The sequence below is a fragment of the Ranitomeya imitator genome, chromosome 2 (assembly GCF_032444005.1).
Source record: "Ranitomeya imitator isolate aRanImi1 chromosome 2, aRanImi1.pri, whole genome shotgun sequence".
Lineage (NCBI taxonomy): Eukaryota > Metazoa > Chordata > Amphibia > Anura > Dendrobatidae > Ranitomeya > Ranitomeya imitator.
The window spans coordinates 377,176,050-377,319,272 of NC_091283.1; the positions used below are offsets into that span (position 1 = coordinate 377,176,050).

The following is a 143,223-nucleotide window of genomic DNA, read 5'->3' on the forward strand; positions in this document are numbered from 1 at the left end:
GGTTTGAGGTTAGGGTTGAGATTAGGATTAGGGGTGTGTTGGATTTAGGGTTTTGATTAAGGGTTATGGTTAGGGTTGACATTAGGGTTGTTTTGGGGTAAGGGTTGTGATTATGGTTAGTGATTAGGATTATGGATGAGGTTGGGATTAGGGTTAGGGGTGTGTTGGGGTTAGGGTTGGAGCTAGAATTGGGGGGTTTCCACTGTTTAGGTACATCAGGGGGTCTCCAAACACGACAGCCAATTTTGCGCTCAAAAAGTCAAATGGTGCTCCCTCCCTTCTGAGCTCTGCCGTGCGCCCAAACAGTGGGTTACCCCCACATATGGGGCATCAGCATACTCGGGATAAATTGGACAACAACTATTGCAGTCCAATTTCTCCTGTTACCCTTGTGAAAATAAAAACTTGGGGGCTACAATATCCTTTTTTGTGGAAAAAAAAATATTTTTTATTTTCACGACTCTGCATTCTAAACTTCTGTGAAGCACTTGGGCATTCAAGGTTCTCACCACACATCTATATAAGTTCCTTGGGGGGTCTAGTTTCCAAAATGGGGTCACTTGTGGAGGGTTTCTACTAGTTAGGTACATCAGGGGCTCTGCAAACGCAACATAATACCCGCAGACCATTCTATCAAAGTCTGCATTCCAAAACGGCGCTCCTTCCTTCCGAGCTCTGCCATGCGCCCAAACAGTGGTTTACCCCCACATATGGGGTACCAGCATACTCAGGACAAATTGGACAACAACTTTTGGGGTCCAATTTCTCTTGTTACCCTTGTGAAAATAAAAATTTGGTGGCTAAAAAATCTTTTTTGTGGAAAAAAAAAATATTTTTTATTTTCACGGCTCTGCATTATAAACTTCTGTGAAGCACTTGGGCATTCAAGGTTCTCACCACACATCTATATAAGTTCCATGGGGGGTCTAGTTTCCAAAATGGGGTCACTTGTGTGGGATTTCTACTGTTTAGGCACATCAGGGGCTCTCCAAACGCGACATGGCGTCCGATCTCAATTCCAGCCAATTCTACATTGAAAAAGTAAAACGGCACTCTTTCTCTTCCAAGCTCTGCGGTGCGCCCAAACAGTGGTTTACCCCCACATATTGGATATCGACGTACTCAGGAGAAATTGCACAACAACTTTTGTGGTCTAATTTCTCCTGTTACCGTTGTGAAAATAAGAATTTGTGGGCGAAAAGATCATTTTTGTGTAAACAAAAGCGATTTTTTATTTTCACGGCTCTACGTTATAAACTTCTGTGAAGCACTTGGGGGTTCAAAGTGCTCACCACACATCTAGATAAGTTACTTAAGGGGTCTAGTTTCCAAAATGGTGTCACTTGTGGGGAGTTTCCACTGTTTAGGCACATCAGGGGCTCTCTAAACGTGACATGGCGTCCGATCTCAATTCCAGCCAATTCTGCATTGAAAAAGTCAAACGGCGCTCCTTCACTTCCAAGTTCTGCGGTGCGCCCTAACAGTGGTTTACCCCCATATATGGGGTATTGGCATATTCAGGAGAAATTGCATAACAAAATTTATGGTTACATTTCTGTTTTTACACTTGTGAAAATAAAAAAAATGGTTCTGAATTAAGATGTTTGCAAAAAAAAGTTAAATGTTCATTTTTTCCTTCCACATTGTTTCAGTTCATGTGAAGCACGTAAAGGGTTAATAAACTTCTTGAATGTGGTTTTGAGAACCTTGAGGGGTGTAGTTTTTAGAATGGTGTCACACTTCATTATTTTCTATCATATAGACCCCTCAAAATGACTTCAAATGTGATGTGGTCCCTAAAAAAAAATGGTGTTGTAAAAATGAGAAATTGCTGGTCAACTTTTAACCCTTATAACTCCCTAACAAAAAAAAATTTTGTTTCCAAAATTGTGCTGATGTAAAGTAGACATGTGGGAAATGTTATTTATTAACTATTTTTCATGACATATCTCTCTGATTTAAGGGCATAAAAAATACAAAGTTTGAAAATTGCAAAATTTTTAAAATTTTCGCCATATTTCCGTTTTTTTCATAAATAATCGCAAGTAATATCGAAGAAATGTTACCACTAACATGAAGTACAATATGACACGAAAAAACAATCTCAGAATCAGCGGGATCCGTTGAAGCGTTCCAGAGTTATAACCTCATAAAGTGACAGTGGTCAGAATTGCAAAAATTGGCCTGGTCATTAAGTACCAAATTGGCTCTGTCACTAAGGGGTTAATCAGAGCAATGTTTTATTTACATTCAGAACTGATTTTAGAGGTAAACAATTACCATTTCTCACAGAAATCTCGGACTTTTACTTATAGAAATACTGGATAAATATCATTATAACATTAGATATAGAAATATTTCTAATTTTATAAAACTGCATTTTTTTGCATTGAAAAACTTTATGCCTTTCCTTGTTTCATTTTATGCATTTCTAAAGTATTGTTAAACTGTAATATGCTGTTGGTGCATGCGGGCAGGACTGTTGGTAGGGTATGTGGCTCTGCCCCCCCACCCCCGGGCCTGCCTCCGGTGTCTGAGGTTTCCGTGTCCCGGACCAGAGATCATAATACCGGCCTTGAATTGTGAAGAACACGGCAGCCGATCCTGAGAAACATCCAAGGTGGGAATGCCCCATCATGTCGAAGAGAGTCTGCTAGATCCAGGCCTAGCAGACCAGTGCTGGTGGGTTCATGGATGCCAGGAGGGAGCTGGCCTAAAGGAAGGTCTTGTCTTTTCCTGGTGGGTCGGAGAGTTGTCCCGTCGTTTTTTTGGCCAGAACATTTCCAAAACAACCAAATTTGAACAGATCTCTTGGGAGGCAGACTTTAGTCCTCTGTTGCAGAAGCGAAGTACTCTTAAACTGATAGGCGCAAAGTAGAACGCACTAGAAAGTCGGCATGCATGATTGTTCAGGGCGCTGGCGGTGTGGACCGGCCACCAGAGAAGGCCTAGACCAAAGCCTGGATATTTTAAGAGCAGAGTCACAGGAGCCTCTGGAAAACGTGGAGGCTGCATGAATAGGAAGGTTTCCTCAGGAGACGTCCACATTGCTCAGGGGAAAACTAGGACATATTTGTCCTGTTTTTTTTTTTTTTTTTAAAGTAGCCCCCTCACTGCCTCGTAGGATATACCAGTCCTTAAGATCACAAATCCAGGTCACAAATCCTTTTTCGCAGACCGATGATTAAGATGGGCATGGAATAACCTGGACGCAGAGAGGCGAGAGGGTAGGGGGATTCGTGGCATGGACCGTCCTCCGGGGAACCCCAAACACCCTTGATGTGTTAGGGCCTTGCCTCGTAGACCACAGATGATACGGTAGTGACAATTCTAGGTGGGAGATTAGAGTGACAATTCCACTGTCGCCCTCAAAAGCCATATCTGGGAAGAAAGAAAAAAAAAAAAATTGTTAATAGAAAAAAAAAAAACCCCAAAACCTAAGGCCTAAACTGGGCTGGGCGGTCCAGACCCATGTCTTCCTCCTACTGACATTAAGCTAAAACGGATTAGCTTCGTGCCGGTGGTGTACCCTCCTCTACAGGAAATACCTAATTTTTTTTTTTTTTGCATAGCATAAGCAGCATACACCCATTTTTTGTGTGTACCCCAATGAAGCATTAGCCCCCCCACATCAACCGGAAGGCCGCACAGCATAACCTCGCTCCCCCAGTCAGAAACATCCACCTCACATTAACCAGCGGACCCCACAGGATAAACCAAAAGCCCACCAGACATTCCCTCCCACAAGCGTAAATCTCTCATATGACGCCCCCTGCCCCCAACCATAAATCCCATCAGACACCCCCCCCATCGGATGCCACCCCAGCTTAACCCCCCAGCATAAACCCCCATTGGACGTCCACCCCTCCTCCAAGCATAAACCCCCATCGGACGTCCACCCCTCCTCCAAGCATTACTCCCATCGTACACCACGCCCACCCAAGAATAAACCCCCATCGGATGGCCAACCCCCCACCGGACGTGGATCCCCCCACCCAGCACAAACCCTTATCGGACGTCCACCCCCGACCCAGCCTAAACCCTTATCGGACGTCCACTCCACCCAGCCCAAGCCCTCATCAGCCCCCCCAAACCCAACCCATAAGCAGGTTGTCCCCCAATAGAGGGGATCCCCCAGTAAGCAGCAGGTCATCCCCCAATAAAAGGGATCCCTCCGTAAGCAGCAGGTCGCCTCCCCACGTCCCACCACAGGCAGGTCGCCTCCCCACGTCCCACCACAGGCAGGTCACCACCACAGGGGTCCCCCAATAGCCTGCAGCAGTCTCCCCCCACATCCCACAAGCAGATAGCCCTCAAATCCCACCACAGGGGTACCCCCCAATAGATAGGTCACGCCCCCCCCAAACCGAACCACAAGCATGTCACCCTCAAACCCCACCACAGGTCTCCCCCACTAAAAGGGGTCCACCCTGTAAGCAGCAGGTCACCTCCAAACCCCACCACAGGGGGCCCCCCCAACAGCCAGCAGGTGCCCCCCAAAATCCCACCACAGGGATCCCCCCACAATAGCCAGCAGCAGCAGGTCCCCCACAACAGCCCACCACAGGGTTCCCCCACAACAGCCCACCACGGGGGTCCCCCACAACAGCCGGCAGCAGCGGTGCCCCCCCAAAAGCCCACCACGGAGGTCCCCCACAACTGCAGACAGCAGCGGTGCCCCCCAAAAAGCCCACCACAGGGGTCCCCCACAGCAGCAGCGGTGACCCCCCACAAAGCCCACCACGGGGGTCCCCCACAGCAGCAGCGGTGCTCCCCCCCCCCACAAAGCCCACCACGGGGGTCACCCACAGCAGCAGCGGTGCCCCCCCCCACAAAGCCCACCACGGGGGTCACCCACAGCAGCAGCGGTGCCCCCCCCCACAAAGCCCACCACGGGGGTCACCCACAGCAGCAGCGGTGCCCCCCCCCACAAAGCCCACCACGGGGGTCACCCACAGCAGCAGCGGTGCCCCCCCCCACAAAGCCCACCACGGGGGTCACCCACAGCAGCAGCGGTGCCCCCCCCCACAAAGCCCACCACGGGGGTCACCCACAGCAGCAGCGGTGCCCCCCCCCACAAAGCCCACCACGGGGGTCACCCACAGCAGCAGCGGTGCCCCCCCCCACAAAGCCCACCACGGGGGTCACCCACAGCAGCAGCGGTGCCCCCCCCCACAAAGCCCACCACGGGGGTCACCCACAGCAGCAGCGGTGCCCCCCCCCACAAAGCCCACCACGGGGGTCACCCACAGCAGCAGCGGTGCCCCCCCCCACAAAGCCCACCACGGGGGTCACCCACAGCAGCAGCGGTGCCCCCCCCCACAAAGCCCACCACGGGGGTCACCCACAGCAGCAGCGGTGCCCCCCCCCACAAAGCCCACCACGGGGGTCCCCCACAGCAGCAGCGGTGCCCCCCACAAAGCACATCACGGGGGTCCCCCACAGCAGCAGCGGTGCCCCCCCACAAAACCCACCACGGGGGTCCCCCACAGCAGCACCGGTGCCCCCCCCACAAAGCCCACCACGGGGGTCCCCCACAGCAGCACCGGTGCCCCCCCCACAAAGCCCACCACGGTGCCCCCCCACAAAGCCCACCACGGGGGTCCCCCACAGCAGCTCCGGTGCCGCCGCCCACAAAGCCCACCACGGGGGTCCCCCACAGCAGCACCGGTGCCCCCCCCCCCACAAAGCCCACCACGGGGGTCCCCCACAGCAGCAGCGGTGCCCCCCCACAAAGCCCACCACGGGGGTCCCCCACAACAGCCGGCAGCAGCGGTGCCCCCCCACAAAGCCCACCACAGGGGTCCCCCACAGCAGCGGTGCCCCCCCACAAAGCCCATCACAGGGGTCCCCCACAGCAGCAGCGGTTCCCCCCCACAAAGCCCACCACGGGGGTCCCCCACAGCAGCAGCGGTGCCCCCCCACAAAGCCCATCACGGGGGTCCCCCACAGCAGCAGCGGTGCCCCCCCCACAAAGCCCACCACGGGGGTCCCCCACAGCAGCAGTGGTGCCCCCCCCCACAAAGCCCATCACGGGGGTCCCCCACAGCAGCAGTGGTGCCCCCCCCACAAAGCCCATCACGGGGGTCCCCCACAGCAGCAGCGGTGCCCCCCCCACAAAGCCCACCACAGGGGTCCCCCACAGCAGCAGCAGTACCCCCCCCCCACAAAGCCCACCACAGGGGTCCCCCACAGCAGCCGCAGTGCCCCCCCCCACAAAGCCCACCACAGGGGTCCCCCACAGCAGCCGCAGTGCCCCCCCCCACAAAGCCCACCACAGGGGTCCCCCACAGCAGCAGTGCCCCCCCACAAAGCCCACCACGGGGGTCCCCCACAGCAGCAGCGGTGCCCCCCACACAGACAAGCAGGTCGCCCACCACAGAGCCTCCCCCCCAATAGAGAGCAGCAAGTAGCATTTTTTCACTCTGAAACCACTAACCTCCATGTGCCATGGCGTCCACAAGCTAGAATCATGCTGCTTTGCCCCCGGACACGCCCCCGGAAATGACGTCACACCTGGAAGGAGCCCATACACTCTAGCATTTACCTATATGTGCTGTGCGGCTCTGCAGGTGGAGGTAGGTGCTGGAGATTGCCCATTACTGGGCGGGGGGACATTAACCCCTTCTGCACGGAGACTCTTTTGGGGTTGTTGTTGCCACTTTATAAGAATCATAACGTTGTTGTTCTGTTTCCTATAATAGATACATACGAGCCAACTATGGAGGACAGGAAGTGAGGGAGCGGATTGTTCTCCTAGTACAGGGCCCCTTTCTTGGCCTCACACAGTGTAATGCCCCCATTATGCCCTGTAAGCAGGTTCTGCCCCACACCCAGCTGCCTCGGGCACTTTACCATGAGCTGGTACCTCAGATTCTTCCCCGCACCCCTTTCCTTGGCGCCAAATCTGTTCTGCCTTTGGGGCTCCGGCCTTTATAATATCAGTAACTGCGTCATCAAGGTCTCCTGACCAGGTGCACCTTCTAGATTCTTCCCTCCGGAAACCCTCCCTCTTCCCATTGATGTCACATGGTCCCGTCTGGACGGCAGATAGCAGTCTGTACAAATGCAGCACAGTCCTTTTTACACCCTTATGTAATATATATGATGCCGCTCACACAGTATAATGTTCCCACGGTACTGGCATCTCTCGTAAAAAAGGTATTTTCACAGTATAATGTTCTCATAGTACCGCCATACCCCCCACATAGTATAATGTTCTCATAGTACCGCCATACCCCCACACACAGTATAATGTGCTCATAGTACCGCCATACCCCCACACACAGTATAATGTTCTCATAGTACCGCCATACCCCCTCACACAGTATAATGTTCTCACAGTACCGCTATACCCCCACACACAGTATAATGTTCTCATAGTACCGCCATACCCCCACACACAGTATAATGTTCCTACAGTACCACCATACCCCCACACACAGTATAATGTTCCTACAGTACCGCCATACCCCCCCACAGTATAATGTTCTCATAGTACCATCATACCCCCACACACAGTATAATGTTCTCATAGTACCGCCATACCCTCACACAGTATAATGTTCCTACAGTACCTCCATCCCACCACACACAGTATAATGTGCTCATAGTACCGCCATACCCCCACACACAGTATAATGTTCTCATAGTACCGCCATACCCTCACACAGTATAATGTTCCTACAGTACCTCCATCCCACCACACACAGTATAATGTGCTCATAGTACCGCCATACCCCCACACACAGTATAATGTGCTCATAGTACCGCCATACCCCACACACAGTATAATGTTCCTACATTACTGCCATACCCCCACACACAGTATAATGTTCCTACAGTACCGCCATACCCCCCACAGTATAATGTTCTCATAGTACCGTCATACCCCCACACACAGTATAATGTTCTCATAGTACTGCCATACCCCCACACACAGTATAATGTTCTCATAGTACCGCCATACCCCCACACAGTATAATGTTCCTACAGTACCGCCATACCCCCCACACACAGTATAATGTGCTCATAGTACCGCCATACCCCCACACACAGTATAATGTTCTCATAGTACCGCCATACCCCCTCACACAGTATAATGTTCTCATAGTACCGTCATACCCCCACACACAGTATAATGTTCCTACAGTACCGCCATACCCCCCACACACAGTATAATGTTCTCACAGTACCGCCATACCCCCACACACAGTATAATGTTCTCATAGTACCGCCATACCCCCACACACAGTATAATGTTCCTACAGTACCACCATACCCCCACACACAGTATAATGTTCCTACAGTACCGCCATACCCCCCCACAGTAATGTTCTCATAGTACCGTCATACCCCCACACACAGTATAATGTTCTCATAGTACCGCCATATCCCCACACACAGTATAATGTTCTCATAGTACCGCCATACCCCCACACAGTATAATGTTCCTACAGCACCTCCATCCCACCACACACAGTATAATGTGCTCATAGTACCGCCATACCCCCACACACAGTATAATGTTCTCATAGTACCGCCATACCCCCACACACAGTATAATGTTGTCATAGTACCGCCATACGCCCACACACAGTATAATGTGCTCATAGTACCGCCATACCCTCACACATAGTATAATGTTCTCATAGTACCTCCATCCCACCACACACAGTATAATGTGCTCATAGTACCGCCATACCCCCACACACAGTATAATGTTCTCATAGTACCGCCATACGCCCACACACAGTATAATGTGCTCATAGTACCACCATACCCCCACACACAGTATAATCTTCTCATAGTACCGCCATACTCCCACACACAGTATAATGTTCTCATAGGACCACCATACCCCCTCACAGTATAATCTTCTCATAGTACCGCCATACCCCTACACAAAGTATTATGTTCTCATAGTACCACCATACCCCCACACACAGTATAATCTTCTCATAGTACCGCCATACCACCACACATAGTATAATGTTCTCACAGTACCGCCATACCCCCACACAGTATAATGTTCTCATACTACCGCCATACCCCCCACACAGTATAATGTTCTCATAGTACCGCCATACCCCCACACACAGTATAATGTTCCTATAGTACCGCTATACCCCAACACACACGCACATAGAAACACAAGAACAAAAGCCGACTTAAAGTCCAAAGTATAGAAAGTATACATTTATTTTTTTTATTGGTATACCAGGTTAAAAATAATATAGAATCAAAAAATTACATAAAATGATAAATACAATGCATATCTGTATGGTACAAGAAAAAGGGGGCGCACTACAAATGAATATGTAAAATAGATGTGGAAATATCTCAGGGTGCAACTAGGCAAAAATATCAAAAAAAGTGTCACAACAAAAAATATGCAGTGCAGAATTACAAAACCAAAGTGTTATATATAGTGCGTATGATAAACATCCATAAACATTTTTTTGCATATAAAATAGTAAGGTGCAAGAGAGTACAAAGATTCACAATTGTGTGTCAACATGTCCACTGTAAACACAATACTCTGAATAAAATAATAATAAAGTGCAAATGTGAAAGTTACACCAGCAGGTGTCAGGAGAAGAAGGCAAATAAAGACCTCCAGGCCAATCAGGATATTATTGTACGGCCTGCGGACAAAGGGGGTGGCATTGTGGTTCTCGACCGATCCATGCACCATGAGGAATCGGTTCGACTTCTGCAAAACCAAGTGACTTATAAGCAATTGACGGGTGATCCCACCTCACATTACATTAGTAAACTTAATGTCTTAGCGCAAAAAGGGAAATCCATGGGTATTTTGTATACGAAGGAATTTAAGTTTATAATGAATAAGAATCCAAGTATTCTACCATATTCCTAAGCTCCACAAGAGCATGACTCGTCCTCCTGGTAGACCCATAATATCGGGCATTAACAGCTTAACGTCCAACCTGTCCCGATATGTCGATGTACACTTATAGAAATGCATGACAATGATACCATCATATTTAAAGGACACGGGTCACACCTTACAGATTTTAGACACTATCAAGTGGGGAAAAAGATTATATAATAGGTACATTGGACATTAGGTCGTTGTACACGGTCATCGATCAGGACAAAGGTTGCCAAGTGGCCGAATACTTTCTTATGGCCCTTGACATATACACAAGTGAACAGACTCACTTTATTGTGGACTGTATCAAGTTCATTTTGCAACACAATTATTTTATATATGAAGGCTAATATTACCTCCAAAAATGGGGCACCGCCATATGCATGCGTTTTGCCCCTAATGTTTTTGTTGCCAAATGGGTGGAGTCTCACATATATAATGCGGGTAAATTACATCCTGGTCTGGTTATGTGGCGTCGTTTTATTGACAACATTTTGTTTATATGGGAAGGCTCCCAAGTTGAGCTTAGCACCTTTCTTTTGGGGCTTAACAACAGTTCCTATGGCCTGGAATTTACATCCCACACAAGTCCTGTTAAGGTAAATTTCTTAGATCTCACTATCTATGTGGAGAACGACCAATTGCGCACTAAATGCCACCGGAAGGCGGTTGATTCTAATAGTTTTATACACCTCACCAGCTGCCGCCTTCCGGGTTGGCTTACAAATATACCGAAAGTGCAATTTACTAGGATTAGGCCCAATTGCTCAACGATTGAGAACTATAACATGGAAGCCAACTTTTTAACCAAGAAATTTCTGTAAAAGGGGTACCCCAGGCCACTGCTAGAGAAAACACAATATGAGCTGGCCCAAACGGATAGGGGTTCTTTATTTAAGCAAACAGCTAAGAAGGACTCCTGAAACAGCAACCTATCGGAACAGGTTTACACTTTGCCATTTGTGACACAGTTCCATGCGGGATATAATAAATTTGCTCGCATCATTCGCAAACACTGGCCTGTTTTACAGAAAGATAAAGTGATAGGTGAGCTTCTTCCCATCCACCCTAGGTTCATATATAGAAGAGCTCAAACACTTGGCAACCTTATAGCCCCTACTACGGCAATCAACAAAAAGTGTTTTCAAACATCTAACCATTCGAATGTGGGCTTTTTACCGTGCGGAGGTTGTTTTGGATGTTTACATACTTCTTTTAAAAAAATTCATCAAGTCACATTCTTTGACTCAGATGGCACTAAGGAGTTTCGAATCAAAGAAAATATATCCTGTTTTTCTACAGGGGTTATTTATCTCATTCAGTGCCGTGTAGGAAATTATATGTAGGCCGCACCAAATGACGCCTAATGGAGCGGATTAAGGAGAATTTTAAAAATATACAAAAAGGATTTTTAGCACACCCCTTTTCACATCATTTTAAGGACAAACATAATCAGTCCTTGAGGGATGTCCATTTTTGTGGTATACAGATCGTTCCTCAAAACAAAAGAGGGGAGACTACCTTAAGAAAATATCCAGGGTCGAATCCCAATGGATTTTCACTCTAAATAGTTTGGCCCCTATGGGCCTTAAGGTACCTTCACACTGAACGATATCGCTAGCGATCCGTGACGTTGCAGCATCCTGGCTAGCGATATCGTTGAGTTTGACACGCAGCAATGATCTGGATCTGGAGTTTGACACGCAGCAATGATCGGCGTGTGTGACGCCGATTCAGCGATGTCTTCACTGGTAACCAGGGTAAACATCAGGTTACTAAGCGCAGGGCCGCGCTTAGTAACCCGATGTTTACCCTGGTTACCAGTGTAAATGTTAAAAAAAACACACACTACATACTTACATTCCGGTGTCTGTCGTGTCCCTCGGCGTTCTGCTTCCCTGCACTGTCAGCGCCGGCCAGCCGTAAAGCAGATTACAGCGATGACGTCACCGCTTTTTTTTTTACGGCCGGCCGGCGCTCACAGTCAGTGCAGGAAAGCACAGCGCCGGGGGACAGACACCGGAATGTAAATATGTAGTGTTTTTTTTTTTTTTTTTTACATTAGCACTGGTAACCAGGGTAAACATCGGGTTACTAAGCGCGGCCCTGCGCTTAGTAACCCGATGTTTACCCTGGTTACCCGGGGACCGGCATCGTTGGTCGCTGGAGAGCTGTCTGTGTGACAGCTCTCCAGCGACCACACAGCGACGCTGCAGCGATCGGCATCGTTGTCTAGATCGCTGCAGCATCGCTAAATGTGACGGTACCTTTAACTATGAGTTGGAGTTATATGCATTTTAATTTGGAGTAGTGGGGTGATTCTTGGGGGAGTTTTTTATTTTAAACAAAACCCCAAAAAACTGTTTTGGTTCTATGTAGGTAAAGAGACAAAAATAAAAATAAAAATAAAAATATACGTAAAAAAAGATTTTAAGCCTGGAAGGGCGTATTTAAAGCAGCCTACTATTAAAATTGCTTTTATCATTAGCCATTATTTATTTAGCGACTAGCATGCTCAATAGACCGATGAGTGCATTCATATATACTTGGTCATAAATGTATGAGCACATTTTAACTCTATTTCTATTTCCATTTATATTTATATTTCATTTTTATATATATGTCATTTTTTTCATGCCTTTTTTTCACGTCTATTTTTCATTTTTTACTTATTAATAAAAGTTTTAGTTGCCCATTCGGTTCATTGCATGTGTAAATAATTTTATTCCCAGTAGCGTATTCTAATACCCACTTTCAGTTCTAAATACTAATTTTAATTACTAATACTAGTAAAGGAATTATAGTTCCAATTTTTAAATACTTTTATTTCTTTTGGCACCCTCGTTCTTTCTGCAGCATTTCCCTACATCTCTAGAGCGCTCCCACACTCATCCCTCTTTTCTATTGCAGAACTAGTGCATAATTGTATTGGCGATAATAACACTATATAATGACATGGCAAGTCAGATCGCACACAAATTAGCATTAAAACCAATGTTCCTGGCTCAAATAGGCTATTGGTGTCAGCAATTACATGCAGTATATGGCTGATATGATCCGGTATACAAATGAGCACTAAGACTAATTGGTATGCGGTCACAGCCTTTCTTGGTCCATTACACCGTGGGTTAACAGGATAACTACTTTGAACGGCTATATATGGCAATCGGCAGGGAAGGGCCGGTAACCCTGACGAAGAGGGACAGAGTCCCTCGAAACGCGTTGGTTAGCTTTTTGCCCTAGCAGGGCTCCGTAGCCTCGTGACGTCACACGCTGCAGAGCACTGTCGGCCATTTTTTTCAGCCGCGCATCCAGGGACGCCACCGGCTGGGGCGCTTCTGGCTCTGCGCGTCCTCCAACTACTCCAACTACTCTAATTACTCCTGCCGCCTGGTTATTCGGAACCCCCGGCAACCGCACCCGCAGGTCTTTATACCAACTGGTATTATTTTCCATGACCTAGGCAAAGAGTAAGGGTATGTGCACACGTCAGGATTTTTTCCTGACAAAATCCTGAGAATTCTGCCAGAAATTCGCGTTTTTTTTTGGCGTGGATTTCTCGCGGAATTTGCGCGGATTTTTTGCTGATTTTTTTTTTTTTTTTTTTCCAGAATGTCCTTTTTGCTTAGAAATCCGCAAAAAATCCGCAAAAAGATAGAGCATGTCCGGATTTTTTGCGGTATGCGTTTTTTTTGCGGAAAAAAACGCATACATCTGCACAAAAAAAGCGGAATGCATTCTAAATGCTAGGATGCATCATTTTAGCATTTTTTATGCGGATTTATAGCGTTTTTATAGCAAAATTCCGCAAAAAAACGCTAAAAATCCTGACGTGTGCACATACCCTAAGTGTTTATTACTACTTCTATACACGATTGATACCAGCATTGGTAGTTTCAGTATTAGTCGTTTGTGGGCACACTACAGTTCTCAGGAAGAAAAAAACCCACATTTATAGTCTGTTGTAGCTGTTCTAGCGCGATACCTCACTTTTAGACACACAGTATAATGTTTTCATAGTACCGCCATACCCCCCCACACAGTATAATATTCTCATAGTACCTCCATCCCACCACACACAGTATAATGTTCTTACAGTACCTCCATACCCCCACACACAGTATAATCTTCTCATAGTAACGCCATACCCCCACACACACAGTATAATGTTCCTACAGTACCTCCATACCACCCATATACAGTATAATCTTCTCATAGTACCTCCATCCCACCACACACAGTATAATTTTCTCACAGTACCGCCCACCCATCCCACCCACATACAGTATAATCCTCTCATAGTACCACCATCCTACCACACACAGTATAATGTTCCTACAGTACCTCCATCCCACCACACACAGTATAATGTTCTTACGGTACCTCCATACCCCCACACACAGTATAATCTTCTCATAGTAACGCCATACCCCCACACACACAGTATAATGTTCCTACAGTACCTCCATCCCACCCATATACAGTATAATCTTCTCATAGTACCTCCATCCCACCACACACAGTATAATTTTCTCACAGTACCACCATACCCCCACACACAGTATAATGTTCTCACAGTACCGCCATACCCCCACACACAGTATAATGTTCCTACAGTACCTCATCCCACCACACACAGTATAATCTTCTCATAGTACCTCCATCCCACCACATACAGTATAATCTTCTCATAGTACCACCATACCCCCACACACAATGTAATGTTCCTACAGTACCTCCATCCCCCCACACAGTATAATCCTCTCATAGTACCGCCATAACCCCACACACAATGTAATGTTCCTACAGTACCTCCATCCCACCACATACAGTATAATCTTCTCATAGTAAGGCCATACCCCCACCGCACACAGTATAAAGTTCTCACTGTACCGCTATACCCCCCACTCAGTATTAAGTTCCCACAGTACCATCATCCCAGCACACACAGTATTTTGTTCCTACAATAGTGGCTTCCCACAGACACAGGAAAATGTTTCCAGAGGACTGGCATCCCCCTCAGACACACTATAATGTCCCCACAGTACTGCCGTCCCCCACTTTTTAATGTTCCCACAGTACTGCCCCCCACATGCACAATATGGTACCATCCACCTCACTGACTACCTCCATACCCCCACACACAGTATAATCTTCTCATAGTAACGCCATACCCCCACACACACAGTATAATGTTCCTACAGTACCTCCATCCCACCCATATACAGTATAATCTTCTCATAGTACCTCCATCCCACCACACACAGTATAATTTTCTCACAGTACCACCATACCCCCACACACAGTATAATGTTCTCACAGTACCGCCATACCCCCACACACAGTATAATGTTCCTACAGTACCTCATCCCACCACACACAGTATAATCTTCTCATAGTACCTCCATCCCACCACATACAGTATAATCTTCTCATAGTACCACCATACCCCCACACACAATGTAATGTTCCTACAGTACCTCCATCCCCCCACACAGTATAATCCTCTCATAGTACCGCCATAACCCCACACACAATGTAATGTTCCTACAGTACCTCCATCCCACCACATACAGTATAATCTTCTCATAGTAAGGCCATACCCCCACCGCACACAGTATAAAGTTCTCACTGTACCGCTATACCCCCCACTCAGTATTAAGTTCCCACAGTACCATCATCCCAGCACACACAGTATTTTGTTCCTACAATAGTGGCTTCCCACAGACACAGGAAAATGTTTCCAGAGGACTGGCATCCCCCTCAGACACACTATAATGTCCCCACAGTACTGCCGTCCCCCACTTTTTAATGTTCCCACAGTACTGCCCCCCACATGCACAATATGGTACCATCCACCTCACTGACTACCTCAGACCACCGACAATTAATAAATGCTCACTTAGCCTCATTTTTGGTGCAAATACTAATGAACCCAGGATCTATGAGATATTTACAATACGATAGTTGGATAGGCAGGAGTGTATCATCAATAATAGCTCACTCGGTTGCTATGATGACTATGAATTGACAGGGCTCAGTGGGGTGTGGTATTGGTCACCCTCTCCTTCCCATCATCACAATTTCAGCGATATCCACTAAAGGTCAAGTGGGAAGAGAGAGGCTAAGTGCCAGAATTGGAGCATCTTAGAGATGTGCCTTTTCTGGGTGGCTGAGAGCTGATTTTTTTTAAGCCTGTGGCCACCGTATCCATGGCCCCTTCATAGGCTATTAATATCAACTCGCAAATGTCTGCATAACCTTTGCTGGTTATTAATTATAGGGGGACCCTACATCACTTTTTTGGGGGGTCCCCCATTTTAATAGCCACTAAAGGCGAAGTATACAGTTGTGAGCTGATAATAATAGCCTGGAAAGCTCCATGGGTATTACCACCTTCCTAGGCTATAAACAAACTTCTGTGTGTGAATCAGAGCTGAGCTCTAACGTGATAGAAGATTACAGTGCGGGGAAAATGGGAAACCTTCATATAGACGGCCGGTGGTGATGGAGTCAGTGACCGACTCTGGCCAAATCTAGAGCCGTAGTAGAAGATGAAGATGTCGTCCTCATCATGAAGTAGTTATTTCTCATGTCGCGTGTAATGAATATCTCCTGCAGTATTGCTAATGCCGATTCCAGGGTCGGTAAATGAGAATTAGCGTTATGGAAGATGAGTCTATGAGAAACTTATTCAGCTGCCGACTCCGAGGAGGAAACTGCTTGTTGTCTGTGGCCTAAATATATAGGATTTATTAGTAGATGTAAAGAAGGAAACTAAATACTGTAAAATAATAAATCTCCTCATATGTTTCCCTTATTATCTCCAGTAATTGTATTATTACACAGGATTCTTATGATGTTACATCGGCTCATCTTCTCATTCAGGTCTCTACAATATCGGATCCTCTCAGTGAAGATCTTCTACAAAAGAAAATTTTCCTGATTTACCCATCAAAGATGGATATGGACAGAGACAAGATGGTGGAGAGTATATTGCACCTCACCCTAGAGATCCTCTTCCGGCTTACTGGAGAGGTGAGAGATTCTGATGACGTCACATTACATCATTCTCATCTATGGGAATAACAGATGGACAGAACTGGAGAGGTGAGGACTCTGGAAATGTCTGTAGTGAGATTTACTAGTGTGTCTCTCCATTACCAGGATTACACAGTGGTGAAGAAGACCTCTAGTGATCGCTGTCAGGACCCTGTGTCTGAGGGATGGGGAAGACCCCTGAGCCCAATCACGGGGCCTCCACCTCACCCCCTGATCCATGAGGACATCAATGACCAGAAGATTCTAGAACTCATCTACAAGATGATTGAGCTGCTGACTGGAGAGGTGACACTGCTGGGAATGCTGGGACATTATACAGTAACGCTATGGAGGGATCGGGGGATGACGGTATCATTGTATGTGTCAGGTTCCTATAAGATGTCAGGATGTCGCTGTCTATTTCACCATGGAGGAGTGGGAGTATTTAGAAGGACACAGAGATCTGTACAAGAACGTCATAATGGAGGTTCCCCAGCCCCTCACATCTCCAGGTAATAGACCGGACTAAATACACACGGCCTATAATTATCTGTATGTAAAGAATGAATTCACTCCCTGTATGTGTTTCCTCCAGATCTATCCAGTAAGAGGACCACACCAGAGAGATGTCCCCGTCCTCTTCTTCCACAGGACTGTAACCAAGAAGATCCCAATGTTCCTCAGGATCAGGTAGATGGAGAGAAGGTGTCATGAGATCTCCCTTAGGCCAATTTCACACTTCCGTTTATTTCCGATCACGGAAAAACCAATACCGGAGATATCTGTGTCTGTAATACTTGCGGCACACGTGTGGCAACCGTGTACCGCCTCAGTACCACACAGACTGCCACCGGGGAAGAAGCGCTACTGTAAGCGCTGTTCCCCTGTCTCGGGTGCTGAAGACGGCTCTCATCGTTCTCCCCTGCTCTGCCGGCGATCGTCAGGAGCAGAAGAGAATGATGAGTTATAATTAAGTCTGAACGATGACAGCAGGTGGGGGCTTTTGAGACTTCTACTCCCATCATCTGTAACTTGCTGCCGCTAATAACAGTGACAGCAGGAGCGGATCATCGGGGTATTCCTCAGCCGCCACTTGTGATATAATTAAATAAATTAATGAAAAACCCGGTGTAGGTTCCCCCCCTATTTTCTTGAATCAACCAGGCAAAACTCACAGCTGGGGGCTGCAACCCTCAGCTGTCAGCTTCAGCAAGGCTGATTACCAAGAATAGATGGTGTGAAGATCTGAGGTTCTGGGTTATAAAAATCACCTAGGCAGGTTAACGATGCAACTAATTTTTTTATTCCATACATCCATGGCTGTTTAAAAAATCCAGGTAGATTGCCAACATACAATGTCTTCAGTTGGTATAGTGTGCAGTCACAGCCTATGTTCCTCCAGACAATGGATATCCAGACCATAGCTCATGGATACCCCTCCAGCCAACAATCTCCAAAGCTTCATAGATCATCCATCCATTCCAGCTTGGATCCTCTTCCATCGAAATCCCTCAGACAACTGCCTGATTCAACCCTATGTCTTTTTCTCCCGCCCCTTAAACATTTTCCTTTAGCTCACAGAACAAGGCATATTCCATCAGCAGGGACTGTATGTGAGACCTCCCGTGGTGACGGCTCCCCTGAGTCTACTCTCCCCACCCACACAATGGGCCAGGTTTGGGAGTACAATGGGGAGCAAGACCTTGATACAAATGAGATTGAGAAAAAAAAACCTCCTGACGAAGCCACCGACGGCGAAACGCGCGTCGAGGCTCTCCTCTCCTGCTGCAGCACCTGGGCAGTTCAATTTCTGATCCTCAATATGACACAAGGTATTCCTATGATATTATATAGCACCTGAACATTATTGTGGTAGTCATTTGAGTGATATATTTATTTTACTGATTTATGCTCTTTATGCAACAGTCACAGGGCTTCTGCTTATATAGGCAAGACCTGTGTACACGCGATTTATCTGGTAATGTGGGCATAATGTATCTCTATTGAGATGCTTGGTATATATATTTTTTCTTGGATGTTTGTGCCCACATCAGTCCACTGAGCATCTGCCTTTGAGTGCATACGCAACAGGAGTGTCTTTTGGATTTTTTTATGTGTCTTTATCAGTATTTTTTCCATCTTTTACTGATTTTTGTAGCTGTCTTTTCTCCATTCACCTTTTGTTGTCCCATGTATGTATATTTATATAATTGATAATAAAACGATTACTTTTTGATACCTCTAACTGCTCTGGTTTGGAACATTTTTTATATGATTTTGTATTATACTTATATTCCTTGTGTTACATTACCCAGCACGCATCTTTTTTGGTTTTTGTACTTGGACCTAGAGGTATGCCCTCTGTTGGTCGAGAGGGCATCTTTGTGTAGGTGTAAATGAGATTGAGAGTCTGTCCTTAGGGTACCGTCACACAGTGGCACTTTGGTCGCTAGGACGGCACGATCCGTGACGTTCCAGCGATATCCTTACGATCTCGCTGTGTCTGACACGCTACTGCGATCAGGGACCCCGCTGAGAATCTTACGTCGTAGCAGATCGTTTGAAACTTTATTTCGTCGCTGGATCTCCCGCTGACATCGCTGAATCGGCGTGTGTGACGCCGATTCAGCGATGTCTTCAATGGTAACCAGGGTAAACATCGGGTTACTAAGCGCAGGGCTGCGCTTAGTAACCCGATATTTACCCTGGTTACCAGTGTAAATGTAAAAAAAAAAAAAACACTACATACTTACCTTCCCGGTGTCTGGTCATGTCCCTCGCCTTCAGCTTCCCGCACTGACTGGTGAGCGCCGGCCAGCCGTAAAGTACAGCGCTCTGCTTTCCGGCTGTCCGGCGCTCACTGTCAGTGCAGAGAAGCACAGCGCCGAGGGACGCGACAGGAATGTAAGTATGTAGTGTTTGGTTTTTTTTACATTTACGCTGGTAACCAAGGTAAACATCAGGTTACTAAGCGCGGCCCTGCGCTTAGTAACCCGATGTTTACCCCGGTTACCGGGGACTTCGGGATCATTGGTCGCTGGAGAGCTCTCTGTGTGACAGCTCTCCAGCGACCAAACAGCGACGCTGCAGCGATCGACATCGTTGTCGTATCGCTGCAGCGTCGTTTTAGTATGACGGTACCCTTAGGTTCACATAAACTCTAGCCTGCTCGTCTTCCTCTGCTGACTGCCACTGAATAGAGACATTGATTCCTGAGCATGAACAGATGAGCAAGAAAACCACTAATAAAACAGCAATAAAATCACTAATAAAACACATCAAGCAAATTAACTATTAAAGTACAATGATAATGATGTCACGTGTGCTCCGTGCTGGAAAAGTCTTTATGTCTTAGGGTAGGTGCACACGTTCAGGATTTTTTGCGTTTTTTTTCACGTTTCTTCGCGATAAAAACGAGAAAAAAAGAAGAAAAAATTGCTTACATATGCCTCCCATTATTTACAGTGTATTCCGTATATCTTGCGCAAATGTTGCATTTTTTTCCACGAAAAAAATCGCATTGCAGAAAAAAAGCAACATGTTCATTAACTTGCGGAATCGCGGGATTCCGCACACCTAGGAATGCATTGATCTGCTTACTTCCCGCATGGGGCTGTGCCCACCATGCGGGAAGTAAGCAGATCATGTGCGGTTGTCAATCAGTTTTCCAAGCGATGCTACAGATCGCTTGGAAAACTTTAGCATTCTGCAAGCTAATTACGCTTGCAAAATGCTTAAAAAAAAAACGCGAAAAGAAGCATGCGGATTTCTTGCAGAAAATTTCCGGTTTTCTTCAGGAAATTTCTGCAAGAAATCCTGACGTGTGCACACACCCTTAGGGTCTGTTTCCACGATCAGGAAACGCTGCGTGTCTGACGCTGCATAGAGCTGCAGCGTCAGACACGCAGCGTCCAGATGTTACAGCATAGTGGAGGGGATTTAATGAAATCCCGTCTCCACTATGCGTGGTAACACGCACGCGGCGACCCTGCGACTCCGGACATGCTGCGCGTCTTTTCAGATCGCAGCATGTCCGTATATCTTGCGGCGACGCTGCGTCGCCGCAAGATATAGCACAGGGCCCTATGGTGGGGAGCGATGATGCCGGATGTGTGCTGTGAACACATCCGGCATCATCGCGTCCTAGAAAGGGGGCGGGGCTTACCGCAGAGCGGCTAAGCCGCTCCGGCGATACCGCCGGCCATCCTGAAAGTGGACACATACCCTTAGAGCTGTGGACTCCGCTCCACGTCCATTTGGCCTATAGTCTTTAGTAAGCGGCCATAACCACACTGGGGTCCCCATGCTATGTTTGTTTTTAAATACTTTAATAAATAATTGTAAAAAAATTGCATGGGGTTCCCCCCGCATTTTTGGCAACCTACCTCGCTAAAGCTCACAGCTGGGGTCTGGTATTCTCATACTGGTAAGTGGTCATTGCTTTTGGCCCCCCTCCAGCCAGCCTAAAAACAGCAGGCCACAGCTGCCCAGAAAAGGCGCATCTATTAGGTGCGCCAATTCTGGTGCTTTGCCCGAGTCTTCCCACTTGCCCTGTAGCGGTGGCAATTGGGGTTAATATTTGTAGGGTTGATGTCACCTTTATATTGTCAGGTGACATCAAGCCCATGGCTTAGTAATGGAGAAGTGTCTATAAGACACCTATCCATTACTAATCCTATACAGTACAGTATATAAATAAAGACACAGCAAGAATAAAATCCTTTAATTGAAAAAATGACACAGATTCCTTTATTAATATCTCTTTTTTTTTTTTTTTACTCAAATAAATTTTTATTAAGAACAACATTACAATATGCATGTTACATTCTTGTTTTCAATACAAAGTTTTCCCCCAAAACAAACCCCCCCATTCCCAACTTATCCCGCCCCCTCCCTATAAGACAGCCAACCTCTTTTAATAGCTCGACCATCAAAACTATAGAATGACTATCATCTCATTTAGGACTGCAGGCCTCATGTTTTGTTTTCACCAATTCAGGACCGTGACTCACCCATTCTCTATAGCGAACCTATCCCATGGCAAGCCACGAAGACCACAATTTATCAAACGTTTCTATTTTCTTTTCTTATAAAACCCCTTTTCCAATATCAGGCCCTGCTTCACATATTGGAGGAATTCTCTTCTTGGAGGCGGTTCATACTTAATCCAATTTCGCGCTATTACCTTTCGGGCCATATACAACAATCTGGCAATAGCTGTCTTCAGGTTGTTATCCACTCCAATCTCATCCATGTATCCCAGCAAGCACACCATTGGGTCCCTTGGCACCGTGCATCTGTACGCTCCTTCCACACGACTCAAAACCACCAACCAAAATGCAGCCAGTCTCGGACACGTCCACATCATATGAAATATACCAGCATTTGTAGACTTACACCTCGGGCACTCAGAATCAGCACGCAGTCCTGCCTTATATAACACCTCCTATATACTCTGTGTATTACATAAAGCTGTGACAGCCTATACGGTTCGCTCAGCGACAGCCGTGGAACCCACTCCAGCACCGACTCCCAAGTTTCATTCTCTTATTGGGCCCAAATCCGTCTCCTACTCAGCTCTCGCCGTTATCGGAAACCCCAAAAGGTAAGTGTCATGGTCCAGTCCGGAGTTTATTTTTATCTTTCCTCTTTTGAGACTGGTCATGCAGGGGTTAATCTCCTCAGCCTCGTTCTTGAGCTAGCTGGGCTATTTCAGGCCCTCACAGCCTGCCTACCGCTGTTAGTGATAGTTCATGTTTCCCAGCTTGAACCCCTGACCTGTATCCTGATTTTGGTGATCCTTGTGTCTCTGACTGCCCGTACCCGTGTATGACTTGATCTGTTCCCTGGACTTCGGCTCTTGTTTTCTGTCTCTGATACCACGTTACCCTCCTGGTTCTGACTTTGGCTTGTACCCCGACTTTGTCTTACGTCTCACGTTTTGGTTACCACGTTCCCGGTAGGCTCTGATTTCTTGCGTGTCCCTGACTATTCTCCTGACTGCCCCTGTGTATAGTTCTGATATCTCTGTGTATGATTTTGGCATGTCTGACTTCTCTCATTACCTGTGACACCTGTGCCTGAACTGTGTTACTTCGCTTAGTGTTTATCCTCTCTTCCCTCACCAGCTCGCCTGGTGGAGGTTTCACTACAGTAAGTATGCAGCAAGTCTTTATAAAGAGTGGAAATAACCCCCCCAGTAGTCCTTTCACCACACACATACTCCAACACTATATCCCTTTGAATTCTGATGCCTCCATCCCTATTCTGAGCTCCAAATGCGTGTCTCATCCGCAAATACTGATATTCCCCCGCAGGCCCGATACCGAACTCCACTTGCAATTGGGAAAAGGATTTCAACTCCCTCTTCTCAATTATCTGATACACGTAGTGAATCCCCTTGGCCTGCCATTCTGGTAACACCCCCAGTGCCACAAACTCCGGTAAATTATTATTATGCCGGGGAGAATATGGTCAGCCCCGTAATCCCACGTATATGTTTGTTTACCCCACAGCTTACATATCAATAATATAGTTGGATACAATTTCCCCAAAGCCCCCAGGGATCCATCCTCCAGACACTGTATTACTGGCCTTCTTTTTGTCACCTTTTCCATCAGTTGCTGTACCGCACTGGACGACCCCTCACGCACCCAGCCCTTTAAATGCTGACTCTGGGCTGCAAGAAAATATACTTCAGGATTGGCAGTGCCAAGCCCCCATTTTCCTTGAGTCGCTGAAGCTTCTCCAGTCTGATATGTTGATGATGTCTCCCTCATAAAAAAATTCCTGAACAGGGAATTAATCTGCCTAAATTTCCCTCGCGGTATCCAAACTGGCGTGTTATGAAGAACATATAGAATTTTCGGCATCAAAATCATTTTGATGAGATTCACCCTGCCCACCGCAGATAAATGCAACTTAATGCAGGCATCCACTTTTGCCTTAAGAACGCCTAAGATCGGAGTCGGATTCCTATGTATGTAATCCGTAACCGGCATAGATACCCATATCCCAAGTATTTAAATTGACTTACCACCTTAAGTCGCCCATCCTCAGGAAGCTCACTCCCATCCTCCCCACGTCATCAACTCTAAACAGAATCGACTTACTCCAATTAATCGTCAGCCCCGACAATGAGCCAAATCTTTCAATAAGCCCAATGGCCCCCCGAAGGAAGCGACCGGGTCAGCCAGAAACAGTAGAATATCGTCCGCGTACAGCGCCACCTTCTCTTCAATTACCCCATATTTAAACCCAGACACCTCGTCAGACTGTCGAAGTTTAGCAGCCAATGGCTCCACGGCCAGAGCAAACAAAAGAGGAGAGAGCGGACACCCCTGTCTCATCTTTATAGCTAATTGTATAGTCCGCGATAACTCCCCATTCATCCTGACTCTAGCCACCGGCTGCGAGTACAGCAGCTGAATCCTGGACACAAACTGTGAGCCAAACCCCATACACTGCAACACCTGCCAGAGATATCCCCATTCCACACTGTCGAATGCCTTATGGGCATCTAAGGATGCAATAACTCTCTGGCCACAGTTATCAGACCTAAGCTGCAGATTCATAAATAGCCTCCTTAGGTTGACCGCCGTGGATCTATCAGGCATAAAGCCAGATTGGTCTGGGTGCACCAGGTTGGAGATGACACTCGTCAACCGCGTCGCCAACACCTTGGCCAGAAGCTTGACATCCATAGTGAGCAAGGAGATTGGCCGGTACGACTCAGGTTTCCCCAAGTCTTTCCTTTCCTTAGGAATCACCGCTATTATGGCTTCTCTCATGGATGCTGGCAGATACCCTCTACTCTTAGCCTCATCTAGGACCGCCTTTAATCTGGGAATTAGCACCTCCCCCATATTTTTATAGATCTCAGTGGGAAACCCATCCACTCCAGGTGGCTTCCCATTAGCCATGGATTGTAATGCCCGACCCAGTTCCTCCTCTGTGACGGGAGCCTCCAAGCCCTCTCTATCTGCGTCACTCAACATCGTGAGCCCCACACCCTCAAGGAACGCCACTGTGTCTCCCGCCAACTCGTCTACCTGAGAGGAATATAGGTCCGCTTAAAAGTCTGCAAACACCTCCAAAATCTCTGAATTTTTGGAGACACTCGTACCACTCCCAGAAACTAGAGAATGGACAAACGAAGTACTCCTCTGGGCAGAAGCCACCAGCGACAGCATGTGACAGACCGTCTCACCCTCCTGATAGTACGCCAGCTTCAGAAATTCCCGCTTCCTTTCAGCCTTCCCCAACAAAATTTTCTCCAGGTGACTTTGCGCTGCCTTTAATCTGTTCCCAGCTTCAGGAGTACCCATTATTACCATCTCATCTTCCGCTGCTCTTAGCCCATCAATCGCTGCCTTCTCTGCCTCTCTCGTCTTCCGCTTACATCTACTAATATCTCTTAACAACAGCCCTCTTAAGTACGCCTTCATGGCTTCCCATACAGTAAGAGCATCTACACTCCCATCATTCAGCACAAAAAATTCCTACAACTCCTGTTTTATCTTATCTAAATCTATACTGTGCAGCCAGTTAGGGTGAATTTTCCACTCTCTCCTGTTCGCAGCCTGTGTCCCCATCAGTCGGAACTCCACCTCAATTGGACTATGGTCCTAGAGGGCCCTAGGTAAATATCTCACATCCCCCACCATCGTGTCCAACAGACGATTGTCTAGTGCCAGCTCAATTCTGGATAGAGTACTATGAGCCGGTGAATAACATGAATACCCCCTTTCCCCAACATGTCTAACTCTCCTAAGGTCAGTCATACCAACTTCGCGAATATAAGTCCCAAACGTAGTAATGTGTCCCACTGTCCTATTCTGGGAGTTTTTATTTTTATCCCAAAAGTCATCACATATATTATTAAGATCACCAATGATTAGAAATGGTATCGGGCCCCAACGTTCCACCCGTTCCAACACCTCTCTAATTTTCTTACTTGAGTATGGGGGCAGAATATACATTGCCGCTATACACATCAACACTCCATTTATTTTGCATTGCACCACCACATACTGACCATCCACATCCACCTGTACCATCACCTCTTCATACTGCACTCCCACAGGTACCAACACCGACACACCCCTAGAATACGTAGAGAAGGTAGAATGGTATGCCTTTTGGATCCAGCGCCTATTTAATACATCTACCTTCTCCCTCACTAAGTGCGTCTCCAGCAGACATATCATTGAGACTCTCTGTTCTCGAACATACTGCAGACTCGCCGCCCGCCGAGACTTATCCGCAAGGCCTCTCGCATTCCAACTCAATATTTTAATGCGGCCCCCCATCATGTGACTCATCATCCTTCATAGTATCTTCATTCCCAAGTATGAGCTGTCTAATCCCTCCCAACTCCCAACTTGCCCCCCTAACCCACCCAATACAACAGATTCTACCTCTCATCAAGAGTGGGGCTCCACCGCCCATTGCGAACACTCTCCCTTACTTTGCCCTCTCCACTCGCCTCCCTCTGCCGTGACGATCAGAATTTCCCACACGTTTAAAAAAAAAAAAAAAAACTCAACAGAGCATTCCAACTTATATAAATATGTAGATAAACTACAAAACAAACTTGCAGTACCCTGCGTAACCCTCCTCCCCTATACTTATTAACCGTTACTGTCCCCTCCGGCCAATCACTCAATATGGCCCAGCTCAGCCCTCAACAGTTGCTCATCCCTTTGGCAATTATGCTATTAAACGCAGATCCCTCCTCCAGCGACAGAGAAATAACTCCCATCCAGATCTCCCCGACATGTCAATCGCCTTTTTCCTTAAGTTTTTTAGCATTAGTATCAATCCACTGGGTAGCGTCCTCTGGAGTCAGGAAAAAATGGGTTTTATCAAAAGCCACCTCTCTCAACTTTGCAGGAAACAGCATAGAGTATTGCACTCCCAGCTCCCTCAGTTGTCTCTTGACTCCAGTGAACTTCATCCTCTGTTTCTGAACCCCAGCAGAATAATCCGGGTAAACAATCTTTTGACCTCCAGCCGTCAAATCCTCCATTTCTCTAGCCTTCCTGAGGATAATGTCTCTGTCCCTGTAATTCAGTATTTTGGCAAGCATGGTACGAGGATTCGCTCCTGGGGCAGGGGGCTGCGGCGGGGCCCTATGAGCTCTCTCAACAGCAAAAACTTTTGTCAGCACTGTGCCCCCAATTTTCTCCAGCAGCCAGCTTTCAATAAACTCCGTGGGGTTTCTCCGCTCAGTTTTTTCAGGCAGACCCACTATACGTATTTTATTCCTTCTGGATCTGTTTTCCAGATCCTCATTTTTGGCAGCGAGCTCTGACATTGCTTCGACGAACTTTTTCTCCACTTTTTGCAGTTTTACTATATGGTTTTCTGCCGTGTTCACCCTCTCCTCCACCACCCCCATACGTCTGTCCATCTCGTGCAGGGCTGAATTTATCTGTGCTGTTTCCCCTTTTACCTCCTGCATCTGAAGGGTCAGAGTATTTAGGGACTGCTTGCATGAGGAGACCAACGCAAAAACATCCCTGAGGGTCGGCTCCTCTTCCTGTATCAAATCTTCAGGTCCCCCTTTTGCCCCGCCATGCTGCTTTTCTCCCTCCTTTTCTGTACCTCATGCTTTGCAGCCAGGACCGCATCCTCCTCCTCCATACCCGCTCCAGCTCTGGTTCCTTGTTCTGCCTCCTCCGCAGCATCCACTCTGGCATACTGCTGAAGCTTCGCCGCCACCTCCATACGCCTCTGACATGCGGCGTTCTCCTTGTCAGCGTCTTCTCTGGCATCAGCGCCATCTTGGCTGGCTCCTGCATCGCCAGCACCCGCATCCTTTTGCCGCCGCCTGGTCATTGCCTCCAAAGCCGGGTCCACCGCTCAGCACCGCTTTGCTCCCCTGACCCTCAGCCAGCCGGTATGTGGCAGAAAAGTCCAGTCAGCAGCGTCTGCACAGAATAATAAGCCCTTTAGCAGCGGGAGCGCTCTTCTATGCGTCCGCTCACATGGCCAGCTAGGACACGTCCCCCTCCTTTATTAATCTCAATTAAACCATAGTTACTGCATCGTCTAATTCCACCGAAGCCCTCGGTCTATAATAAAAGTGAAATAAAAAAACAACAGTATACCATAACTGTCCCTCGTTCTGTCCCACGCTGTAATCCATGTCTGGGGGCTAAATAGTTTTCAGCCTGAAGGGTGCCAAGATGCGACCGTCCAGGCTGAAAACCACTGGTGAATGAGCTGCTGCGAGCGCAGCCTCAGTGACAAGCGGTGAAATCATCACTAGCATTTTCCCACGGTACTGAGGTCACCGCAGTTCAGCCCGGCCTCGATGATGTCACCGATGGTAAATGATGCTGTGCTTTCATCAGCTCATTCACCAGTGGTTCTCAGCCTGGACGGTCGCATCTTGGCACCGTCCAGGTTAAAAACTAACTATCCCCCAGACACGGATTACGCATGCATGGGACACAATTACAGACAGGTATGGAATATTGTTGTTTTGTTATTTTATTTTTATTACAGGAGATCGAGGGCTTCAGTGGAATTAGGCGAGGTTGTAAGTATGGTTTAATTGAGAATATTAAAGGAGTCAGTCATTTTTTTAATTAAAGGACTTTATTCTGGATGTGTCTTTATTTACCATCTAACTATAGGATTAGTAATGGAGAGATGTCTTAGACACTTCTCAATTACTATGCTTTGGGCTTGATGTCACCTGACAATGCAAAGATGAAATCAACCCCTCAAATATTAACCCCACTTGCCACTGCTACAGGGCAAGTGGGAAGAGTTGGGCAAAGCGCCAAAATTGACACATCTAATAGATGCAACTTTTTTAGGCAGCTGCAGGCTGCTGTTTTTAGGCTGGGGGGTCAATATCCATGACCCCTTACTAGCCTGAGAAAACTAGCCCCAAGCTGTGAGCTTTAGCAAGGCTGGTTGTCAAAAATGGGGGGGACCCCGCACCATTTTTTAAAATTATATATTTAAATAATTTTTAAAAATAGTGTGGGTACCCCTCTATTCTTGATAGTCAGCCATGCTGAAGCTAACAGCTGAGGGTTGCAGCCCCCAGCTGTGAGGTTTTCCTGGTTGGTTCAAGAAAATAGGGGGGAACCCACACCGGGGTTTTCATTCATTTATTTCGATATATTGCAGGCGGCGGGTGATGAATACCCTGATAATCCTCTCCTGCTGTCACTGTTATTAACAGCGCTGACCGCCGGTAGAGCAGGGGAGAATGAGAGCCGTCTTCAGCACCTGCCGCCGGGAAACGGCTCTTACTGTAGCTCTTCTTCCGCGGTGCTGATGTGTGTCGCACGGAGGACATCAATGTGTGTTCTCCATCTGTACGTGTGCAGTACGTTTTGCCGTCCGTGCTGATGGTAAAAAACGGACATGACTACGTGCGGGACACACGGTCCATGGAAACACACTGACGTGCACAGACCCATTGATTTGAATGGGAGTACATGTGTACCTGTCTCCGGTACGTGTGAAAACTGTCACCTCACATACCGGAGACATGAACGTGTGAAAGAGGTTTTATGATGTTGTGGTAGTTCACTCACGTGGTGGCACACTGAGGTAGGAAAAATGGGAACACCGTCTATTTAAATCATCGTTGATGTATTGTAAGGCAGCATAAACCAACTTGTGGGGAAAACAAATTCAGCCTTCTTGGCTAAAACAAAAACAAAACGATAAAAGAAAACTAAATTCTGCAGCACAGTCCATATGTTGTGGGTGGCACCCCGCTCTGGAGCAGGACAGGTTCAGTCTGTACTTGATGAGCCACAAAGCCTCTGGAGTCCTCTCTCCAGGCTAGCTGAACCCAGACTGTAGAGCTCGGTTATGTCAACCCAAGCCTGTAACTTCCCCATCATGTGATTGATCACATGATCATGTCCTCATACAGGTCCTGGCAGGTCTGCCAGGGGAGATAAAGTGGACCTTCTCCCACCCGCTCTGTGAAGGTCCACATAAAACCAGCCCTGTTTATACAACTTAACCCTCACAACACGTAGTGTGCTGGAGAAAAATGCTCTGGTTTCACACCACTGACGCCGTTAAGCGCAGTGACACATATCTCCCCTCTATCACCTTACCAGTGACTCTGTCACATTGTGTAGATGGCTGTGAACGTCTTGTGTTCAGTGTTGCTTTATCCACCAGTATTATATGTTTTATACTTGTGTAATGAGAACGGTGGAGATGCCAGGATTACAGCTGATCATCTGTCGGTGACTTTTATAATATTTGTTTCAGGGTGAAGATCTGACCCATATTAATACTACAGAGACATATGTGAGGGGGGATGAGCGGTGTAAAGAGGAGATTCCCACATATGGCTACCCAGGTGAGTAGTGACCACTAAATGCAGAGAAGTCACAGATTCTTCTCAGTCACCGGCTGTGGCTGCTTTATTGGTGGTGTAGTCCGGCCGTATTACCATGATCACCATTTTACCTCTAGACCACAACATTCTCCTACACCCAAAACTGTTCAAATGACTTTGGGCATTGAAAGCCCTTTTCTATAGAACTTACAACCTGGAGGATCCACCTACCCCCTGGGTTTAGGAGACGCTGTTACCTGCCCAGATCTGTGAACTACAAAGCCAAATGACAGCGTACGTAGAATGTGCTGACAAGTGAGAAATATATTATGATGAGAAAACGGAGGGTAATGATGCTGTTGGCTTCCAAAATCCCTGATGTGGGAAGAAGGAAAAAAATCAGGGCTTTGAAAAGCGCTGCCAAGTGCTGAGCCAGAAAGTTGGCTATCAAAACAAATGAACGTTAAAAAAAAAAAAAAACTTTTCATTTTAATATTCTACTCATTTCCGATGTGAACCAGCTCCTTCCTCAGGCATATACAAATGATACATTGTGGATGTTTTATATCCTCCAGAACGGCGTCACTGATCCAATTGCTTAATTCATTAATTAATCCGCGCCTATGGTGCAGTTTGTTGTATAGAATCCTTTCTTCATATACAAAACTATACAAATAGATGTAAAATGCATATCGGATGCACAATAAAATCCATATAACGAACAATATACGTACATGGAAAATCCTCCGGTTTAAGTGTGAATAGTTTAAAAATCCAATAGGATTCTCTATTCACAAGTCTTTGGGACCGATTAGACACACGTTCTGATATTTGTTCTGATATATTGAGTCTTAAACTGGTGGGATCTCGTTCATATTCTAAAGCGAATTTCCTAATATGTCTTTGGCTGTTCATCCTATTATGGATCGCTTGGGTCGTTTTTAGATCCCTGATATCGGATGAATCTCCCTTCTCTCCCTTCTGTGCTGCTGAATGTGATCATATGGTCCCTACAAGACCAAGTCCAGTCTTTCTGGCCAAACTTCGCTTTTATGATTGACAACATTGAATGTGCAGTGAGGCCAAGTGTGAATTTCTGGACAATAACAGCAGAGTTTCCTTTTATCCTGATTTTACAATTTCTTATAAAACCGACTAACTTCAGACAGGATTGTGATAAACTACATAATAATTAGTACACCGGCACCATGATGTATCTCTAAGTTGTGCGTGGCTGATGGCTGTAATATACAGTGGGCACGGAAAGTAGCGTAGAGAAAGTATTAGCGCCCCCATTTCAGGAGAGATTACTTCACAATCTGAATACCATAGGATTGAAAACATAATGTAATTTATGAGGTGGAGTGAATCCATGAAACCAGGGCTGGAGCCAACACATCTCCTGCAGGCGGGAATAAATGTACAGTGGGTACAGAAAGTATTCAGACCCCTTTACATTTTTCACTCTGTTTCATTGCAGCCATTTGGTAAATTCAAAAAAGTTCATTTTTTTCTCATTAATGTACATTCTGCACCCCATCTTGACTGAAAAAAACAGGAATGTAGTAATTTTTGCAAATTAATTAAAAACGAAAAACTGAACTATCACATGGTCATAAGTCTTCAGCCCCTTTGCTCAGTATTGAGGAGAAGCCCCTTTTTAGCTAGTACAGCCATGAGTCTTCTTGGGAATGATGCAACAAGTTTTTCACCCCTGGATTTGGGGATCCTCGGCCATTCTTCCTTGCAGATCCTCTCCAGTATGGTCAGGTGGGACGGTGAACGTTGGTGGACGCCATTTTCAGGTCTTTCCAGAGATGCTCAATTGGGTTTAGGTCAGGGCTCTGGCTGGGCCGGTCAAGAATGGTCACAGAGGTGTTCTGAAGCCGCTCCTTTGTTATTTTAGCTGTGTGCTCAGGGTCAATGTCTTGTTGGAAGGTGAATCTTCGGCCAAGTCTGAGGTCCAGAGCACTCTGGAAGAGGCTTTCATCCAGGATATCTCTGTACTTGGCCGCATTTATGTTTCCTTCAATGACAACCAGTCGTCCTGTCCCTACAGCTGAAAAACACCCCCATAACATGATGCTGCCACCACCATGCTTCACTGTTGGGATTGTATTGGGCAGGTGATGAGCAGTGCCTGGTTTTCTCCACACATACCGCTTAGAATTATCACTAAAAAGGTCTATCTTTGTCTCATCAGACCAGAGAATCTTATTTCTCATAGTCTGGGAGTCCTTCATGTGTTTTTTTTTAGCAATAGTCTCATGGAGACTATTGAAGCATGCCAAAAGTAAAACAAAAAAAAGTTTTTAAAAATATAAAAATTCAAATCAGCCCCTTTCGCCCATTCAAAATAAAACAATAAAAATAAAATCAAACATACACATATTTGGCGCCGCTCTATAAAAAAAAGGATTAATCTGATTGCTAAATGACATAGCGAGAAAAAAAGTCAAAACGCCAGAATTATGTTTTTTTGGTCGCCGCGACATTGCATTAAAATGCAACAATGGGCGATCAAAAGATCGTATCTGCACCAACATGGTGTCATGAAAAACGTCAGCTCAGCGCGCAAAAAAATAAGCCCTCACCCAACCCGAGATCACGAAAAATGAGACACTACGGGTATCAGATAATGGCGCAAATTTTATTTTTTAGCAAAGTCTTTTTGTTTGTTTTTTTTCACCACATAGATAAAAAAGAACCTAGACATGTTTGTTGTGTATGAACTCGTAATGACCTGGAGAATCATAATGGCAGGTCAGTTTAGTGAACGTAGCAAAAAAGCCAAACAAATGACAAGTGTGCGATTGCACTTTTATTTTTTAAATTTCACCGCACTTGGAATTTTTTCCCATTTTCTAGTACACAACATGGTAAAATCAATGGTGGCATTCAAAAGTACAACTCGTCCCGCAAAAACAAGTCCTCACATGGCCATATTGATGGAAAAAATGAAAAAGTTATCTCTCTGAGAAGAAGGGGAGTGAAAAACGAAAACGCTAAACTGAAAAAGGCTTCGGGGTTAATTAAACCCAGCTGGCCTCCAATGAAGGAATAGAACCATCTGAAGGAGGATCACAAGGAAATAGGAGAAGGAGAATATCGCGCACTGCTTATACTCACCTGCTCCTGGTGCGGTACCTGCACGTCTGTTTCCCGGCGCCGGCAGCTTCTTCCTGTAGTGAGCGGTCACATGGTACTGCCACTCCACCTCCCCTACCGACCACTGGGTATGACTCGAGTATAAGCTAAGAGGGGCAATTTCAGCCTAAAAAAATGGGCTGAAATTGTCGGCTTATACTCGAGTATATACGGTATTTAGGATTGAAAACAATGTAATTTATGACGTGGAGCGAATCCATGAAACCAGGGCTCGAGCCAACACATCTCCTGCAGGCGGGAATAAATATACAGTGGGTACAGAAAGTATTCAGAGTATTCAGTATTTTTCACTCTTTGTTTCATTGCAGCCATCCCATTGCATTACACCCCATCTCGACTGAAAACAAAACAGAAATGTAGAAATTTTTGCAAATTTAATATAAATGAAAAACTGAAATATCACATGGTCATAAGTATGCCGACCCTTTGCTCATACACTCATATTTAAAGGGCCACTGTCACCCCCCTGCAGCCGTTATAAACTAAAAGAGCCACCTTGTGCAGCAGTAATGCCGCATTCTAACTAGGTGGCTCTTTTAGTTTTGTGTTCAGCTATTACTAAAACAAAGCGTTTTGAAACTTTGCAAAAATACCTATCTTTGTCCACGGAGGCGGGTCCTCACTCCCCAGATTGAACGGTATTCTGCCGTCACTCCAATCTTCAGGGGCTTTCGGCGCTGCCCCTTCCGCGCTGTTTTCTTTTCAAATCCGGCACCTGCGCTGTGTAAATATTTGTGAGGCAGGCGCAGTAAGCTCTGGCGGTCTGACGTCCCAGCCAGGCTTGCAGACAGCGCCTGTGCTGGCTGTTATGACCTGGTGGTCAGGACAATAATGGACCTGGTGGTTAAGAGCACACGGAATGACCTGATAGTTACTGATAATAAAGGACGAGCTCTGGGACGTGGGAACTCTGCTGACCGCAATCCCTAATCCTATCAAACACACTAGAAATAGCCGTGGATTGCGCCTAACGCTCCCTATGCAACTCGGCACAGCCTAAGGAACTAGCTAGCCCTGAAGATAGAAAAATAAAGCCTACCTTGCCTCAGAGAAATTCCCCAAAGGAAAAGGCAGCCCCCCACATATAATGACTGTGAGTAAAGATGAAAATACAAACACAGAGATGAAATAGATTTAGCAAAGTGAGGCCCGACTTACTGAACAGACCGAGGATAGGAAAGGTTACTTTGCGGTCGGCACAAAAACCTACAAAAAGACCACGCAGAGAGCGCAACGGTGCGGAGGCGCTCCCTCTGCGTCCCAGAGCTTCCAGCAAGCAAGACAACAATAAATATAGCAAGCTGGACAGAAAAATAGCAAACCAACGAAATACAAGCTGGAACTTAGCTTCTGCTGGGAAGACAGGTCACAAGAACGATCCAGGAGTGAACTAGACCAATACTGGAACATTGACAGGTGGCATGGAGCAAAGATCTAAGTGGAGTTAAATAGAGCAGCAGCTAACGAATTAACCTCGTCACCTGTGGAAGGAAACTCAGAAACACCCACCAGAGGAAGTCCATGGACAGAACCAGCCGAAGTACCATTCATGACCACAGGAGGGAGCCCGACAACAGAATTCACAACAGTACCCCCCCCTTGAGGAGGGGTCACTGAACCCTCACCAGAGCCCCCAGGCCGACCAGGATGAGCCAAATGAAAGGCACGAACCAGATCGGCAGCATGAACATCAGAGGCAAAAACCCAGGAATTATCTTCCTGACCATAACCCTTCCACTTGACCAGGTACTGGAGTTTCCGTCTCGAAACACGAGAATCCAAAATCTTCTCCACCACATACTCCAACTCCCCCTCAACCAACACCGGGGCAGGAGGATCAACGGATGGAACCACAGGCACCACGTATCTCCGCAATAACGACCTATGGAACACATTATGGATGGCAAAAGAAGCAGGAAGGGCCAAACGAAATGACACAGGATTGATAACCTCAGAAATCTTATACGGACCAATGAAACGAGGCTTAAACTTAGGAGAGGAAACCTTCATAGGAACATAACGAGACGACAACCAAACCAAAGCCCCAACGCGAAGTCGGGGACCCACACAGCGCCGGCGGTTAGCGAAACATTGAGCCTTCTCCTGGGACAATGTAAAATTGTCCACCACATGAGTCCAAATCTGCTGCAACCTATCCACCACAGTATCTACACCAGGACAGTCCGAAGACTCAACCTGCCCTGAAGAGAAACGAGGATGGAAACCAGAATTGCAGAAAAACTGCGAAACCAAAGTAGCCGAGCTGGCCCGATTATTAAGGGCGAACTCGGCCAACAGCAAAAAGGACACCCAATCATCCTGATGAGCAGAAACAAAGCATCTCAGATATGTTTCCAAAGTTTGATTGGTTCGTTCGGTTTGGCCATTTGTCTGAGGATGGAAAGCCGAGGAAAAAGACAAATCAATGCCCATCCTAGCACAAAAGGATCGCCAAAACCTCGAAACAAACTGGGAACCTCTGTCACAAACGATGTTCTCCGGGATACCATGTAAACGAACCACATGCTGGAAAAATAATGGCACCAAATCAGAGGAGGAAGGCAATTTAGACAAAGGTACCAAATGGACCATCTTAGAAAAGCGATCACAAACCACCCAAATGACCGACATTTTTTGAGAGACGGGGAGATCCGAAATAAAATCCATAGAAATATGCGTCCAGGGCCTCTTCGGGACCGGCAAGGGCAAAAGCAACCAACTGGCACGAGAACAGCAGGGCTTAGCCCGAGCACAAGTCCCACAGGACTGCACAAAAGAACGCACATCCCGTGACAAAGAAGGCCACCAGAAGGATCTAGCCACCAAATCTCTGGTACCAAAGATTCCAGGATGCCCAGCCAACACTGAACAATGAATCTCAGAGATAACTCTACTAGTCCATCTATCAGGGACAAACAGTTTCTCCGCTGGGCAACGGTCAGGTCTATCAGCCTGAAATTTTTGCAGCACCCGCCGCAAATCAGGGGAGATGGCAGACAAAATTACCCCCTCTTTGAGAATACCCGCCGGCTCAGGAACACCCGGAGAGTCAGGCACAAAACTCCTTGACAGGGCATCAGCCTTCACATTCTTGGAGCCCGGAAGGTACGAAACCACAAAATCAAAACGGGAGAAAAATAACGACCATCGAGCTTGTCTAGGATTCAACCGTTTGGCAGACTCAAGATAAGTCAAATTCTTGTGATCTGTCAAGACCACCACGCGATGCTTGGCTCCTTCCAGCCAATGACGCCACTCCTCGAATGCCCACTTCATGGCCAACAACTCACGATTACCAACATCATAGTTACGCTCAGCAGGCGAAAACTTTCTAGAAAAGAAAGCACATGGCTTCATCACCGAGCCATCAGAACTTCTTTGCGACAAAACAGCCCCTGCTCCAATCTCAGAAGCATCAACCTCAACCTGAAACGGGAGCGAAACATCTGGCTGGCACAACACAGGGGCAGAAGAAAAATGACGCTTCAACTCCTGAAAAGCCTCTACAGCTGCAGAAGACCAATTGACCACATCAGCACACTTCTTGGTCAAATCAGTCAACGGTTTAGCAATACTAGAAAAATTATTGATGAAGCGCGGATAAAAATTAGCAAAGCCCAGGAACTTTTGCAGGCTCTTCACAGATGTCGGCTGAGTCCAATCGTAAATGGCCTGGACTTTAACAGGGTCCATCTCGATAGTAGAAGGGGAAAAAATGAACCCCAAAAATGAAACCTTCTGAACTCCAAAGAGACACTTTGACCCATCCAAAAACAAGGAATTCGCACGAAGGACCTGGAACATCCGAAAAGACCAAAATATCATCCAAATACACAATCAGGAATTTATCCAGGTACTCTCGGAAGATGTCATGCATAAAGGACTGAAATACTGATGGAGCATTGGAAAGCTCACGGAATGACCTGATAGTTACTGATAATAAAGGACGAGCTCTGGGACGTGGGAACTCTGCTGACCGCAATCCCTAATCCTATCAAACACACTAGAAATAGCCGTAGATTGCGCCTAACGCTCCCTATGCAACTCGGCACAGCCTAAGGAATTAGCTAGCCCTGAAGATAGAAAAATAAAGCCTACCTTCAGAGAAATTCCCCAAAGGAAAAGACGCCCCCCACATATAATGACTGTGAGTAAAGATGAAAATAAAAACACAGAGATGAAATAGATTTAGCAAAGTGAGGCCCGACTTACTGAACAGACCGAGGATAGGAAAGGTTACTTTGCGGTCAGCACAAAAACCTACAAAAAGACCACGCAGAGGGCGCAAAAAAGACCCTCCGCACCGACTCACGGTGCGGAGGCGACCCTCTGCGTCCCAGAGCTTCCAGCAAGCAAGACAACAATAAATATAGCAAGCTGGACAGAAAAATAGCAAACCAAAGAAATACAAGCTGGAACTTCGCTTCTGCTGGGAAGACAGGTCACAAGAACGATCCAGGAGTGAACTAGACCAATACTGGAACATTGACAGGTGGCATGGAGCAAAGATCTAAGTGGAGTTAAATAGAGCAGCAGCTAACGAATTAACCTCGTCACCTGTGGAAGGAAACTCAGAAACGCCCACCAGAGGAAGTCCATGGACAGAACCAGCCGAAGTACCATTCATGACCACAGGAGGGAGCCCGACAACAGAATTCACAACAGCTGGCAGTGCGACCACCCACCTCGGTAATCCCTGCCCCACACTGTGTTATGCATTGTGCACAGTGCGGGGTTAGGATTCCTGGGCATGCGCACTGCGCTTCTCAGCCTGTCACCCACGTCCCCCGCCTTACAGCGTCTTTATACTGTAATCAGCTGATCGTGCCTCCTCCTTCCCCCGGTGGGATGATAGACGGCTGGGAGGCGGTTGTGTCTGGGGACAAAAGACGTACCCCCCAGACTCAATACAGGTATGGCACACAATTTATAAAAGTGAATATTTCAGCGTTATTAGGGAACAAAAACATAAGAGCCACCTGTATTACAAAAATAAAGCCACGGAGGCGGGTCTGAAGCCTCCTCTGTGAAGCGCCCGACTGCCGTCAGTCATCTCTTCTGGGGCGATGGTCGCCGCCCCCTGCGCGCTGTTCTTCTTAAATCCAGCGCCTGCGCTGTGCATGCCTGCCTGGGGCAGGCGCATTGAGAATTGCCAGTCATAGCTCAATGCCGGGTTCCTGACGGCGCCTGTGCAGGCAGCGCAGCCACCCTGTTACTGAATCCCCGCCCCGCACTGTGTTATGCATTATGCACAGTGCGGGGCTGGGATTCCTGGGCAGATTCCTGCACAGACCGACGCTGGAAGGCAGGGAACCTGGGGGAGCGTCTGACAAGCGCAGTGCGCATGCCCAGGAATCCCAGCCCCGCACTGTGCATAATGCATAACAGGGTGGCCGCACTGCCCGCACAGGCGCAGTCAGGAACCCGGCATCTGAGCTATGACTGCCAATTCTCAATGCGCCTGCCCCAGGCAGGCACGCACAGCGCAGGCGCCGGATTTAAGAAGAACAGAAGAGATGAGTGACGGCAGTCAGGCGCTTCACAGAGGAGGCTTCAGACCCGCCTCCGTGTACAAAGACAGGTATTTTTGAAAAGTTTCAAAGCGCTTTATTTTAGTAATACATGAGCACAAAACTAATTGTTAGAATGCAGCAGCATTACTGCTGCACAAGGTGGCTCTCTTAGTTTATAACGGCTGGAGGGGGTGACAGTGGCCCTTTAAACAGTATAATAGTCATCAGTCCCCCAGTGCCCCCTCACCTACGTCAGCCCTCGTAATACACTCAAACTCTCCCATTCACCTCCACAGTGCCCTGTCTCCCTCCCACTATACCATCACCCTCTCTCATTTACCCCCACAGTGCCCTGTCCCCCTGCGCACCCACAATAACCCCTATCGTTTCACATTTACCCCACAGTGCCCTGTCCTCCTCTCCCACTTCAGCCCCTACAATACCACAATCCTCTCACATTCACCCCCACAGTCACCATGATATGCCTAAACCGAATTACTCTAACAAGCTCCATCCCCTCTTACTGATGAAGTTTTCAGGCAGTGAGGAGAACCAGGAAGTGTCCAGAGAGATGCAAGGAGGGCACTAGGACCCAGCGTGCCTCAGCCAAACCAAGCCTGCACAGCCAGAATGTAACTGCATCTGCTGCTGCCAGCCAGGAAGAGACTTCTTGGGTGAGACCACATCGCACTCTGAACGGAGGGGGGCTCTGCAGCAGGCATTGTGCTGCTCTCTCCCTGACACCTCAGACTCGGCAGTGGATCTCCTGGTGGGCCCCTTCAGGTTACTGGGCCCGGGGCAATGGCCCCCTCTACCCCCCCAGTAGCTATGCTACTGGGCCATAATCAGCATTTGTGGAGCATTATATGGGGCAAATGTCTGTATGGAGCATCTTATGGGGCCATAATCAGCATTTGTGCAGCATTATATGGGGTGTATTTTGTATGGAGCATCTTATGGGGCCATAATCAGCATTTGTGCAGCATTATATGGGGTGTATTTTGTATGGAGCATCTTATGGGGCCCATCATAAACTGTATGGAGCATTTTATGGGGTGTATTTTGTATGGAGCATATTATGGGACCCATAATGAACTGTATGGAGCATTATATGGGGCTCCTGATTCAATATGGATATTCAAAAACCCTTAACCTACTGATGTCTCAATTAATTTTACTTTTATTGGTATCTATTTTTATTTTTGACAATTACCGGTAGCTGCTGCATTTTCCACCCTAGGCTTATACTCGAGTCATTAAGTTTTCTCAGTTTTTGTGTGTCAAAATTAGGGGTCTCGGCTTATACTCGGGTCGGCTTATACTCGAGTATATACGTTAATTTGGATTGTGCAGTAATCTCTCCTGAAATGTGGGCGCTAACTTTCTCTACTCTACTAGTCAGGACTCATACCGTAGTAGCTCCAGTAGTCCACCATGAATGAGTGCAACTCCGGTTTAGTGTTGGAGTTCTCCCCTCATACATATGTTGTTGTTGAGGATGTAACTTTTTTTTTTTATACATGTTCATTCTGCATGATAGTTTGATTGTGGTGGGATCGGCCTGCCTCACTTATCTGAGTCTGTAACTCCCTGGAAGTGTTTAGAAAAAGGTTTCAGTTACCAAATACCTGAGATCTAAATTTAAGATCCCTCAGCTCTGCACTATTATAAAAAGTTCTATTTAAATGTCTAATATTTCTTCTTGACATTTATCTGTCAGAAAATATTGGTCCTTACGATAGTTTATACTGCTTAGAGCCACCAAGTCCCATACCGATAGTTTATATTGCTTAGAGCCACCGAGTCCCATACTCCAATTTCTCCAGAGAAGTTTCACCACTACTCATTTTTTTTCCTGAGGATGATTGTTCAGCTTGATCATTTCAGTAGATGTGTAATTGTCTATAGTCACAGTTTTGCCCATTACCCTTTAACTTCTTTAACCCCTCTACATGGATTTTGTCACGATATTGTATGAAATATCATATAAGTTTAGTTTCTCTTGTCAGCCCAGGATGTGGGCTAAAAAACCCCCCTTCCCTTTCACTGAGGCAAGACCTTGCCTTGCCAATGTATGTGGGGGAGTTTTATTGAAGAGAGGAATTTACGAAAGGCATAGCTGCATTGGAAAGCTTTGCCAGCTAGAACTGGATTAGAAGACTCTAGAATCCATGAGGGTCCTTTGTCCTGTTATTGTAAGATATTAGACAAACGATTTAAGATGGGAGAATAATAAATACATATTTGGAATCTCTAGAAAATATATATAAAAAATGGTGGCGCAAAGTGTCACCGCTATTAATAGTTCCAGCAGCAATACCAATAAACTTCCACCTTTAAGTTTGTCAAAAAATGAATACAAAACAAATAAATATGTATATACAGGTCCTTCTCAAAAAATTAGCATATAGTGTTAAATTTCATTATTTACCATAATGTAATGATTACAATTAAACTTTCATATATTATAGATTCATTATCCACCAACTGAAATTTGTCAGGTCTTTTATTGTTTTAATACTGATGATTTTGGCATACAACTCCTGATAACCCAAAAAACCTGTCTCAATAAATTAGCATATTTCACCCATCCAATCAAATAAAAGTGTTTTTTAATAACAAACAAAAAAACCAACAAATAATAATGTTCAGTTATGCACTCAATACTTGGTCGGGAATCCTTTGGCAGAAATGACTGCTTCAATGCGGCGTGGCATGGAGGCAATCAGCCTGTGACACTGCTGAGATGTTATGGAGGCCCAGGATGCTTCAATAGCGGCCTTAAGCTCATCCAGAGTGTTGGGTCTTGCGTCTCTCAACTTTCTCTTCACAATATCCCACAGATTCTCTATGGGGTTCAGGTCAGGAGAGTTGGCAGGCCAATTGAGCACAGTAATACCATGGTCAGTAAACCATTTACCAGTGGTTTTGGCACTGTGAGCAGGTGCCAGGTCGTGCTGAAAAATGAAATCTTCATCTCCATAAAGCATTTCAGCCGATGGAAGCATGAAGTGCTCCAAAATCTCCTGATAGCTAGCTGCATTGACCCTGCCCTTGATGAACCACAGTGGACCAACACCAGCAGCTGACATGGCACCCCACACCATCACTGACTGTGGGTACTTGACACTGGACTTCAGGCATTTTGGCATTTCCTTCTCCCCAGTCTTCCTCCAGACTCTGGCACCTTGATTTCTGAATGACATGCAAAATTTGCTTTCATCAGAAAAAAGTACTTGGGACCACTTAGCAACAGTCCAGTGCTGCTTCTCTGTAGCCCAGGTCAGGCGCCTCTGCCGCTGTTTATGGTTCAAAAGTGGCTTTACCTGGGGAATGCAGCACCTGTAGCCCATTTCCTGCACACGCCTGTGCACGGTGGCTCTGGATGTTTCCACACCAGACTCAGTCCACTGCTTCCTCAGGTTCCCCAAGGTCTGGAATCGGTCCTTCTCCACAATCTTCCTCAGGGTCCGGTCTCCTCTTCTCGTTGTACAGCGTTTTCTGCCACATTGTTTCCTTCCAACAGACTTACCATTGAGGTGCCTTGATACAGCACTCTGGGAACAGCCTATTTGTTGAGAAATTTCTTTCTGGGTCTTACCCTCTTGCTTGAGGGTGTCAATGATGGCCTTCTTGACATCTGTCAGGTCGCTAGTCTTACCCATGATGGGGGTTTTGAGTAATGAACCAGGCAGGGAGTTTATAAAAGCCTCAGGTATCTTTTGCATGTGTTTAGAGTTAATTAGTTGATTCAGAAGATTAGGGTAATAGGTCGTTTAGAGAACCTTTTCTTGATATGCTAATTTATTGAGACAGGTTTTTTGGGTTATCAGGAGTTGTATGCCAAAATCATCAGTATTAAAACAATAAAAGACCTGACAAATTTCAGTTGGTGGATAATGAATCTATAATATATGAAAGTTTAATTGTAATCATTACATTATGGTAAATAATGAAATTTAACACTATATGCTAATTTTTTGAGAAGGACCTGTACACGCAGGTTATATATACAGGTATGCGCATACCTGTATATATAACCTGCGTGTATATACATATTTGGAATCTCCCTCGGTGGATCTGTCAACTGCTGTAAACATGAGCTTCTAACTCCATCAGGTAAAAAAGTTTGGATTTCTCTGTAATTATGCATCACAAATAGGACATATTTGATCTCATTAGAATGCCCACGTTAATACGAGATGAATGCTGTTTGTTATGATTATGACATGTTCTGTAGCGGAGATACAGCTATTAGAGTAACTTGTGTTAGAGTTACCAAGACTGAAGAAAGAGGAGGGCAATCTTAACTCAGCCCTTTCTGTGATGTCACAGGCTGCAGGTTATAAGTTTCTGGCAGGCTTCCAGCAGTCAGTTTTTTATCTGAAGAGCCCTGACTGCAAGTCCTAATGCACTGGGACGTATGGGAACTCCACTAGCCTGGTTGCCTGCAATGCTCTGAACACATGTAAGTGTTGCTTTCTCATGTTATTCCCTGTTTTTTTATAATTACCTTGTACATATTTGCAATTGTCTCCTTTTGTAACATCCTTGTAATATTTTTCTATAAACACTGCCTAAACTTTATGGAGTATAATATTTAATACTAGTTCGTTCTTCCTGTTCTAAAACGTACCCCTGTCTCCTGAAGGGAATTACGCTACTGTTTTGGGTTAGCTTCGGACCCGTTTAATCGAAGCTGGTGGCAGCAATACCGTGTGCAGGCCTTTGGGTGTCAATGTAGCGACTGCGGCGTTGATAATTATTGTTCCTGCCTGAGCGGGAGTAGTTTATCGCGTCGCTGCATCATGCCCAATAGCCAGTACATAGCAGGCAGCCTTTCTGGGACTAATCACCCTAGGTGCAGTACCTAATCTGACCTGACAGAAAGGGGGGCGCCAGAGAGCTGCAAGGTTTAAGTGGAACTGTAAGCGGGATACACATAAATCCCTGCAGTTCGTGGTATATTGAAGAGCAGTGGGATACCTAAAATAAGCCCCTGCTGTAAACTAAGAGGTCAATAGCCTTGTTTGTGTTTTTTTTTTTTCATCGCATTGTAGCAGTGGAGGAATAGCTAAGATAAGCCCCCTGCACATGTGATAGCCGTCTGTTGGCCTAAAGTCACCCCAATCCGTGACGTAGGGGTGACGGTCACGGTGTGAATCCGTGACATATTGGTGGCAGCGGTCAGGAATCTCTGTGGGGTTTATGACAAAGTGGTGGCAAGGCGGTGGGATATTAGAGCATTAGTGATTTGGTTTCAGCAATCATTCCTCTCACTAAAAACTTGCAGAAAGTTCTTGCGAGGACTGCGCAAATAAGTTTGGAGAACGAACTCAGTGTTTATTAGTCCTGAGACAATTGTGTGTACTGGTAATTATCCCTTCCCTTTCTCTTCATTTTTCTGTCCTATCTTTTATTTGGCAACCATGGTTGTGCTGGGAGAAACCTTTTATGAGCAGCAGACCAGAGACACCCTTATTGCCCTATGCAAGTCACCGCACATTGACTATGCAGGCAAAAACAAAAGCCAACTGGTCGCAGTTCTGGTGCAATGGGAAGCCGCTCTAGACCACTCTCAGAGCCCAGTGGCCGCAGAAGCCAGCACAAGCGAACATGGTGCTGCAGCAGAGGTCCAACCACTGAATGCTGGCTCTGTTAGCAATCCGGGCGAGTTGGACCCCCACCTGCAGGCGGCCTTGAAAGAATTCCCCACTGACGACCATGAGGGACATCGGCAGCTGATCCAGCAATACCAGGAGCGAGCCAAGCAAGAGGCCCAGCGAGCCGAGCGAGAGGCCCAGGTCCAGCGAGCCGAGCGATAGGCCCAAGCCGAGCGGGAGTACCAGCTGCAGATGGCCCGACTGCAAATGCAGGGGTTGTCCCAGTCCAGCCGTGAGCCCAGCAGCGCTCAGACACCGAAGCCCCGGCCCGATCACTTCCCTGTTATGGAAAAGGACGGGGACTTGGACACTTTTCTGCGGGCCTTTGAGAAAGCCTGCAGACAGTACCAGCTGCCTACAGAACAATGGGCACGATACCTGACACCAGGGCTGAGAGGCAAAGCTCTGGAGGCGTTTGCTGCCCTCCCTCAAGAACAAGATGGTGACTATGAGGCCATCAAGCAGGCTAAGATAGCCAAGTACCAGCTTACACCCGAGGTGTACCATAGAAAGTTCCGGACCCTCCAACGTGGCCCACACGACAGTTACAGTGATGTGGTGCATGGACTGGGGACCCACTTTGACCAGTGGACCCAAGGACTGTCAGTGACCACCTTTGCACAGCTGCGAGACTTGATGATCAAAGACCAGTTCTTCCATCTTTGCCCAGCTGAGGTGCGACAGTTCGTGATGGACAGAGAGCCCAAAGACGTGACGAAAGCAGCGCAGATTGCCGATGCCTATGAGGCCAACCGTAGATCAGAAGTGCGGAAGCCAGTCACCACCAGCTGGAGAGGGGGTAAGCCTGCATCCAACGCCAGTACCCCTGCCAGCCAACACACCAGAGGTCCTGTCCCCGTAGCCAACAGCATCAGACCTACCACCGAACCTCGCCAGTGTTACGTCTGCAAGCGGCCTGGTCATATCAGTCCCAACTGTCCAGACAAGCAGAAGAACCCCTCATCCAAGGCCCCAGGGCCTAATGCAGCAGTTCTCTTGGGGGGATTGGGGACATCAGCTGTCCCTTACCGATGGCCCGGGTTTATATTGATTGGGGTGCTGGGAGCGGGGTGAAGGAAGTGGGGCTGTGATAATTTGCCCACTGATGTTTTGTTGGGGACTGATTTGGGGAGGATGGTTGCATACTACATCCCTGACACCCCTCCCCGATCTGCTAATAAGGGTAACGTTAACCCTGATGATGATGATGATGGGAAATCGCATGTGTTACCTGACCATGCTTTATCCAGTAATGATGCCTGTGATAACCATTTTTTTTTGCCTAAGATTGATGGTGAAAATGTTGTACCTGTGCCAACTGAACCTGATAATGATTTTTCTGTGAAGGTTAATGTGTCCATAGGTACAGGAGTGCTCAGCCACGTCGCTCTGCGGAGTGAGACGGCTGAGGAACCCCTAGCAGGGGCAAGTGTCGGTGCTACAGGAAATGGGGAGATACATGGGAACCGTGAGGAAGGTGATGCCATGCAATTGACCAGTGCCACTGTGGAAGGTAACTGGCCCATAAGTAGCAATGCTCCTGAGGTAATGGGGGTGGATGGGGAGGTAGAGCCCATAGCAGTGTCGGCTGATGGGTCTGTAGAAATCCCCGGGGAGACAGCCTACGTAGCTGCTGTCACCCGCCGTCAGAGTGCCTGGAACGCAGATAACTGTCTGCCTTCCGGACCCTCCTCAGTCATCAGTGTGACTGAACCAGACGTGGACCCAGAACAGGTCCCAGAGGGTTCCCGTGGGGAAGGGACCCTGACATCGCTTCTGGCTTCCCCTAGCCAGGAGTTTCAGGCCGCTCTGCATACTGATGCGAGCCTAGAGCGTTTGAGACAACTCGCCGAGACGCGCACCTCCGAGACTGATAAGGAGAAGGTGTTCTGGGAACAAGGAAGGTTGTACCGGTAGACAGTACCCGGAAAATCGCAAAAGGAGTGGTTGAGGGAAAGACAGCTGGTCGTCCCGAAGCAATTCTGGGGTGAGTTGTGGTGAGTTGTTACGGATTGCCCATGAGATCCCGCTAGCTGGACACTTGGGGATCAGCAAAACAAAGGCCCGGCTGTCTCGAGACTTCTATTGGCCTAAGATGGGGACAGATGTGTCAAACTACTGCCGCTCCTGTGTCACCTGTTAAAGAGTGGGGAAGGCAAGGCCTGCTCTTAAGGCTCCCCTGATCCCTTTGCCAGTGATAGAGGAGCCTTTCCAGAGGATCGCGGTGGACATTGTGGGCCCGCTGGCCGTCCCCAGCAGCTCTGGAAAGCGATACATCCTTACTGTGGTAGACTACGCTACCTGGTACCCAGAGGCAGTAGCTCTGTCGTCAACTAGGGCAGATAAGGTGGCGGATGCAATGTTGGCTATCTTTGCTCGTGTAGAATTTCCCAGGGAGATGCTCACTGATCAAGGGACCCAATTCATGTCTCGCCTAATGGAGGCTCTCTGTAAGAGAATGCAGGTGAAGCACCTGGTATCGAGTGCGTATCACCCACAGACCAATGGCTTGTGTGAACGCTTCAATGGTACCCTCAAACAGATGCTACGCATGCTGGTTGAGACACAAGGGCATGACTGGGAGCGGTACCTCCAACACCTTCTATTCGCTTACCGAGAGGTTCCGCAGGCCTCGACGGGGTTCTCCCCCTTCGAGCTCCTGTACGGCAGGCGAGTCCGGGGACCCCTTGGGTTGGTAAGAGAATCCTGGGAAGAGGAGCCGAACCCTTCTGAAGTGTCCATAGTGGAGTATGTCATGCGCTTCCGTGACAAGATGCAGACCTTGACGCAGTTGGTACATGACAACATGACGCAGGCTCAGGCTGATCAGAAGCACTGGTACGACCAGATCACCCAGGAGCGGACCTACCACGTGTGTCAAAAAGTGTGGGTGCTGGTCCCCGTACCAACGGATAAGCTTCAGGCAGCCTGGGAGGGCCCGTACGTCGTACACCAACAGCTCAACCCGGTCACCTACGTGGTCACGCTTGACCATGCTCAGGGTAGGCAAAAGGCCTTTCACGTCAACATGATGAAGGCTCATCACGAATGTGAACCTTTCATCCTACCGGTCTGCAGCTTACCCGAAGACGGGGAGGAAGACACCCTCCTGGACATGCTGGCCCAAGCCAAGGCCCGTGGGTCCATTGAGGACGTGGAGGTAAGCGCCTTGCTAACTGAACCACATCGGTTGCAGTTGCAAACCACACTGGAACCCTTCCGGGTCGTGTTCTCCAACCGACCTGGGATGACTGAGTTAGCAGTCCACGAGGTGGACACCGGGAATCACGCCCCACTACGACGAACACCCTATCGAATCTCTGACCAGGTGCAGCAGATTATGTGCCAGGAGATCGATGAGATGTCACAGCTGGGAGTGATTCGACGGTCAAAGAGCACGTGGGCCTCACCTGTAGTTCTCGTGCCAAAGAAGGACTGGACCACCCGTTTCTGCGTGGACTACAGGGGGCTCAACGCCATTACAGCCTCTGATGCGCACCCAATGCCGCGCATCGAGGAGCTGCTTGAGAAGTTAGCTGGCGCAAAATACCTGACAATAATGGATATGAGTCGAGGATACTAGCAGATTCCCCTGAGCCCCAAGGCTCAGGAGAAGTCTGACCGTTATCACACCCTTTGGACTGTACGAGTCCACGATCATGCCCTTCGGCATGAAGAATGCCCCTGCCACTTTCCAGCGGATGGTCAACCTCCTGCTTCAGGGACTGGAGAAGTACGCAGTGGCGTACTTGGATGACATTGCCATTTTCAGTCCCTCCTGGAAGGAACACCTGCAGCATCTCGAGGAGGTGCTCAGGCGAATTCACCAAGCAGGACTGACTATCAAGCCCGGAAAGCGCCAGATGGGCATGAGGGAGGTCCACTACCTGGGTCACCGGGTAGGCGGAGGCACCCTAAACCCAGAGCCTGAGAAAGTGGGTGCGATCGTGAACTTGCCCACTCCTGCGACCAAGAAACAGGTGATGTCTTTCCTGGGCACTGCAGGGTACTATATGTGCTTCGTACAACACTATAGTAGCCTGGCAAAACCTTTGACAGACCTCACCAGGAAGAAGCTACCCCACATCGTCAACTGGACAGATGGCTGTGAGGGGGCCTTCCAGGCGTTGAAAACCGCACTGTGCAACGCTCCTGTGTTGAAAGCAGTCGACCTTCCTTGGTACAGACTGACGCCAGCCTTTGGCCTTGCTGTTGTGCTCAGCCAGGTTGACTGGGAGGACCAAGAGCACCCCGTGTTGTACCTGAGCCGGAAACTTTTGCCGAGGGAAGTAGTCAACTGTTGTGAATTCCGTTCTGGAGCTCCCTCCTGTGGTTGCTAATGGTATTTTTGTGAGTTCTGCCCTTGGGCTCCCTCTCGTGGTTTCGAGTGGAACTGCTGCTCCTTTAGGTAGCTGTAGCAGCTGCCTTCACTAATCGCCTTGCCTGGGATTGCTATTTAAACCTGCTCTGGGCGTTAGTCCATGCCTGCTGTCAATGTTCTTGGTTGGATTTGGTTCTCTCCTTGGAATTTTCATATGGCCAGTCCTTGTCTGCAAAAGATAAGTTTTTGCTAGTTTTTGTTTGTCCATTTGTTTGGACTCTATTGCTTTGCAATTATGTCTCTTTTTGTCCAGCTTGTCACTATGTCTTATTCAGGCTAGCTGGAAGCTCTGGGAAAGCAGATTTGCCCCTCCACACCGTGAGTCGGTGTGGAGTTCATTTTTGTAAACTCTGCGTGGATTTTGTAGTTTTTATACTGACCGCACAGTATCCTTTTCTCTGTGTGTATCTAGTTTAGTATTGGCCTCCTTTGCTGAATTCTGATTTCATTTCTGAGTACGTCATTTCCCTCTCCATTCACAGTCAATATTTGTGGGGGGCTATCTTTCCTTTTGGGGGTTTTCTCTGAGGCAAGATAGCTTTCTATTTCCTTCTTTAGGGGTAGTTATTTCTTAGGCTGTGAATAGGTGTCTAGGGAGAGTCAGGAACATCCCACGGCTATTTCTAGTGTTGTTGTTAGGATTAGGGACTGCGGTCAGTAGAGATACCACCTTCTCAGAGCTCGCTCCATGTTGCGTTTTAGCCACCAGGTCATATCAGTGTGGCCTCTTAACCACCAGGTCATAACAGTACAGCAGGCCAGAAATGAATTAAATGCATCTCAAGAGAAGGAAAATAAAGTTCTGAACCATTTTTTTTTCTGTGCTCTGTTCTGTCTTTTTTTTCCCTCTTGATATCTGGGTGGTGCTGGATATATGCTCTGGTATGGAGGTTCAGAGTTTGTTTTCCCGTGTGGATCAACTTGCTGCAAGAGTCCAGAGTATCCAAGATTATATTGTCCAGACTCCAGCTTTAGAGCCTAGAATTCCTACTCCTGATTTGTTTTTTGGGGACAGATCCAAGTTTTTGAACTTTAAAAATAGCTGCAAATTGTTTTTTGCTTTGAAACCTCGTTCTTCTGGTGATCCTATTCAGCAGGTAAAAATCATTATATCCTTACTGCGTGGTGATCCTCAAGACTGGGCTTTTGCTCTTGAAACAGGGGATCCGGCTTTGTTGAGTGTGGATGCATTTTTTCAAGCGCTCGGATTGTTGTATGACAAACCTAACTCAGTAAAGCATGCTGAGAAAACACTGTTGGCCCTGTGTCAGGGTCAAGAAGCGGCAGAGTTATACTGCCAGAAATTTAGAAAATGGTCTGTGGAATGAAGAGGCTCTGGCTGCTATTTTCAGAAAAGGTCTTTCTGAAACCCTTAAAGATGTTATGGTGGGCTTTCCTACGCCTACCGGTTTGAGCGAATCTATGTCTCTAGCCATTCAGATTGATCGGCGCTTGCGTGAGGGCAAGGTGGTGCACCATATGGCAGTATCCTCTGAGCAAAGTCCTGACTCTATGCAATGTGATAGGATTTTGACTAGAGCAGAAAGACAGAAATTCAGACGTCAGAATGGCCTGTGTTTTTACTGTGGTGATTCTGCTTATGCAATTTCTGATTGCCCTAAGCGTACTAGGAGGGTTCCTGGGTCTGTTACCATTAGTACTGTACAGCCTAAATTTCTCTTGTCTGTTACCCTTCTCTGTTATGGCATTTGTGGATTCTGGCGCTGCCCTGAACTTAATGGACTTAGGATTTGCCAAGCGCTGTGGTTTTTCCTTGGAGCCTTTGCAGAGTCCTATTCCCTTGAGGGGGATTGATGCTACGCCATTGGCCAAGAATAAACCTCAGTATTGGACTCAGTTAACCATGTACATGGCTCCAGCACATCAGGAAAATATTCGCTTTTTGGTGTTGCATAATTTGCATGATGTTGTTGTGCTGCGTTTTCCATGGTTACAGGTACATAACCCAGTGCTGGATTGGAGATCTATGTCTGTAACTGGTTGGGGTTGTCAGGGGATACATAGTGATATTTCTTTGATGTCCATTTCCTCGTCCCCTTCTTCTGAAGTTCCTGAGTTTTTGTCGGATTTCCAGGATGTATTTGATGAGCCCAAGTCCAGTTCTCTGCCTCCTCATAGGGACTGCGATTGTGCCATTAATTTGATTCCTGGCTGTAAGTTCCCTAAGGGCCGACTTTTCAATTTGTCTGTGCCAGAGCATGCCGCTATGCGGAGTTATGTAAAGGAGTCCTTGGAGAAGGGGCATATTTGCCCGTCTTCGTCACCGTTGGGAGCGGGATTTTTTTTTGTTGCCAAGAAGGATGGCTCCTTGAGACCCTGTATAGATTATCGCCTTCTCAATAAGATCACTGTCAAATTCCAGTACCCTTTACCTTTACTTTCTGATTTGTTTGCTCGGATTAAGGGTGCCAGTTGGTTTACTAAAATCGACCTTCGAGGGGCGTATAATCTCGTGCGTATTAAACAAGGTGATGAATGGAAAACAGCATTTAATACGCCCGAAGGCCATTTTGAATATCTTGTGATGCCATTCGGGCTCTCTAATGCTCCATCGGTATTTCAGTCCTTTATGCATGATACCTTCCGGAATTATCTGGATAAATTCATGATTGTTTATTTGGATGATATTTTGGTTTTCTCCGATGATTGGGAGTCTCATGTAAAGCAGGTTAGGATGGTATTTCAGGTCCTTTGTGCTAATGCGTTGTTTGTGAAGGGGTCTAAGTGCCTCTTTGGAGTTCAGAAGGTTTCTTTTTTGGGTTTCATTTTTTCCCCCTCGGCTATTGAAATGGACCCTGTTAAAGTCCAGGCCATTCATGATTGGACTCAACCTACATCTGTAAAGAGCCTTCAGAAATTTTTGGGCTTTGCCAATTTTTATCGCTGCTTTATTGCTAATTTTTCTAGTGTGGTGAAGCCTCTGACCGATTTGACGAGGAAGGGCGCTGATGTGGTGAATTGGTCCTCTGCGGCTGTTGAGACCTTTCAGGAGCTTAAACGTCTTTTACTTCTGCCCCTGTGTTGCGTCAGCCAGATGTTTCTCTCCCTTTTCAGGTTGAGGTTGATGCTTCTGAGATTGGGGCAGGGGCTGTTTTGTCTCAGAGAAATTCTGATGGCTCTTTGATGAAACCGTGTGCTTTCTTCTAAAGAAAGTTTTCGCGGGGCGTGGCCTAGCGAGCGATGTGAGCGGACGTGCGACGGATCTCTCTCCCCGCACCGCTCCTAAATCCTCACCCTTGAAGGCGCCGCCGAGCGCCGAAAACCGGGCGGAGTTGCTCCGCAGGACCCCTGGGCACGGAGGAGAGTGCCGGAGGCAGTGAGAGGAGAAGAGCGGCGATGCCGCGCAGAAGACAGTCAGCGCCCGCGGCTGGCGCGAAATTCCAAGATGGCGCCGTGGCAGAGGAGGAGGCGGCCAGAGCCGGCACCGCATACCGCCGGAGGCTTGAGGTAATCGCCCGGCTGGAGCGGTTTGCCCGGACGGATGAGGGGGGTGCCCTGCTGCTGGGCCCTGAAGGGCCAGATGAGGAGGAAGTCCCGCAGAGGCAGAAGAGAGGAGGGGATGACACCCTCAGTGTGGTGGAGGAGCAGCTTTCTCCAGGGAAGAGGCAGGAGATGCACGAGACAACTAACATGTCACCCACCGCCAGTCCAGTGCAGGCTAAGGACTCTGAGGGTGCGCAGAAATCAAACGTGGGGGAACCTACACTGCAGGACATTTTCTCAGTCGTTATACACTGCAAATCTGCCCTGGCTGCGCTGAACCTAAGGGTGGACGATTTAACAGTTGAAATGAAGTCCCTTAATTCTGCTATGCGTAAAGTGGAGAAAAGAGGGGAGGTGGTGGAGGAGCGCGTGGGCAGTGTGGAAGATCAGACAAATGAACTGTTGAAAAGAGAAAAGAGATACATTCAGCGCATTGCAGAACTGGAATTTAAAACAGATGACCTGGAAAACCGTTCCCGTAGGAACAATCTAAGAATAATTGGGGTGCCGGAGAAGGTGGAGGGGAATAATCCTACGGAATACATTGAGGCATGGCTCAAAAACTCGGTGGGAGGAGCAGACCTTACCAACCACTTTTCCGTGGAAAGGGCCCATAGAGTCCCCACCCGGCCCCTGCCGCCTGGATTCCCCCCTCGAGCTCTGCTGGCAAAAATTTTGGACTATCGGGATCGGGAAACCCTACTAAGGAAGGCCAGGATCAGTGACGGACTGAGCATAGACAGAAATCGGATCTCCATTTATCCGGACTACTCGGCATCGGTGCAGAAACTGAGAATGAGGTTCGGCGAGGTCAAGAGGCGGCTCCGAGACCTGGACCTAAAATATTCGATGTTATACCCGGCTAAGCTCAGGGTGGTGGCGCTGGACCGTGTTCATTTTTTCCAGAACCCGGAGGAGGCTATGCACTGGCTAGATACCAATACTAAGAAAATTGGCGTGGATCGGAGCCAATGAGACTGACGCTGAGACTTCGTCACTCATTTGTTTATACCCCCTGATGGTGATTTTTGAACTTGTTTTGTTTCTTTAGACAGAATGCACCCAAAAGTTTGAAATAGTGTGCTCGGCGGCGCAAAGAATATTTCATGTTGTTAGCGGTGGGAGGGGGAGAGATGGACTGCAAGGGGCTCAGTTCTAGGTTGTATCAAGAGCTCTCAGTTCTCATACAGAGAAAGAAAGTTTGTACTAGTTGAATTCTATTGAGTTTTAGATGGGGAAGTTGGGGAAGGGTGATGGGAGGGGGTGGGGCGGTGCCGGGGGAGACATGAAGGAGACTGCTCTAACTCATTGTTTTTTCTCTAGAAAATGGGAGGGGACGTTAATATTATAAGCTGGAATGTTAGGGGGTTAGCGGACGCCACTAAGCGCGCGGCAATATTTCAGTATCTACTGAAACAGAGGCCCTCGGTGATCTGCCTGCAAGAAACCCACCTAGTGGAGGAAAAAGTTGATATGTTACAGAAACGGTGGGTGCGCAAGGCGTATCATTCTACGTTCTCTAGTTATGCAAGGGGAGTGTCAGTCTTAATTCACACTAATACCCCATTTGAGGAAGTTGAGGTTAAAATTGATACGGATGGTCAATACGTTTTGCTAGTGTGTAAAATCTTTAACCGTTTAATGTGCATAGTATCATTGTATATACCTCCGCCATACTCTGGAAGGAAGATCCAGGACATATTGGAGGCTATAAGAGGTTGGGATGGGATCCCCATTCTGGTGGTGGGTGATGTAAACAATATAGCAAATGACCATTGGGACAAGAGTAACCACGCATCACAGCGCAGGGACGGTAATGACACTCCCTTTGGTAACTATCTCAGAGAAATTGGTTGGATTGATTTATGGAGGGTTCGCAATGCCAATACATATTCCTATTCCTGTTACTCGACTACATATGGCTCGATGTCAAGAATTGATGTTGCCTTGGGTAACGATAGGATGAACGAACTGTTAAACGGGGTGGAATATAATCCCAGGATTTTATCAGACCATAGCCCTGTTCGGGTCTCTCTAAAGTTGTCAGGTCAGGATGGTTTGAGGAGGGTGGGTTGGAAAATTCACCCAGTCTAGCGTTATACGCAGATGATATATTGCTCTTCTTGGAAGATTCGGGGGAGTCCCTGACGGGCGGAGGCCATTATTGAAGAATTTGGGAGCTACTCTGGCCTGAGAATCAATTGGGAAAAGTCCAATATGATGTTAGTAGATGGGGATTATGAGAATAGTGTTATGAGGGAATCTCATGCAAAGTTGAGGTTGGTGGATAAATTTAAATATCTGGGGATTCAGATCGCGTTACCTCTGACGAGTTTTGAGGAACTAAATTTGGCGCCACTATTGCGGAAGATACGTATTAAGGTTCAGGCGTGGAAAAAGTTACACTTATCGGTCATTGGTAGAATAAATCTAATAAAGATGATTGTGATGCCGCAACTTCTCTACGTGCTGCACAACTCCCCTATATGGATATCGCAGAATAGATTTTGGAGGATTAGATCTCTGTTTGGCGAGCTGATTTGGGGCGGGAAAAGTCCTAGATTTAAACAGGAAATTCTACAAAGACCAAAGACGGAGGGGGGAGTGGCACTGCCCAACCCATGGTTATACTTTTTGGCTTCACAATGTCAGCATTTTAGGGGATGGGGTGTGGAATCGGGTTGGGAGCGGACACCCTGCAGTCTGAGGAAACTGATTGGGTCAAGGGTACTAGTTGAGGGTTTGGAGGGTGGGCATTTCCGAGAGAAGGGTACTAAATTCTGCACTGTTAGGCTCATCCATAAGGTTTGGGACAAAGTTAAAGGAATTAGGGGTGTGAGGGCACTTACTAGGTTTTCGCCCATATGGAATAATTGTCTCTTGCAGGAGTTTAGACAGATGGAGGGAGCGGGAATCTCTCGGATAAGCCAAGTCTTGCACCAAGGTAGAATTAAGAACTTCGAAACATTACAGGAGGAATTTCAGCTGCCAAGCTCTGAACTGTACCAATATAACCGCATCTCTCATGCATATCGGGCACAATGTAAGAAGGGGCCTATGGAGATCCAGGTGGATCTAATGCTAGATTTTATCCTCATAGGGGAAGGCACGAAGGGGGTGATCTCAGGAATATATGAATTCCTTCTATTTTCCTTTTTAGAGGGGCACCCTATCAGAGCTAGAGCAAAGTGGGAGGCAGACTTGGGGGTGATTGACGGCGATCAGTGGGACTCAATATTGGAATACGTGCCCAGGATCTCGATGAGTGAGCCTGGGAGGCTGTCACAGCTGTTGGTCATTCATAGGGCTTATAGAACTCCGGACATGTTGTATAAAGCTGGTCTAAGACCTAACTCCGAATGCCCTAGGTGCTCGCAGTCCGAGGCGGGTATCCTAGATATGATGTGGCAGTGCCCCAGGTTGTCCTCGTTTTGGATCGTGGTGCTAAATAAAGTGGGACTAACATACAAATGTTCGATACCACGGGATCCTTTGGTATGCATATTGGGTTACGTAGAGGAGATTGTAACTGATAACTCGTACAAAACAGTTATTGTGAGATTGCTGTTTATTGCTCGAAAGTTGATCGCTAAGTTTTGGATAAGGGTAGAGCCACCAACGAGAAGAGATTTCATGACACAAGTGGACTATATCGTGGCATTGGAGAAGAGCATTTATTCTAAAAGAAACAAGATGGACCTTTTCAACAAGTTGTGGAATCCTTGGCTCGAGTCGACGTGATCTGGAGATTGTTTTCTAGCTTTTTGGGTACTCTGCCCCCGTGGGAGCAGTATTGACATGACACCTTCTTGTTCTTGGTTAAGGATAGACGTTTGGGAGGATCGGAGTGGTTCTTGTTGGGTCTCCGGGGGTGGGGGGGAGAAGAGGGGAGGGAGGCTGGTTTGGGATTAAAAAGTTTATTGAAAATGCAGAACATATGTATGTACTGTTTACAGCAATGTAATCTACTTATATTTTTCTTACTGTTTAATAAAAATATTTGATTAAAAAAAAGAAAGTTTTCGCCTGCTGAGCGTAATTATGATGTCGGCAATCGGGAGCTGTTGGCTATGAAGTGGGCATTTGAGGAGTGGCGACATTGGCTTGAGGGAGCCAAGCATCGCGTGGTGGTCTTGACTGATCACAAGAATCTGATTTACCTCGAGTCTGCTAAGCGGTTGAATCCTAGACAGGCTCGGTGGTCTCTGTTTTTCTCACGTTTTGATTTTGTGGTCTCGTATATTCCGGGTTCTAAGAATGTGAAGCCTGATGCCCTTTCTAGGAGTTTTTTGCCTGATTCTCCGGGAGTTCTTGAGCCGCCTGGGATCCTCAAGGAGGGGGTGATTCTTTCTGCCATCTCCCCTGATTTGCGGCGGGTACTTCAGGAGTTTCAGGCTGATAAACCTGACCGCTGTCCTGTGGGGAAATTGTTTGTTCCTGATAGATGGACTAGTAGGGTAATTTCTGAGGTTCATTGTTCGGTGTTGGCTGGTCACCCTGGGATTTTCGGTACCAGAGATTTGGTGGCTAGGTCCTTTTGGTGGCCTTCTTTGTCGCGGGATGTGCGTTCGTTTGTGCAGTCCTGTGGGACCTGTGCTCGGGCTAAGCCTTGCTGATCCCGTGCCAGCGGTTTGCTTTTGCCTTTGCCTATTCCTGAGAGGCCCTGGACGCATATTTCCATGGATTTTATTTCTGATCTTCCTGTCTCTCAGAACATGTCTGTCATCTGGGTGGTTTGTGACCGGTTTTCTAAGATGGTCCATTTGGTGCCGTTGCCTAAGTTGCCTTCCTCCTCTGATTTGGTTCCATTATTTTTTCAGCATGTGGTTCGTTTGCATGGTATTCCGGAGAATATTGTGTTTGACAGAGGTTCCCAGTTCGTTTCTAGGTTTTGGCGGTCCTTTTGTGCTAGAATGGGCATTGATTTGTATTTTTCTTCAGCATTCCATCCTCAGACAAATGGCCAAACGGAGCGAACCAATCAGACCTTGGAAACCTATTTGAGATGCTTCGTGTCTGCTGATCAGGATGATTGGGTGACCTTTTTGCCGTTGGCCGAGTTTGCCCTTAATAATCGGGCTAGTTCGGCCACCTTGGTTTCGCCTTTTTTTTGTAACTTTGGTTTTCATCCTCGTTTTTCTTCAGGGCAGCTTGAGCCTTCTGACTGTCCTGGTGTGGATTCCGTGGTGGACAGGTTGCAGCAAATTTGGACTCATGTGGTGGACAATTTGACGTTGTCTCAGGAAAAGGCTCAGCGTTTTGCTAACCTTCGTCAGTGTGTTGGTTCCCGGCTTCGTGTTGGTGATTTGGTCTGGTTGTCTTCTCGTCATGTTCCTATGAAGGTTTCTTCCCCTAAGTTCAAGCCTCGCTTTATTGTGCCTTAAAAGATTTCTGAAATTATCAATCCAGTGTCTTTTCGTTTGGCCCTTCCAGCTTCCTTTTCCATTCATAATGTGTTCCATAGAACCTTGTTGCGGAGATATGTGGTACCTATGGTTCCCTCCGTTGATCCTCCTGCTCCGGTGTTGGTTGAGGGGGAATTGGAATATGTGGTGGAGAAGATTTTGGATTCTCGTTTTTCGAGGCGGAAGCTTCAGTATCTGGTCAAGTGGAAAGGTTATGGCCAGGAGGATAATTCTTGGGTTGTTGCCTCCGATGTTCATGCTGCCGATTTGGTTCGTGCTATCCATTTGGCTAGTCCTGATCGGCCTGGGAGCTCTGGTGAGGGTTCGGTGACCCCTCCTCAAGGGGGTGTACTGTTGTAAATTCCGTTCTGGAGCTCCCTCCTGTGGTTGCTAATGGTATTTTTGTGAGTTCTGCCCTTGGGCTCCCTCTCGTGGTTTCGAGTGGAACTGCTGCTCCTTTAGGTAGCTGTAGCAGCTGCCTTCACTAATCGCCTTGCCTGGGTTTGCTATTTAAACCTGCTCTGGGCTTTAGTCCATGCCTGCTGTCAATGTTCTTGGTTGGATTTGGTTCTCTCCTTGGAATTTTCATATGGCCAGTCCTTGTCTGCAAAAGATAAGTTTTTGCTAGTTTTTGTTTGTCCATTTGTTTGGACTCTATTGCTTTGCAATTACCGTATATACTCGAGTATAAGCCGAGATTTTCAGCCCAAATTTTTGGGCTGAAAGTGCCCCTCTCGGCTTATACTCGAGTCACGGTGGGTGGCAGGGTCGGCGGGTGAGAGGGGGTTGGGCGCTGAGGCATACTTACCTGCTTCCAGCGATCCTGGCGCTCCCCCTGCAGTCCCACGGTCTTCTGTGCTGCAGCTCTTCCCCTCTTCAGCAGTCACATGGGACCGCTCATTAGAGAAATGAATATGGACTCCACTCCCATAGGGGTGGAGCCGCCTATTCATTTCTCTAATCAGCGGTGCTGGTGACCGCTGATAGAGGAAGAGGCTGCAGCACCGAAGACCAGCTGTGAAGGGGAAGGAGCCGGACGTCGGGACCAGGTAAGTATGTCATATTTACCTGTCCCCGTTCCAGCCGCCGGGCGTCGCTCCATCTTCCCGGCGTCTCTGCGCTCTGACTGTTCAGGTCAGAGGGCGCGATGACGCATATAGTGTGCGCGGCGCCCTCTGCCTGATCATTCAGTGCGGAGAGTCGCCGGGACCGGACGCTGGGAGCTGCAAGCAAGAGAGGTGAGTATCTGTTTTTTTTTTTTTGTTTTTTTTTATTGCAGCAGCAGCAGCAATGGCACAGATATATGTGGAGCATCTATGGGGAAATATGAACGGAGCAGAGCACTGTATGGGGCACAGCTATGGGGCAGTATGAACGGTGCAGAGCACTATATGGGGCACAGATATGGGGAAATATGAACGGTGCAGAGCACTATGTGGCACAGCTATGGGGCAAAATGAACGGTGCAGAGCACTATATGGGGCACAGATATGGGGAAATATGAACGGTGCAGAGCACTATATGGCAGCTATGGGGAAATATGAACGGTGCAGAGCACTATATGGCACAGCTATGGGGAAATATGAACGGTGCAGAGCACTATATGGCACAGCTATGGGGAAATTTGAACGGTGCAGAGCACTATATGGCACAGCTATGGGGCAATATGAACGGTGCAGAGCACTATATGGCACAGCTATGGGGCAATATGAACGGTGCAGAGCACTATATGGCAGAGCTATAGGGCAATATGAATGGTGCAGAGCACTATATGGCAGAGCTATGGGACAATATGAACGGTGCAGAGCACTATATGGCACAGCTATGGGGCAATAATGAACAGTGCAGAGCACTATGTGGCACAGCTATAGGGCAGTATGAACGGTGCAGAGCACTATATGGGGCACAGCTATGGGGCAATATGAACGGTGCAGAGCACTATATGGCAGAGCTATGGGGCAGTATGAACGGTGCAGAGCACTATATGGCAGAGCTATGGGGAAATATGAATGGTGCAGAGCACTATATGTCAGCTATGGGGCAATATGAACGGTGCAGAGCACTATATGGGGCACAGATATGGGACAATATGAACAGTGCAGAGCACTATATGGCAGAGCTATGGGACAATATGAACGGTGCAGAGCACTATATGGCAGAGCTATGGGGAAATATGAACGGTGCAGAGCACTATATGGCAGACCTATGGGGCAATATGAATGGTGCAGAGCACTATATGGGGCACAGATATGGGACAATATGAACGGTGCAGAGCACTATATGGCAGAGCTATGGGGCAATATGAACGGTGCAGAGCACTATATGGGGCACAGATATGGGACAATATGAACGGTGCAGAGCACTATATGGCACAGCTATGGGACAATATGAACGGTGCAGAACACTATATGGCAGAGCTATGGGGCAATATGAACGGTGCAGAGCACTATATGGGGCACAGCTATGGGACAATATGAACGGTGCAGAGCACTATATGGCACAGCTATGGGGCAATATGAACGGTGCAGAGCACGATATGGGGCACAGCTATGGGACAATATGAACGGTGCAGAGCACTATATGGGGCACAGCTATGGGACAATATGAACGGTGCAGAGAACTATATGGCACAGCTATGGGACAATAATGAACGGTGCAGAGCACTATATGGGGCACAGCTATGGGACAATAATGAACGGTGCAGAGCACTATATGGCACAGCTATGGGGAAATATGAACGGTGCAGAGCACTATATGGCAGCTATGGGGAAATATGAACGGTGCAGAGCACTATATGGCAGCTATGGGGAAATATGAACGTGCAGAGCACTATATGGCAGACCTATGGGGCAATATGAATGGTGCAGAGCACTATATGGGGCACAGATATGGGACAATATGAACGGTGCAGAGCACTATATGGCACAGCTATGGGACAACATGAACGGTGCAGAGCACTATATGGCAGAGCTATGGGGCAATATGAACGGTGCAGAGCACTATATGGGGCACAGATATGGGACAATATGAACGGTGCAGAGCACTATATGGCACAGCTATGGGGAAATATGAATGGTGCAGAGCACTATATGGCACAGCTATGGGGAAATATGAACGGTGCAGAGCACTATATGGCACAGCTATGGGGAAATTTGAACGGTGCAGAGCACTATATGGCACAGCTATGGGGAAATAATGAACGGTGCAGAGCACTATATGGCACAGCTATGGGGAAATAATGATCTATTTTTATTTTTGAAATTCACCGGTAAATGCTGCATTTCCACCCTAGGCTTATACTCGAGTCAATAAGTTTTCCCAGTTTTTTGTGGCAAAATTAGGGGGGTCGGCTTATACTCGGGTCGGCATATACTCGAGTATATATGGTATGTCTCTTTTTGTCCAGCTTGTCACTATGTCTTATTCAGGCTAGCTGGAAGCTCTGGGAAAGCAGATTTGCCCCTCCACACCGTGAGTCGGTGTGGAGTTCATTTTTGAAAACTCTGCGTGGATTTTGTAGTTTTTATACTGACCGCACAGTATCCTTTTCTCTCTATCTAGTTTAGTATTGGCCTCCTTTGCTGAATTCTGATTTCATTTCTGAGTACGTCATTTCCCTCTCCATTCACAGTCAATATTTGTGGGGGGCTATCTTTCCTTCTGGGGGTTTTTACTGAGGCAAGATAGCTTTCTATTTCCTTCTTTAGGGGTAGTTATTTCTTAGGCTGTGAGAGGTGTCTAGGGAGAGTCAGGAACATCCCACGGCTATTTCTAGTGTTGTTGTTAGGATTAGGGACTGCGGTCAGTAGAGATACCACCTTCTCAGAGCTCGCTCCATGTTGCGTTTTAGCCACCAGGTCATATCAGTGTGGCCTCTTAACCACCAGGTCATAACAGCCAACTCCACCATCGAGAAGGAGTGCCTGGCCATAGTCTGGGCCCTGCAGCGCTTGCAGCCCTACTTGTACGGTCGCACCTTCACCGCGGTGACCGACCACAACCCTCTGCGCTGGCTAAACGCCATGTGTGGAACCAACGGCAGGTTGCTACGCTGGAGCCTTGCCCTTCAGCAGCTTGACTTCACCATTGAACACAAAACGGGCAGGGAACATGGAAATGCAGATGGACTGTCCCCCCAGGGTGAACCTACTGAGGTGCGCATGGAGGCATACCGTGGGGTTCTGCCTCCGTAGCGCACACCAAAAGGGGGAGGTGTCACGATATTGTATGAAATATCATATAAGTTTAGTTTCTCTTGTCAGCCCAGGATGTGGGATAAAAAAAAACCCTTCCCTTTCACTCAGGCAAGACCTTGCCTTGCCAATGTATGTGGGGGAGTTTTATTGAATAGAGGAATTTACGACCGGCATAGCTGCATTGGAAAGCTTTGCCAGCTAGAACTGGATTAGAAGATTCTAGAATCCATGAGGGTCCTTTGTTCTGTTATTGTAAGATATTAGGCAAACGGTTTAAGATAGGAGAATAATAAATACATATTTGGAATCTCCCTCGGTGGATCTGTCAACCGCTGTAAACATGAGCTTCTATCTCCATCAGGTTAAAAAGTTTGGATTTCTCTGTAATTATGCATCACAAATAGGACATATTTGATCTCATTAGAATGCCCACGTTAATACGAGATGAATGCTGTTTGTTATGATTATGACATGTTCTGTAGCGGAGATACAGCCATTAGAGTAACTTGTGTTAGAGTTACCAAGACTGAAGAATGAGGAGGGCGATCTTAACTCAGCCCTTTCTGTGATGTCACAGGCTGCAGGTTATAAGTTTCTGGCAGGCTTCCAGCAGTCAGTTTTTTACCTGAAGAGCCCTGACTGCAAGTCCTAATGCACTGGGACGTATGGGAACTCCACTAGCCTGGTTGCCTGCAATGCTCTGAACACATGTAAGTGTTGCTTTCTCATGTTATTCCCTGTTTTTTTATAATTACCTTGTACATATTTGCAATTGTCTCCTTTTGTAACATCCTTGTAATATTTTTCTATAAACACTGCCTAAACTTTACGGAGTATAATATTTAATACTAGTTCGTTCTTCCTGTTCTAAAACGTACCCCTGTCTCCTGAAGGGAATTACGCTACTGTTTTGGGTTAGCTTCGGACCCGTTTAATCGAAGCTGGTGGCAGCAATACCGTGTGCAGGCCTTTGGGTTTCAATGTAGCGACTGCGGCGTTGATAATTATTGTTCCTGCCTGAGCGGGAGTAGTTTATCACGTCGCTGCAGCGTGCCCAATAGCTAGTAGATAGCAGGCAGCCTTTCTGGCGACTAATCACCCTAGGTGCAGTACCTAATCTGACCTGACAGAAAGGGGGGCGCCAGAGAGCTGCAAGGTTTAAGTGGAACTGTAAGCGGGATACACATAAATCCCTGCAGTTCGTGGTATATTGAAGAGCAGTGGGATACCTAAAATAAGCCCCTGCAGTAAACTAAGAGGTCAATAGCCTTGTGTGTGTTTTTTTTGTTCATCGCATTGTAGCAGTGGAGGGATAGCTAAGATAAGCCCCCTGCACATGTGATAGCCGTCTGTTGGCCTAAAGTCACCCCGATCCGTGACGTAGGGGTGACGGTCACGGTGTGAATCCGTGACATATTGGTGGCAGCGGTCAGGAATCTCTGTGGGGTTCATGACAGATTTGGACTTACACAGAGACCCCTAGGCTTGAAGCCCAGTGTTACCTGCTGTTCTGTGGAGGAAGATGGGAGGAAGAATAGACAGATAACCGTGTCAGAACCAAGAGGCCAGAGAAAATACTAACTCAGGAGACATAGGAGTAGTCAGTAAACAGGCTGGGGTCACAACAGGAAACAAATACACAAGCCAGGAGCTGAGCACGAGGACTGAACTAGAGGGGAGATCAAGGCTGTATCTGGCAGATTCCGGCAATATGCTTCAAGCTGTAGTAAGGTGTGGTGGTTTTGAAGTCCAACTCTGATTGTCCAAGGTGTTGGCAATCTCAGACGGACATATTGCATATGCTTTGGCATTGTCCCAGATTGTCCTCCTATTGGATTGTAGTGTTGAACTGCATTGGAGTGGTGTATGGGTGCGTTATCCCTAGGGATCCGTTGATATGTATATTAGGGTATGTGGAGGAAATATTAACTGACAATACGACTAAAATTGTAATTGCAAGATTATCGTTTGCTGCAAGTAAACTGATTGCAAAATATTGGGTTAGAGAGGAGCCTCTGTCCAGACGCGAATTCATTGCTCAAACGAACCACATAACTGAGCTTGAGAAAAGCATTTACACCAGGAGGGACGAGCTAGATTTCTTCCATAAATTATGGCAGCCGTGGTTGGATAGGATTAATGTTATACCAGTATATAGTATTATAGAATACAACTTATGGTAAACTGGAACTCTGTTTGATATTGTCAACTATGGATGAATTATTGTTTGCTCCTGATATCATCTCCATCGGGGAGGTTAATTTACTGTAAAACATAAAATGAGTATGAATTGAACATGTGATCTGTTGTAAATCTTGTTATCGTTAATACAAATTTATCTGATAAAAAATGTTTGGTGCTTTCCAATTGGCTAAAGCAGGGAAGAGATTACTGCAGCTGAATACACACACACCTATTCTGCCGACTGGATGGTACTACAGATACCAGGCACCCTAATCTTAGTGGCTGGGAAGAGCCTGCACCGCTAAGAGCTTCTGATTCCAACCCCACCTCTGTTACTAGCATCGCCTGCAGAATTAGTAAGCCGCGTCTGGTGTCCGAAGCAGACATTGCAGGAGCAGATCGCAGAGGAGATGGGGCACACCATTTGCAGAATCTCTAATATGACAAAATTGCAGAAAACCAGATCTGATGAAATCCCTATAAAGTGACTCCATTTTGTAAATTATAACCCTCAATAAATTAATCTATAGAAATAGTGACTATTTTTACTGCACTGCAGTTTCCAGATGTTGGAAAGTGAAAATTGCAAATATCCCAAGTTATTACCCAACACATAGTGCCGAGATTGTGCTTCAGGAGATACACATGCCGTAAAATAAGTGGTTTCTTCTCACTATAGTAATGCCAAAAGCATGGATGCTTAGGCTGGGTTCCCATTGCGTTATGGGCCGCGTTTAACGGACAGCGTTGCACGGCGAAATTAACGCCGTGCAACGCGTCCGTTAACGCGCCAATTGAAGGCAATGGGAACGCGCTACACTAGCGCGTGCCATGTTCGGCACGCGCTAGCGATGCGCCGGTGATTCCAAGCAGCGTCCGCGGCGTGCCCGCGGTCCGTTCCCCGCTCTCGCAGATCGGGGATCTGCGAGAGCGGGGACGTTACCGCGACCCCGAACCGCGGCCCCATAGAAAACATTGCGTTAGTGCAATCCGTTTAGCGCTAGCGGATTGCGCTAACGCAATGTGACCCTAGCCTTAATGTGGTTTTGAGCACAGTCTAGTAAACTGTCATTGTCTTTGTGAATAATTCAATAATTTTGCATAACTTGCCATTTTTACAGACCGTTTAAGTAGAAATTTTCAAGAATATAGAATTCAAGGATATTTTATTCTAAAATAATAATTGGTTTTATTCTTGGCAGATGACCATAGCAGGAAATCAGCAGGACAGCTGACATCTTCAATGTTTAAATCAGATAATCTTGAGATCCCACAGGATACAATTGAAGTGAATGCCATTACTCCAAATATACCATCATCCCTTCACGGCAAAGATCTGTCATCTGATCATTTGGAACAAGTCCTGTCTTCTGATTCATTACCGACTACTAAGGAAAATCAAAGTCACAAAATAAGCATTAAAAATCCAACTGCTCCTAAAACAATGAAGACATTTTCATTTTCAGAATATGGAAATAGTTTTCCCCTAGAAAAGTCATTTCTCAAGCAACAAAAACTTCACAAAGCAGACAATAGATTTTCTTGTTCCAAGTGTGGGAGATGTTTTAACCAGAAATCAGATTTTGTCATTCACCAGAGAATTCACACAGGGGAGAAGCCTTTTTCCTGTTCAGAATGTGGGAAATGTTTTATTCGGAAAGCGCAGCTTGTTACGCACCAAAGAACTCACACAGGAGAGAAGCCTTTTTCCTGTTCAGAATGTGGGAAATGTTTTAACCACAAAGCGTATCTTGTTAGCCACCAGAAAACCCACACAGGGGAGAAGCCGTTTTCCTGTTCAGAATGTGGGAAATGTTTTAACCAGAAATCGAATCTTGTTATCCACCAGAAAACCCACACAGGGGAGAAGCCTTTTTCATGTTCAGAATGTGAGAAATGTTTTAACCAGAAAGTGAATCTTGTTAGCCACCAGAAAACCCACACTGGGGAGAAGCCTTTTTCCTGTTCAGAATGTGGGAAATGTTTTAACCAGAAATCAAGTCTTGTTAGCCACCAGAAAACCCACACAAGGGAGAAGCCTTTTTCCTGTTCAGAATGTGGGAAATGTTTTATTCGGAAAGCGCAGCTTGTTACCCACCAAAGAACTCACACAGGAGAGAAGCTTTTTTCCTGTCCCGAATGTGGGAAATGTTTTAACCAGAAATCGAGTTTTGTTAGCCACCAGAAAACCCACACAGGGGAGAAGCCTTTTTCCTGTTCAGAATGTGGGAAGTGTTTTATTCGGAATTCGCAGCTTGTTACCCACCAAAGAACTCACACAGGAGAGAAGCCTTTTTCCTGTTCAGAATGTGGGAAATATTTTCGAGCTAAATCATTTCTTGTCATACATCATAGATCTCACACAGGGGAGAAGCTGTTTTCCTGTTCAGAATGTGGGAAATGTTTTAACCAGAAAGCGAATCTTGTTAGCCACCAGAAAACCCACACAGGGGAGAAGCCTTTTTCATGTTCAGAATGTGGGAAATGTTTTAACCACAAAGCGAATCTTGTTAGCCACCAGAAAACCCACACAGGGGAGAAGCCTTTTTCCTGTTCAGAATGTGGGAAATGTTTTAGCCAGAAATCGAATCTTGTTAGCCACCAGAAAACCCACACAGGGGAGAAGCCGTTTTCCTGTTCAGAATGTGAGAAATGTTTTGTGAAGAAATCATCTCTTTCTATCCACCAAAGAATTCACACAGGGAAGAAGCTTTATTTAAGTTCTTAATTGTTTTTACATAGTCATATACAAGTGCTTCTAACTAAATTAGAATATTATCAAAAAGTTAATTTATTTCAGTTCTTCAATGCAAAAAATTAAACTCTTATATTAGTCATTACAGAGTGATCTATCTCAAGCGTTTATTTCTGTTGATGACTATATCCTATAGCCAATGAAAACCCAAAGTCATTATGTCAGTAAATTAGAGTAAAAACACCTGCAGTGGCTTCCTAAACGTTCAAAAAAGGTCCCTTAGTCTGTTTCAGTAGGCTCCACAATCATGAGGAAGACTGCTCACTGGACAGATGTCTAGAAGGCAGTCATTGACACACTCCAGAAGGAGGATAAGACACTGTAAAATATTAGTAATTCAATAATAAAAAAATATAGATTACTTAACATATGCAGGTTCTAACTAGCAAATAGATACTCTGTATATTGAGGGACTGAGTTATTCTGAGGATTTTGGCCGATACGTCTGTTCTCTGTCAGAACTATAGGGCTTGTAGCGTGGCTAAAGGTCATGTGATTAATGGACGGTATGTATCGCAGAGGTGGGTGGCCTTGTGATGGAAGCCTGGGTATGTTTTGCTCAAGCAGATCTACTGCTGAGGGATTTGTTTACATTGGGAAGGCTTCCAGGTGATTGGAGAGATGGGTGGGTTCAGTCACCTACAAACCCACCCTAAGAGGCGTGTTTGAATACCTAAGATGGTTTTGTGTTGAAGGACCTGTGGTGATGTCACACTCACCTGACTGGCCATGTGACAGGTATCTGGGTGTGGTTACACTTATGTAAAGAGGTGTGTGTAGCCCATGTGGTGAGTGTGTTTGGGAGTCTGCAAGAGTGGACAGACTTCCATGTGTCCTGGCTGGACACTGCAGAGTGGCCTGTGTGTTGGACGGTTCCAAGTGGGGACAGACGTCCTGAACAGCACACAGAGACCATATTTAGGCTGGAGAGCCTACGTGCTGGACATGGCACAGCCTGTATGCCTACAGGTCTGAGAGAGAGCGGAGCTCTAATATGGACATTGAGGATTCAACTGTCTGAAGTAAGACTGTTTACCTGTTGTTCCTGTTGCTATGTGGTTTATGGAGCAATAAACCTGTGAACTTTTAAAGAAATGTGCCTCCAGAGTGTCATCCGCCGCACCTGAGCGAGTACAATCCCTACAATTGGTGTTTCGAATGCGGGCAACGATCCAAGCAGCACATGTTGCAGCGCTGGCTGGTCTGAGCCAGAGGAGTGGACGATCTTGACAACCGTGAGTAAATACTGATCGGGATCAGTGAGAACTGCTGTTTTAGGATACCTCTGAGGAGAAGAGGGATCCGGGAACCTGTGTGGCAGGCACCAACAGGTAACGGACAGGTGTCCGTGTGTACTGACCGGGGTCAGAGTGGAAGAAAACAGAGACAGTGCGTCTGGGCATCTCTGAGGCTGAGGGGTGTCCAGAAACCCGTGAAGTTGCCAATGGGTGATGGTCTGAAAACCGTGTATTGTACTGACCGGGGTCAGTGAAAAACTGTTTTTGGGCTATGTTAAAGCCGGGTGTGTAACAGACCGTAGTCTGTGTGGTACTGACCAAGGTCAGTGAAAGACTGTGTTTTTTTTTTTCCTGTGAAGCACGTGTGCAGGTGCTTGCTGTGGACCGGCGAGTCCATTTATTTCTTTTTTTTTCTTCTGTGATCGACTTGCTGTGGCTCGGCGGGCCCACGAAGACTGAAGGCATCTGGCGGTAACTCGGCGGGGTTACGAAGTTTTGCTGTGGATCGACGGGCCCACGAAGTCCACGGTGCAGAGCCTTGTGAAGTGCAGTTGCAGCGAAAGAAAAAAAAAAAAAAGAGACCTTGCTGGTTTAGAGTGTGCAGACTCTTAAAGGGCCAGAGTCACATTGGTGTGCTATGCAAACTGGGGCCTGAGAGTACTGTGGGAAGTCCAAAGGGTGTACCCCAGAGTGGGGTGGTGTCCCTAAAAGTGGGGTGGAGTCCCAAAACGGAGCGGTAACCCCAAATAATTATGGTTGGCCAAAAAGGGGCTGGGTCTCAAAAGGGGGTAGTTGCCCAAAAGGGGGTGGAGTCGCTAAAAGGGGCGGTGGCCCTAAAGGAGAAAATGGTCCACAAGGGGGCGGTAACCCAAAAGGGGGTGGAGTCCAAAAAAGGGGTGGCGGTGAATGCACTGTTGGACTGTTGCCGGGTTCAGTGTTCGAACAGCACATGTTCAGAATATTGTACTGACTTTTTATCTGACAAGATGTCACAGAGCTGTTCTGTAGAAGTCAATGGAGTGTGTGTAACTGTACTTCTGGACTCGGGAGCCTGGTGACGCTGGTGAGCGCCACACTCCCTGTCTATCTGATTCCCAGAAGGAAGATGGAAGCCCACTGCATTCATGGGGTCGCTAGGGATTATCCGGTGTCCAGGGTAATCATTGAGACGCCCACGTTTATTGCCAGCCATGATGTACCTGTAGTCCCAGACTTGCCATTCCCTGTTGTAATAGCCCAGGACTTTGAAAGGTTTTGGGACTTGTGGGAGGAAAGGGGAGTGTCTGGTTGCTCAAAAAGGATCCAGAATGACCCTAAGGGAGCCCCACCACAACAGGCGGCTGTAGTGATTCCGGATTGTTTGATGTGTGAAAAGGAGATAGCGACACCTAAGGTCAATAGTCCAGAGTTCCGGGTGACTGGAAGAAAGTGTGGGTCTGACACGTGTTTAAATGGGGAATTGCTGTTCCAGGATGACAGAGTGAGAGGGGGTGATTCCTATTCAGACTGTGACTCGAGCATAAAGGGAAAGGAGTGCAGTAAGGAGGAGCCGAGTAAAAATCACAGATCTTCATCACGTCGCGGGGGCCGCAGAAAGGCGGGACAAGTTATAGACGGTATGTATCGCAGAGGTGGGTGGCCCTGTGATGGAAGCCTGGGTATGTTTTGATCAAGCAGATCTACTGCTGAGGGATTTGTTTACATTGGGAAGGCTTCCAGGTGATTGGAGAGATGGGTGGGTTCAGTCACCTACAAACCCACCCTAAGGCGTGTTTGAATACCTAAGATGGTTTTGTGTTGAAGGATCTGTGGTGATGTCACACTCACCTGACTGGCCATGTGACAGGTATCTGGGTGTGGTTACACTTATGTAAAGAGGTGTGTATAGCCAATGTGGTGAGTGCGTTTGGGAGTCTGCAAGAGTGGACAGACTTCCATGTGTCCTGGCTGGACACTGCAGAGTGGCCTGTGTGTTGGACGGTTCCAAGTGGGGACAGACGTCCTGAGCAGCACACAGAGACCATATTTAGGCTGGAGAGCCTACGTGCTGGACATGGCACAGCTTGTATGCCTACAGGTCTGAGAGAGAGCGGAGCTCTAATATGGACATTGAGGATTCAACTGTCTGAAGTAAGACTGTTTACCTGTTGTTCCTGTTGCTATGTGGTTTATGGAGCAATAAACCTGTGAACTTTTAAAGAAATGTGCCTCCAGAGTGTCATCCACCGCACCTGAGCGAGTACAATCCCTACAGGCTTTTGTCAATATGTGGCTATTTGGAGATAGTAAATGGTTCATAAAGGTCACAGGCTATATGCTTAAGCATTTCAAAATGAGGTAATATACAAATAACTAATATGCATATTCCGCAAGTTACTAGTGTTCTTCTAATATGGTAGAGGCTATGAACATAGCGGCAGATCATCTTATGTTGTTATGAGACAGGAAAAATAGAAACCAATGTAAGTCTATGGGTCAAAATAGTATATAAGCCGACCTAACTCTTGTTCAGGAGATCTCTCATACTTTAAGAAACTCCAACCCGGACCACATCAACTTCAAGACCATATGCAAGAACAACTGAATGCTTGTTTTCTCTTTTATAATCTAATACTTATTTTTGGATGCTATGAACTTTTCTTCATTTTTGTAATCATTTTTTGAATAAACATTACACAAGATTTGTTTTATCCACACAATTCAATATTGTGCTCCTTTCTATCCTCACTGTGCTCTTACTTTTAAAAAAAAAAAAAAAAGTAAGAAAGTGTTATTTTTTCTAATATTTTGGGGAGCCCAGCCAAATCTGATTTTTGTGCTATTTTGGGTGGATTCCTTTTGATTGCACACAGGTGGAGGAGAGCTCTGCTAAACACCTGTTGTTCAAGGTGCAGGAATTCCACTATTTCACGTCACAAGGATCAGACAGAGCCTACAGAGGAGTGAAGATTTGTGTCCCCAACCATAAAGAGCTACATGTGTCCCATCCAGACGGAGGTCTGAGGATTTCAGTAAAGACACAGAGGACCATCCATTGACGGTTGGATCAATCCAATAGAGGAAAAGACATTCCATAGGTGAGAAAATGGATTTTATTCATGATTATTCTAAGAAAAGTAATATAGAGTAGTTTGTTCATAGCCATACAGATTCACAATTATGGTCTAGTTTGTATAGCCAATGTGAAGCAGAGAATCTTAAAATTGATAAGAGGTTTTTCTCAGTAAAACAAGTTACAGAGAAAGCTTCAAAATGGAATGCACATGGTCCGAGTGTACAATAATTTAGTCTTTGAGAAAACTGAAACACAAACACATAAAGCATGTACTATCACACAAGACATTGGTCATACTGACACACAAGGTAACACACAAGAGTCTGACGGGGTTTACTTCGATTGTCCAAATTGTTTGATATTGTCAGAGCATAATGAACAATTGGAAGATCAAATTGATACTCGAGCAGAATTATTGTCCAAATTGCACCAAGATAAAAAAGCTTCTGTTGTTACACGATCAAACAAACAGGAAGACAATGCCGCTGCATCATTTGTACCAGACACACAAAATCCAGCTGTTTCAGTAGAAGATTTACAAGCAGATGAACTACAACAGAAAAAATTCCATGACAGAGCTGCACGCATTAATCTGAAAGTACATGATCAGTTAATGAAAATTGTAAAAGACATTCCAAACTTCAATGACAAGATGGATGCCTTTTATAGTGCGGACATTTTTTAATCAAACACAGATAAGTTCAATCTTAATGATGAACAAAAATATAAGATATTCAAAGTATGGTTACCCTCACATATGGGAACAAGGTTACAGACCACACCCAGATTAAATGATGATAAATTGACGCATAGCACAAAAGAAGACAGACTTAGACTATTATTATTATTATTTATTGTTATAGCGCCATTTATTCCATGGTGCTTTACATGTGAGGGGGGTAGTTGGAGCGCCCCCAGACACAGGGCCACGCGTTTCGGTACCGGGCCTCTCTGCTTCGGTTCTGAGGCGGTCACGGTGGCTAGACCCGGTCCGCGACCCTGCTAAGGGGCGTCCAGTAAAGGTAATAATGCAGTCTGTCAGAGGTTCGTGACGCCACCTGTGGTGTTCGGTCAGGGTGACCGACGCTGCTGTGGGGTCCGCTGGGGTGATGGAATGGCAGCTGGATGGTATACCTTCCCACAGGTGAAGTATGTCCCCAGGGCTTCCCAGTAAGGTGGATAGTGATGGTGTGAGGCGCAGTAAATAACGAGGACACAGGGTTGCAGTCTCTTTACCTCTTTACTGAAGGCTTCAGATCCTCAGTCCAGAGCACGTTCAACCGGGCTATCAGAGACCGGCCGGTCCGATGGGCACATCCAGAGTTTTCTTCGCAGATGGAAATCGTTGCCTACCAATAGCGCCTGTGTGTTTTAGTCCTACCCTGCTGAGCATTCGGAATAGTCCTCACAACTGCTGTTCTCGTTCGTTCGTTCTCTACAGCTTTCTCTCTTTCTCGTTCTTTGGTTCCAGATGTTACTAGTTTCTAACGTCCCCCAGATATGTTATGGCTAGGACGCCACCCATTTGATGGGAAGGCTCGGAGCTCTTCCGAGACCCTAGAGACGCCCCTCTCCACGCGTTGCCCCCTATGTCTTCGTAGGTGTAGTTAGTAGACAAAATAATAATTAACTGTCCAGCGGAATTTAAAGTAAGGCCTGAAGTCAGTTACTCCTACGGTGATCCGGCCACCGACTACGCGCCTCAGTAAGATGTTGCCTCTCTCTCGGCACGACTCTTACTGGTTCTCCTTTGTGCTGATCTCGTTTACACTGTTCCACAATATCCTTCCCTTTGTGTCACTCTCCTGGACACCGCCGCAAGTGTGCAGGCGCAGTTCCGTTACGTTCTGTTCTGTTCGCTAGGCACCTGCCAGGTTCCCACGCCTGACAGGGACCCCCCTGTGCCTTCTCCCTGCAACACCCCCTGCCACGGGATGTTGCCTGGTTCCAACCCAGTCAGCTTCTGACTAACTTCCTCCCCAGCCCCTAGTTTTACCAGTGTGAGGAGTGGCCCAATAAATAAAGCCTTTTTATTCGGACTCCCATGACAGCACACGAGAGAGGGGATCCGCCCTTAAGGAACAGGAAACCTACAGATACAAAAGGGCGGCACCTCTCCCCATGCATCAGTTGGTTTCCTGTTCCTGAAGGGACTGGATGCCTATAGAATCTACAGGAGTCCAGGCCGGCCGGACCGATTCTGGTGGCGAGGGGGTCTCCCACTTCGGCCGGTGCGGGTACCTGAAGTAGTCACGGTGGCCCTGGCAGGGCGGCACGGCGGTGACTAGACAGCGTGGAGCGGTCGCCAGGGGGTGTCCTGTCTCCGGGGCCAGCATATGGTAAGTCGCTCTTCCCGTGTGCTGTGGGTCTCTCTGTGCAGGGGGGGCGCGGCAGCGTCTAGGGGGCGCCGATCGGAACGTAGCTGGCCGGCCTCGGCGTTCCACGATGGCTGCAGCGCTGACAGGAGCGCTGTAAGCTGTGGTGACGTCGGGGGGCGGAGCCGGCGACGACTTCCGGGTCGGTGAGCTCCTGCGCATGCGCAGGGGCTCCAAGATGGCGGCGCCCACCGGAGATCATGCCGCAATCCCTCCTGAGCGACGATTGATCCCCCACAGCTGCGGGAAGGCGGGAAAATTAAACGAGCAAGCTGGGCAAGGTGCGCTGACCGAAGGAGGGGCTTTATAAGGCGGCTCCAGCGGCATGTTCCCGGGTTCTGGCTCCAATTTACTAAAAATGGATTCAGATCAGGATCAGCAGGTGGTGCTGCTGGAACAAGCATCCCAGAAACCCAAGGAGAAGGAACATGAAAAGAGGAGCGATGGTTCGGGCCGCAGAAGCTCCTCCAGACAGGGGTCTGGAGGATCAGCCAAAAAGGATCCCCCTCGTGCTTCGGTATTTCTGGGTGTGAACAGCCACTGGTAAGTGATCTTCGAGAAAGTTCACTTAGTGACTAGTCTCCCCTCATATGTCTTATGCAGGGAAGGAAAAACGTCAGTAAGGCGAAGCATAGGGAATGTGCCATCTGCGGGGTTCCCTTGCCTGACTCACACCCTAAAAAACTATGTGACCCCTGTATCCAGCAGACGGTGAGGTTCTGGAAGGAGGGGAGGGGGTATAGCATGTAGATTTACACTCTAGTCTACCTTACTTATCCCCGTAGGTAGCCGAAGAATCCTCCTCTATTACGGCCAGTCTCAAAGAGATGATTAGAATGGAGGTTAAGGAGTCCTTTAAAAACCTTTCACAGTCAGGAGGTTCTAGGCAGAGAACTGAGTGGGCATCTGATTCATCTGTGGAAAAGGACAAGTCTGAAGAATCGGACGATTCAGCAGCATCATCCTCCTCTTCGGAAGAAGACGCTGCTCGGTTTTGCCTACCCATAGAAAGAATAGACAAATTGGTAAAGGCGGTCAGAGGCACAATGGGTATATCGGAACCCAAGCCTCAACTATCCAAAGAACAAATGATGTTCAGTGGATTGGAGCAGAAAAAGCGCAGAGTGTTTCCTTTAAATGAGAAAATACAGGATCTTATTAATAGGGAGTGGAGAAAACCGGAGAGAAAAGGCTCCTTACCACCTGCGCAAAAACGTCGGTACCCTTTTGATGACCCAGCAGTAGGTAACTGGGAGAAAGCACCAAAGCTGGATGCAGCAATTGCCAAGGTTGCGAAACGATCTTCTCTCCCATTTGAGGATATGGGAACGCTTAAAGACCCCCTGGATAGGAAAGTAGATACCTTCCTAAAGGGGACCTGGGAAATGGCAGCTGGCTCCTTAAGACCTGCGGTAGCTTCAACCTGCACGGCAAGGTCAATGATGGTCTGGCTAGACCAGTTAGAGACCCAATTAAAACAAGGGGCCTCTAGAGAGTCCATACTCGCAGCATTACCTGTAATCCAGGAGGGGGCGGCTTTTTTATCGGACGCCTCAATTGACTCCGTAAAATTGGCAGCTAGAGCAGCAGGACTTTCTAATGCTGCAAGGAGAGCCCTATGGCTGAAATGCTGGCCGGGGGATATGCAGGCAAAAACAAAGCTCTGCGCTATCCCTTGTAAAGGCGAGTATTTGTTTGGGCCTACCCTGGATGAACTCCTGGAGAAAGCAGGAGATAAGAAAAAGTTTCCCAACCTGTTCAATCCATACCGTCGTCCCTTCAACAAAAGAAGGTTCAACCGGGGAGGAAAGCGCACCTTTTCACCAGGGAGAGATCGTCCCAGATGGGAGGATAGGCGAAAACGAGGTACAGGTCTCATGTTTCGCCGTAACCAAACGGAAAACAAAAAACAAGACCAATGACTGGCAATTCCAGTGGGAGGGAGACTATTGCAATTCTCGGCAAAGTGGTCGAAAATTACAAACAGCGTTTGGATAAAAGACACTGTTTCCCATGGTCTCAAGCTGGAATTTGTTCATATTCCACAGGACAAATTTAGTTTAACACCCTGGCGCTCATCTCCCACTGAACAATTCGCCCTAGAAGAAGAAGTGAGGACTCTTTGCTCCAAAAATGTTTTGGTAGAAGTGCCGTATTCTCAGGCAGGGAAAGGGTTTTACTCTCCCCTGTTCCTAATCCAGAAGCCTGATAAATCTTACAGGACCATTATAAATCTTAAGGGTCTCAATAAGTTTTTGGTGAAACATACTTTCAAAATGGAGTCCATTAATTCGGCAATAAAGATGCTTTTCAACAACTGTTTCATGGTAGTAGTGGATTTGAAAGATGCCTACTATCATGTACCCATTCATGCTGATTTCCAACGATACCTGAGGGTAGCGATACTAATGGGGGGTAGGATTCAACATTTTCAATTCAGAGCGCTCCCCTTTGGGATCACCTCGGCACCTAGGGTGTTTACTAAAATAATTGCGGAAGTCATGGCGCATTTAAGAGAGTCAAATATCCTTATAGTCCCCTACTTAGACGATTTCCTCATTGTAGGTAACTCGGTAGATTATTGTCTGTCACAATGGGAGATTGCTAGAACCAAACTAGAACAGTTGGGTTGGATCATAAACTTTGAAAAATCGAAATTACAGCCCCTAAATGTTCAAAAATTCCTAGGGTTAATGTTGAATTCAGGGACACAGCAGTGTCTCCTCCCTATGGAGAAAATAGACCAAATTCAGAGTTTTGTATTAAGAGCAATCAATACACCTTCCATGACACTTAGGCAAGCAATGTCTCTACTTGGGTCACTCACATCTTGCATTCCAGCAGTTAAGTGGGCTCAGTTCCACACCAGGTCCCTACAAAAAGAAGTCCTGTTCCATGACAGAGCCTTAGGAGGCGCATTGAATGGAAAATTGACGTTGGGGCCGATAACATTGAATTCCCTTAGGTGGTGGCTAGATAAACGGAATCTATCAGCAGGGGTTCCCTGGATGGTAGATGTCACCCACGTGATAACCACAGATGCCAGCTCTTCAGGGTGGGGAGCCTATATGGGGGACATGGTGGTCCAGGGACAGTGGGAACCCTTCACAACATTCTCATCAAACCAAAGGGAGTTGTTGGCGGTTGAATTGGCTGTTAAAAAATTCCTCATATATCTGCAGGGCCAGCACGTCAGAATTCTGTCGGACAACAGAGTGGCGGTCGCTTACATAAACCGGCAAGGGGGAACTTGTTCCGAAACTTTAATGCAGATCACGGGTCGGTTGTTCCAGGTGGCAGAGCTCAATTTTCTATCTTTGACAGCTCTTCACATCAAAGGAAAAGAAAATGTGGCAGCAGATTTCCTCAGCCGAAATGTGTTAAAACAGGGAGAATGGTCTCTCAACGAGGACATTTTCAAACTTATCGTCCGCAGATGGGGTCAACCAGTGGTGGATCTATTCGCCACCAGAAACAACAGAAAAGTAAAACTCTTTTGCTCCCTAAATCCCAGGGAGAATCCCCTGGCGGTGGACGCGTTTCTGATAAAATGGGATTTTCCACTGGCCTATGCTTTCCCACCACTGAACCTGATACCTCTGGTGGTGAGGAAAATCAGGGAGGATCGAGCGAAAGTCATCCTTATCGCCCCCTTTTGGCCCAGAAGAACCTGGTTTGCCTGGCTCAAGACAATGTCCGTAGCGGTCCCCTGGGTACTGCCAGAGATCCCGAACTTGCTTTCTCAGGGACCGATCTCCCATCCACAAGTGGCGGCGCTCCATTTAACGGCATGGAGTTTGAACGGTCACTATTAGTGGGGAAAGGCTTCTCTCCAAACTTAGTAGAGACACTCCTAAAGAGTAGAAAGCAAATAACTACGAGAATCTACTCTAGGACTTGGAGAAAGTTCTTGACTTGTTCAAAATTTAATATCCAAGACGGGGTGCCAATACAACAAATCTTAGAGTTCCTACAAAAGGGGTTCGAGTTAAAACTCTCTCCTAGTACCCTTAGAGTACAGGTCTCAGCTTTGGGTGCCCTGTTTTCCTGTAATATAGCTAATAACTACTGGATAGCGAGGTTTATGAAGGCAGTTAGTAGATCTACACCACTGCATAAAGACAGAACCGTTCCATGGGATTTAAATTTAGTTCTGTCCTCTCTCACTAAACCCCCCTTTGAACCTCTGCAGGAGGCCTCGATCAAAATGTTGACACTCATAACAGCCTTCCTGATTGCCATAACCTCAGCTCGCAGGATAGGGGATATACAGGCGCTTTCCAGAGCTCCTCCATACACTGAAATCTTGTCAGACAGAGTAGTCCTTAGACCAGACCCAGCATATCTACCAAAGGTGGCGACACGTTTCCATAGATCACAGGAGATAGTTCTGCCGTCCTTTATTCCTAATCCCTCTAATCCTAAAGAGCAGGAGCTTCATACGTTAGACGTCTGGAGATCTCTTCTTCAGTATATTTCAGCTACTGATAATTGGAAGAAAGATGGGGCACTGCTTCTTTCCTTCCAAGGTCCAAGGAAAGGGTTTAGAGTATCAAAATATTTACTGGCTAAATGGATTAGGGAAACTATTTCTCTAGCTTATACAGCAGGTGGGGGGCCAGCTCCGCAGAATCTAAAGGCACATTCCACCCGGGGCATGGCGTCATCCTGGGCGGAAAGATCTGGAGTGTCAGTGGAGCAGATATGTAAGGCGGCCACATGGTCATCCCCTTCCACTTTCTTTAAACACTATCGGTTGGATTTGGGGTCCTCCTCTGATCTTTCCTTTGGGTTAAGGGTGCTACAATCTATAGTCCCTCCCTAAGGTAGCTTACATCTCTGTAAATCTCTCGTGTGCTGTCATGGGAGTCTGAATAAAGCATTAAGCTACTTACTGGTAGCGGCATTTTTCGGAGGCCCATGACAGCACCCTTAGTTCCCTCCCTAATCACGTGGGGGTAGCACTTCCTGATATGTATATAGCGTAATATGTAAATCTCACGTATGGTGTCTTATTACAATAATGGGTTATTTTGTTTCAAAATGTATATAATGTATATAATGTATATTTGTGTACCACTAACCGCGGCAGTCCTCTCAGGCTCTGAAATACAACTGATGCATGGGGAGAGGTGCCGCCCTTTTGTATCTGTAGGTTTCCTGTTCCTTAAGGGCGGATCCCCTCTCTCGTGTGCTGTCATGGGCCTCCGAAAAATGCCGCTACCAGTAAGTAGCTTAATGCTTTCTCCCCCTAGTGGCCGGAGTGTGAAGTGTAATGTGTTCTGGCGATACCTGGTCAGGAGAACTCCTTAGTGCCATCAGACGTACCACCTCTCTCCTTAGCGGCAGAGTGCCATACTGCAACGACCAGGTCTCTGGGGCGCTGCACTTACATAATAAAAACAAGTACAATAATCTTAAACAATACAAGTCATAACTGGTACAGGAGGAGTGAGGACCCTGCCCGCGAAGGCTCACAATCTACAAGGGATGGGTGAGAATACAGTAGGTGAGGATAGAGCTGGTCATGCAGTGGTTTGGTCGATCGGTGGTTACTGCAGGTTGTAGGCTTGTCGGAAGAGGTGGGTCTTCAGGTTCTTTTTGAAGAACAATCAATATTGTTTACAACCGGTGAAGCCACTCCTACAATTGATGTTCTGGAAAATGTACGAACTAATATTAATGATGACCCATTTGCATTTTTTGTAAAATTTGAACAGGCCTTTAGGATGGTGATGGATCTTAGGCCTCATGCGAAGCCAACGTCCATGATCAGATTTTTTTGTAAAAAAGTTCAAATATTTAGATCCTGCCTCAGAGCAGTTGGCTAGTGCTCAGCCATCATTACAAGAAGCAACAGTTTTTATTGACTAAAATATCTGTAGTTCATGAGAAAGAAGTCAGCTGAAACCTAGACCCACAGGAACATCCAAGAACAGAGATTACATTGATCATAGAGGTAAAAATACTACACAAAGGAACAATATCCATTGTTATTTTTGTGGTATACCTGGACACTTAAAATGGCAGTGCTGAAAATTCTTGAGAGCAGACTCAGAGGCAGGTACACAAGGAACAGGTAAGCTTGGAAGGGAAAATGGACTCATGCCAAAATCATCCACCAACCCTTCCGCACCTCCATTACATTCTTCTGCTCTCACTCACAATTTACAACAGACAAACGCAATCACCGTATGCACCATTAATCAGACAGATCAGAGAGATGACTGTGAAGGAGACAGTCCAGGGACAGAATTTCAAGTGCTTTTAATAAGGACATTGGTCTTCTCCCATCTCATCCATCTTCTGACAATCACAGACTACTCCTACACCCCATTCATTGGAATTTGTGACTCGTTGCATTGGATGACTGTGAAAGACCATTTATCAATGGAAATTTAGCAGGACAGAATGTTGTATTTCTTATTGATACAGGAGCTCAATTACGTGTTACAAATCTTGATTTGAAGCTACAACCAGATTCACCAGTTTGTACTATTGTTGGTTTTAGTGGAAAGGTGGAACTACAGCAACCTTGGTTACCAATGTGACGTTGGAAATACCTAGTTCTTTCAAAACAGGAATTGACATTTGCTATGGTCGTGATTCTGAAAATATACTTGGCACAGATTTTGTGCAGAAATTCAGTTGGGTAGTCGATCTAGGAAATCAAGTGATCTGGAAAGATTCTAATGGTTGTAAACCTGAAGTCATTGACCCTAGTGATTATAGCCATGTTGGAAGTATTTGCTTAAATTATGTTGTGTCAACAGATCGTTTGTGGCCTGAAACTGGTGGTGATGAGTTATTGACAGAAACTGTACAGCTTTTTCCTTTTCTTTGGGCTCTGTTCAGGAATGAGGTTGTTACAATGAAGGATGTTGTTGTAAATGTGGATGGGCGAGATCTTCCACCACAACGTCAGTATAAATTGCCTCCAGAATCAATTGATTCTATCAAATAAATAAGGCAGCACACTGTAGTGCTAAAACATGCAAACATGAAAATTGAACTGCATTACTGCACTAGAAATATGAAAAAATGAGAGCGTTTAGCGCGTAAATTGGCCGATTCATGGGTAGCTGGTAGCCACATTAGGGCATCTCTCATATACCAGGTCCTAAACTTTCCTTTCCTTGCTGAGAATAAACGTCTTCATCTGAATGGGTACCTGTGAAACCTCTTAGACTAAATTTCTCTCTCTCTGTGGAGGAGTCATGGGCCTGCTGCGATTAAAACACCTGTGGCTAAGATGCGGAGTGCTCAGTCAGAAGGATAATGAATACAGATTTCAAAAAAGTTTAGGACCTGGTATACGAGAGATGCCCTAATGTGGCTACCAGGTACACATGAATTGGCCAATTTATGCGCTAAACGCTCTCATTTTTTCATATTTCTAGTGCAGTAATGCAGTTCAATTTTCATGTTTGCATGTTTTAGCGCTACAGTGTGCTGCCTTATTTAATTGACTGTATATGAGTTGGTGACTCTAGGTTCAGCACCTGTTCACACTTAGTCTATGTTTGGATGTGACGGTCAGTTTTTTTAAATCTATTCATTAGCCTTCTGACTGAGCACTGACCTCTTGAAAAGAGTTGTCAGTACAAGTTTGCATTTACTTTCTTGGATGAACAATATCTGTTTTGTAGGTTACTTCAAGGAGCACATTTGTCACCTAGTGTTTTCCATCAGGCGTTGCAAAAGGTATTATCTAGATTTTCTAGACCAGAAAAGGTCTAATTGATGCAAACCAAGGTCAGGTTTTTGGGAGTGTTGTTGAGTCCAGGAAAAAGACAGCTACTGCAGGAAAGAATAGAGGCAATTGCTTCTCTACCAATTCCAACATCATAGAAGGCATTGTGACATTTCTTGGGTCTTAGGGTAAGAACTATTCAAGGGACTTCATTGACAATTGTGCAGACAAGGCCAGACCCTTGTATGATCTTTTAAAAGGTGAAAATAGTGATTATTTTGGTCCTTGGGGTGATGAACAACAAACTTCATTTAAACAATTGAAAATGAATTTACAAAAGTCACCTGCTTTGTCCACAGTAGATCCTTCGGCTCCATTTGCTTTGCAAGTGCACACATCAGAGACATCTGTGTCTGCTGTGCTGCTACAGTTGTAGGGAGAAGAGTGGAGAATTTTGGGCTATTTTTCTAAGCTTCTCTCACCTGTTGAAAGAGGGTTTGAGACCTGTGCAAGACACATTGTTGGGTTCAACAAAATCACTTTTCAAACTCCTCATTCTACACTAAAACTTCTTTGAGAATAATATCCCAGGTGTGTCACAGAGATTTGCTCATTGGTTATTGTCATTGTCTCCAAAACAAATTGAGGTAGATTATAAGGCCAAATATGTTCTTCCTCAGTTGATGCAATATGAAGGACAAACTCATGATTGTTTAGTCTTTTCATGATCCTAGTCCATTGCTTTTCAGACGGAACCCAGAGGCAACAGATGAACCAATTTTTGTAGATGGTTCCAGATTTTATTCAGATGGGCACTACTATTCATGATATGCCATTATTTATCCCAAAAGATCACAGGTTGTAAAACACAAATTACTGTGTAATTTTTCAGCTCAAAGGGCAGAGCTAGAAGTGATAAAAATGGTACTACAGCTGAACGAAGCTGATGATCAGTGTCCCATTGTAATCTACAGTGATAGCGCCTATGTTGTTAGATCACTGACAGATTATTTGCAGGTTGGGAAAAAAGAGGCTATGTAGATTCTTCTAATAAGACCCTTGTACATAGTGACACACTGAAAACAATTTTTGTGATGGCATCAAAAACCCTAATGGTTTTGCTATTGTCAAAGTCCCTGCCCATAAAAAATTTGATGCAAAGAGGCAGCCCTGACAGGAGAAGAAGTGTTTCACCCTGAAACTTTAGAGATTTTAGCAGTTTAAAGAACAGACACGCATATCCCTTCTTTTGTGGAAGAACAAGAAAAAGACACATCTCTTGTTGCTTCCCGGGTTGATCCAAAATCTCCCTTTGTTTGGGAAAATGGGGTTTTGTGCCATGACTTAAACAGGGAGTTGCGTCCTGTTGTACCAAAAGTTCTACAGGTTGAGTTCACAAAATATAATCATGGGTCAACAGAAATTATTAGGCATTCTCAGAGAGATATTTTACTGGGAAAAGATGGAAGAGACTGTATAAAGTATTGTGCAATTATGTCTCATTTGTGCCCAAATTAATCCAAGACCAAAAGGACAGAAACAGCCACTACTCCGAACCGCACCTGCAGATGGTCCATGGTCCATATTACAAATCGACTACATTAGACCGTTACCATCACGTAAAAATGGTCTCAGGTATGCATTGGTGGTAGTAAATGTTTTTTTTCTAAATGGGTTGAAATTTTACCTGTCAGGAAAGATGATTCTTTGTCTACAGCTAGAGCATTAGTTAATCATGTCTTTTGTACTTGGGGATCCCAAGAATGATCTCCTCTGATCGAGGAAGTCACTTTACAGGAAAAATCATGCAAGCAGTTTGTACTATTCTAGGGGTACAACAACAATTGTATGTACTTTACCTTCCACAGTCTGCTGGTATTGTGGAAAGGATGAATAGAACAATAAAATCCAGAATTGCCAAGATGTTATTGGACAAAGGCAATACTTGGGTTGTTGCAGTACCTTTTGTACTGTTGAGTGTGAGAGGAACAACTTCTTCCACAACTCAATTTACTCCTTTTGAACTAATGACAGGAAGAAAAATTGCCATTTTCCACATGAACCATTTTTGTTCACACCTCAAAAAGATGCTGTTGCAAGATCCAAATGGTTGCAATTGTTGCCGGAAAACTCTTCTTCCACATGTTGCATCAAGAATGCAGAGAATGGAGCCACCATATGAATCCAAATTCAAGAAAGGTGCTCAGGTGATGATCAAAGAGTCCAGAGTGGACCTTGGGAAAGTAATTGGGAAGGTCCCTTTGAGATCATAGAAACCTTGGGACAAGGTATGATTCTTGTACAACAAGCATCTAATGTGGTTAAAAATACCCGCAGACAACAAAGAGTGTGGGTACATGTTGATCAATGCAAATTGTGTATTGCAAAATAATGATACTGCATTTCTTTTTAGGAAGAAATGGATTCCAATAAGAGCTGGAATACGAAACACCATGGCCTTGATGGAAGGGAATCAACACCAATCCTTCAGGAGAAGACGACATTTCCCAGGAAAAGCTACTATCTGATGGGAATTAAATTTCTGCTACTTTGTACTATTTCAACTGTGATCTATGCAGAAGATATTTTACATCATGGAACGAATACTAGTAAAATGAATTAACCTTTCAAAAGAACTCTACATTCACAGAAACCAAGAGGATCAAGTCTACAAAACCTAAAAGATAGAGAAATACTGGACGATTCAGTAAATATTACTGGAAACATTTGCATGGGCTTTGGTGTAAAATGCTGTATTGAGCTGCACTTCATACATGACACTGACATAATATTACATGCTACCACAGGACCTAAGGCTGGGTTTATACAGTTACAAGGAGATTATGTACACAATAATAAGACAGGCACATGGGAATGTAATCCTTCAGATGTGTTATACTGGAATATAGAGATAAAGGGTGAAGAAAAAGCTGTGTGGTCGGGTGATATTACAAAGGATATGATCACAAAACGGAAAGATGGAAGATCCAAAATAGATATTTGGTTAGCGACACAACTTTTTTGGAACATTTTGGATCCTTCATTACTTTCTGTTACAGAAGGAGATGAAGATTGGGTAAAAGCATGGAACTTACAGAGAACCAGTACAAGTACAGGTATCTGTAGTTTTTACAGTAACAAATACTATAGCTCCAGAAGTAAGGGTTACCCCAAAAGCAGTACATAGTCAAAAAAAATATGTCTCCTTTATTATTAAAATGCAACACAAGGTTAGAATTCCCTTCAGAATCTCTGACATGGACCAAAGATAGATTATTTTGGGAAGTTTTTCAAATGGTCCAATAAATGTTATACACAGAGGTGAATCCGGTAATGTGAGATGGTTGAATAAGAATTTTATTTTTTCTGTAGATAATCCATCTCCTTAGGATTCTGGACTTTACATTGTTTGTAGTTATTTTTTACTTAAAACGCAACATTGGTAAAGATGTGAATGTGAAATGGATGGTCAGCAGTAGACAAGGTTTCAACCATCTACTCCTTTCCAAATCAATCAGTTCTAATCTAAATCTTTATTACGAGATGGAGTGTTTATCACTATGATATGGACTTTTATCATGTCTAACTGGAAAATATCTTCTAGATATCCCCAGTGTCAATCACATCACATTAACATAGAAATGGGAATAGAACAATGGTTGACGGGAAGAGAAGAAACCCTGGTTCCTATAACTGTTCTGGGAATTCCTGTTAGTCAAACACAATTGCTATATTATCAATTACAGGACACATATTTTGCATTTGATGGCACAAACACTAAACAATCAGACATTTAGTCATGCTTACATGTTGTTTCTAAGGTAATGTGTCTACCTGGGCAGGTTAAAGTCATTAATTATTCATGTTTCCATAATTATACCTCATTACATGCCAGAGTTGAGAATGTTCACACGATCCATGACCTGGTGACACCAGTAAGCGCTGACAAGATTTGTTTCCAAGTTATGTCAGAAAAATAAGTTGTTTCTGCATTCTTTTCATCTTGTGTGCATGCTGAAAATCGGTTTATATTGTATTGGGGAAAATGTGAAAACTCTCAAAAAAAGGAAGGAAGTATAAATATTACATCAACAGGCACAAGAAATCTGAAAATCCTCCTGATACAGTTCAGTTTGTCACAAATAAATAATTTTCCTTGTTATATGTGGACAAATGAGATAAAGAAAGACAAGGGTTTGTTAAAGGGAACCTGTCACCCCCAAAATCGAAGGTGAGCTAAGGCCACCGGCATCAGGGTCTTATCTACAGCATTCTGTAATGCTGTAGATAAGCCCCCAATTTAACCTGAAAGATAAGAAAAAGAGGTTATATTATACTCTCCCAGGGGCGGTCCCGCTGTGGTCCGGTCTGATGGGCGTCACGGTCCGGTCCGGGGCCTGCCATCTTCTTACGAATGAAAAATACAGATTACTTAACATATGCAGTTAAATCTAACTCTGGTTATTGGGTGACTGAGTTAGGCTAGGTTCACATTTGCGTCTTTGGGCGCAGCGTCGTCGACACAATGCATGACGCACTGAAAACGCAGCATATTTTGACGCACGCGTTGAATGCATGCGTCGAAAAACGCTGCGTTTTTTTAATTTGCCTTGCGTTTTTTGTAAAAAAAACGCTGCGTTTTATGACACATGCGTCGTCATACAATGATGTCATTCTTTACCCAATTGCAGGAAAAAAGCCCCAATTTACTGTCTAGACACTAGATAAAGACCACCAATGGATAGAAGAGGGTGGGTGTAATGGAATTTGTGTATATATACCCTGGCAGAGATGAATTCCTCCCATTTTGCTTGTGGTTACAGCATCAAGATGCAGCATCCCATGAAGAGTATGTACATGAATATGGAGTTGGATTTTGCCTTGGCTAATGCTTATGCTATTGCCTTTCATGAACAAAGGAAAAGAGAAAAGCGGAGAAGGAGTCATCGGCGCTTTTGGCTACACCCAATACTTGAAGTCCGGGAGAGCCGTGGAGCCTACCATTGCTTATTTGGTGAGCTGAATGACAATCTGGAAAAATATTTTGAATATACCAGGATGTCACAAGACCGCTTCCGCTATCTGCTGCATCTGGTGGAAGGAGCCATTACCAGGCAGGACACACAGCTACGGATATCAATTTCTGCAGAGGAACGGCTGCTGGTGACTCTACGGTACGTTATCTTGCAATGTGAACGCCTGTGATATGTTCAGCAATGTAATTTTTTTTTTAATTTTTTTTTTTTTTTCAATGCACTTAATTAAATTTTTTAATTTATCTTTTTGTCAGTTTCCTGGCTACCGGAGAGACTTTAAGATCCCTGCATTTCCAATTTAGGATTGGAGTCTCCACGCTTTCCGGAATTGTTGCCGACACATGCCGTGCTTTGTGAGACAATCTCCGTGATGAATTTTTACCCCTCCCTACTACTGAATTATGGGAGGCCAACACCAAAAATTTTTTAACAAGTTTGTTCTTTCCCGAACTGCATTGGAGCTGTGGATGGGAAGCACATTAGGATTACAAAGCCTGCAAAAACTGGATCTCCGTTCTTTAATTACAAAAAATACTTCTCCACCGTGCTCATGGCAATTGCAGGTGTGGACTGCAGGTTTATCGCCGTGGATATTGGAGCGTTTGTCCAGACAAATGACTCGTGGACATTTAAAGAGTCAGATATGGGCCGATGGTTATATGGGAACAATTTTAATTTCCCCCAGCCACGACCTCTTCCCAACACCGAAGGCCCGGCAATGCCATTTGTTGTGGTTGGGGATGAGGCATTTCAAATGTGTGCCAACCTACTGAAACCATACTCCAGTCGGGGCTTGGACCACGCCAAAAGTGTTTTTAATTATAGACTGTCCAGGGCCAGAAGAACTGTGGGGTGCGCCTTTGGCATCCTGGTCTCCAAATGGCGTATTTTAGGATCCGCCATTAATCTGAAATTTGAGACAGTGGATAAGGTGGTGAAGGCTTGTGAGGTTCTTCACAATTATATTATTGCTAAAGAGAGACTCAACGTGGAACTAGATGAACCCATATCAAACCCATTGCCCGATTACCAAGATCATCCTCTGAGGACAACTGTTGAAATTGGGCAGATGAGGGATCAATTTGCTTCCTATTTTGTTTCTGATGTTGGCCGTGTGTCATGGCAAGATCAAATGGTGTAGTGTTTATGTTTAACAGTTATACTTTATCCTGCTTTTAACTTAAGGTACCGTTACACTAAGCGACTTACCAACGATCACGACCAGTGATACGACCTGGCCTTGATCGTTGGTAAGTCGTTGTGTGGTCGCCGGGTAGCTGTCACACAGACAGCTCTCTCCAGCGACCAACGATCAGGGGAACGACTTCGGCATCGTTGAAACTGTCTTCAACGATGCCGAAGTCCCACTGCAGCACCCGGGTAACCAGGGTAAACATCGGGTTACTAAGTGCAGGGCCGCGCTTAGTAACCCGATATTTACCCTGGTTACCATTTTAAAAGTAAAAAAAAAAAAAAAACATTACATACTCACATTCTGATGTCTGTCACGTCCCCCGGAGTCCACAGCGTTAAAACTGCTTTCAGGCAATGTGTCAGCGCTGGCAGTAACAGCGGCGACATCACTGCTGTGCTCTGCTTTACGGCCGGCGCTGACAGTCAGTGCAGGGGAAGCTCTCGGCAGCAGCGCGTGCATAGCAGCGCTCCTGCCGAAAGCAGTTTTAACCCTGTGGACGCCGGTGGACGTGACAGACATCAGAATGTGAGTATGTACTGGTTTTTACTTTTACAATGGTAGCCAGGGTAAATATCGGGTTACTAAGCGCGGCCCTGCACTTAGTAACCCGATGTTTATCCTGGTTACAAGTGAACACGTCGCTGGATCGGCGTCACACACGCCGATCCAGCGATGACAGCGGGTCATCAGCAACTAAATAAAGTTCTGGACTTCTAGCTCCGACCAGCGGGATCCAGATCGCTGCTGCGTGTCAAACACAACGAGATCGCTATCCAGGACGCTGCAACGTCACGGATCGTTGTTGTTCTCGTTGCAAAGTTGCCGAGTGTGAAGGTACCTTTACAATACATTTATTGTGCTTAAAATCAAAGAAAATACTGACATTTAAAGATTTTAACACTATTGTGTCCATTAAATGTAACTAGGTGCCTAATGTAATGTTCTTTCAATTTTGTAATGTACCTAGATTTTCTACTGTGTTGTGTTTTGAATAAACATACTTTATTGTACCTTTCCTTTATAAAAACTGCTCCCTTTTTTTTTTTTAATGTTTTCAATAAAAAAATATTTAAACTATTCCAATGTCCATTTTAGTACCAACTGTGTGTACCACAAAAAATGTACTCGGGTGATCACCAGTTCCCAAATAGACTCTGCCAAACCACCCCACTTATGTTCACATAGCCGTGTGTTCCATAGTTGAGCGAACATGATCGGCTCCCTCCTTGTCAAGCTATGAAGATTGCAGACTAGTTGCATATGGAATGAAAAAACCACAAGTACACCAGTCACAAAATACCAAATACGGGCACTGATATAAAGAATAATAAAAATAATACAGACTATATATATTAATATCAATGACTAGTGTCCTGTGGAACAAGGAGTGTAGGAAACACCAACGTACCAGACAAAAGCAACCACAGCCGACATGGAATAATCCAAGAAGAATCACCAGACAGGGATAAGGTACAAGAATTATCTTTATTATATCAGATTGGCAAATGTTAACAATAGTAAAAAAATATCAAAAGAAAATGTGCGCACAAGGGACAATATAATTAATAATTAAAATCAATACAGAATGGTATAGGCTGACCCAAAGGATATATATAAAAAAATATGTAAAAACAGGTACATACACCCCCGGACAATTTATAAATAATTAAAAACAAGTGGCCAGAAAATTACATATTCCTCTCATGGATATTCAATAATTGTGCAAAGCATAGAAAAGAGTACTTGATCAAAAAAGCAAAAATATGCGTGCAAAAACTGCAGTGTAAAGTGCTAACAGACAAATATTTTAAAGTTGATATGGCATTTAGTAAGATGTCATAAAAAAGTATAGTGCAAAGAAAAGTGCAATGTGCAATATGCAAGGACCATAAAGGTTGTGATTGGCACAAAAATTGCATAAACCACGGAATGCAGGGTTAACAGCAGTGTATAGCTAATTTTAAGTTATGCACAAAATCGCAGAATGTGAACATACAATGCTATAAGGTCCTAATGCTGTCCTAAGACAGAGAAAGAGCTATCACTGCCCGGCCATGATATAAGCCAAGTGCCGGTATAAGAGCCCACAATGGGGGAATTAACAGTAGTGTATGGCTAATTTGTGCAAACAAATCGCAGAATATGAACATACCAAACTTTAAAATCCTAATGCTGTCCAAAAGACAGGAGAAGAACAGCCACCGCCCGGCCACAATATAAGCCAAATGCCGGTATAAGAGCCTACAATAGGAGGGGAATGTATGCTGACCTGACGAAGGACCGAGTTCCGAAACGCGCGTCGGGGTGCGCCTCTCTGGGACCAGGCTGACCCACTATTACAGGTAAACTAAATACAGCATACATTCCCCTCCTATTGTAGGCTCTTATACCGGCATTTGGCTTATATTGTGGCCGGGCGGTGGCTGTTCTTCTCCTGTCTTTTGGACAGCATTAGGATTTTAAAGTTTGGTATGTTCATATTCTGCGATTTGTTTGCACAAATTAGCCATACACTACTGTTAATTCCCCCATTGTGGGCTCTTATACCGGCACTTGGCTTATATCATGGCCGGGCAGTGATAGCTCTTTCTCTGTCTTAGGACAGCATTAGGACCTTATAGCATTGTATGTTCACATTCTGCGATTTTGTGCATAACTTAAAATTAGCTATACACTGCTGTTAACCCTGCATTCCGTGGTTTATGCAATTTTTGTGCCAATCACAACCTTTATGGTCCTTGCATATTGCACATTGCACTTTTTCTTTGCACTATACTTTTTTATGACATCTTACTAAATGCCATATCAACTTTAAAATATTTGTCTGTTAGCACTTTACACTGCAGTTTTTGCACGCATATTTTTGCTTTTTTGATCAAGTACTCTTTTCTATGCTTTGCACAATTATTGAATATCCATGAGAGGAATATGTAATTTTCTGGCCACTTGTTTTTAATTATTTATAAATTGTCCGGGGGTGTATGTACCTGTTTTTACATATTTTTTTATATATATCCTTTGGGTCAGCCTATACCATTCTGTATTGATTTTAATTATTAATTATATTGTCCCTTGTGCGCACATTTTCTTTTGATATTTTTTTTACTATTGTTAACATTTGCCAATCTGATATAATAAAGATAATTCTTGTACCTTATCCCTGTCTGGTGATTCTTCTTGGATTATTCCATGTCGGCTGTGGTTGCTTTTGTCTAGTTGCATATGGAACCCGGCTTCATGGAGCGCGCTGGCTGAAGCAGTTTTCAGCCGCCGCAGCTGCATGTGCCGCGGCTGTGTGACAGGCACTACACCAGCATGGCAAGGCCAACAAATAGGCCTGGGTTGTGCATGTGTTCTGCCTGTAACACAGCCTCGGAACATGCGGCTGCGGTGGAGGCAAAATGCAGATCATAATCCGCACTCCAGGAAGCCGGGTTCCATATGCTAGTAGTCGGCAAGTGTTATAGCTTGCCAAGGAGGGAGCCGATCATGTTCGCTCAACTCTAGTGAGCTAAACACTATTGAACTCAGGATGCTGGAAAACATCCTGAGTCAAGTAGTTGCAACACTTGGCCACGTGACCATTGCTACCACCTTACCTGACCCATTACCTTAACCCCTTACCGGCATCGGACGTACTATACCGTCCGATGCCGGCTCCCCTGCTTTGATGCAGGGCTCCGCGGTGAGCCCGCACCAAAGCCGGGACATGTCAGCTGTTTTGAACAGCTGACATGTGCCCGTAATAGGCGCGGGCAGAATCGCGATCTGCCCGCACCTATTAACTAGTTAAATGCCGCTGTCAAACGCAGACAGCGGCATTTAACTACCGCTTCCGGCCGGGCGGCCGGAAATGACGTCATCGCCGACCCCCGTCACATGTCCGGGGGTCGGCGATGCGTCTCCATTGTAGCCATAGAGGTCCTTGAGACCTCTATGGTTACTGATTGCCCGTCGCTGTGAGCGCCACCCTGTGGTCGGCGCTCACAGCACACGTGCAATTCTGCTACATAGCAGCGATCAGCAGATCGCTGCTATGTAGCAGAGCCAATCGTGCTGTCCCTGCTTCTAGCCTCCCATGGAGGCTATTGAAGCATGGCAAAAGTTAAAAAAAAAAGTTTAAAAAAATGTGAAAAAAATAAAAAAAACATAAAAGTTTAAATCACCCCCCTTTTGCCCCAATCAAAATAAATCAATAAAAAAAATATCAAATCTACGCATATTTGGTATCGCCGCGCTCAGAATTGCCCGATCTATCAAATAAAAAAAAGTATTAACCTGATCGCTAAACAGCGTAGCGGGAAAAAAACTCGAAACGCCAGAATTACGTTTTTTTGGTCGCCGCGACATTGCATTAAAATGCAATAACGGGCGATCAAAAGAACGTATCTGCACCGAAATGCTATCATTAAAAACGTCATCTCGGCACGCAAAAAATAAGCCCTCAACCGACCCCAGATCACGAAAAATGGAGACGCTACGAGTATCGGAAAATGGCGCAATTTTTTTTTTTTTTTTTTTAGCAAAGTTTGGAATTTTTTTTCACCACTTAGATAAAAAGTAACCTAGTCATGTTTGGTGTCTATGAACTCGTAATGACCTGGAGAATCATAATCGCTGGTCATTTTTAGCATTTAGTGAACCTAGCAAAAAAGCCAAACAAAAAACCAATGTGGGATTGCACTTTTTTTGCAATTTCACCGCACTTGGAATTTTTTCCCGTTTTCTAGTACACGACATGCTAAAACCAATGATGTCGTTCAAAAGTACAACTCGTCCCGCAAAAAATAAGCCCTCACATGGCCAAATTGACGGAAAAATAAAAAAGTTATGGCTCTGGGAAGGAGGGGAGCGAAAAACGAACACGGAAAAACGAAAAATCCCCTGGTCATGAAGGGGTTAAAGTATGTTTAAAAATTGTAATATTTTTTAATCCTATTTGTGTTTGTAACACCTCATAGTACAATGAGAGACACAAAAAAAAGGAGATTAAAAAATTTATAAAATAGTGTCTGACATTGCAGATATGAGGTGTGAAAAACAAAAGATTTGTGTACATGGCGCACGGTGTGAGTTGCCGGCAACTAATTTTAGAACTATAAAAATAAATTGAGTTTGCAACATAACATTTTTATTGGGGGGACATAAAAAAAAAGGGGAGTGATTCTTAAGGGGTATCTGGATCGCCCCCAGACACAAGGCCACAAGTCACTCGGTACCGGTCCTTTCTGCTCGGTTCTGCGGTTGTCACGGTGGCTGGACCCGGTCGTGACCCTGCTAAGGGGCGTCCAATAAAGGTGATAGTACAGTCTGTCAGGGGTTCGTGACGCCACCTGTGGTGTTCGGTCAGGGTGACCGACGCTGCTGTGGGGTCCGCTGGGGTGATGGAATGGCAGCTGGATGGTATGCCTTCCCACAGGTGAAGTATGTCCCCAGGGCTTCCCAGTAAGGTGGATGGTGATGGTGTGAGGTGCAGGCAATAACGAGGACACAAGGTTGCAGTCTCTTTACTGAAGGCTTCAATATCCTCAGTCCAGAGCACGTTCAACCGGGCTATCAGAGACCGGCCGGTCCGATGGGCACATCCAGAGTTTCCCTCGCAGATGGAAATCGTTGCCTACCAATAGCACCTGTGTGTTGTAGTCCTACCCTGCTGAGCATTTGGAATAGTCCTCACAACTGCTGTTCTCGTTCGTTCGTTCTCTACAGCTTTCTTTCTCTCTCTCTCGTTCTTTGGTTCCAGATGTTACTAGTTTCTAACGTCCCCCAGGTATAATTTGGCTAGGACGCCACTCGTTTGACGGGAAGGCTTGGAGGTCTTCCGGGACCCTAGAGACGCCCCTCTCCCAATGTTGCCCCTTATGTCTTTGTAGGTGTAGAAGGTAGACAGCCAACCTATAATTGACTGTCCAGCGGAATTTGAAGTAAGCCCTGAAGTCAGTTACTCCAACGGTGATCCGGCCACCGACTACGCGCCTCAGTAAGATGTTGCCTCTCTCTCTCTTGGCATGACTCTTACTTGCTCTCCTTTGTGCTGATCTTGTTTACACTGTTCCACAATATTCTTCCCTTCGTGTCTCTCTGCTGGATACCGCCGCAGGGTGTGCAGGCGCGGTTCCGTTACGTTCTATTCGCTAGGCACCTGCCAGGTTCCCACGCCTGACAGGGACCCCCCTGTGCCTTCTCCCTGCAACACCCCCTGCCAGGGGATGTTGCCTGGTTCCAACCCAGTCAGCTTCTAACTAACTTTCTCCCCAGCCCCTAGTTTTACCACTGTGTGGAGTGGCCCAATATATAAAGCCTTTTTCTCCCCCTAGTGGCCGGAGTGTGAAGTGTAATGTGTTCTGGTGATACCTGGTCAGGAGAACTCTTTAGTGCCATCAGATGTACCGCTACTCTCCTTAGTGGCAGAGTGCCATACTGCAACGACCAGGTCTCTGGGGCGCTGCAGTATCTACGTCGGCAATTAAGGGCGACTTATATCCGCCGCTTTGGGAGTGGGTAGAGGATGACCCATAGTCAATAATGCTGGACGGTATCTCAGACCACCCTGTGGCCGTCGGTGGCGAGATTGCCAACGCAGGAGGGGAGGGAGGAGGCACGACCAGTGTACGAGTGACTGTTGACTGGCTCTGGCTACTCCTGCTCCGACTTGACCCCCGCCGAGAGCTCGGTGTGGGTACTGGAGCAGCCAGAGCCGCCGTAGCTGTCCTGGTTTTCCGTTTCTTCCTCTGTCCCTTTGGGTGTTCCTCAGCATGGCGTCTTCTGGAACTTGAGGGCCTGGCAGGAGCAGGACTCGGCGGCTCGGTGCGATGGTGTCGGTGGCGGCGTCCCTCAGCACCTGGACGTTGGTAGAGTTGCTGTGCAGCAGGACTAGGAGTCATGCTTGCCAGCGTTGGTACAACTGGCATTGTACTTGCTGACTGCATGATCCTAGCCTGCTGCAGAGCACTGACATAGGCATTGTTGCAGGCCTGCATCACCGAAATCTGGAGTTCCGGTGTAAGTTGTTCCACCATGCCCTTAGCAATTGCACTAAAAAAAGTTTTGCCGGCTTCATGAGCTTGGATTCCATTGATTCAAGGCGCCGGTCGATATTGGACAGAGCAGTGTCCATCCTATCTCCCAGCACCTTGAAACAATTTTGGAAAACCGTGCCCAAATGAAAATATTCGGGCATTAGCGGACTGTCCGAGGCCCGCTGACGCTGTCAGGAATACCCGAAAGAAGTAGCGCCTGAGGCCTCGGCCAGGGGAACACCAGATGGACCGGCTGCCTGTTCTCCAGAAAGTGGTGCAAGCCTGCTCTCGCTGTGGGATGGCTGTGACGGGTCAGATGGCGATTCATGAAGGACCGCTCCAGATAGCCAAACAGGTTCGAGTGTGCTGCTGTGTGTTCTGTGAAAACATAAGGAAAACATTAGTATACAAAATATAACATTTCACATTCGCCACCTCCTGTGTAATATAAAGTTAACATTGCATCACACAACACTATAAAATAATTTAACATAATTGTAAAGGGTCACTTCCGTCTGTCAGTCTGTCTGTCCTTCACTCACTGTTATTCATTCGCTGATTGTTCTGGCCAGCTGCCTGTCATGGCTGACGCGACCAATCAGCGGCGGGCACAGTCCTGAATAAAAAGGCCGCTCCTTACTCCTCGCAGTCAATGCCTGTCGCACGCATACTCCCCTCTGTCATCGCTACACTTGGCCAGCAGTAACGCACCGCGTTATGCCGCGGGTTAAGCAATCCGTTGCCGCCGTTAAACCTTGCTGTCACCAACTTTTTACTATTGATGCTGCCTTATGCCGCATCTATAGAAAAAATGTAACAAATTTGATTTTAAAAATTACCATGCTATACTCACCCTCCGTAGCCGTTTGCAACAGCCGCCATGGTTTACGCTTATCGCCGGACCTGCCATGACGTCACAGTCATGTGACCTATTCGTCATCACAGGTCCTGCGATCAGACCAACCCTGGGAACGGAACCTGCCGTGGACTAGAAGGTCTCCTGTGGAAAAAATTTTATTTTTATTTTTTCAAAAAAACCGTGACAACCCTGGATGGGGAATATACTACGCCACTATGAAATATTGTACGTGGCTGGGCAATATACTATGTGGCTCTGTGCTGTATACTACGTCACTGGCCAATATAACGCCATACGTTACATATAACCCCAGAAATACATCAGAAGCACTTAAAAAAAAAATTAATTACTATTAAAAAAAACCCACAGTGGAACAACCGCATGCTTACAGAACAACCCAAAATAAAGCACCATAAATCATTAGGAAAAAAAAAAAGCAAATCCCCCCGCAACCCATCCTCCCCCCCCCCCCAAAAAAAAAAAAAAAAAAAGAGGGAAAAGAGAAGTCGATCCTGGATAAACCACCATACTTTACAATAAAACCAACAAGGCCAGAGACAATGAAACGCCATCATAACGCCAAAAATACATCAGAACTAGGGTTGAGCGAAACGGGTCGGCCATTTTCTGAAGTCGCCGACTTTTGGCAAAGTCGGGTTTCATGAAACCCGACCCCTGTGTGGGGTCGGCCATGAGGTCGGCGATCTTCTGAATCTGGTATCGGAATTCCGATACCGAGTTCCGATATGTTTGCAATATCGGAAATCGGTATCGGAATCCATATTTAAGTGTAAAATAAAGAATTAAAATAAAAAATATTGCTATACTTACCCTCTGACGCGCCCTGGTATTAACCGGCAGCCTTCCTTAGAATCAGCGCGTGAAGGACCTTTAGATAATGTCGCAGCTTGTGATTGGTCGCGTGACCGCTCACGTGACCAATCACAAGCCGCGACGTCACCGAAGGTCCTTCAAGCACTGATTCTTAGGAAGGAAGGCTGCCGGAAAGAAGCAGGGCGTGTCCGAGGGTGAGTATATACCTAATAGGAATATACTCACCCTCAGACGCGCCCTGCTTCTTTCCGGCAGCCTTCCTTCCTAAGAATCAGCGCTTGAAGGACCTTCGGTGACGTCATGGCTTGTGATTGGTCACGTGAGCGGTCACATGACCAATCACAAGCCGCGACGTCATCTAAAGGTCCTTCACGCGCTGATTCTAAGGAAGGAAGGCTGCCGGTTATTACCAGGGCGCGTCCGAGGGTGAGTATAGCAATATTTTTTATTTTAATTCTTTAATTTACACTTAAATATGCATCCCAGGGCCTAAAGGAGAGTTTCCTCTCCTTCAGACCCTGGGAACCATTGGAAACCCAATACACTGCATTGGGTTTCGTGTTTTGGCCGACCCCGACCCCGACTTTTCTATAGGATCGGCCGATTTCACTCGACCCGACTTTTGAGAAAGTCGGGTTTCGTGAAACCCAACCCGATCCTATAAAAGTAAAAGTCGCTCAACCCTAATCAGAACCAGATAATAAAAAAACACCTATTTCCATTAAACAACCACAGTATAGCTGGATTAAAGTACAGAACAAACATTAAATTAAACATCCACAAATTGCAGTAAAAAAAATAAAAAACACTTTTAAAGAAAATGATCAGATACATTCTATACATTCTTACATCTCTTGAAAGTAGATCTGGAGTATGGTGTTCATTTTAGGACATGGTCACAAATCAAAGTCAAACATCAGAAATACTCTGTCTGATACCTCATTCTGATACTTGACTCTGATACCTGACTTTCACACATGGTCACAAATCAAAGTCAAACATCAGAAATAACATCAGAAATACTCTGTCTGATACCTGACTCTGATACTTGACTCTGATACCTAACTCTGATACTTGACTCTGATACCTAACTCTGATACCTGACTCTGATACCTAACTCTGATACTTGACTCTGATACTTGACTCTGATACCTAACTCTGATACCCAAGTCTGATACCTAACTCTGATACTTGACTGATGCCTAACCCTGATACCTGAGTCTGATACCTAAAGGTACCGTCACACTAAGCGACGCTGCAGCGATACCGACAACGATGTCGATCGCTGCAGCGTCGCTGTTTGGTCGCCGGAGAGCTGTCACACAGACAGCTCTCCAGCGACCAACGATCCCGAGGTCCCCGGTAACCAGGGTAAACATTGGGTTACTAAGCGCAGGGTCGCGCTTAGTAACCCGATGTTTACCATGGTTACCAGCGTAAACGTTAAAAAAACAAACACTACATACTTACCTTCAGCTGTCTGTCCTCCGGCGCTCTGCTTTCCTCTGCACTGTCAGCGCCGGTCAGCCGGAAAGCAGAGCGGTGACGTCACCGCTGTGCTTTTCGGCTGCCCGGCGCTGACACAGGATGCAGGAGGAGTGCAGAGAAGCACAGTGTCGGGGACAGACAGCTGAAGTATGTAGTGTTTGTTTTTTTAACGTTTACGCTGGTAACCAGGGTAAACATCGGGCTACTAAGCGCGGCCCTGCGCTTAGTAACCCGATGTTTACCCTGGTTACCAGTGAAGACATCGCTGGATCGGCATCACACACGCCGATTCAGCGATGTCAGCAGGAAGTCCAGCAACCAAATAAAGTGCTGGACTTTCTGCCGGATCCATTTATTTCTCGCCGAATCCGTTTTTTTCTGCCGAATCCTCTTTTTCCCGCTGGATCCGTTTTTTTTTGGCCGGATCCGTTTTTTTTCCCGCCGATCCATTTTTTTTCCGCAGGATCGTTTTTTTTTGCCAGGTCCGTTTTTTTCCCGTTGATCCTTTTTTTTTTTTTTTTTTTTTTGCCGGATCCGTTTTTTTCTTCCGGATCCGTTTTTTTCCGCCAGATCCGGGTTTTTTTTCCGCAGGATTGATTTTTTTTTTTTTTTTTTGCTAGGTTGTTTTTTTTTCTTCCGGATCCGTTTTTTTTCCACCGGATCTGTTTTTTTCCGTTGATCCGTTTATTTTCCGCCAGATCCGTTTTTTTCCGCAGGATCCGTTTTTTTTGCGCAGGATGTTTTTTTCTGCCGTATCCATTTTTTCCGTCGATCCGTTTATTTTCCGCCAGATCCGTTTTTCTGGCGGATCCGGTTTTTTCCGCAGGATCCGTTTTTTTTATGCCGTATCCGTTTTTTTTGCGCAGGATCTGTTTTTTTCTGCCGTATCCATTTTTTCCGTCGATCCGTTTATTTTCCGCCAGATCCGTTTTTTTTCCGTCGATCCATATTTTTTTTTTGCGCAGGATCCGTTTTTTTCCGACCCGCTTTTTTTCTGCCGGATCCGTTTTTTTCTGCTGCATCCGTTTTTTTTCCCGAATCCGTTGTTTTGCGCAGGATCCGTTTTTTTCCTCCAGATCCGTTTTTTTCTGCCGGATCTGTTTTTTTGGCGCAGGATCCGTGTTTTTTTTTTTTGTCGGATCCGTTTTTGTCCGCCCGGATCCTTTTTTTTCTGGCGGATGTTTTTTTTCCACAGGATCTGTATTTTATGCCGGATCCGTTTTTTTTTAGCAGGATCCGTTTTTTTCCATCGATCCGTTTATTTTTCCGGCCGTATCCGGGTTTTTTGCGCAGGATCCGTTTTTTTCTGGCGGGTCCCTTTTTTCTGCCGTATCCATTTTTTTCCGCCAGACCCGTTTTTTTTTTTTACTGCCAGATCAGTTTTTTTCCGCAGCATCCATTTTTTGCAAAACTCGCCTGATTGTGCCCAACGACAAAATCCTGATGTGTGAAAGCAGCCTTATGCTTTTTCATCACACATAGTTTTGGTTTAAAATAATAAGAAAAATAATAATAAAAAAATTAACTTTCTTTACTGGGGTTTGAACTCACAGCTCTCTGTTTGCAAGCCTGCACACCTTACCACTGTACTATACACTCTGTTGTAATTTACCTGTCTTCTAGTTGTCTTATGTCACAGTCAATGTAAACATGTGGCAAACACTCCTAGTTCTGTGATTTCCATAAATGAGTCTGATACCTGATACTTGACTTTTGTCAAACATCAAAATGTTTTTGTGTGATACCCGATACCTGACTCTGATACTTGACTCTGATACCTTAAAGCCCCGTCACACTAAGCGACGCTAAAGGGATCCCGACAACGATACGACCTGTCAGGGATCGTTGCTGCGTCGCTATGTGGTCGCTGGTGAGATGTCAAACAGTGAGATCTTCCCAACGACGCAGCAGCGATGCGGGGACCTGTAGCGACCTGTACAACGATGTCGTTGGTTGTTGTGACCCTGTCACATGGCAGCTATTTTGACGATTCAGACCTCGATGAGGGACGTCCTGTGTGACGTTGTAGTCACACAGGCGTGCATTTGCGTTGCCTTTTCCGCGCCCATTCAGTTCCGATTGGTGGTCGCTACTGCGTTCTGATTGGCTGCCTGCGACTCCTCTTCAATTTATCTATTCTTCAACGGTTCTTCAGACACCTATACTTTGTGCACGGTAGGTAGGTATCGTTTGGGGTCTCAAATGCGTTTTCATTTTTCCTTAATTTATAGGGCACCTACTAATTATCTGCTATCATTGCTCTGGAGGGAGGGAGGGCCTTCTGTTGAAGGCATGACCGCCAATCAGAACGCAGTAGCGACCACCAAGCGGAGCGGTGCGGAAAAGGCAACGCAAATGCACGCCTATGTGTCGGTGTCTGAGTCGTCAACGAGGTCGTTGGTAAGGTGTCAAACACAGCGATGTGTGCTACCCAGCGGGACCTCAACGATCAAAAAAAGGTCCAGGCCATTCCGACACGACCAGCGATCTCACAGCAGGGGCCTGGTCGCTGCTACGTGTCAAACATAGCGAGATCGCTACTGAGGTCGCTGTTGCGTCACAAAACTTGTGACTCAGCAGCGATCTCGCTAGCGACCTCGCTTTGTGTGACGGGGGCTTAACTCTGATACCTGACTCTGATACCTAACTCTGATACCTGAAATTAGTAAAATTAGCTAAAATTAGCACCTGGGATCACTTGAGCTTGTGGTGCAATGGTAAGGCCAACGGCTGTAGTCTCTAGACGCAGGATCCGTTTTTTTACCGCCGATCCTTTTTTTTTTCCGCCAGATCGGTTTCATTTTTCTGCCGGATCAGTTATTTTTCCGCTGGATCCGTTTTTTTTCCGCAGGATCGTTTTTTTTTGCCAGGTCCGTTTTTTTCTGTTGATCCGTTTTTTTCTGCCGGATCCCTTTTTTTGCCTTATCCATTTTTTCCGCCAGATCCATTTTTTTTACTGCCAGATCCATTTTTTTCGCAGCATCAGTTTTTTGCAAAACTCGCCAGATTGTGCCAGACGACAAAAACCTGATGTGTGAAAGCAGCCTTATGCTTTTTCATCACACAGTTTTGGTTTAAAATAATAGGAAAAATAATAATAATAAAAAAATCAACTTTTGTTGCTGAGGTTTGAACTCACAGCTCTCTGTTTGCAAGCCTGCACACCTTACCACTGTACTATACACTCTGTTGTAATTTACCTGTCTTCTAGTTGTCTTATGTCACAGTCAATGTAAACATGTGGCAAACACTCCTAGTTCTGTGATTTCCATAAATGAGTCTGATACCTGATACTTGACTTTTGTCAAACATCAAAATCAAAATGTTTTTGTCTGATACTTGACTACTTTCAAACATCAAAGTCAAAAGGTTTTTCAGATACTCACAGAAGGAAAGGGAAGAAAAGGGATCTTTCCATCGACTGTTAAGCTCATGGCTGAGTGGTTAAGCTTCTGGTTTATGGAATACAATAACTAGAAAGGTGACATAAGGCAGTACAGAGAATAACATGATCTGGGCAAAAATAAAGAAATTAAAAAAAACAAGTGTTAACAATTATTTACCCAGATAAAATTCTGCCATGGATACCAGAACAGAGAGACCGGTTATCAAAACATAAACTGAGCAGGGGGGGAGGGGAAACCTCCAAAAGATAACCAAAAGTCCATTAAGGTGCAAATGCTTTAGGATACCGTCACACAGTGGCATTTTGATCGCTATGACGGCACGATCCGTGACGCTCCAGCATCGTAACAATATCGCTCCAGCGTCGTAGACTGCTGTCACACTTTGCAATGTACGACGCTGGAGCGATAATTTCATGACGTATGTGCGATGTAGAAGCCGTTGGTTACAATGCGCACATCGTATACAATATCGTGCACACCTTTGTTACACCATGCGATCATGCCGCCACAGCGGGACACTAGACGACGAAAGAAAGTTTCAAACGATCTGCTACGACGTACGATTCTCAGCGGGGTCTCGGTTCGCAGGAGCGTGTCAGACACAGCAAGATCGCTAGAACGTCACGGATATATCGCTGGAATGTCACAAATCGTGCCGTTGTAGCGATCAAAATGCCACTGTGTGACGGTACCCTTATTGTACAAGGTATAGAGGTGGTGATAACAGGGTCATCACCAAACATGAAACAAAAAAGGGCACAGGAGAACCCACAAATGCCTTACAAATACAAGTAGTATATCAGAAATAAATAAATACATCCGAGTACAGAGTATCAAAAGTAACGTATCATATGTATATGATAAACTGATAAACTCATATGTCATTGGGTACACCAGTAACACCTGAAAAAATACGGACATATCAAGACTACAAGGCTAAACAAGAAGAAGCATAGTACTTTACCCGGATAATGAATGCTAGTGCAGGCAAAAGGGGGCTCCGAGCGCCCACCCCAACGCGCGTTTCGGCAAACCTTCGTCAGGGGGCATGACAAACAGTGAAAGAGACGGAGTTTAAAAAGGCCACGTACAGGAAGTGCTACAGAGAGGTTCCCCGGAAGTACTTAGATGCTCCATAGCAACCGTAAATACAGCAGAGTGCGCAGCATACAGGATGTGCATACGGAGATCACATGGGGCCCCATGTGACCCGCACGCAACAAGACCATAGGCGGTACCATCTGCCGGGGACTGTGAGTGCGCGCTTGCGCAGAACCTAGGATGGCAGCAGAAGATGCCATAAGGGCAATAGGGGAACCGAGTGTATACAGGTGCTGCCCTTAAACAGCATATATATAGGACGGTCCAGCAGAATATAGGTGTATTAAACATGACTGCCATGAAGTGTTATAGAGTACCCTGGTAACCATAGACATAGCAGCAGATGACAGCAGAAGACGCCATATACCATAGAGGCAATAGCGTAACCGAGTGTATACAGGTGCTGCCCTTACCCAGAACATATATATCGGACGGTCCAGCAAAATATAGGTGCAATAGACATGACTGCCATGAAGTGTTATAGAGTACCCTGGTAACCATAGATATAGCAGTATGGACACCATTAGTGTGTATGCACGGGAATCACATGTGGCCCAACGAGACCCACATGTACAATAGACATGACTGCCATGAGGTGTTGTAGAGTACCCTGGTAACAAAAACATAGCGGTGTACACACCAAGTAATATGTGTGCGCGGGAATCACATGTGGCCCCACACGCACAGTAGGCATAACCGCCATGAAGTGTTGTAAAGTACCCTGGTAACTATAGACATAGCAGTATAACAATAAACATAGCAATGTGTGCACCATATAGTATGTGCGCACAGGAATCACATGTGGCCCCACGTGACCTGCACACAACAAAGCCACTGGCCGCGCCGTCTATCAGAAAAATTAAGGGCGTGCTAATACAAGAATGTAGATGACACCCAGGGTATCCATGTCAGGTAAAAAGGAAATATCTATATATAAAAAGATACATATGCATACCACCCGTATAGAAAAACATATCCCCACTAATACACAGAGTTATACATATAATAGACATGTCTAATAGTAGCACATATATAAAGGTGGTCTCTGGCCGTACTTGAAGAAACAAGACATGAAGTAAAAACAAGGCTTGGAGAAAAAAGCAGTACAAGAAATGTACCGGATATGCCGACCTCACAGTACACACGCTGACATATTGGAACTAGTTAGAAAAAAAGCTTAGTAGCTATATTAGTATTAAACATATATAGGTCAAAATATCAGGAAACATAGATACAGATAAAGTAAAATTGGATGGATCCAGTACTGAGATGGAATGTCCCCATGAATAGCAGTCCGTGCTGATAGTCTTTGATTCATAGAACGAAACAAGGCTCCGTTATTCCAAAACTCAATGTCCCAGCAGACAGCCCACACTCCCGTATGGCTAGCCTCCATCCGTAGGGGCAACTCGAACTCTATTAACGCGGCCAAAGAAAAAGAAAATAGTGATCTAAAATTATAAAACAATGTGTTAAAACATATCAGGACAATGACCACAGCTGAGGGAGCCACACGGTCGAACGATCACAAGAAGGGGGCGATACTAAGATTCTCATTAAGCCCGAGGGGGTGTACAGTCCGAAGTGTCCATATCCACCGGGACTCAAGGCGTGCCAGTTTAGAGGTTAATTTGCCACCCCGTATACCCACATTCAGTGCATCAATGCCACGGAAACGAATAAGTTTCCCATTGCTCCCATGGAATGTTCTAAAGTGTCGAGGAAGTGTTTTTAACAGATGGGTCTGCACAACCAGCTGCTGATTAAATTCCCAATACGTGTTCACGTATACGCACTTTAAATTGACGGGATGTAAGGCCAACGTAAATGAGGCCACAAGGGCAGGTGGCATAATAGATTACGTAGCGTGTATTACACGTGATCTCTTTATTGATCTTAAAGGTCTTACTCCCACTAGAATCCGAAAAGGTATCAATGCGGTCCACATTAGGACACGCTACACAATGGCCGCACGGAAAAGATCCTCGGCGCGGAGTAGCACTATTTAGGAAGGTGGTCTTTGGAATTCCCTCATAATGACTCCGCGTCAAATGATCCTTTAGGTTCCTCGCCCGTCTAAATGATATGAGAGGGCGTTCAGGTATGATTTTAGAGATTGTCTTATCAACCTTAAGGATAGGCCAAGATTTATTCAAAGCCTCACGAATTCTAGTGGATTGGGAATTGAAATCGGTGACAAAACGCAGTTGTTGTTTAGAGTGCGGTGTCCCATCTGTATGATTGTACAGTAATGATGCACAGGTGGTGGTCCTGGCCCTGTTATAGGCCCTTTTGATGGACCGCTTACTGTACCCACGACTTAAGACTCTCGACTGTAACTCCTTCACCTGTCGTTCAAAATCCGATTCAGATGAACAAATCCTACGAAGGCGAAGGAATTGACCAGTTGGTACTGTTGCAGAGTGCGTCTTATTGCAGTCACCGCTGTACTTAGGAGAGCTTCAATCAGCAAGATATCTTGAGTAAACAGTATTTACTTCATACTGGATAAACATGAGATACAATTCAGTGTCACACAGTCCGTGCACTGAACACAACACATTCATGAAGAAAAGCAAAACAGAAAGTAAGAAAACAACCAACCACTGAGAGCTTCCCTCCCCACATTACAGCAAGTATATAACTTTTCACACTATCGCCATCTGCTGTCTGGTTAGTATAAAGTCCTCCTTTCACTTATAATAAGTCCTAATCTGTTGCATATGCCAACACCCTTTCTCAACAGTAAGGACTTATTCAATCAAACCCAACTTTTTTATTAGTCTCTGATGTTTATCAGCATTCAACGCCTTTGTGAAAATGTCTGCTGTCATTTCTTCAGTAGGACAGTACTCTAACTTCAAGACTCCTTGTTCCTGATGATCTCTCAAGAAATGATATTTCACATCAATATGTTTGGTTCTTGGATTGACTCTTTCCATCTGAGCAAGAACAAGACATCCTTGATTGTCCTCTTTTAGTTTTGTTGGTGCCAACTGTGGTGGTCCTAATTCTGTCAACAATTGTCTTAACCACAGTACTTCCTGACGCGCATGTGCTGCGGCAACATTCTGCTTCTGTTGAAGATAGTGTCACAATTGACTGTTTCTTACTTGTCCAACTTATTGGTCCACCTGAGAGGAAAAAATTATGTCCACTGGTAGATCTTCTGTCAGTTGGATCTCCAGCCCAATCTGCATCAACATATCCTGTTAAAATGCAATCATCGCTTGTGGGTAATTTCAGCTTAACATTGCTAGTTCCTTTCAAATAACGTATTACTCTCTTCACAGCATTCCAATCAGCTTTATTTGGTTTTGATACCTTTCTACTCAGGATTCCTACTGCTGCTGCGATGTCTGGTCTTGTAACGGTCACTAGATACAGTAGTTTTCCTATTGCTGTTCTGTATTCTTCATTATTTGGTAGCATATTTTGTTCACCGTTCATCTCTTTAAGATAATTAGTTTCCATTGGAGACTTTACTGTTTTTGCATCCTTTAATCCAAATTTTTCTGTTATGTCTTGAATCATGTGATTTTGATTCAGTAGGAAACTTCTATCTTCTTCTCTTTCTACTTGTATTCCTAGATATTGTTTTACATTTCCCAAGTCTTTGATTTCAAAATGTCGCTTCAGGATTTTTAGAATGTTTTCGTTATCCCTTTCTTGTTCAAAACAAATCAAAATGTCATCTACATATATGAGTATGTAAATCCATCTATTAATCAGCCTTTTTGTATATAAGCATGGATCAGCTTTGCTTCTTTGAAATTTTTCATTTGTAAGTACTTCCGTGATTTTGTCATTCCACGCTTTAGCTGCTTGCTTTAAACTATATATGCTTTTCTGTAGTTTACAAACTTTGTTTGGATTTCTTTCATCTTTGAATCCTGGAGGTTGTTCCATATAAATGTCTTCTGTTAAATCTCCATTCAGAAAAGCTGTCTTTACATCCAGATGTCTCAGTTGCATCTGTTTCATTGCTGCAACTGTAAGTAAAGTTCTTATTGTAGTGTGTTTGACAAATGGAGCAAATGTCTCATCATAGTCTTCTCCATATTTTTGAGAATACCCTTTAGCTACGAGTCTTGCTCGGTATCTTTCAGCTGTGCCATCTGTTTGGTATTTAACTTTAAAAATCCATTTACATCCTATGGTTTTTCTTCCTTCTGGTAAATCTGTCAGTGTCCATGTATTTGAATCTTGCATGGATTTAATTTCCGTTTCTGTTGCTTCTATCCATTTATTATCTTCTTCCACTGGAAGTTTAGATATTTCTTCCCAAGAAGTAGGCTCATAGATTTTTCTTGTGCTTGTCTTGAATGAGAGACGTTTTGGTGGTTTTCCTTTGTTCTCTCTCATTGAACGTCTTGGTTCTGTGTCTGTTTGATGAAGAACAAAATACTGAAAGTGAAGAATCAAAACTACAGATATTTCTTCAGTTGTGTCATTATTGGTTTTCTCATTTTTTGTTTCAACTGAAATCATAATATCTTCATTCAAATCTTCAATGAATGTCACACTGTTACTCACCGTAACTCTGTCTGTTTTGGGATCTAGGATTCTGTATCCTTTGCAATTTTCACTATATCCAACAAATATTCCTTCCATGGATCTGTTTTGAAGTTTGGAACGTTTTTCTGTTGGAATGAATATGAAAACTTTACATCCAAAAACTTTTAAATGATTGACACTTGGTTTCATACCTTGCCACAGTTCATATGGAGTTTTCGTCAGTTTTCTGGAAAAAAGTCGGTTCTGTAGATAAGTAGCTGTCATTGCTGCCTCACCCCAATATTTCTCTGGTAGTTTGGAATCCGTCAGCATACATCTTATCATCTCTGCTAGAGTTCTGTTTTTCCTTTCTGCTACTCCATTTTGTTCAGGTGTGTATGGAACCGTTTTCTGGTGTTCTATCCCATTTTGTCTTAAGTAGTCTTCTATTCTGTGACCTGTAAATTCACCTCCATTATCACTTCTGATGACAATTGGCTTCCTTTGAAATTTGTTACTTGATCTTGTTACATAGTCTACAAGTTTATCAAAAACTTCACTTTTGTTTTTAATTAAGTATGTGACTGTGTATCTTGAGTAATCGTCTATAAAAGTCAACATGTATCTATTGCCTCCTGATGTAGTCAGTTTCATGGGTCCACATACGTCAGTATGCACCAAATCAAGTGGTCTTTCGCTTTTCATCTCACTTTCTTTTGGAATAGATATCCTTGTGGCTTTGGATTTTATACAACAATCACATCTTATGGTAATTGAGCAATCTGATATCTTTAAATCTTTTGTCAATTCTTTTCTCTGTATTTCCCTTATACTGTCAGGGTGTCTATGTCCTAGACATCTATGCCACATGTGAATACAGTTTTTGTGATCATGTGTACATACCTTCATCTGTTCCTTTGGTGTGTCAAAATGATATAATTGTTCATCTGCCTTGACTTTGGTTATCACCTTGTTTCCTGCAATAATTGCACACTCATTGTCTTTGAATTTCACTGTAAGTCCTTTTGCTGTTAAACGTTTCACAGATAATAATCCGCCTTCCAATTTTGGAACATACAACACATCTTGTACAAGTATCTTTGAATCTTGTCCAAACTTGTTTGAACAATTTAGCATACCTTGTCCGATACCTTCTGCGGTTATTTTGCTTCCATCTGCGAGATAAATGGCTTCTTTCTTATCTAACTCAAGATCAGTAAAGAAATTCTTGTCACTTGTCATATGACTCGTTGCTCCTGAATCAATAAACCAACCAAGTGATGATTTCTTGTCTGTTACTTTAAATGTGCCATTCCAATTATTCTCACATGAATCGGAAATTGTGTTTTTTACTTTCTCTGTATGCTTTTTATGTTGTAATTTTTGTTGTTCTGCTTTCCATATGGTACAGTCTTTCTTTAAATGACCTTTTTTCTTACATCTGAAGCATTCTTTTGTCTCTTTATTATAGTTTTTTGAATTCTGTAGCTTTAAGAGCGTTTTCACTGTCCTTTTCAGTAGAAGAATCATTTCTTTGTTCTTTTCTTCTCTGATATTCATCTATTAGTCTTGTTTTCACAAAATTAATGTAATGTCAGTTTCTGGTCTCATCTCAAGGGCATTTATCAAGGCTGTATACGAATCTGGTAAACTGCACAACAATATAGCTGCTACATGACTTTCTTTAATATCTTCACCAATAGATCTTAGCTGTGATATCACTTCCATCATTGAGAATATGTGCTTCTGCATATCGTCATTTGCACTCAATCTCATACTGTACAGCTTTCTTAATAAAAATAACTTGTGATTCAAGCTAGGTCTTTCATACAGTTTTCTATATGTATTAATTGAGCATCATCCACTAATACGCTAATGGTGGCTCTCGCTTGTATATTCTTCTTATCCCATGTCTGATTATCTTGATCTGGTCTTGCTGTAACAATTACTTCCCATAGATCATCCTTAGATAACAACATCTCTACTTTGAATTTCCATAACTGATAATTTTCACTATTCAGTTTAGCTACTGTAAATTTCAGTTCTGTGTTACTCATCAAGTTTATATAGTCTTACTTGTTTAGAGAGTTGTACTGAAGATATTCTCCTGTATGTCCTGTGAATTCTCTGCAATTATATCCAGCTCCTGGGATGGTGAATTCCTCTGTCACTCTGTATCTGGATTTAGTTCCTTCTGTTTACAGAGCTTATCTGTGTGCTCCGTTATCTGGGGTTATAAACCAGGATCCTGCTGCCTGGGCTTGTAGTGCAGATCTGTAGTGTCTGGGGGTCCGATGTTTACCCTGGTTACCAGTGAAGACATCGCTGGATCGGTGTCACACACGCCGATCCAGCGATGTCAGCAGGAGTCCAGCGACAAAATAAAGTTCTGGACTTTATTCAGCGACCAACGATCTCCCAGCAGGGGCCTGATCGTTGGTCGCTGTCACACATAACGATTTCATTAACGAAATCGTTGCTACGTCACAAAAAGCAACGATATCGTTAACAATATCGTTATGTGTGAAGGTACCTTTAGGAGAGCTTCAATCAGCAAGATATCTTGAGTAAACAGTATTTACTTCATACTGGATAAACAGGAGATACAATTCAGTGTCACACAGTCCGTGCACTGAACACAACACATTCATGAAGAAAAGCAAAACAGAAAGTAAGAAAACAACCAACCACTGAGAGCTTCCCTCCCCACATTACAGCAAGTATATAACTTTTCACACTATCGCCATCTGCTGTCTGGTTAGTATAAAGTCCTCCTTTCACTTATAATAAGTCCTAATCTGTTGCATATGCCAACAGGTACGGCCCTAATGATGTGGGAAGGGTGACAGGAAGATGCATATAGTAAGGTGTTGGTGGAAGTGGGCTTCCGATACAAGTCTGTTTGAAGATATCCGGAGGAATCCCTTCTCAGCATGACATCCAAAAATTCAACCCTGTCAACATCCCACCTGAAGGTCAGGTGGATGTTAAGATTATTGTCATTCAAGGATGCCATGAATGTGGAGAGCTCCTCCGTAGACCCCTGCCAGATCACGAATATGTCGTCAATGTACCGGGTCCAAAAAGGGACCCTGTCCATTGACGCCCAATGATCTGACATGAAGAGGTCCCTTTCCCACAGCCCCAGGAACAGGTTCTCTTTCACTGTTTGTGTTAGAAAAAATAATCGTTCATTATTTTTCAAGTAATACGGTGAGAATAGGAAAGAAAAGCAAAATTGAATAGTGTGGATAAAACAAGTCTTATTTAATGTCCATTCAAAAAGTGATTACAAAAATGAAGAAAAAGTAAATTCATAAGTTCATAGCATACAAATTATAAGAGAAAAATTAAGCATAGGTTTTACGTATGTCTTTGAGGCATGATGTGGTCCATGTGGAGTGTTCTCAAGGAATGAGAAAGTCTGCCCCCTACTGGTACTGGGTCTGTCCTTATATACTCTTGACCCATAGACTTCCATTGGTTACTATCTTTTCCTACCTCCTAACCACATAAGGTGATCTACCTGGTGCTATATCCATAGCTCATACCATATTAGCAAAACCTAGTAATTTGCAAACATACATAGGCTCTTTACATTACCTCATGGTACATTCTAAATATAATTTGTTTTAGTTATGGGTAACTTAAGCAATCCACATATAGAACAGTTTGACAACTCCTCTTAGGCTTTGACATACAAACAACAGATGCAGAAGCCAAGGTCTCCAGAATAGCTGATACACACACTCTTTACTCAGAGCTTCTGGTTCAATAATTGATCTCTATATATATGTTGCATCATTATAATTTTTATTATTTTATTATTTTACATTCCCCCTGATTATGATTTGAGAAATATCATAATCAATCCTAAACTTTCTCTCACCATTCGTATCACATTCATTCTTTATTCTGAAAACCTTGTATCAACATCTGTCTTGAATGTCATCTAAATTTTGGAGACTAAAATCAAATTAAATCAAAGATTATATTTTTCTTTTTAGCATTTCTCTTAGAATATCATCTTCCTTTTTCATTTCTATCTTTATCTTTTTGTAAATATTCTTAATTTTACACATAAATATTTGATATATGATACACAGCAAAACTATAATAAATATCATAACAATTGGATTAGATAATACATTTCCTGCTGCCATTTTCGCTGAAGACTGTGACCAACTATTTACTGATTTTCCTAAATTTCTCCACCAAGATGAGCCTGACATACTTGTCAGCAATGAGAAAGAAAAAATAATCTCCAGCATGGATCTTCTAAAAAGTCAATTTATTGAAAACACTTTAAAATGCAAACATTTGCAAAAAAGAGATGGGGGTCCCAGGTGGTCAACGCCGACGCGTTTCGACCATCAGGTCTTAGTCATGGCATGAAAATGGAACCACATATTAACATTTTATACAACACAGAACACTAAAAGAACAAGTGCTTAGATTAAAACTCAGGTGGGCAATCAGAACATTCATTAGATTAACCCCCTGTGAACCGCAAAAGAGAAAGACATGTCTATGGAAAAAGAACCACAACGGTGTATCAAAAAATTACATTAGCCGGAGTAATAGAACCAATTCACAGTGTGTACAATATTAAATATCACCTTCTTATGGAGAGAAAAAAAAAAAAAAAACACGGGAAAAAAATAATAAAAAAACAAAATTGGATTATATGAAATAAATATATGAAATTATTACATTAATCTAACTGCAAAATGAGGTCAAGACGTTTGTTCAGCCCTAAGGGCACCCTTGACTGTAGAGAAAATATCCAAAAGGATTCACGATTTAATATCTTACGTCTATGATCACCGCCTCTAGGGGGTTTATGCACTTTTTCAATAGCAGTCACTTTAATCATGTTGGTATTACCTGCATGGATTGTTTTGCAGTGGTGAGAGACTGCAGAAATGTTATGTGATGTATTATTAAGTGCAGATTCTGAGATATGCTTACAAAACCTTCTTTTTAGAGGGCCCACTGTGCAGCCCACATATTGCAGTTTACATAAGTCGCATTCTATCAAGTAAATGACACCTTCTGAGTTGCAATTCATGTGCGTTCGAATCGGATAAGTAATGCCTGTCACACTAGAGGTGAAACTAGTAGTTTTTCTTACGAAATTACACGTTTTACACGGGTGGTGACCACATTTTAAAAAAACCTTATATGTTAACCAGGCACTATTTCCTGCAGTCAATTTACTGTGGAGATAAAGACTCGGAGATAGGATGTCACGTAAGGAAGGTGCTTTTTTGGCAAGATATCGTATGTGAGTACGATCTAAAATATGTGCTAGCTTCACATCACTATATAAAATAGGAACATACTTTTTCACAATTTGAATTATTTCTGCATACTGCGGACTATAAACTGTGGAAAAATTTATCGTACTCAGAGAGTGAGAGGCAGACTCTGTGTGTTTATTCTCATTAAGCCTTTTTCTTTTAATTTTTTTTCATTTTATTATTATTCTTGTTGGGGTTCCTAGAAAGAGACCCTGAATCCTCATTATCACTCCATAATAAAGACTTCCTATCAATGTCTTTTGTCACTGATTTTGCTCTGTGTAGCATCCAATTAGGATAACCGCGATCTTTAAGTCTGAAAACTGCAGACTCAGTTTCCTGTGTGAATTGTGCAGCTGAACTACAATTTCTTTTAAGCCTGATAAATTCACACACTGGTATATTCTTAATGACATGTTTTGGGTGACAAGAGTGTGCCTCCAAAATTGAGTTGCTGTCAGTAGATTTTCTATAAGGGGAAACAGCAACTAGGTTAGTATTTTCATTTACTGATAATGAAATATCCAAATAATAGATAGAAGTCTTGGAGGTATTAAAAGTAAAGGAGAGATTAAAATCGTTATTATTCACGTATTTTATGAAATCCGTAATCAGCATATCATCCCCCTTCCAAATTATAATCAAATCATCGATATAGCGACCAAAAAATACAATGTTATTAGAAAAGGGATTATTCTCATTGAAAATATATTTTTCTTCCCAAACCGCTACTGTAATATTGGCTAATGAAGGGGAACATTTCCCTCCCATACTAACGCCCTTTTTTTAAATAAAAAACAACCTGTCAAATGAAAAATAATTATGGGTCAACAAAAAAGAAACTGAATCTATAATAAAAAATTGAATCTCCTGTTTGTATGTGCTGTACTTATTGAGAAAATATGACAGGCTGGTTAGAATGATATTATGTGGTATGGAAGGATATAAGCCAACCACATCACAGGTGACCCATGTATAATGTGAAGACCACAAAAAGCCATCTAATGCGGCAATGACTGCTTTGGTATCTTTAATGTAACCCGGTAAATTGATCACTAAGGGTTGTAGAAAATGATCCACCCATTCTCCCAAATTTTCTGACAGTGACCCTATACCAGAGATGATGGCTCTAAACGGAGGAGGAAAAACATTTTTATGAATCTTAGGGAACGCATGATAAATACTTGTCCACTCATGTTCAATATCATTTAGATTCCCTTGCTCATGTCTGAATACAATTTCAGCTTCTTTTAGCTGTTTTGTTAACAAATTTAACAAACCCTTGTCTTTCTTTATCTCATTTGTCCACATATTCCAAGGAAAATTATTTATTTGGGACAAATTGAACTGTATTGGAAGGATTTTCAGATTCCTGGAACCTATTGATGTAATATTAATCTTTCCTTCTTTGAGAGAGTTTTCACATTTCCCTCAATACAATATAAACCTATTGTCAGATTTTCAGCATGTACACAAGATGAAAAGAATGCAGAAACAACTTCTTTTTCGGACATAACTTGGAAACCAATCTTATCAGCGCTTACTGGTGTCACCAAGTCATGGATCGTGTGTACATTCTCAACTCTGGCAGGTCATGAGGTATGATTATGGAAACATGAATGGTAAATGACTTTATCCTGTCCAGGTAAACACATTACCTTAGAAACTAAATTTAAGCATGAAGAAATGTCTAATTGTTCAGTGTTTGTACCGTCAAATGCAAAATCTGTGTACTGTAGTTATTAACCCCTTACCGGCATCGGACGTACTATACCGTCCGATGCCGGCTCCCCTGCTTTGATGCAGGGCTCCGCGGTGAGCCCGCATCAAAGCCGGGACATGTCAGCTGTTTTGAACAGCTGACATGTGCCCGTAATAGGCGTGGGCAGAATCGCGATCTGCCCGCACCTATTAACTAGTTAAATGCCGCTGTCAAACGCAGACAGCGGCATTTAACTACCGCTTCCGGCCGGGCGGCCGGAAATGACGTCATTGCCGACCCCCGTCACATGATCGGGGGTCGGCGATGCTTGTATATTGTAACCATAGAGGTCCTAGAGACCTCTATGGTTACTGATCGCCGGTGGCTGTGAGCGCCACCCTGTGGTCGGCGCTCGCAGCACACCTGCAATTCTGCTACATAGCAGCGATCAGCAGATCGCTGCTATGTAGCAGAGGCGATCGTGCTGTACCTGCTTCTAGCCTCCCATGGAGGCTATTGAAGCATGGCAAAAGTTAAAAAAAAAAAGTTTAAAAAAATGTGAAAAAAATAAAAAAAATAAAAGTTTAAATCACCCCCCTTTCGCCCCAATCAAAATAAATCAATAAAAAAAAAAAATCAAATCTACGCATATTTGGTATCGCCGCGCTCAGAATCGCCCGATCTATCAATTAAAAAAAAGTATTAACCTGATCGCTAAACAGCGTAGCGGGAACAAAAAATTCGAAACGCCAGAATTACGTTTTTTTGGTCGCCGCGACATTGCATTAAAATGCAATAACAGGCGATCAAAAGAACGTATCTGCACCGAAATGCTATCATTAAAAATGTCATCTCGACACGCAAAAAATAAGCCCTCAACCGACCCCAGATCATGAAAAATGGAGACGCTACGAGTATCGGAAAATGGCGCACTTTTTTCTTTTTTTTTTTTAGCAAAGTTTGGAATTTTTTTTATCACTTAGCTAAAAAATAACTTAGTCATGTTAGGTGTCTATGAACTCGTACTGACCTGGAGAATCATAATGGCAGGTCATTTTTAGCATTTAGTGAACCTAGCAAAAAAGCCAAACAAAAAACCAGTGTGGGATTGCACTTTTTTTGCAATTTCACCGCACTTGGAATTTTTTTCCCGTTTTCTAGTACACGATATGCTAAAACCAATGATGTCGTTAAAAAGTACAACTCGTCCCGCAAAAAATAAGCCCTCACATGGCCAAATTGACGGAAAAATAAAAAAGTTATGGCTCTGGGAAGGAGGGGAGCGAAAAACGAACACGGAAAAACGAAAAATCCCCCGGTCATGAAGGGGTTAATATAGCAATTGTGTACGACTAACAGGAATTCCCAGAACAGTTATAGGAACCAGGGTTTCTTCTCTTCCCGACACTGGAATCAGTGATGTTCCTACACAAATGTTCTGTTCACATCCTAACCACTTATTTACCCACAAATCTGTATGATTTAATGCAAAATTATATTCTGTAGGCAAATTCCTCATTAGTCCTAAAGGTGTAATTCCACTTTGTAATGCTTGTGCAATCATTTTCAGATTGGTGGAATATTCAATCTGAATTTCTAGACACGTTTTGGCCACTTGAGATTCCGGTTCACTTTCTATTAAAGCTAAAGTAGCATCCTGTAGATGTGACACGGAAGATCCCAATACAACAGCAGTGTTCAAAACCATCTTTTCAAGGACTTGATTCAAACTTTTCTGAATCTTTACCCCTTTACCTCCAATATACCCAACATTTTCCAAATCTGATTTAAGTGTATGTATGTCCATAGTGTTAATTAGACTTCCTACTGTTCCTAATCCCCCCCAAAATACCTTCTAACACTCCCCTCTTACTTCTAAGGGTACCGTCACACAGTGGCATTTTGATCGCTACGACGGCACGATCCGTGACGCTCCAGCATCGTAACAATATCGCTCCAGCGTCGTAGACTGCTGTCACACGTTGCAATGTACGACGCTGGAGCGATAATTTCATGACGTATGTGCGATGTAGAAGCCGTTAGTTACTATGCGCACATCGTATACGATATATGTTACACCAATGCGATCATGCCGCCACACCGGGACACTAGACGACGAAAGAAAGTTTCAAACGATCTGCTACGACGTACGATTCTCAGCTGGGTCCCTGATCGCAGGAGCGTGTCAGACACTGCGATATCGTAACTATATCGCTCGAACGTCACGAATCGTGCCGTCGTAGCGATCAAAATTTCACTGTGTGACGGTACCCTAACTCGTGCTGGGGTTCTTTTCCCAAACCATTGTTCTATTCCCATTTCCATGTTAATGAGATGTGATTGACACTGGGGATATCTAGAAGAGATTTTCCAATTAGACATGTTAAAAGTCCATATCATAGTCACAAACACTCCTTCTCGTAATAGGGGTTTAGATTGGAATTGGTTAATTTGGAAAGGAGTAGATGGTTGAAATTTTGTCTGTGTGCATACATTATCTACTGCTGACCATATATTCACATTTACATCTTTACATTGTTTGTAATTATTTTTCGTTAAAACACAACATTGGTAAAGTCCAGAATCCTTAGGAGATGGATTATCTACAGAAAAAATAAAATTCTTATTCAACCATCTCTCATTACCGGATTGACCTCTGTGTATAATATTTATTGGACCATTTGAAAAACTTCCCAAAAATAATCTATCCTTGGTCCATGTTAACAGAGATTCCAAAGGTAACTCTGACCTTGTGTTGCATTTTAATGACAAAGAAGACATTTTCTTGACTATGTACTGCTTGTGGTGTAACCCTTACTTCTGGAGCTATAGTATTTGTTACTGTAAAAATTACAGATACCTGCACTTGTACTGGTTCTCTAGTTATCTGAAAGTTCCAAGTTTTTACCCAATCTTCATCTCCCTCTGTAATAGAAAGTAATGAAGGATCTAAAATTTTCCCAAAAAGTTGTGTCTTTAACCAAATATCTGTTTTGGATGTTCCAACTTTCCCTTTTGCGATCATATCATTTGTAATATCACCCGACCATACAGCCTTTTCTTCACCTCTTATCTCTATATTCCAGTATAAAACATCTGTAGGATTACATTCCCATGTGCCTGTCTTATTATTGTGTACATAAGCTCCTCGTAACTGTATAAACCCAGCCTTAGGTCCTGTGATAGCATGTAATGTTATGTCAGTGTTATGTATGAAGTGTAGCTCAATACAGCATTTTACACCATAACCCATGCAAATGTTTCCGGTAATATCTACTGAATTGTCCGGTATGTCTTCATCTATTAAGTTTTGTAGACTTGATCCTCTTGGTTTCCTCGAATGTAGAGTTCTTTCGAAAGGTTCATTCACTTCACTAGTGTTGGTTCCACGATGCAAAATATCTTCTGCGTAGATCACAGTTGAAATAGTACATAGTAGCAGAAATGTGATTCCTATCAAATAGTAGCTTTTCCTGGGAAATGTCTTCTCCTGAAGGATTGGTGTTGATTCCCTTCCATCAAGGCCATGGTGTTTCGTATTCCAGCTCTTATTGGAATCAATTTCTTCCTAAAAGAAATGCAGTATCATTATTTTGCAATATACAATTTGCACTAATCGACATGTACCCACACTCTCTGTTGTCTGCGGGTATTTTTAACCACATTAGATGCTCGTTGCATAAGAATCATGACTTGTCCCATGGTTTCTATGATCTCAAAGGGACCTTCCCAGTTACTTTCCCAAGGTCCATTCTTCCTGAAAGTTTTGATCATCACCTGAGCCCCTTTTTTGAATTTGGATTCATATGGTGGCTCCATTCTCTGCATTCTTGATGCAGCATGTGGAAGAATCGTTTTTAAATTTTCCTGCAACAATTGCAACCATTTGGACATTGCAACAGCATCTTTTTGAGGTGTGGACAAAAATGGTTCATGTGGAAAAATCAATGGCATTTTTCTTCCTGTCATTAGTTCAAAAGGAGTAAACTGAGTTGAAGAAGAAGTTGTTCCTCTCACACTCAACAATACAAAAGGTACGGCATCAACCCAAGTATTGCCTTTGTCCAATAGCATCTTGGCAATTCTGGATTTTATTGTTCTATTCATCCTTTCCACAATACCTGCAGACTGTGGATGGTAAGGTACATGGAACTGTTGTTGTACCCCTAGAATAGTACAAACGGCTTGCATGATTTTTCCTGTAAAGTGACTTCCTCTATCGGAGGAGATCATCCTTGGGATCCCCCAAGTACAAAAGACATAGTTAACTAATGCTCTAGCTGTAGACAAAGCATCATCTTTTCTGACAGGTAAAATTTCAACCCATTTAGAAAAAACATCTACTACCACCAATGCATACCTGAGACCATTTTTACCTGATGGTAATGGACCAATGTTGTCGATTTGTAGTGTAGACCATGGATCATCTGCAGGTGCGGTTCGGAGTAGTGGCGGTTTCTGTCCTTTTGGTCTTGGATTAATTTGGGCACAAATGAGACATGATTGGACAACACTTTGTACTGTCTCTTCCATCTTTTCCCAGTAAAATTTCTCTCTGAGAATGTCTAACAATTTCTGTTGGCCCAAATGACCCAAACTTTCATGATTATATTTTGTGAACTCAGCCTGTAGATGTTTTGGTACAACAGGACGCAACTCCCTGTTTAAGTCATGACACAAAACCCCGTTTTCACAAACAAAGGGAGGTTTTAGATCAACCTGGGAAGCAACAAGAGATGTGTCTTTTTCTTGTTCTTCTGCAAAAGAAGGGATATGCAGGTCTGTTCTTTGAACTGCTCTAACCTCGAGAGGTTCAGGTTGAAACACTTCTCCTGTCAGAGCTGCCTCTTTGGCTGACCTATCTGCTGTGGCATTTCCAACAGATAATTCATCATCAGATTTTTTATGGGCAGGAACTTTAACAATAGCAAAACCATTAGGGGTTTTCGATGCTATCTCAAAAATTGTTTTCAGTGTGTCACTATGTACAAGAGTCTTATTAGAAGAATCTACATAGCCTCTTTTCCCCAAACTGGCAAATAATATGTCAGTGATCTCACAACATAGGAGCTATCACTGTAGATTACAATGGGACATTGATCATCAGCTTCGTTCAGCTGTAGTACCATTTTTATCAATTCTAGCTCTGCCCTTTGAGCTGAAAAATTACACAGTAATTTGTGTTTTACAACCTGTGATCTTTTGGGATAAATAATGGCATATCATGAATAGTAGTGCCCATCTGAATAAAATCTGGAATCATCTACAAAAATTGGTTCATCTGTTGCCTCTGGGTTCCGTCTGAAAAGCAATGGACTAGGATCATGAAAAGACTAAACAATCATGAGTTTGTCCTTCATATTGCATCAACTGAGGAAGAACATATTTGGCCTTATAATCTACCTCAATTTGTTTTGGAGACAATGACAATAACCAATGAGCAAATCTCTGTGACACACCTGGGATATTATTCTCAAAGAAGTTTTAGTGTAGAATGAGGAGTTTGAAAAGTGATTTTGTTGAACCCAACAATGTGTTCAGGTGCTTTGACTGCTAAGTACACCTACCAAGTGTCTTGCACAGGTCTCAAAACCTCTTTCAACAGGTGAGAGAAGCTTAGAATAATAGCCCAAAATTCTCCACTCTTCTCCCTAGAACTGTAGCAGCACAGCAGACACAGATGTCTCTGATGTGTGCACTTGCAAAGCAAATGGAGCCGAAGGATCTACTGTGGACAAAGCAGGTGACTTTTGTAAATTCATTTTCAATTGTTCAAATGAAGTTTGTTGTTCATCACCCCAAGGACCAAAGTAATCACTATTTTCACCTTTTAAAAGATTATACAAGGGTCTGGCCTTGTCTGCAAAATTGTCAATGAAGTCCCTTGAATAGTTCTAACCCTAAGACCCAAGAAATGTCACAATGCCTTCTATGATGCTGGAATTGGTAGAGAAGCAATTGCCTCTATTCTTTCTTGCAGTAGCTGTCTTTTTCCTGGACTCAACAACACTCCCAAAAACCTGACCTTGGTTTGCATCAATTTGACCTTTTTGGTGTTCAATTTCAACCCTGCATCATGCAGCAGCTCAAACAATTCTGTCAGATGAGAAACATGTGATTCTTTATCCTCAGAAGACAACAGAATATCATCAACATATTGCAAAATACAATCTGGTCTAGAAAATCTAGATAATACCTTTTGCAACGCCTGATGCAAAACACTAGGTGACAAATGTGCTCCTTGAAGTAACCTACAAAACAGATATTGTTCATCCAAGAAAGTAAATGCAAACTTGTACTGACAACTCTTTTCAAGAGGTCAGTGCTCAGTCAGAAGGCTAATGAATAGATTTAAAAAAACTGACCGTCACATCCAAACATAGACTAAGTGTGAACAGGTGCTGAACCTAGACTCACCAACTCATATACAGTCAAATAAATAAGGCAGCACACTGTAGCGCTAAAACATGCAAACATGAAAATTGAACTGCATTACTGCACTAGAAATATGAAAAAATAAGAGCGTTTAGCGCATAAATTGGCCAATTCATGTGTACCTGGTAGCCACATTAGGGCATCTCTCGTATACCAGGTCCTAAACTTTTTTGAAATCTGTATTCATTATCCTTCTGACCGAGCACTCCGCCTCTTAGCCACAGGTGTTTTAATCGCAGCAGGTCCATTACTCCTCCACAGAGAGAAAGAAATTTAGTCTAAGAGGTTTCACAGGTACCCATTCAGATGAAGACGTTTATTCTCAGCGAGGAAAGGAAAGTTTAGGACCTGGTGTACGAGAGATGCCCTAATGTGGCTACCAGGTACCCATGAATTGGCCTATTTATGCGCTAAACGCTCTCATTTTTTCATATTTCTAGTGCAGTAATGCAGTTCAATTTTCATATTTCATGTTTGCATGTTTCAGCGCTACAGTGTGCTGCCTTATTTATTTGATAGAATCAATTGATTCTGGAGGCAATTTATACTGATGTTGTGGTGGAAGATCTCGCCCTTCCACATTTACAACAACATCCTTCATTGTACCAACCTCATTCCTGAACAGAGCCCAAAGAAAAGGAAAAAGCTGTACAGTTTCTGTCAATACCTCATCACCACCAGTTTCAGGCCACAAACGATCTGTTGACACAACATAATTTAAGCAAATACTTCCAACATGGCTATAATCACTAGGGTCAATGACTTCAGGTTTACAACCATTAGAATCTTTCCAGATCACTTGATTTCCTAGATCGACTACGCAACCGAATTTCTGCACAAAATCTGTGCCAAGTATATTTTCAGAATCACGACCATAGCAAATGTCAATTCCTGTTTTGAAAGAACTAGGTATTTCCAACGTCACATTGGTAACCAAGGTTGCTGTAGTTCCACCTTTCCACTAAAACCAACAATAGTACAAACTGGTGAATCTGGTTGTAGCTTCAAATCAAGATTTGTAACACGTAATTGAGCTCCTGTATCAATAAGAAATACAACATTCTGTCCTGCTAAATTTCCATTGATAAATGGTCTTCTACAGTCATCCAATGCAACGAGTCACAAATTCCAATGAATGGGGTGTAGGAGTAGTCTGTGATTGTCAGAAGATGGAGGAGATGGGAGAAGACCAATGTCCTTATTAAAAGCACTTGAAATTCTGTCCCTGGACTCAGTCTCCTTCACAGTCATCTCTCTGATCTGTCTGATTAATGGTGCATATGGTGACTGCGTTTGTCTGTTGTCAGTTTGAGCGAGTGCAGAAGAATGTAATGGAGGTGCAGAAGGTTTGGTGGATGATTTTGGCATGAGTCCATTTTCCCTTCCAAGCTTACCTGTTCCTTGTGTACCTGTCTCTGAGTCTGCTCTCAAGAATTTTCTGCACTGCCATTTTAAGTGTCCAGGTATACCACAGAAATAACAATGGATATTGTTCCTTTGTGTAGTATTTTTACCTCTATGATCAATGTAATCTCTGTTCTTGGATGTTCCTGTGGGTCTAGGTTTCAGCTGACTTCTTTCTCATGAACTACAGCTATTTTAGTCAATAAAAACTGTTGCTTCTTGTAATGATGGCTGAGCACTAGCCAATTGCTCTGAGGCAGGATCTAAATATTTGAACTTTTTTACAAAAAATCTGATCATGGACGTTGGCTCCGCATGAGGCCTAAGATCCATCACCATCATAAAGGCCTGTTCAAATTTTACCAAAAATGCAAATGGGTCATCATTAATATTAGTTCGTACATTTTCCAGAACATCAATTGTAGGAGTGGTTTCGCCGGTTGTAAACAATATTGATTGGTCTTCAAAAAGAACCTGAAGACCCACCTCTTCCGACAAGCCTACAACCTGCAGTAACCACCGATCGACCAAACTGCTGCATGACCAGCTCTATCTCTCACCTACTGTATTCTCACCCATCCCTTGTAGATTGTGAGCCTTCGCGGGCAGGGTCCTCACTCCTCCTGTACCAGTTATGACTTGTATTGTTTAAGATTATTGTACTTGTTTTTATTATGTATACCCCCCCTCACATGTAAAGCGCCATGGAATAAATGGCGCTATAACAATAAATAATAATAATAGTCTAAGTCTGTCTTCTTTTTTGCTATGCGTCAATTTATCATCATTTAATCTGGGTGTGGTCTGTAACCTTTTTCCCATATGTGAGGGTAACCATACTTTGAATATCTTATATTTTTGTTCATCATTAAGATTGAACTTATCTGTGTTTGATTAAAAAATGTCCGCACTATAAAAGGCATCCATCTTGTCATTGAAGTTTGGAATGTCTTTTACAATTTTCATTAACTATTCATGTATTTTCAGATTAATGCGTGCAGCTCTGTCATGGAATTTTTTCTGTTGTAGTTCATCTGCTTGTAAATCTTCTACTGAAACAGCTGGATTTTGTGTGTCTGGTACAAATGATGCGGCGGCATTGTCTTCCTGTTTGTTTGATCATGTAACAACAGAAGCCTTTTTTATCTTGGTACAATTTGGACAATAATTCTGCTCGAGTATCAATTTGATCTTCCAATTGTTCATTATGCTCTGACAATATCAAACAATTTGGACAATCGAAGTAAACCCCGTCAGACTCTTGTGTGTTACCTTGTGTGTCAGTATGACCAATGTCTTGTGTGATAGTACATGCTTTATGTGTTTGTGTTTCAGTTTTCTCAAAGACTAAATTATTGTACACTCGGACCATGTGCATTCCATTTTGAAGCTTTCTCTGTAACTTGTTTTACTGAGAAAAACCTCTCAATTTTAAGATTCTCTGCTTCACATTGGCTATACAAACTAGACCATAATTGTGCATCTGTATGGCTATGAACAAACTTAAACTCTATATTACTTTTCTTAGAATAATCATGAATAAAATCCATTTTCTCACCTATGGAATGTCTTTTCCTCTATTGGATTGATCCAACTGTCAATGGATGGTCCTCTGTGTCTTTACTGAAATCCTCAGACCTCCGTCTGGATGGGACACATGTAGCTCTTTATGGTTGGGGACACAAATCTTCACTCCTCTGTAGGCTCTGTCTGATCCTTGTGACGTGAAATAGTGGAATTCCTGCACCTTGAATAACAGGTGTTTAGCAGAGCTCTCCTCCACCTGTGTGCAATCAAAAGGAATCCCCCCAAAATAGCACAAAAATTAGATTTGGCTGGGCTTCCCAAAATGTTAGAAAAAATAACACTTTCTTACTTTTTTTTTTAAAGTAAGAGCACAGTGAGGATAGAAAGGAACACAATATTGAATTGTGTGGATAAAACAAATCTTGTGTAATGTTTATTCAAAAAATGATTACAAAAATGAAGAAAAGTAAGTTCATAGCATCCAAAAATAAGTATTAGATTATAAAAAAGAAAACAAGCATTCAGTGGTTCTTGCATATGGTCTTGAAGTTGATGTGGTCCGGGTTGGAGTTTCTTAAAGTATGAGAGATCTCCTGAACAAGAGTTAGGTCGGCTTATATACTATTTTGACCCATAGACTTACATTGGTTTCTAGTTTTCCTGTCTCATAACAACATAAGATGATCTGCCGCTATGTTCATAGCCTCTACCATATTAGAAGAACACTAGTAACTTGCGGAATATGCATATTAGTTATTTGTACATTACCTCATTTTGAAATGCTTAAGCATATAGCCTGTGACCTTTATGAACCATTTACTATCTCCAAATAGCCACATATTGACAGTTCTGACAAAAGCCCTATAGTTCTGACAAACAGAGAACAGATGTATCGGCCAAAATCCTCAGAATAACTCAGTCCCTCAAATACAGAGTATCTATTTGCTAGTTAGAACCTGCATATGTTAAGTAATCTGTATTTTTTATTATTGAATTACTAATATTTTACAGTGTCTTATCCTCCTTCTGGAGTGTGTCAATGACTGCCTTCTAGACATCTGTCCAGTGAGCAATCTTCCTCATGATTGTGGAGCCTACTAAAACAGACTAAGGGACCTTTTTTGAACGTTTAGGAAGCCACTGCAGGTGTTTTTATTCTAATTTACTGACATAATGACTTTGGGTTTTCATTGGCTATAGGATATAGTCATCAACAGAAATAAACGCTTGAGATAGATCACTCTGTAATGACTAATATAAGAGTTTAATTTTTTGCATTGAAGAACTGAAATAAATTAACTTTTTGATAATATTCTAATTTAGTTAGAAGCACTTGTATGTGACTATGTAAAAACAATTAAGAACTTAAATAAAGCTTCTCCCCTGTGTGAATTCTTTGGTGGATAGAAAGAGATGGTTTCTTCACAAAACATTTCCCACATTCTGAACAGGAAAAAGGCTTCTCACCTGTGTGGGTTTTCTGGTGGCTAACAAGATTCATTTTGTGGATAAAACATTTCCCACATTCTGAACAGGAAAAAGGCTTCTCTCCTGTGTGAGTTATTTGGTGGGTAACAAGCTGCGCTTTCCGAATAAAACATTTCCCACATTCTGAACAGGAAAAAGGCTTCTCCCCTGTGTGGGTTTCCTGGTGTCTAACAAGATTCATTTTGTGGATAAAACATTTCCCACATTCTGAACAGGAAAAAGGCTTCTCCCCTGTGTGGGTTTTCTGGTGGCTAACAAGACTCGATTTCTGGTTAAAACATTTCCCACATTCTGAACAGGAAAAAGGCTTCTCTCCTGTCTGAGATCTATGATGTCTGACAAGAAATGATTTATCTAGAAAACATTTCCCACATTCTGAACAGGAAAAAGGCTTCTCTCCTGTGTGAGTTCTTTGGTGGGTAACAAGCTGCGCTTTCCGAATAAAACATTTCCCACATTCTGAACAGGAAAAAGGCTTCTCCCCTGTGTGGGTTTTCTGGTGGCTAACAAGACTCGATTTCTGGTTAAAACATTTCCCACATTCTGAACAGGAAAAAGGCTTCTCCCCTGTGTGAATTCTCTGGTGACTGACAAAATCTGATTTCTGGTTAAAACATCTCCCACACTTGGAACGAGAAAATCTATTGTCTGCTTTGTTGCTTGAGAAATGACTTTTCTAGGGGAAAACTATTTCCATATTCTGAAAATGAAAATGTCTTTATTGTTTTAGGAGCAGTTTGATTTTTAATGCTTATTTTGTGACTTTGATTTTCCTTAGTAGTCAGTAATGAATCAGAAGACAGGACTTGTTCCAAATGATCAGATGACAGATCTTTGCTGTGAAGGGATGATGGTATATTTGGAGTAATGGCATTCACTTCAATTGTATCCTGTGGGATCTCAAGATTATCTGATTTAAACATTGAAGATGTCAGCTGTCCTGCTGATTTCCTGCTATGGTCATCTGCCAAGAATAAAACCAATTATTATTTTAGAATAAAATATCCTTGAATTCTATATTCTTGAACATTTCTACTTAAACGGTCTGTAAAAATGGCAAGTTATGCAAAATTATTGAATTATTCACAAAGACAATGACAGTTTACTAGACTGTGCTCAAAACCACATTAAGGCTAGGGTCACATTGCGTTAGTGCAATCGGTTTAGCGCTAGCGGATTGCGCTAACGCAATGTTTTCTATGGGGCCGCGGTTCGGGGTCGCGGTAACGTCCCCGCTCTCGCAGATCCCCGATCTGCGAGAGCGGGGAACGGACCGCGGGCACGCCGCGGACGCTGCAAGCAGCGTCCGCGGCGCGCCAGGAATCAATGACAGTTTACTAGACTGTGCTCAAAACCACATTAAGCATCCATGCTTTTGGCATTACTATAGTGAGAAGAAACCACTTATTTTACGGCATGTGTATCTCCTGAAGCACAATCTCGGCACTATGTGTTGGGTAATAACTTGGGATATTTGCAATTTTCACTTTCCAACATCTGGAAACTGCAGTGCAGTAAAAATAGTCACTATTTCTATAGATTAATTTATTGAGGGTTATAATTTACAAAATGGAGTCACTTTATAGGGATTTCATCAGATCTGGTTTTCTGCAATTTTGTCATATTAGAGATTCTGCAAATGATGTGCCCCATCTCCTCTGCGATCTGCTCCTGCAATGTCTGCTTCGGACACCAGACGCGGCTTACTAATTCTGCAGGCGATGCTAGTAACAGAGGTGGGGTTGGAACCAGAAGCTCTTAGCGGGGCAGGCTCTTCCCAGCCACTAAGATTAGGGTGCCTGGTATCTGTAGTACCATCCAGTCGGCAGTATAGGTGTGTGTGTATTCAGCTGCAGTAATCTCTTCCCTGTTTTAGCCAATTGGAAAGCACCAAACATTTTTTTATCAGATAAATTTGTATTAACGATAACAAGATTTACAACAGATCACATGTTCATTCATACTCATTTTATGTTTTACAGTAAATTAACCCCCCCAATGGAGACGATATCAGGAGCAAACAATAATTCGTCCATAGTAATAATAATAATAATTTTTATTTATATAGCGCCAACATATTCCGCAGCGCTTTACAAATTATAGAGGGGACTTGCACAGACAATAGACCTTACAGCATAACAGAAATACAGTTCAAAACAGATACCAGGAGGAATGAGGGCCCTGCTCGCAAGCTTACAAACTATGAGGAAAAGGGGAGACACCAGAGGTGGATGGTAACAAATGCATAGTTGACAATATCAAACATAGTTCCAGTTTACCATAAGTTGTATTCTATAATACAATATACTGGTATAACATTAATCCTATCCAACCACGGCTGCCATAATTTATGGAAAAAATCTAGCTCGTCCCTCCTGGTGTAAATGCTTTTCTCAAGCTCAGTTATGTGGTTCGTTTGAGCAATGAATTCGCGTCTGGACAGAGGCTCCTCTCTAACCCAATATTTTGCAATCAGTTTACTTGCAGCAAACGATAATCTTGCAATTACAATTTTAGTCGTATTGTCAGTTAATATTTCCTCCACATACCCTAATATACATATCAACGGATCCCTAGGGATAACGCACCCATACACCACTCCAATGCAGTTCAACACTACAATCCAATAGGAGGACAATCTGGGACAATGCCAAAGCATATGCAATATGTCCGTCTGAGATTGCCAACACCTTGGACAATCAGAGTTGGACTTCAAAACCACCACACCTTACTACAGCTTGAAGCATATTGCCGGAATCTGCCAGATACAGCCTTGATCTCCCCTCTAGTTCAGTCCTCGTGCTCAGCTCCTGGCTTGTGTATTTGTTTCCTGTTGTGACCCCAGCCTGTTTACTGACTACTCCTATGTCTCCTGAGTTAGTATTTTCTCTGGCCTCTTGGTTCTGACACGGTTATCTGTCTATTCTTCCTCCCATCTTCCTCCACAGAACAGCAGGTAACACTGGGCTTCAAGCCTAGGGGTCTCTGTGTAAGTCCAAATCTGTCATGAACCCCACAGAGATTCCTGACCGCTGCCACCAATATGTCACGGATTCACACCGTGACCGTCACCCCTACGTCACGGATCGGGGTGACTTTAGGCCAACAGACGGCTATCACATGTGCGGGGGGCTTATCTTAGCTATTCCTCCACTGCTACAATGCGATGAAAAAAAAACACACACACAAGCCTATTGACCTCTTAGTTTACAGCAGGGGCTTATTTTAGGTATCTCACTGCTTTTCAATATACCACGAACTGCAGGGATTTATGTGTATCCCGCTTACAGTTCCACTTAAACCTTGCAGCTCTCTGGCGCCCCCCTTTCTGTCAGGTCAGATTAGGTACTGCACCTAGGGTGATTAGTCGCCAGAAAGGCTGCCTGCTATGTACTGGCTATTGGGCACGATGCAGCGACGCGATAAACTACTCCCGCTCAGGCAGGAACAATAATTATCAACGCCGCAGTCGCTACATTGACACCCAAAGGCCTGCACACGGTATTGCTGCCACCAGCTTCGATTAAACGGGTCCGAAGCTAACCCAAAACAGTAGCGTAATTCCCTTCAGGAGACAGGGGTACGTTTTAGAACAGGAAGAACGAACTAGTATTAAATATTATACTCCGTAAAGTTTAGGCAGTGTTTATAGAAAAATATTACAAGGATGTTACAAAAAGGAGACAATTGCAAATATGTACAAGGTAATTATAAAAAAACAGGGAATAACATGAGAAAGCAACACTTACATGTGTTCAGAGCATTGCAGGCAACCAGGCTAGTGAAGTTCCCATACGTCCCAGTGCATTAGGACTTGCAGTCAGGGCTCTTCAGGTAAAAAACTGACTGCTGGAAGCCTGCCAGAAACTTATACAGATGATCAGGTTTTTAAATACATCAGATAGGGATTGCATACATTAGTTAGGACTGCTCTGATATGGGTATACCGTGAAGATTAATAGAGCAGCTTAGTATACATTTTTTGCAAAAAACGTATCAACCAAATACCCTGTTATTTACATCTTTTACTAGCACTTGCGGATTACTGCAAACATTTTTTCAAACTGAGTGTTTTTGGTTTTACCATTCTCTTTTGTGTCTTCAGGTTTCTTGGTGGTGTGTGAACATGTTCTTACAGACTTGTTCTCTGTGCAGGTAGCCCATGTGTTCCTGTTTCCATAATTGTTCTCTTGTGTCTACAAGACTGGGGAGTTCCACCACTCCTCTTGGGCTAGCTGCACAAAAGCTGTTCTACCCTGTATGCACACATGGATTTTTCCTCTCTGAACCCTGTTCACACAGGTAATGTACAGATGATCAGGTTTTTAAATACATCAGATAGGGATTGCATACATTAGTTAGGACTGCTCTGATATGGGTATACCGTGAAGATTGGTAGAGCAGCTTAGTATACATTTTTTGCAAAAAACGTATCAACCAAATACCCTGTTATTTACATTATTTACATCTTTTACTAGCACTTGCGGATTACTGCAAACATTTTTTCAAACTGAGTGTTTTTGGTTTTACCATTCTCTTTTGTGTCTTCAGGTTTCTTGGTGGTGTGTGAACATGTTCTTACAGACTTGTTCTCTGTGCAGGTAGCCCATGTGTTCCTGTTTCCATAATTGTTCTCTTGTGTCTACAAGACTGGGGAGTTCCACCACTCCTCTTGGGCTAGCTGCACAAAAGCTGTTCTACCCTGTATGCACACATGGATTTTTCCTCTCTGAACCCTGTTCACACAGGTAATGTACAGATGATCAGGTTTTTAAATACATCAGATAGGGATTGCATACATTAGTTAGGACTGCTCTGATATGGGTATACCGTGAAGATTAATAGAGCAGCTTAGTATACATTTTTTGCAAAAAACGTATCAACCAAATACCCTGTTATTTACATCTTTTACTAGCACTTGCGGATTACTGCAAACATTTTTTCAAACTGAGTGTTTTTGGTTTTACCATTCTCTTTTGTGTCTTCAGGTTTTTTGGTGGTGTGTGAACATGTTCTTACAGACTTGTTCTCTGTGCAGGTAGCCCATGTGTTCCTGTTTCCATAATTGTTCTCTTGTGTCTACAAGACTGGGGAGTTCCACCACTCCTCTTGGGCTAGCTGCACAAAAGCTGTTCTACCCTGTATGCACACATGGATTTTTCCTCTCTGAACCCTGTTCACACAGGTAATGTACAGATGATCAGGTTTTTAAATACATCAGATAGGGATTGCATACATTAGTTAGGACTGCTCTGATATGGGTATACCGTGAAGATTGGTAGAGCAGCTTAGTATACATTTTTTGCAAAAAACGTATCAACCAAATACCCTGTTATTTACATCTTTTACTAGCACTTGCGGATTACTGCAAACATTTTTTCAAACTGAGTGTTTTTGGTTTTACCATTCTCTTTTGTGTCTTCAGGTTTCTTGGTGGTGTGTGAACATGTTCTTACAGACTTGTTCTCTGTGCAGGTAGCCCATGTGTTCCTGTTTCCAGAAACTTATAACCTGCAGCCTGTGACATCACAGAAAGGGCTGAGTTAAGATCGCCCTCCTCTTTCTTCAGTCTTGGTAACTCTAACACAAGTTACTCTAATGGCTGTATCTCCGCTACAGAACATGTCATAATCATAACAAACACAGCATTCATCTCGTATTAACGTGGGCATTCTAATGAGATCAAATATGTCCTATTTGTGATGCATAATTACAGAGAAATCCAAACTTTTTTACCTGATGGAGTTAGAAGATCATGTTTACAGCAGTTGACAGATCCACCGAGGGAGATTCCAAATATGTATATACACGCAGGTTATATATACAGGTATGCGCATACCTGTATATATAACCTGCGTGTATATACATATTTATTTGTTTTGTATTCATTTTTTGACAAACTTAAAGGTGGAAGTTTGTTGGTATTGCTGCTGGAACTATTAATAGCGGTGACACTTTGCGCCACCATTTTTTATATATATTTTCTAGAGATTCCAAATATGTATTTATTATTCTCCGATCTTAAATCGTTTGTCTAATATCTTACAATAACAGAACAAAGGACCCTCATGGATTCTAGAGTCTTCTAATCCAGTTCTAGCTGGCAAAGCTTTCCAATGCAGCTATGCCGGTCGTAAATTCCTCTATTCAATAAAACTCCCCCACATACATTGGCAAGGCAAGGTCTTGCCTGAGTGAAAGGGAAGGGGAGTTTTTTAGCCCACATCCTGGGCTGACAAGAGAAACTAAACTTTTATGATATTTAATACAATATCGTGACAAAATCCATGTAGAGGGGTTAAAGAAGTTAAAGGGTAATGGGCAAAACTGTGACTATAGACAATTACACATCTACTGAAATGATCAAGCTGAACAGTCATCCTCAGGAAAAAAAAATGAGTAGTGGTGAAACTTCTCTGGAGAAATTGGAGTATGGGACTCGGTGGCTCTAAGCAATATAAACTATCGGTATGGGACTTGGTGGCTCTAAGCAGTATAAACTATCGTAAGGACCAATATTTTCTGACAGATAAATGTCAAGAAGAAATATTAGACATTTAAATAGAACTTTTTATAATAGTGCAGAGCTGAGGGATCTTAAATTTAGATCTCAGGTATTTGGTAACAAACCTTTTTCTAAACACTTCCAGGGAGTTACAGACTCAGATAAGTGAGGCAGGCCGATCCCACCACAATCAAACTATCATGCAGAATGAACATGTATAAAAAAAAAAAAGTTACATCCTCAACAACAACATATGTATGAGGGGAGAACTCCAACACTAAACCGGAGTTGCACTCATTCATGGTGGACTACTGGAGCTACTATGAGTCCTGACTAGTAGAGTAGAGAAAGTTAGCGCCCACATTTCAGGAGAAATTACTGCACAATCCGAATTAACGTATATACTCGACTATAAGCCGACCCGAGTATAAGCCGAGACCCCTAATTTTGACACAAAAAAACTGAGAAAACTTAATGACTCGAGTATAAGCCTAGGGTGGAAAATGCAGCAGCTACCGGTAAATGTCAAAAATAAAAATAGATACCAATAAAAGTAAAATTAATTGAGACATCAGTAGGTTAAGGGTTTTTGAATATCCATATTGAATCAGGAGTCCCATATAATGCTCCATACAGTTCATGATGGGCCCATAAGATGCTCCATACAAAATACACCCCATAAAATGCTCCATACAGTTTATGATGGGCCCCATAAGATGCTCCATACAAAATACACCCCATATAATGCTGCACAAATGCTGATTATGGCCCCATAAGATGCTCCATACAAAATACACCCCATATAATGCTGCACAAATGCTGATTATGGCCCCATAAGATGCTCCATACAGACATTTGCCCCATATAATGCTCCACAAATGCTGATTATGGCCCAGTAGCATAGCTACTGGGGGGGTAGAGGGGGCCATTGCCCCGGGCCCAGTAACCTGAAGAGGCCCACCAGGAGATCCACTGCCGAGTCTGAGGTGTCAGGGAGAGAGCAGCACAATGCCTGCTGCAGAGCCCCCCTCCGTTCAGAGTGCGATGTGGTCTCACCCAAGAAGTCTCTTCCTGGCTGGCAGCAGCAGATGCAGTTACATTCTGGCTGTGCAGGCTTGGTTTGGCTGAGGCACGCTGGGTCCTAGTGCCCTCCTTGCATCTCTCTGGACACTTCCTGGTTCTCCTCACTGCCTGAAAACTTCATCAGTAAGTGGGGATGGAGTTTGTTAGAGTAATTCGGTTTAGGCATATCATGGTCACTGTGGGGGTGAATGTGAGAGGATTGTGGAATTGTAGGGGCTGAAGTGGGAGAGGACAGGGCAATGTGGGGTAAATGTGAAATGATGGGGGTTATTGTGGGTGCGCAGGGGGACAGGGCACTGTGGGGGTAAATGAGAGAGGGTGATGGTATAGTGGGAGGGAGACAGGGCACTGTGGAGGTGAATGGGAAAGTTTGAGGGTATTATGAAGGCTGACGTAGGTGAGGAGGCACTAGGGGACTGATGATTATTATACTGTTTAAAGGGCCACTGTCACCCCCTCCAGCCGTTATAAACTAAAAGAGCCACCTTGTGCAGCAGTAATGCTGCATTCTAACAAGGTGGCTCTTTTAGTTTTGTGCTCATGTATTACTAAAATAAAGCGCTTTGAACTTTTCAAAAATACCTGTCTTTGTACACGGAGGCAGGTCTGAAGCCTCCTCTGTGAAGCGCCCAACTGCCGTCACTCATCTCTTCTGGGGCGATGGTCGCCCCCTGTTCTTCTTAAATCTGGCGCCTGCGCTGTGTGTGCCTGCCTGGGGCAGGCGCATTGAGAATTGGCAGTCATAGCTCAGATGCCGGGTTCCTGACTGCGCCTGTGCGGGCAGTGCGGCCACCCTGTTATGCATTATGCACAGTGCGGGGCTGGGATTCCTGGGCATGCGCACTGCGCTTGTCAGACGCTCCCCCGGGTTCCCCGCCTTCCAGCGTCGGTCTGTGCAGGAATCTGCCCAGGAATCCCAGCCCCGCACTGTGCATAATGCATAACAGTGCGGTGCGGGGATTCAGTAAAAATTAAAAATGTTCTTCCTTAGAAATCCCACCACCTGGGTAGGTCTATAGCACTGGACCTGTTTACTATGGTTGTTTTACAATGTTTGTTTATTATACCGTATTTTTTACCGCTGCAACACAGTGTACCCTATTGTATTTTAATAATACTCCTGTTCCCTTACGTTAGTGTGGTCTCGACGCTTCCTTCTCCTGCAGCCCTCTGCTAGCCCGATATTCTTTGGTGCCTCACCGCTATGTCAGCATCCTATGACAATACTGAAGTTGTGCACCTGTGTTCCCGTTTTATCCTGATTTCTGTCGCTTTGTCTCAGATGATTTTTGGCGACAGAGCACGCATCTCTAATATAGAGGGATCTTGTGAATTTTCCATATAATTTTCTATATATTTTTTTTGTGTAAATTTAATCCATTTTGTATATGTTGTATATATTGTATATTCATGTTTGGTGATTGTTTTGTACTTTTTGTTTATGTTTCAGTAAGGTTTGAGAAAGACCCTATGGGTCGAAACGTTAACTACTTTGAAACACTGCGGTGATTTCTTTACCTTTTTGTTGGTGTTTACAATAAAGAGAAAACACGTTTTTCAGCAAAAACCGAAACTCTGAAAATTTTTCCATGAGTGCGACTGTTGTTATATGACTATAGTTTGGAGTATCCCTCCATGTTCAGTCTGCACCACCATTAGCGAGAGTGCACGTCTTGTTCGTTAATACTAGATTCTGAGTTGACGACTGCACCCGCTCCTTTGATGACGACCAATACCTTCGCCTTTGATGAGACGACAGCATCCAGGATACTTTCTAAAATAACCACATCAGGTGACTTCTTGAAAACTCCTGCACAAGAAGTACGAACCAGGGATTACGAGAGAACGGAAACGTCTGACTTCATATGATGTACACGCTGCCACCTTAGCGGAATACCACAAACTCAGCAGAATACCGCGGGGCTTGCGGTTTCACCTGAGACCCACCTTGTTCTCAGATAAACCAGAATTCTGTGAGAAATTTCAGTCAATACTCAACAAGTGTTCGTTGGATATTATACTACTCACCATAGAGACTCTCCAGACAGCTATCACTGAAACAGCACAGAAAATTACTTCTATTGAGGAACAACTTTGCTCCACCCTCTCTGGCACTGAGTGGCAAAATCTGAAATCGAAAACTGATAAAATCATCGAAGATCACAGTAAGGCCCTACAGGACAAGAAAAGATCTAAGTTCCAGAGAGATTCCGACGATAATACACAAGACCGGGTATACAGATGGAAAGACTCCACCAGTACGGGCTCCTGGCGACGAAACTACAACTACAACCCAAGATTCACCGGCTCACACAGTACAGACAGCGACAGTTCCACGGGCACTTTTTCTCAGAACCGTTTTTATCAGAAACGACCACCCACCAGAGCACGTGGACGTCAGACAGGAGGAGACGAACAAGGAGGACCACCCGCAAACACCGCAGATCGGATGACGACCAGATCACAGTTAATCCCTCCACCTCCATCCTTAACATCTCTACATACACACTTAGCCCGACTGAACTAGCCATCCTTCAACGAGGGCTGTCATTTTGCCCTACCCCCCCATGGGATAAATTTAAATTATCCCAAGACCTCCAACATTTCTACAGGAACATTCGTCTAAAGACGTACTTTGGACAAGAACAAGAGAGCAGAGGGAATAGAGTCCCTCCAATCGGAGGAGACCCTGCTCCCGATCTATCCATCAACGAGCTGGGTCTACCAAACCCAAGCAACCCCCCCGCTCATTTAATGCCGCAGAAGCCTTTATTGACTTAGTCCAGAGGGATATTGACAAGGTCCTAGATCAACACCAAAAGGGCCGTGTGCCTACAAGCAACAACATTTCTCCCATTGAGAAGCAAGTTATTAAGTCCCTCAAAGAAAACAAACATATTGTCATAAAACCTGCGGACAAGGGCGGTGCCATTGTTATCCAGAACCACACCGACTACGCCAATGAAATCCGTCGCCAACTGTCTGACACTACCACATACTTACCTATCCCCCATGACCCGGTACTTACCATAAAATCCAAAATACAACAGATTCTCTCTAAACACGTAGCCTTAAATACCATTGATTCAAAAACTGCCACCTTCTTAATAAACCAGAACCCTGTCACCCCAGTGTTTTATACCCTGCCAAAAGTCCACAAATCCCTAACCAACCCCCAGGCCACCCAATTGTGGCCTCTACAGACTCCATTTTAGCCCCAATCTCGGTATTTTTGGAGAAAATATTGACACCCCTAACCAAAAAAACTCAATCATTTATTTTAGACACAGGCCACTTCCTTCATTCTGTTAGTCAGATTACCAATATCCCTTCTGATTGCATTTTGGCAACTTTCGATGTAAAGAGCCTGTATACCTCTATAGACCATGAATTAGGTATCTCTGCAGTTGCGGAGTTTCTTCAGTCATCCCACCTTAGCAATAACTCCATCCAACTGTGCCTTGATCTCCTTTCTACTGTACTGAGGGAGAATTACTTCTTGTTTGGGGATCATTTTTACCGACAGATACGCGGGACCGCCATGGGCGCTAACATGGCGCCCGCCTATGCTAATATTTATATGGATCATTTTGAACGTTCCGACGTATACACCAACACTCTTTTCCAACAGTTTAGCAAGTGTTGGCTACGCTTTATTGATCACATTTTTTGCCTATGGGTAGGGTCCCCTGAAGACTTGTTCTCTTTCACCGAGGTTCTCAACTCCATTAGGCCTGAACTACATTTCACGTTAAACTGGCATATGACACATCTCATTTCTGGACACCCTGGTGATTAAAAACAACATGGGTACCCTTTCCACTGACATCTTTACAAAACCCACAGACACCAATAATTTACTCCACTATACTAGCTGCCACCCCGCTTCAACAAAAAACAGCTTACCCCGCTCTCAGTTCGCACGCATCAAGAGGATAGTATCTGATAGGAGTCTGGTCCCCACTCGCCTCGATGAGATGGCCAATAAATTCAGAAACAGACGATATCCTCAGGAACTCCTTACCAAAGAGAAAGCCAGGGCCTTGGAACCTCACCTGGAATCCCCTACTACCCCTACCAGAGAAAGAGTTACATTTGTTCATACACACCATCCGGTGATGCCCACAATCTACACCACCATCCATAAACATTGGTCCATCTTGGCCAAATCCTACCCTAACATTAAAGCTTTCCAGACTCCAGCTCTCATGTGCAAACGACGCCCCCAGAACATTAGGGATAGCCTGGTCAGGGCAGACATAGGGAGCTTCTCTAGGGTCCCCAAACAGACCTTCCTTGGCACAGAGCGCAGAGGCACATTCCCTTGCCTCAGCTGTGCATGTTGCTCTAACATCATCAAGGGTGACAAAATTACTCACCCTCACTCGGGCAAACTCTATAACATTAAAGGTTTCTACACATGTGATACTAACTATGCAGTTTACCTCCTGAAATGCCCGTGCGACTTACTTTATGTGGGAGAGACCACCCAACATCTACGTGACAGAATTGCTAGTTACAAATCCACCATACGCTGTAAGAAGACTTGGCTACCAGTTCCACACCATTTTATCAGTGCGAACCACAGTGTCTCGCAACTGAGAGTACAAGTAATTGAACAGGTCGAGAGGCCTTGAAGAGGTGGAAACCACATTAAATTATTGAAGGAGAGGGAGGCCTATTGGATCTACACCCTGCAGACATTGGCCCCAAAAGGTCTTAACAGAGAGCTGGATCTCACAGTCAAGTAACCATATGTTCATCTTGTATGTCTATATACTTTGACGTATGTAACTTTTATACCCATACAGGTGGTGGATCTATACCTTTTGTCCAACTAACCAATACCTTATTCTTTCAGACACATTAGCCCTTTGCCTGCCCCGTTGGGTGAGTATGGTACATTGTGCAACTGTATTGTTTCATACACTTCAACTTTTACTTTTTTATTTTTATATTTTTTTATTTTTTCTATTTTCTTCTATCTATTTTCTATTTTTTATTTTTTATAATATATTTTTTATATCCCTATTTCATTATTTTCAAATTTTCATTTTTAATTTTTATTTATTTATTTTTTATCTTTTATTTTGTTTTTCTTCAATGTTTTTCGATTTTTTTGTTATCTTCATTTTATAGCTATGTTCACTTCATTTCATGTATTGGCTTTTTCCTTTGCCGTTTTTTCCATATCTTAGTCTCATTCTTACATTTTGCGTTAGATTTTCCTCCCAGCTCCCATGGGTCCCTCATTCACTTTCACATCATTATAATCAATTATCCCGTTTTTTCATTACCTGTTTTTTCATCACATGTCCATTTCATTACATAGTTTTTTTTTTCATCGTTTTTTTCATTGCATTTTTCGCTAGTCCTTTTTTTATATATATCTTTATATATGTCCCCTTATTTTTCATATTTCTCTCCCCATTTTTTCATTTTGTTCATATATATTTTTTTCCATATTTTTTCATATTTTCGCCAATATTTTACCATTTTTTGCCATATTTTTCTTTTATTTTGCACAATGTTACCTTTATCATTTTTGCTTCTGCCCATATATCATGCCACATACCAAGTACCCCCAGCGGTATATCCTCTCCATTACAACACTCTGTTCCCATTACTATGGTTTCCTTTCAGCACTTCTAGGGGTTAACATTTCCAGTGTTCTCTCCCAGCTCATACATTAGTTCTAGTATCCTCCCCTGTTTCCTCCTAGGCATTCTGCATCTGCGCAGTTTACTTTTCTTGGTCCCTTCTCTCCACGTTACTGGGCTCACAGTGCGCACGCGCATCTCGGCTCCCTGCGCTGTAACCCTACCCACAGCTTCAGGCGCTCGCTCTCCTCTGCCTGGACACTGCCGCATACACACCGCGCATGCGCCCCCTGGCTCCCAGCGTACCACACCTCGTTTTCGCTATACAGCTGCGCACCCCACACTTCCTGCCGCCCTGCTCTTAAAGGCGCTCAGATCCCCGGTCCTCCACACACCACCACCGCAGACACCACAACCTACGCTGCTATAGGTAACTAGATTGTGGCCCGATTCTAACGCATCGGGTATTCTAGAATATGCATGTTCCCGTAGTATATGGACAATGATGATTCCAGAATTCGCGGCAGACTGTGCCCGTCGCTGATTGGTCGAGGCAACCTTCATGACATCATCGTCGCCATGGCAACCATTATGACATCTACGTCGATACTGTGCCCATCGCTGATTGGTCGAGGCGAATTCGCGGCAGACTGTGCCCGTCGCTGATTGGCCGAGGCAGCCTTTATGACATCATCGTCGCCATGCTGTGCCCGTCGCTGATTGGTCGAGGCAACCTTTATGACATCATCGTCGCCCGCCATGGCAACCATTATGACATTATCGTCGCTGTGCCCCTTGCTGATTGGTCGAGGCCGCCAGGCCTCGACCAATCAGATACGCGGGAAGTGTACGTCCTTTATGACATCATCGTCGCTGTGCCCGTCGCTGATTGGTCGAGGCACGGGATTTCTACGTCGATACTGTGCTCGTCGCTGATTGGTCGAGGCCTGGCCTCGGGTATTCTAGAATATGCATGTCCCCGTAGTATATGGACAATGATCATTCCAGAATTCGCGGCAGACTGTGCCCGTCGCTGATTGGTCGAGGCAACCTTTATGACATCATCGTCGCCATGGCAACCATTATGACATCATCGTCGCTGTGCCCGTTGCTGATTGGTCGAGGCCTGGCGGCCTCGACCAATCAGAGACGCGGGATATCTACGTCCTTTATGACCATCGTCGCTGTGCTCGTTGCTGATTGGTCGAGGCCTGGCGGCCTCGACCAATCAGAGACGCGGGATTTCTACATCGATGCTGTGTCGGTCTCTGATTGGTCGAGGCCTGGCGGCCTCGACCAATCGGAGAGCCGGGATTTCCAGGACAGACAGACAGAAAGACAGACAGACGGAAAAACCCTTAGACAATTATATATATAGATTATGCTACTTCCCACCTTGCTATAGTCTTTTTTTCCCTTATGTAGCTTCTCATTTACCATTTTAACATGGTGGCCATTTCTCTCATAGCCCGAACTGGGACTCGTACACCGTTCCAGGCATCTATGCTATCAGCTCTGCTCCTTCAATTATAAGGTTAGTTTGCTATCATTTAGAAATTCCACCACCTGGTTAGTTCTTCCTTAGAGATCCCACCACCTGGGTAGGTCTATAGCACTGGACCTGTTTACTATGGTTGTTTTACTAGGTTTGTTTATTATACCGTATTTTTTACCGCTGCAACACAGTGTACCCTATTGTATTTTAATAATACTCCTGTTCCCTTACGTTAGTGTGGTCTCGACGCTTCCTTCTCCTGCAGCCCTCTGCTAGCCCGATATTCTTTGGTGCCTCACCGCTATGTCAGCATCCTATGACAATACTGAAGTTGTGCACCTGTGTTCCCGTTTTATCCTGATTTCTGTCGCTTTGTCTCAGATGATTTTTGGCGACAGAGCACGCATCTCTAATATAGAGGGATCTTGTGAATTTTCCATATAATTTTCTATATATTTTTTTTGTGTAAATTTAATCCATTTTGTATATGTTGTATATATTGTATATTCATGTTTGGTGATTGTTTTGTACTTTTTGTTTATGTTTCAGTAAGGTTTGAGAAAGACCCTATGGGTCGAAGCGTTACCTACTTTGAAACACTGCGGTGATTTCTTTACCTTTTTGTTGGTGTTTACAATAAAGAGAAAACACGTTTTTCAGCAAAAACCGAAACTCTGAAAATTTTTCCATGAGTGCGACTGTTGTTATATGACTATAGTTTGGAGTATCCCTCCATGTTCAGTCTGCACCACCATTAGCGAGAGTGCACGTCTTGTTCGTTAATACTGTGATCTCTCTATGTCATGCAGGACTGGTATCTACCACTATATGGTATTACCGTATGGCGGTAATATCAGTGCTGGTTATTGTATAGAGATTTATTTTGTCTGTGGACACAGACAGAAAAGGGCCTATGTGCAAGAACAATATATGGGCCCTTTGCAGCCCAAGAACTTCTAAAAATACAAAATTGCACCTTATTTAGAGGTAGAAAAGGCCCCCCTTAACTCTTGGGCCCATGTGCTGCCGCATAGTTTGCACTAATGATATGTCCACCTGTTAGGGGCCCACTCACATGTTTCGCCCCCGCTAAGCTGAACCCCTAGCTACGCCTCTGTTATGGCCCCATAAGATGCTCCATAAAGTCATTTTCCCCATGTAATGCTCCATAAATGCTGATTATGGCCCCATAAGATGCTCCATAAAGTCATTTGCCCCATATGCTGTTACTGCGATAAAAAAAATAAAAAAATCACATACTCACCTCTCGTCGCTCAGGCCCCCGGCACTTACTATATTCACCTGCTCCACGTTCCACCGCTGCCAGCCGCCGCTACGTTCCACGTCCACTGCACGGACTGCTCAGGCAGAGGGTGGCGCGCACTAATAGCGTCACCGCGCCCTCTGACCTGAGCATCAGTGCAGTGGACGGGGAACATAGCGGCGGCTGGCGACGGTGGAACGGGGAGCAGGAGAATATCGCGCACTGCTTATACTCACCTGCTCCTGGCGCGGTACCTGCATGTCTGTTTCCCTGCGCCGGCAGCTTCTTCCTGTAGTGAGCGGTCACATGGTACTGCCACTCCACCTCCCCTACCGACCCCTGGGTATGACTCGATTATAAGCTGAGAGGGGCAATTTCAGCCTAAAAAAATGGCTGAAATGGTCAGCTTATACTCGAGTATATACGGTATTTAGGATTGAAAACATAATGTAATTTATGACGTGGAGTGAATCCATGAAACCAGGGCTGGAGCCAACACATCTCCTACAGGCGGGAATAAATGTACAGTGGGTACAGAAAGTATTCAGAGTATTCAGTATTTTTCACTCTTGTTTCATTGCAGCCATCCCATTGCATTACACCCCATCTCGACTGAAAACAAAACAGAAATGTAGAAATTTTTGCAAATTTAATATAAAAGAAAAACTGAAATATCACATGGTCATAAGTATGCAGACCCTTTGCTCAGACACTCATATTTAAGTCACATACTGTCCATTTCCTTGTGATCCTCCTTGAGATGGTTCTATTCCTTCATTGGAGGCCAGCTGTGTTTAATTAACCCCCGAAGCCTTTTTCAGTTTAGCGTTTTCGTTTTTCACTCCCCTTCTTCTCAGAGAGATAACTTTTTTATTTTTCCATCAATATGGCCATGTGAGGACTTGTTTTTGCGGGACGAGTTGTACTTTTGAATGCCACCATTGATTTTACCATGTTGTGTACTAGAAAACGGGAAAAAATTCCAAGTGCGGTGAAATTTAAAAAATAATAGTGCAATCTCACACTTGTCATTTGTTTGGCTTTTTTGCTACGTTCACTAAACTGACCTGCCATTATGATTCTCCAGGTCATTACGAGTTCATACACAACAAACATGTCTAGGTTCTTTTTTATCTATTTGGTGAAAAAAAAAAACAAACAAAAAACCTTTGCTAAAAAATAAAATTTGCGCCATTTTCTGATACCCATAGTGTCTCATTTTTCGTGATCTCGGGTTGGGTGAGGGCTTATTTTTTTGCGCGCTGAGCTGACGTTTTTAATGACACCATGTTGGTGCAGATACGATCTTTTGATCGCCCATTGTTGCATTTTAAAGGGAACCTGTCACCCCGTTTTTTCAGATTGAGATAAAAATACTGTTAAATAGGGCCTGTGCTGTGCTTTACAATAGTGTATGTAGTGTACCCTGATTCCCCACCTATGCTGCAAAATACATTACCAAAGTCGCCGTTTTCGCCTGTCAATCAGGCTGGTCAGGTCAGGTGGGCGTGGTGACATTGCTGTTTCTTCCCCAGCTTTCCGTTGGTGGCGTAGTGGTGTGCGCATGTCCAAGTGCCGAATCCACTGCGCGCAGGTGAAGAAAAAGCGCACGATCTGCGCTATTACCCTTGTCATCGGTGGGGGCGGCCATCTTCCTGAGGCGGCGCGTGCGCAGATGGAGTGCTCTGCTGCACGGGGCTTCAGGAAAATGGCCGCGGGATGCCGCGCGTGCGCAGATGGAGATCGCGGCGGCCATTTTCCTGAAGCCGAGATGCAAACTCGGCTTTTTTTTATAGGCGATTCTGAACGCAGCGGCGCCAAATATGTGTATGTTTGATTTTATTTTTATTGTTATTTTGAATGGGCGAAAGGGGCTGATTTGAATTTTTGTATTTTTAAAAACTTTTTTTGTTTGACTTTTGGCATGCTTCAATAGTCTCCATAGAAGACTATTGCTAAAAAACACATGAAGGACTCCCAGACTATGAGAAATAAGATTCTCTGGTCTGATGAGACAAAGATGGACCGTTTTAGTGATAATTCAAAGCGGTATATGTGCAGAAAACCAGGCACTGCTCACCACCTGCCCAATACAATCCCAACAGTGAAGCATGGTGGTGGCAGCATCATGTTATGGGGGTGTTTTTCAGCTGTAGGGACAGGACGACTGGTTGTCATTGAAGGAAACATGAATGCGGCCAAGTACAGAGATATCCTGGATGAAAACCTCTTCCAGAGTGCTCTGGACCTCAGACTTGGCTTGGTTCACCTTCCAACAAGACATTGACCCTAAGCATACAGCTAAAATAACAAAGCAGTGGCTTCAGAACACCTCTGTGACCATTCTTGACTGGCCCAGCCAGAGCCCTGACCTAAACTAAATTGAGCATCTCTAGAAAGACCTGAAAATGGCGTCCACCAACGTTCACCATCCCACCTGACCATACTGGAGAGGATCTGCAAGGAAGAATGGCATAGGATCCCCAAATCCAGGGGTGAAAAACTTGCTGCATCATTCCCAAGAAGACTCATGGCTGTACTAGCTCTGAAGGTGCTTCTCCTCAATACTGAGCAAAGGGGCTGAA

The 143,223-nt window shown here is 44.5% G+C and overlaps 1 protein-coding gene and 1 long non-coding RNA gene across 2 annotated transcripts; one reads left to right on the forward strand and one right to left on the reverse strand.

Annotated features, from left to right (window-relative positions):
- Window positions 1–2,191: 2,191 nt before the first annotated feature.
- Window positions 2,192–6,503, reverse strand: LOC138664037 (uncharacterized). The gene is made up of 2 exons (XR_011318280.1): window positions 6,440–6,503; window positions 2,192–3,381 (listed from the first exon to the last, which is right to left on the reverse strand). It is a non-coding gene; the product is annotated as an uncharacterized lncRNA (long non-coding RNA).
- A 9-nt stretch (window positions 6,504–6,512) lies between these two features.
- On the forward strand, window positions 6,513–88,704 carry LOC138664029 (zinc finger protein 182-like). Its single transcript, XM_069750436.1, has 10 exons — window positions 6,513–6,578; window positions 16,784–16,933; window positions 17,063–17,242; window positions 17,325–17,448; window positions 17,532–17,626; window positions 30,197–30,287; window positions 65,483–71,350; window positions 83,431–83,684; window positions 83,810–86,570; window positions 86,687–88,704. Exons 1-7 carry the CDS (start codon window positions 6,552–6,554, stop codon window positions 67,006–67,008), a joined length of 2,193 nt encoding a protein of 730 aa, XP_069606537.1. The 5' UTR covers window positions 6,513–6,551; the 3' UTR covers window positions 67,009–71,350; window positions 83,431–83,684; window positions 83,810–86,570; window positions 86,687–88,704.
- The last annotated feature ends 54,519 nt before the right edge of the window (window positions 88,705–143,223 follow it).

Bases quoted from the DNA above. Each gene is read 5' to 3' on its own strand.
- LOC138664029 (XM_069750436.1), top strand. From the start codon at position 6,552: ATGTGCTGTGCGGCTCTGCAGGTGGAG. The intron at 6,579-16,783 runs GTAGGTGCTGGA...CTTCTCATTCAG, and splicing joins GTGCGGCTCTGCAGGTGGAG to GTCTCTACAATATCGGATCC. The intron at 17,627-30,196 runs GTAGATGGAGAG...TATTTGTTTCAG, and splicing joins CCAATGTTCCTCAGGATCAG to GGTGAAGATCTGACCCATAT.